The sequence below is a fragment of the Mauremys reevesii genome, linkage group 8, assembly GCF_016161935.1.
Source record: "Mauremys reevesii isolate NIE-2019 linkage group 8, ASM1616193v1, whole genome shotgun sequence".
In the NCBI taxonomy this organism is placed as follows: Eukaryota; Metazoa; Chordata; order Testudines; family Geoemydidae; genus Mauremys; species Mauremys reevesii.
Genome location: NC_052630.1, coordinates 46410638 through 46533284, shown reverse-complemented (window position 1 = coordinate 46533284; position 122647 = coordinate 46410638). Strand labels below are relative to the sequence as shown.

Here is a 122647-nt window from a genome sequence, read left to right as displayed (position 1 = left end):
TTTTAACAAAAATTATCTTAGTTGAAATATAAAATAAAATACAATATTTGTAAACATTGTTTTAAGTTTGTTATAAATATGTTGATATGTTTCATTTTTCCTTTCCTTTTTCTACTCCCCCCTCCCCCCGAGTCATTTTCCAAATTACTGGAAAAAAAGAGACGGGAAAAAAAGGAATGAAAAAAAAGAGAACATAAAAATCAATTTTTAAAAATATATTTATAAAAACATTTTAAAATACCTCCAAATTGATCCATGTAAAACCCATGAAACAGAAGCAACTTAAGTATGTTTATTCCTTTTTTTCAAATTTTGATCGCATGTCTTGTGACATCTGGTGCATTTCTTAAAGACACACCTCCAGGAATGAAGGGATCAACAGAGAATCTTGGTTTTAATGGTTTTTTTAAGTTTCTAGCTCTCATGGTCACACAGAACAGCTAGAAAAAGGGACCCCTAACTCAGAGACAAATAACTATTATTTCAGAATTGCCAATCTCAAGAGATCAAAACCCATGAATCAGACTCGCCCAAATTATTGGCCCAAAAGCCATGAAGATTTTGTTTTAAAAGGGTGAGATGGTGGTTTTAGTCTCTCTTGATTTTCGAATGCCACCTACTCACCCCTAGTGCTCCCCTGCCAGCACAACCCCCTGCCCAGCCTCACTAGCATGGCCCCGCCTCCTAACGGTTCACGTCACAAACGTCACTACAACGCCGGCCGCTGCTGTCCCTCAGCCTTAACGACAGCCGTAGCCCCGCCCCCTTCCTCAGGCAGGCTGGTAACGGTCCCTTCAGCCTGCCCACCGCTTAGTGCGCTTGGCGCATGCGCGGAGCCGTGGCAGTCCGGCCGCTCTCAGCCCCGAGGGGTGGCCATGGCCGGGCAGCTAGAGTCGGTTCCCGCGGTGGTGATCGATCCGGACGGCACGTTCAAGTACATCCTGGTGCGGGTTCAGCGCACGGGGGGAGCCGAGCACCGGGACGTCGTCAGGGGCACCGCGGCCGCCGAGTTCCACAGTGAGTCGGTGCCGCGAGCCAAGGCCGGGCGGGGGCCTGGGGGCAGAGCCCGGCTGGCACCTCTTGCGCCCCCCAGACTGATCCCCGCCCCCCCAACCGCGCTCTTGAGCGGGGAGCCGGCTGCAGCACCTCCGGGGTGGCCCGGCCCCCGCAGAGCTGCTGCTCGCGGACAGCGCTCTCCCCACTCAGTGGGGCGCTGCTCTTACCCGCACCCCGGGATTGCTCCTTGGCCTCGGCCGCACTGGGGGGCTGTGCCTGTGCAATCCCCCCGGGGGCTGCGCCAGGTGAGGAGCGACTGGCTCTGGTGTCCAGCCCTGGGACATTTCAGTCCGAAACGTGAACTTCTGAGCAGCCTCTGACTTGGTGAGACAGTGGAACCGGCAGCCGCTGTTCTTCTTCAAGTGATTGCTCCTATGCATTCCAGTTAGGTGTGCGCGCCACGCGTGCATGGCTCTTCGGAAGATTTTTACCCTAGCAACTCCGGCGGGCCGGCTGGGCGCCCCCTGGAGTGGCACCGCTATAGCGCTAGATATATACCCCAGCCGGCCTGTCCACTCCTCAGTTCCTTCTTACCTCCCGTGACGGCCATTGGAACAGTGGAGTGCTCCATTGACCTCCACAACCCTAGTGTATCTCCTTGTATAAGTGTATATAGTTAGATAAGATAGTTAAATAATTTAGTTAGTTAGTGTATTAAGGGGAATTAGGGGGGCTAGCCCCTCTTTTTCCACAACTGGTGCGGGCTCATGCCCAAGGCACCGGGCTTTAAGCCCTGTTCGGCTTGCCAGCGGCACATGCCGATTGGTGACCCTCACGACTCCTGCCTGCGCTGCCTCGGAGAGTCCCATCGATCAGATAAGGGCCCAATTTGCACGGCATTCAAGCCGAGAACTAGGAAGGAGAGAGACTCGAGATTGAAGCAGCTCCTCATGGAGTCGGCACTTAGCCCTGCAGGGCCGACCCAAGCGGCTCCGAAGTCCTCCTCGGCACGCAGCGCACCAGTGGTCCCGAGCCGGTCCGGCACCGAGACTGTTAAAACTCTACAGCCAGCACCGGCGTCCCGGCACCGTTCCCTCTCTCTGACAAAGAAGCGGAAGACGGCGCAGACGGCCTCCAAGCCTCCTGCACCGGGACCGCTCGCCCAGCCACCTCCGGCACCGACTGTGGGGGTGCACAGACCGGGCACGGTACCGTCGACTCCGGCGCCACAAGAGCCGTTGAGTCCAGTACCGCCCTGCTCCCCGGAGCAAACTGCGGTCGAGCTGCCTCTCCCGTCAACGCCCGAGACTTTCTCGACGGCGAGAGAGCTCATAGAGCTCACAGAGGCACCGAGCCTCCGGCCCCCGGCACCGCCGGTGCGGGCTGTACAGTCAGTGGGCAAGCCGGCTATGATGAGGCCACCTTCCCCTGACAGACGGGATAGAAGGCGTTCCAGGTCCCGGTCCCGATCCCGATCCCGGAGACAGTCGCCTTCGTGCCGATCCAGATCCCGGCACCGATCACCATCCCGGTACCGCTCCCCGTCTCGGCGCTGGTCGCAGTCCCGGTACCGCTCCGCATCGCGGTACCAGTCGCACTCCCGGAGACGATCCCGGTCCTGGTCACCCGACCGTCGGTACCGAAGGAGGTCCGGATCCCGGTACCATTCCCGGTACCGCGACTCGCGAAGCCACTCCCACCAACATCGGTCGAGATCGCAGTCGACCTCCCGGCACCGGCATGGTCGATGGTCCCGCTCTCGCTCCTGGCACCGTGATGACCGGCACTGATCCCCGGCACTGTCCAGGGACAGACCGGCAGCATTGACGGCGCAGTCCCTGAGCGCCTCTGCCCCCCCCATGGCCTTCTCGCCAACCCTCGGTCGCCTCCCGGGCGGACAGTGGTGGAGATCTCCGGGCTGACCCCCAAGGGCAAGACCACGGACCGCAGCAGTGGGGCTTTTGGGCCCCCTGGGCCTAGCACAAGGCTCAAGGACTCCCCTTCCCTCAGCGACCCAGGGGCTCCGAATGCAGGGTGCCGGAAGCCTCGGTCAGTAGGCCTCCTCCATCACCACCGGTTGAGGCTCCACCGCCACCTGTAGCGGCAGAGCATCCCGTAACCACGGCGGCTTCCCACCCCCTGGAGGAACCACCTCCAGAAGCCATGGTTCAGGGCCTGTCCTTGTCTTCGTCGCCGGATGAGGCGGTGGCGGGGGCATCTACATCGGACCCCCCACCGATTGACTTGCAGGCCCACCAGGACCTCCTTCGATGGGTGGCACAGGCTATTGACCTCCCCGTTGAAGAGGTCGCTGAGGATGACGACCCGGTGACCAGGGTGCTTGGAGCTGAGGCCCCGCTGCGGGTGGCCCTACCCTTTATTCGGACCATCCAGAAAAATGCCACTACCATCTGGCAGTTGCCGGCGTCCGTCCCTCCCACCGCTCGAGGGGTGGAACGCAAGTACTTGGTCCCTCCCAGCGGGTACGAATACCTTTATACGCACCCAACTCCGGACTCCCTTGTAGTGCAGTCCGTGAATGACCAGGAGAGACATGGGCAACCCGCTCCAGCGCCAAAATCCAAGGACGCACGGAGAATGGATCTGTTGGGCCGGAAGGTCTATTCGGCCAGTGGTCTCCAGCTCCGGATTGCAAATCAGCTGGCTCTCCTTGGTCGTTACACCTATGACACTTTGGTGTCCCTTTCCAAATTTACGGAGCTGATCCCAACAGCCTCCCGACAGGAATTCTCAGCCCTCCTTGAGGAGGGCAAGAAAGCCTCCCGGTCCTCCCTCCAGGCCGCTCTGGACTCGGCAGACTCAGGAGCCAGAACTCTGGCCTCGGGAGTGACCATGAGACGAATCGCCTGGTTGCAGTCCTCCACCTTGCCGGCGGAGGTCCAGTACACCCTGCAAGACCTCCCTTTTGACACTAAGGGTCTCTTTTCCAAGAAAACGGACTCGAGGATTCAGACCCTCAAAGATGGTAGAATCGCCATCCGCACCCTGGGTATGCACACACCGGCTACCCAGCGGAGGTCGTTCCGGCAGCAGCCGTACCGGCCATTTACTCAGGCCAGGGCACAGCCTGATAATGGGCGCAGAGGCCGCCTAAACTGCCGTAGACCATCGGGCAACCGGCGTAGGGCCTAAGCAGGCATTTTGATGGGACGCCCGAGGACGGCCCATCAGGCTATTTACCGGATCCTTCCCCGTTATTTTGCAACCGTCTTTCCCACTTCCTCCCGGCGTGGTCCCAAATAACGGACAACTGGGTACTTCGTACGGTCGAGTTTGGTTACCGCCTTCAGTTTGTTTCACCCCCTCCCTCCCACCCACCCTCCCCGTCCTTCTTCAGGGACCCTTCTCACGAGCAATTCCTCTTACAAGAGGTCGAGTCTCTGTTGAGCTTGGGTGCCATAGAGGAGGTGCCGAACGACATGCGAGGCAGGGGTTTTTATTCCCAATATTTCCTAATCCCCAAGGCGAAGGGAGGTCTCCGACCTATACTAGACCTCCGAGAGCTCAACAGATACCTGCTCAAGCTCAAGTTTCACATGGTAACCCTGGGGACCATCATTCCCTCCCTGGATCCGGGAGACTGGTTTGCCACCCTCGATATGAAGGACGCGTACTTCCATATCGCGATTTACCCTCCCCATCGACGCTACCTGCGGTTCGTAGTCAACAACGCGCACTACCAGTTTGCAGTGCTACCCTTCGGCCTTTCCACCGCGCCGAGGGTCTTCAAGTGCATGGCAGTGGTTGCCGCAGCCCTCCGCCGTCGTCGCATGCACGTGTACCCGTACCTCGATGACTAGCTGGTTCGCGGGCCATCCCGACAGCTAGTAGCAAGTCAAATAACCAAGATCCTAGCCCTGTTTCAGTGCCTGGGCCTTCTGATAAACGCCGAGAAGTCCACTTTAGCTCCATCACAAAGGGTGGAGTTCATCGGAGCGGTCCTGGACTCCAGTTTGGCCAGGGTCTGCCTCCCTCGACCCCGGCACCAGACGATGGTCTCCATCATCCAGGACCTACAATCCTTTCCCACAACAACGGTTCGGTCCTGCCTACGCCTCTTGGGCCACATGGCGTCCTGCACGTTCGTGACCACGTACGCGAGGCTGCGCCTTCGCCCGTTTCAAACTTGGCTTGCGGCGGTGTACCGTCCGCACCGCGACCCCCTGGACATGGTGGTCACGGTCACGAAACCAATCCTCGCTTCGCTCAGCTGGTGGCTGGACCCAGAGGTCGTGTGTGCAGGAATCCCGTTCCGCCCTCCTCGCCCATCCGTCACCCTGACCACGGATGCCTCGGCGTTGGGATGGGGGGCACACCTTGGCAACCTACACACCCAGGGTCTCTGGTCGCCCCGAGAGCTCTCCCTACACATCAACGTCAGGGAGCTGCGAGCGATCCGCTTGGCGTGTCAGACCTTCCACGCCCATATTCAAGGGTGCTGTGTGGCGGTGTTCACGGACAACACGACGGCGATGTTTTATGTCAACAAGCAGGGCGGGGCTCGCTCCTCCCTGCTTTGCACGGAAGCGATGCTCCTGTGGGACTTCTGCGTAACCCACTCGATTCACCTGGCAGCGTCCTTTCTTCCAGGAGTGCAAAACACGCTGGCCGACCATCTCAGCAGGTCATTCCTCTCCCACGAGTGGTCCCTTCGTCCAGATGTGGTGCACACAATTTTCCGAAGGTGGGGTTGGTTATGATATTGCTGTCTGTCTGTGTGTGTGTCATTTTTTTTTTAAGTAATAAGTATGGCTCTATACTGTCTCTATTTTTGTATTATGCTCTGCCTCTGGGAAGTGTCCCAGACAAAGCGACCCATGAGAAGAAGGCAGACACCCTTGTGACTCAGCAAAGTATGCAGGACTGGCCCATGTGACTCAGACTCCATATTATTTTTTCTAAAAAAGTATATATAAGGCAGATCTCATCTCCATCTCTTGTCTTCAATCCTGCTCTCTGGAGGGAGGACTTTTTGGCTGAAGCTCTACAACTCTACACAGGGGGAGGAGGACCCTGAGATGGGGTCATCCAGAGAACTTAATCTGAACCTGCCTTTTACTTCACTGCCTGCTGCCTGCTGCAAGAGAACTTTGCCATACTTGCATGTATGTATTCCATTTATCCAACCAATCTCTCTCTCTCTCCTTTTTTCCTTTTTAAAAAAACCTTTTTTAGATTTTAGATTAAAAAGGATTGGCAACAGCGTGTGATGGGTGTAAGAGATCTGTGTATATTGACCTGGGTCTGGGGCTTGGTCCTGGGGGATTGAAGAACCTTTTTCTTTTATTGGGGTGTTGGTTTTTTCCCCAGATAGACCTGTTTGCCTCCAAGGAGAACAGGAAGTGCCACCAGTTTTGTTCTTACCAGGGTCGCTCCCGAGGCTCCCTGTTGGACGCAATTCCTCTGCTTCTGGACGGATCACCTCCTCTATGCCTTCCCTCTGTTCCCACTCATACACCGGGTGCTACTCAAGCTTCGGAGGGACAGGGCCCGCCTCATACTCGTCGCTCCAGCTTGGCCACGGCAGCACTGGTACACCCTGCTGCTCGAGCTCTCAGTTTGGGATCCCATTCCCCTTCCCTTATGGCCGGACCTCATAACGCAGGACTTCGGCAGGCTCCGCCACCCAGACCTACAGTCCCTCCATCTTACAGCTTGGTACCTGCGTGGTTGACCCACGCGGAGCGTGACTGTTCGGCGGCGGTGCAGCAAGTCCTGATGGAAAGCAGAAAGCCTTCCACTCGCTCAACCTACCTCGCGAAATGGAAGCGTTTCGCGCTCTGGTGCGATCAGAGAGACCTTAATCCTTTCCTGGTCCCTATTCCTACGATCCTGGAATACCTCTGGTCCCTTAAGGAACAAGGACTCGCGGTCTCCTCCTTGAAGGTACACCTAGCAGCTGTGTCCGCCTTTCGTCCATCCATAGGAGGACGGTCCATTTTTTCCAACCAGATGGTTTCCCGCTTCCTTAAGGGCCTAGACCGCTTGTACCCGCCGGTACGGCGTCCTGCGTCGTCCTGGGATTTGAACCTAGTTCTGGCCAAGCTGATGGGAGCCCCCTTCGAGCCCTTGGCCACGTGTTCCCTGCTCTATCTCTCATGGAAAACGGCCTTTCTCGTCGTTATAACTTCAGCGAGACGAGTTTCCGAGCTCCGTGCCTTAACGGTTGGTCCACCGTATACCGTCTTCCACGGCGACAAGGTGCAGCTACGACCACACCCGGCCTTCCTCCCTAAGGTGGTGTCGGCCTTCCACCTAAACCAGGACATTTTCCTTCCGGTCTTTTTCCCGAAGCTGCACGCCTCAAGTCGTGAGCAACAGCTTCACACCCTGGACGTCCGCAGAGCCCTCGCTTTTTATAGAGAGCGGACGAAGCCCTTCCGGCGTTCGCCCCAGCTGTTCATAGCGGTTGCTGATCGCATGAAAGGCGAGCCGGTCTCCTCTCAGAGGATTTCCTCCTGGGTAACATCTTGTATCCGGACATGTTACGAGCTTGCTTGTGTGCCAGCTAGCCGCCTCACCGCTCACTCTACAAGAGCGCAAGCCTCGTCTGCCACCTTTCTGGCCCATGTACCCATCCAGGATATCTGTAGAGCGGCCACCTGGTCTTCTGTCCACACCTTCGCTACCCACTATGCGTTGGTGCAGCAATCCAGAGACGATGCAGCCTTCGGCTCAGCAGTCTTACACTCTGCCACGTCTCACTCCGATCCCACCGCCTAGGTAAGGCTTGGGAATCACCTAACTGGAATGCATAGGAGCAATCACTCGAAGAAGAAAAGACGGTTACTCACCGTTGTAACTGTTGTTCTTCGAGATCTGTTGCTCCTATCCATTCCAGACCCGCCCTCCTTCCCCACTGTCGGAGTAGCCGGCAAGAAGGAACTGAGGAGCTGACAGGCCGGCTGGGGTATATATCTAGCGCTATAGCGGCGCCAGCCGGCCCGCCGGAGTTGCTAGGGTAAAAATCTTCCGAAGAGCCGTGCACGCACGGCGCGCACACCTAACTGGAATGGATAGGAGCAACACATCTCGAAGAACAACAGTTACAACGGTGAGTAACCGTCTTTTCTGGGATTTGCTAGGGCCCAGCTGCGTAAGTAACAACGAGTCTTTTCCTTCACTTACCAGCTTCCCCAAGGAAACAGGAAAAAAATACTAGGTAGCTGAAAAGAGAGGACTGGACGTAATCACCAAGTGAAACCTGAGTTCTGGTTAATGGATTGAACTGGCTTACTTTTTCAAATATATGATCTGCAAAATTAAACCCTGAAATGGAAAAGTTGGGCTTTGAATGCAAGTGCCTTGGAGGAGGAAAAATTGACCATAATAGCAAAGACAAGAAAATGAGGGTATTTGGTCTCTCCACAGTAAGTGCCGTGTATTAGTTTCCTTGAAAATCCAACATTTTAGGGCCCTAACCCTAACCATTAATTAGTTAGTCCACACAGCTCACCTGTGAGGTAGGTAAAGATGGCTTATTTTAGATGGGGAAACTGCAGCAGAGAGGTTAGATTGACTTACTCACCCTCACACAGTAATTGGTGTCAGGGCTGTAACTGGAACTCAGCAGCTCCTGACTCACAATCCTGTACTGTAGCTATAGCATGCCTCTGTCTATGCATCTCTTACTTACATGGTTCAGTATGTAAATATATTCTGTTTATAAAATAACCAATAGAAGCAATGAATTATCCATATATGTGGAACACACTGCAGTCTCCATCCCACCTCACCACTGCAGAGAGTAGATAAGAGACAAGGATTTCTTGAGCTATTGATGTGGACAAGAGCAGACTAGTTCCATGTGATGTAAAGACATGTTATTTGAATCCTGTATAAAAAGCAGCAGTTCTTCAAGGTCACTTTTCCTCCAGGTCAGTTATAGCCCCAAACCAGATTAAATTTTTTTTTTAATTAGGGCTTTTTCTCAGATATCATATTGTGGGGGCAAAGCTCTATGGGGAAGGGAGATGGCCTGCAACATTAGGGGTCTTCTAGAGCCTGCTCAATAACTGTGGCAGAATCAAACAATTAATTACCAAACTCCTGGATTAATGGTGGTAGTGTGCAGCACAGGCAGCAGCATCTCTCTCTCCTGCCACCAAGTTAGTGGGAGAAGGGGTAGTCAGCTATACCCCACACCTTGTTTGCCAACTATTGTCAAGTGCCCTGAACTTTACAGAAGCATGCTGTGTAACTGCAAAGTTTCACTTTGTCAGACAGAAAAATGGAGATACAGAAAAGCTGAATGGCACTCTGGAATAGCGGGTTACATCTTGACTTCTAAATCAAAGCAACTTGGCTCTTGTCCTGGTTTTTTGTTGTGTGACTTTAAAAATAGGGAAGTAGTTGTGTTAAATGGGGCTATTGATACTTAGCTCTTGGGTAAACTATGAGAATTAGAGAAATGCTTGAGGAGTTCTTTGAAGTGAACTCTGTGGCTGGGATTAATAGATTGAGCTCCTTGAGGCTATCACTATAAGGCAATGATAGTACCTTTCCCCAGTCCCCTGTAAAGGAATGTCTGAGCCAGCACTGGAGCTCAGCTACTAGCTTCCTACATTATTGGGTGTGGTAGGTCGGCTTAGACAATAATTTAATAGCAGTACATGTTGAGATGCAAAAAGTTCAAGCTTTCTAACCATTAAAACACAAATTGTCAACATCACATGTCAAAATATAAAAAGTAAATATCCTTAAATCAAACTAAGTTCTCTTTGCCTAGCTGTACATTTTGATTATTACCAATGAAAATATTTTTGTGTGTATGGTGAAATCGATATTTACCAATTAAAAAGCTAATTCTTCCAAGGCTACATATGTCTGATATAGCCATGCTTGTTTATGTGTGCAAACCTTGTGTGTAGAAAACTACTTTTTGTATTAGTTGTGTAACATGCAGTTTAGATGTCAGTTTACTTGTGTGATCCTCTTGGAGCAGAGTTAAGGCTCTTGTGGTCACCTAAGTGAGAATCAATGCCTTGTTAAGTGCAACCTTAATTCTGATTTTCCTGAGTGGTTGCCATGTTAGTCTGTATCAGTAAAAAGAACAAGGAGTACTTGTGGCACCTTAGAGCCTAACACATTTATTTGAGCATAAGCTTTTGTGGGCTAAAACCCACTTCATCAGATGCATGCTGATGCATACTTTGTTAGTCTGTAAGGTGCCACAAATACCTTGTTCTTTCTTCTGATTTTCCTGGCTTCTAACTCTGAAACATTTTAATTCAGATATTCCTCAAAGATAATAAACAGAACTTGGTTCACCTCAGTGGGACTTCTGTGCACGGGGAAGCATAAGGCCATAAATCTGGATATTTAAAATGTTAACTGGAACTTGATAGTCTTGTAGCCTTATATTTTGCATCCCGTTAAAATCTTTTATCATCTTTTTTGCAGGGATATGGTAAAGCAGATCATGCAGTGACCGTAGAAATACTGAAAAAAGTATACCAAGACTATGAAATCACTTGGTCAGATGACAAGAAATGAAAAACTACTCTAGAATCTGAAATACAAAGCAGTTTGCACTGTAGCTGTTGATATAGTATTGAAGTCTACATTGTGTTCAAATAAATCACTGTTAGCTTTATCTGAATAAAAAGATTTGTGTTCTTCATCCTTTAGAAATTGGAATTAAATCTTACTGAAGAAAACAGAAAGCAGCATAAATGCTGACAAGGATAAAAGTATAATACGAAAGAATTTGAAGATCAACTAGCTCAAGACATAAACAATCAGCAAAATAATTTAAATACATCTGAGGTAGGCAGTCTGTCAGTCAGTAGGGCTACTGGACAACCCAGTGCTAAAGGAGTACTCAAACAGGACAAGGCTGTTGCAGAGAAGCTAAATGCATTCTTTGCATCTGTCTTTATTGCTAGAGCAATGTTTCTCAAACAGGGGTCCCTGAGAGTACACCAGGGGGTCCATAGGCCAAGCTGAGAAACTCCTCCCCCTCGCTCTCAGCATGCTGAGGAACAGGCTTCCTACCTGCCCTGGCTCCACTCTACTCCCAGAAGCAGCCAGCATGTCCGTAGGAGGGAGAGAGGAGCAGGGGGTCTCAGTGTGCTGCCTCCGCCCTGAGCACTGACTCTGCAGCGCCTATTGGCCAGGAACTGCAGCAAATGAGCGCTGCAGGGGCGGTGCCTGCAGGCAGGGGCAGCATGCTGAGATCCCCTGGCTTCCACGCCCAGAAGCCACTGTCAGATGGGCCGGTCACTTTTCGAAGCTGCCCCAGGTAAGCGCCCCTCCCGCACCCGAACTCCACCCCTGGAGCCTGCATCCCATCCTGCACCCAAACTCTCCCCCAGAGCTCACACCCTAACCTCCTTCCCCAGCCTAGTGAAAGTTAGTGAGGGTGGGGAAGAGTGAGCAGAGGGCAGGGCCTCGGAAAATGGGTGGAGCAGTGGTGTGGCCTCAGGGAAGGGGGGCAGGGCAAGGCTGAGCAGGGGGATTGGGGGTCCCTGAAAAATTTTAAATCAAAAGGGGGGGTCCTTGGGTTGCTAAAGTTTGAGAACTGCTGCTCTAGAGTATTTGGGGCTCATTGTCACTCATGAGCCTTCTTTTTAGGTAACAAATCTCTACTGTCACTTCAATCTGAGGCAGTTCCTCAGAAGATTTTGGAACAAATTGATAAACAGTAATAAGTTAGCAGGCCTAGATGGTATTTACTTAAGTTCTCTGTAAGCTGCATGGCCATGCAGCAGCCTTTTCAGTGCTGCGCAGGTGCTCAGGGAACCCGCCCAGGGACCTGCCGCTCCAGGAGGAGGAGCGCCCCTCCCCCAGGCCCCAACCTACCACGGCTGGGGTGGCCCTCATCCCAAGACCAAACTATGCCGCAGCCTGGACTTGCCATGGCTGAGGTGCCCCTACCCTGGCCAGGGTGGCATGTCATGGTCTGGCCCCAGCTGTGGCCGGGGCAGCTCAGCGCGAACCCAGGTGGTCTGGCTCCAGCTGCCACTAGGATGGGCCTGGCCCAGACCGGACCTGTCGTAGGGCACCCCTTCCTGAACCCAGTTGTAGGCAGACCTGCAGGGGCCAGCAGAGGGGTGCCTATCCTGCAGCCCCATCCTGGAGCTGCCACAGCAGAGAGGTGCCTCTCCCCTGCCAGTCCAGGTGCTACTATGGGGAGAGAGGGCTGGGGGGAGTCCTCTTTCCCTGCCATAGCCCAGGAGCACCCTCCTGCACCCCAAACCCCTCATCCCCAGAGCCCACACCTCCAGACACAGCCCTCACTCCCTGCACCCCAACCCTCTACCCCAGCCCTGAGACCCCTCCCACACTTTGAACCCCTCAGTCCCACCCCCACCATATGAATTTTGTTAGGTGTCACATATCCCCTCCATATTTGTACACACAATAAAATTCATTCCACACATGGGTAGGAAAAATTAGAGGGAACACTAGTATTCACCCAGGAGTTCTGAAGGAACACAACTATGAAATTGCAGAACTATTAACTGTGGTCTGTAACCTGTTGCTTAAATCAGCCTCTGTACCACATGATTGAGAGTAGCTAATATAATGCTGGTTTTTTAAAAAGGTTCTAGAGGTGAGTGATTCTGGTAATTACAGGTCTGTAAGCCTAATTTCAGTATCAGGTAAACTAGTTGAAACAAGAAAAGAACAGCATTATTAGACACAAAGATGAATATGATATGTTGGGATAGAGTCAACACAGTAAAAAGCAACAAAGAGTCCTGTGGCACCTAATAGACTAACAGAAGTATTGGAGCATAAGCTTTCGTGGGTGAATACCCACTTCGTCAGATGCATGTAATGGAAATTTCCAGAGGCAGGTATAAATATGCAGGCCAGAATCAATCTGGAGATAACGAGGTTAGATCAATCAGGGAGGATGATGCCTTCTTCCAGCAGTTGAGGTGTGAACTCCTCAAGGGCCTCATCCACCCTTACAACTCTCCATTCCATACAGACTATGGCCCATAACATTCTCTTTCTACCATTAAGCTCACTATGTTTCCTTCCTCTTCAAATTTCTATACTTACTTCCCCTCCTCCATGGCATTAAGTTTACATTTTTTGTCCTAGCCTTCAAGGGCTTACATATCTCTACACTGGATTTCATCTGAAGTCTTCTCTTATTGCATCTTTCCCCATCCCTTCCTATGGTAGTGATGTTATCCTGAATTCCCTGTTAACTAACATATCCCATAATCTTCTCAGTATTTTTCTTCCACGCTGTTCCTCTCCACAGAATGCCCTACTATTACCCACACAATTTAAGGCTCTCCTCTGCTACCCGTCCTCGTGGATACTCAGGGACAAGGGACTCAACTTATCCCTCTGTAGGCTCAGGGCTTTATGGGTCTGCAGAGCTTTTTCCCAGTGAAAGAACATTCACAACAAACAACACATCAATGGCATACACATGCCAAGCATCTAATGCTCACCACTCCCAACAACAACAGACAGACATCTCTTGATGGCCAGTCAGGATCCGCTCTCATCCAGGGCTCTGGGTTCTGCACAATATGGTCATGCAGGGGTTAAAAGTCCTGGCAATTTTGGTCTTGGATTGCATCCCGGAATTGAGTTCCAACAAGCTTATTTTCTGACCCTCATTATAGTTAAAATGAGAGTTCTTCTTATCAATACTGTAATCAATTATTTTACTCAAAGCATGACTATACACTAAATCTAACCAATCATAACCCCTAATGGACTAAAACAATTTCTCTAGCAAAACAAAACCTGATAATTTCTACTTATCAGCAAAAGCAAGTTCTAACAAGAAACCCTGACAGGCACCCAGTAAGAAATTTGCAGAAACTCAAGGATATTTTGTCCATACTCCCTTCTATTCCCATGAATCTGTGATTTTAATTTAACTATCCCTGTTAGCAATGCAGCTGATATTTTTCTGTCTACACCAAAGCCGAATACTCCTGATTTTATAGTTATATTTCCAATTTATGGTGGCTGAGCATACAAGATGGTTGCAAGTTATGCTAAGTCCATATGCTGTGAGTCATGTCAAGTCCAGGCCGCTTGTTACACTATCTGTCAACAGCCTCTACTTGTGGTATCCAAGAGATAAGTTTTCTGCTACAAGATCCATTTTCTATCTATCTGTTTGGCAGCCTATTGTCCACACAAAAAAAAAAAAGCTACCATGGCTGCCAGTGTTAGTGGAGACAGAACACATCCCCATGTGTGTGTCTAATAAAAAAGGAATGGAAAAGAAAACCAGAACTTTCTAAAAGACATTTTTTTTCCAGCATTTCCCTTATGCATCTTCCCTTTGTTTTTGTCCTAAACTTTTCAAAAGAAAAAGATAACTATAAGTGCTGCTGTTGTACTGCCTCACTGATTCCTGTGCATAAAGTTGGACTGATTGATGGTCTCAGTTCCTGTAATCAGCAAATACTCTCTTCAAAGAAAGACCATCAGATAAGGCAAACTCTTTCACAGAAACAAAGTCTTTAAAACTCACTTTCCTGAGAGAATTGGAGAGGATTGTTATAAGTCTTCCTGCAGTACTGATTTACTGGAAAGACAAAGCCAGACCGGATTTCTGATCATACAAGTCACACTTCCAAAACATGAGGGTGGAGTTGGGATGAGTTCTGGGAATGGGGAGACGAGACAGAGATGTTGGGCTGCAATCTAGTTTGCACACACAGGAAATTGTAGATGGCTCAGTGGTGCATTGTGCTTCTACAAAGGGGACTTGAGGGGATAGAATCCAGAGGTTTCTTCCCACCCATCTAGTAGCGAAGAGGTTATGGGAGTGGGGGGAGGTGGGGGTTGTGATGTGGTGTATAGGGAACACTGATTACTTGCATTCCTCACTTAGCCAAAAGAAGGGGGTAGGGTAGAGGCTATTAATTCCAGATTTTTAAAAGATGATTTAGAACTAGTCTATAGGGTTGTAATGATTTGACAGTTGGGGGAAGCAGTAGTTCCCCCAACTTCTCATCTAAGGGTGTGCACGCGTTAGCTTGAATCCAGCTAGCCTAGGTAGCAATAGCACTGAAGACAGTCCATAGCGGGCTAGTGAGCCAAGTACATACGCAGGGTTCGTGCCAGGCTTGTACTTCCCGTCTTCAGCATGGGTAGTACAAGCCTGACATTGACCCTGGGTATTTACTTGGCTTGCTAGCCTGCTCTGCACTGTTTTCACTGCTATTGTTATCTATGTCAGGTGGATTCAAGCTAGTTCATGTAGGCCAGCCCGTGCAAGGCTTTTGCTATGTAGACTTACCCAGAAGGGGAAGAATGATACTTGTGATAAATGAAGAGTGGGGTAGCTCCATTTTATGGACACCCAGCCAGCCAGTTAGCTATAAAATCCCTGTTAGTGGCTGTTCTCTACTGGCTTTACCTGTAAAGGGTTAAAAAGTCCATAGGTAAAAGGAAGGGAGTGTGCACCTGACCAAACGAGCCAATGGGAAGGCTAGAAATTTTTTAAAAATTCCCCTTTGTCTATCTCTCTGTTGTTCTCCTGAGAGGAGAGATAGGGCTGGAACTATGCTGTACGAGCTGGCGCCAGGTATGAAAAACCATCAAATCATACCTAGAAACTACTCATTTGAAACCCCTGATATGTAAGTAGATCAGGAAATGTCTAGGAAGACGTGATTAAATTTATCTCTTTTACTTCTTTATGGCTTGTGGATTCCTCTGTGCTAACCCGAAGTGCTTTTGTTTTGCTTGTAACCTTTAAGCTAGACCTCAAGAAAACCATTCTTGATGCTTAATTATTGTATTTGCTCTTTTTAGATCTAGAAATAGCCTAAGTTCTAGATGTATTTTCTTTCTGTTTGTTTTTAATAAAATTTACCTTTTTAAAAGAACAGGATTGGGTTTTTGTGCCCTAAGAGGTTTGTGCACAGGTTGTTTAATTAGCTGGTGGCAACAGCTGATTTCCTTTGTTTTCTTTCTCAGCTTGGGGGCGGGGGTGTGTGTAAAGGGGCTTGAGGGTACCCCACAGGAAGGAATTCCCAAGTGCACCATCCTGGGTTTCCAAAGGGGTTTTTTGCACTTGGTGGTGGCATTTATCCATCCAAGGACAGAGGAAAAACTCCCAAGGTTACAGCTTAATACAACCCTGGAATGGCCAGTATTAATTTTTAGAATCCTTGGGAGCCCCTACCTTCTGCACTCAAAGTGTCAGAGTGGGGAATCAGCCTTGACATGGTGTTAAAGGTGGGATCATCTTGAACCAGAAGCACAGACCTCAGGATTTTAAAAGGACACATTTTTCCTTTTGGCAGCCTGCAAAGTCAGGGAGGTTTGTTTTCTTTCTTTCTTCCTTTCCTTTCCTGCCTGAGGGGGAACAGGCACAAAAATGGTTCAGTCTGCAAAGACAGGGTGTCCAACAAGCAATTTTTTTTTCTAGCTTTGTGGCAACTAAATAGCTAGGCTACACTAGGGCAGCCCTGTGCATGAGGTTGCAGTCGGGCATTCAAACCTTAGAGCAACCAGTCTTCCCAAAGCAGCACTCCACGGTGAAGACAGACCCAGATCAAGCCCAGACATCCTGCTCCATAACAGAAATGCAGAAAGGGGATGGGGGACTGGAGACTTCCCAGAAGGGAATGGTCAGCCCTCCTGGTGCCAGAACGGAGGGATGTCTTTAGCCCAGGCCGAGTTCTAACTGCGGAAGAAAGGAATTTCTTCTTGAAATCGGAGGAGACACGCTTGAAGGCGGTAGCAGAGGAGAGGAGGGAGGACGAAGGGCTTGGAGATGGAAATGAAGCTGAAGCACTTGGAGCTGGAAAATACTAAGCTGGATCAATCAGGTAGCCCTAACAATCCTTCTCTACTGCTCCCCATTCCAAGAAAATCCCCTCCAGACCAGTATATGGTGGAGCTGAGGCCACCAGTCGGTGGACTCTTAGCAAAGGTGGCAGCTGAAATGCCTAAAGAACACATGAACGAGTACGAAGTTTTTAAAACAAAAGACCAGAATTAGGATGGGGCTAACTCCTGAGCATGCCCTTCGGTGGTTCAGAGCCCAAAGGTGGAAACCAGACGTGGCATTTTCCCAACATGCCTACCACATTGTAAAAAATTGGGATGCCTGAGTATGAGGAGCAAATGTTAAATCTTTGGAAGATCTGTCTGTCCTAATACAAATGGAGCAGTTCTTAGAGGGTGTTCCTGAGGAAATAGACAGGTACTTCCTAGATTGGAAGCCCAAAACTGTAATTGAGGTGAGGAAGATCAGAGCCAAATGGGTGGAGGTGGCAGAGAAGAAGAAATCTAGTAGCAGTTGCTGCGGATACCAGACAGGGCAACCCAAGACAACACCCCAGCATCGGAGTAAGCCCAAGGGCCCACCTCATAAGGAGAAGCCCTCCACACAGCCAGGGAAACCTCAGATGCCCTCTCGTCCTACCACCCTACTCTCCAACCACCCACCTCGCCCCAGCCCACAGTCAGTTGGGCGATGCTTTAAATGTAACGAGCTGGGACATGTGAAGGCCAACTGCCCCAAGAGCACCAGACTGCAACTCATCACCCCTGGGATCCCACCGAGAGCCTTCAGGCCCCATCTCACAAATACCCCCAGAGCAAAGGGAAACTGTGTCAGCGGGAAGAAGATTACTGCGTGGAGAGACACTGGAGCACAGCACAGGTGTCAGCTATCCACCAATCCCTGGTGAACCCCAAATCCATCAACCCAGAGACCCGAGTGACGGTGCAACCCTTTAAGGCCAACTTTTTAAACTTGCCTACCGCCAAGATGCCTGTCCAGTACAAGGACTGGTCAGGAATATGGACTTTTGCAGTCTATGATGATTATCCCATTTCCATGCTACTGGGAGAAGACTTAGACAACCATGTGAGACTAACAAATACGGTGGGAATGGTCACCCGCAGCCAGGCTAAACAGGCCTCCACACCTAACTCCATTCCTGAGCCTCCTAGAAGAACCCAATCTGTGTCCCCTGATACCACAGGCCCGGGGACCCAACCAGAGGTGGTGGAACCAGACCCCAGACCAAAGTCTATGGCTGCAGTTGTAAAACCAGTTCCTGGAACCCAGCCAGAACCAGTCCAAGGATCGGAACTGGCGGAGCAGTCAGCACCAGAGCCTCTGCTTGCAACCCCACCAGATTCAGGGGAGCCAGCACCAAAGGGCGCCACAGAGCCTGCACCTGCAGCAGCAGCTAAACTGGCGCAAAAAACTCAACCGGAGCATGAAATATGACCAAGTGCACCAGCGAAGAGCAGTTTACAATAGATGGAGACACCCCCATCACCTGCATTGCTTCCATTGGGATCGAGCCCAAGTCCCAACCTAGCAAGAAGCTAATGTCTCCAGCATCAAGGGAGCAGTTCCAGGCATAGCAGGAAGCGGATAAACGCTTCAAGGGAGCTTGGACGGTGGCATGGAATGACCCATCCAAGGACAGAGAAAAGCTGTAACCTTGGGAGTTTAATACAAGCCTGGAGTAGCCAGTATTAATTTTTAGAATCCTTGTGGGCCCCCACTGTTATATCCTTGGGGGCAGCCGGTTTAGGAAGAAATCACTTGAGGCCAGACAGCAGACAGCTAACAAAACTACCATTTATTTACAGACACAGAGCTCACCTAACCAACCAAAGCTGGCTGGGCTATCCCCTAATAATCTAACTCAGTTGCCATAGGAACAAAAACCATGACAACCAAATACACAACACCCACCTTCTGCACTCCAAGTGCCAGAATGGGGAATCAGCCTTGACAATACCCATCTTCAAACCTCAGACTTACCAACCTTCAAAACCAATGGCCAAATCCATCACCCTTCAAGTATGTGACTGTTGCTGCTGACTTTAGCAGGAGTAGGATCATGGACAATAAAACATAAGGAAAGTGAATGGGGAATTTAGAAGCTCCAGAGTTGTTTTTGCTGGTTTCATCTCAAACAAATGACCTAAATGGATTATTTTCTTTATCTACCTTTGGGCCATGATATGGAAAGGGGAAATTAATTATACTATGTCAATTCTCCTGTTTTGTAGTTGCCTCTAGTGCCTGTGGTACAGCGCTAATAAAACCTCGAAGTATAAAGCCTTAAAAGGTCTGATATATAAAAACCTCAAGGATGTTTCAAGAAGCTGTAGCTAAGAAGAAAGTGAGGAAATTAAGCAAAGGAAAATTCATGCTGAATATCAGGAAAAAACAACAGTGGGTTCTGATAGTGAAGTATATTTTGAAAAGGATGTGGGGAAAGCTACATTGCATGACTAGTGACATTTAAAATGTGGGAGAATGTAGGAACGTTACACTTCTTAAGCGCTAAGGGGGTAGGAATGCCGCCCCCGGATTTAGAGCGGCTGAAGTGGTTCCCACACCCCCACACTTCCGATCAGGAGACACACAGATAAAGCGCCGACCAGGTGCATACCACTGGAGTACACAGTGCATAAGGCACCAATCAGGGGAGGGGGCGAAGTAGTTGGATTATGTTAGCACATGCGCATAACAGAATGATTTATGTAACCATTATAATAAAAGACGTGGAAAACCCCCGCTTGGGGCACTCCACCGGAACAGACTGACTGACTTGGCTTCATTCATTGCTACATCTGGTGACCCCGACATGATTCCCCCTGCTCACCGGCTGGATTAGCCTTCGATGCATCGACCCTCGCTAAATAGCCCCGTTTCGTGAGTATGGGGGGGAAATTGTCAGCTCAGCAGACGGTTCATGCGAAAGAGCTGCAGGCTATCATACGACAGACTGGCAGGCCAGTTTCCCTGGGTCAGTTAGAAAAGCTATTACTTGAAATCAATCGCCAATGTCCTTGGTACCCGGATCACGGGTCACTGTCAGTAGATGATTGGATAAAGATAGGGGCGACACTGCACGCGGAGCCTAGAGCCGCGGTGCAGTGGCTCCTGCTTTGGCAGTGATGTACAGAGGCTCTGGATTCAATCAGGGTTGGAGCGTTATCCAGGGCTATCCTTCTCACCCCCATGCCTTCGCCCCCCCCTCCTTACCCTCTGATCTTGCCCCCTCTGCCGCCTGAGGCGGTACCCGACTGCCATGAAGCATGTCCGGGTATGGATGGCTCTTCACAGCTGAATTATCAGCTGTCCCCTTTTCAGGCAATGTTACAGAGGGAGAAGGAGGAGGGAGGACAGAGCTCCGAAGAGATAAGGGAGTTATTGGCTGCGTTCCCAGTGACACATCGCCCTGGCAACGCAGAGGGGGAGGCTGAAGTAAAGATCACAGCCCTCCCCTATTCTGTTCTCCGAGAGGCGAGACGAGCAGTTACTGAGTCTGGATTGGAATCCACCTTTACCCGAGGCATGTTAGAAGGGATTGCAAATGGGTATAGCATGCTCCCCCAAGATTGGAAGGATCCTTGTAGGATGCTTTTAAGCCCCGCGCAGTATGTTATTTGGGATAGTGAATTTCAACAGGAAGCATTACAACAGAGGCAGGCATTGGGGGGGGCCTATACTCCCGAGCAATTGTATGGAGCAGGACAGTTCGCCGCTATACGAGAGCAGGCAGATAATCCTGATGCCCAGTGGGAATTATTGAGGAAGCTCGCTTATCGGTATCCCCCTTGAGGGACTGGTAGATACTGGAGCTGACGTTACAGTCATCTCCGCTTGGTAGTGGCCGTCCACCTGGGACAAGTTTGAAGTGCCAGCCATTTGGGGAGTGGGCGGATTGCAGGCTGCTCAACAAAGCACCCGATGGATTGCTATAACTCCGAGAGAAGGGGGAAAGGAGATTTTCCTTAAGCCCTATATTATGGATATTGCTGTATCCCTATGGGGAAGAGACATGTTAAGCAAATTTGGATTGCATTTTACTGTTTATGACTGAGGCCAGTGCTGTTAGTGCCTGGCCAAGTTTTGCCGCTTTTGCTTGGGTGTAGTTAGGCCCCCCTTTTTCTTGGCTATTCGCCAAGTTTTAGTAGCTAGTGGTGTTTTGATTGAGGCCAGTGTTTTATTTTCAGCCTGTGATGGAGCGATTCTGGCGGGACCCAACTGAGAGTGCCAAATCAGGACCAATTGCTCAAACAGGGCAGTTACAGCGCTAGGCTGAGGTTTTTCCACCTCTAAGGCAAACCAAACCAGCCAGACAAAAGGACTTTGGTCTCACCCCACTGGCTAACCACAAGTCACACAAGCAATTTCGTTAGACACTCCAGCCTCCCAGTATCACCACCAGTGCACTCGTCCTGGGGATAAATGGTTATGAAAACCAACACCCCATTAAAAGAAAAAGGTTCTCTCAATCCCAAAGGACCAAGCCCCAGACCCAGGTCAATATACACATCAGATCTTACCCACAAATCACGCTGTTGCCAATCCTTTAGAATCTAAAATCTAAAGGTTTATTTACAAAGGGAAAAAGGTAGAGATGAGAGGTAGAATTGGTTAAATGGAATCAATTACATACAGTAATGGCAAAGTTCTTAGTTCAGGCTTGCAGCAGTGCTGGAGTAAACTGCAGGTTCAGATTAAGTCTCTGGAACATCCCCCGCTGGGATGGGTCAACAGTCCTTCGTGCAGAGCTTCAGTTTGTAGCAAAGTCCTTCCAGAGGTCAGAAGCAGGATTGAAGACAAGATGGAGATGATGCATCAGCCTTATATAGACTTTTCCAGGTGTAAGAATCTCTTTGTCTTCACTGTGGAAAATTACAGCAAAATGGAGCCTGGAGTCACATGGGCCAGTCCCTGCATACTTTGCTGAGTCACAAGGCGTGTCTGCCTTCTCTCCATGGGTCAATTGTGTAGCTGATGGTCTTCAATGGGTCATCAAGCCAGCTATGCAGGGCTAGCATCAGCTTGTCTGGGACACTTCCCAGAGGCAGAGCATAATACAAAATACAGACAGTACAGAGCGAATACTTATAACTTCAACTACAAAATGATACACAGACATACAGACAGCATAATCATAACCAGCAACCCAGAACCTGGTCTTAGACACCTTATATGACCCCCTTTACTTAGGATTTGGTGCCACTACAGGACCTTGGTTGCAACCCATGTTCTATATGGTCCCCATTTATATCAATAACGTCACACCCCCAACGCAAAATTGATGCAGGCAGGGATGACAAAACATCGCTGACTGCATCCCAAGAGCCCCCTTTCCTTGGGTCTGTCTTACTACAGCTAGTGTTGGGCTAGAGGCCGTACCAGTGTATAACCGAAATGGTTTATCAAAGTCATGTTCAATAACATGAATGAATCTCTTTACAAACTTAAGGTATAACTTGGTTAGCTTTTGCAGCATGGTTCCTGTATGTTTCATGTGATCTTGCCAAGAGCTAAAGAAAACAGCTACTTCATCCATACCAGCTTTGGCCAATGTTTTGAACCCAATTAACATTAAACCAATGTAGATATTGATGTTGTTCATAGTATAGGACTCTTGGCATTTAGCCATGAAAGCAATATGGTAGTGTGCCTCAGTTTCCCCTTTCATACAGCCCATCAGGTCTGGAATGTATTTTCCCCTGTGAAAAGTTCCAACACTGTTTACAGGCATTAACTGTGAAACATCAGTATAGCAAGGCCCTTTAACATGAAGTGTGTTTTCATGTATTCCTTTCAACATGTTCCAGGGATTTTCCAAAAGATTGGGCCCATTGTACATTGTTACAGTTCTTGGCAATAGCAACACATTAGTTACAAAAATTAGCATTAGCAATAACAACAAATTCATTGCAAGTGTCCATTTGCAATTATGTTTGTCATGCCCGACCCTTGGCTCAATACCATTGGAGTTTGGGCATTTTAGGGTTAACCTGTGGCTTCCTTTTGCAAAAATCAGTTCTCTCTTTCCTCCTTGTCCTGCAGGATGAGACCCTGATTTCTCTTGCTTACCAGAATTCACTGGCTGATGGGGTGGGACCTCTGTGCTAACAGCTATTAGCAATTCTTTCTTCTCCCTGCCAGCCAAGTAATTCGCATCAACACAGACACTAGCTTTTAACTTCTTAGCTGCTATGGATTCCAAGGCTGGACTTTGTCTTACAGAGATACCACACAAATCCAAAGAGTCTGAGGGTGAGAGCTGGCTTGCTCTCCCCGCCTCCTCAAGCATTCAGCCATAAAACTGTTCTGCTTTGAAACACCAGTAACTGAATCTGTCCTCAGATCCTGAAGCACAGACTGCTCACTTACCGATTCAGCATGGAGACATTCCTGTCCCAACACCATTGTCTCCCCAACAAGCTGGCCACACACAGCCTCGTGGTTATAGGGCTGCTCAACTTCCTTAACAGCTTCTACTCCACCTGAGACCTTTTCAAAGCTGCCCACACTGGATCTCTCAAAAGGAAAGTCAGTGGATCCATTCACAACAGAAAATTTCTGGCTGTTAGGAACTGAAACTTTCTTGATTAAATCACTTTTACACCCTTCAGTTGCAGTAAACTGCTTGCACAGGCTACCATGAGGATTCCTTTCCCTAGGAGCTTCTCTAAGCAGCAATTCACCCCTCTCAGAAATTCTGCCCTTCCCCTCTCCACCTAGGGCTTGCTCTAAAGGAACACTTCCCTGAGCAACCACAGATGCTTTCTGGGTCTCACTTACATTTAGAATCACTTCAGGCCCAACAGGCGGATTTCTACACAATCCCCTTTTAGGCACACCTACAGACTTTCTAGATAACAGGTCAAAAGCAGTCTCCTTCCCTTGGCCATGAACAAGTTTAGGAATCTTTTCCTTCTTGCTACAAGTTGTCAAACCGTCAGTAGGTAACACCATTAAATCACCTTCATGCTCTCCTTGTGCCCTGGCTAGGGTATCACCCTGATCAGACAGAGTTGCTACACCCTTTTCCAACCACACATTAGCAACTGGCAAACTACAAGCACCAGAATTGTCTGTTCTCTGGGATTTTGCTAAGACACTAACTGGATGCAACCTAGTCACAGTGCCATTCTCCCCAGCAGACACAAACTCAGGACCATTCCCTTCCTGGGCTTTAGCTGTATTTACAACCGACTCCGAGACAACTGAATCACCCTCAACCATCACAGGCTGGAAGGCCCCTTCTGTCTGCTCCACAGACACAGAAGAGCCGGAGACACATTCTCCTTCACCAGACACACAGCTTGGGATTTCACTTCCCTTGTCCCAGCACACAGGGCTGTTCACAGACAACTGCTTGGAGACCGAGGTAGCTCCCTTCATAGGCAAGTCAATACTCCTGACAGAGACAGGCACATTCCCTTCACTGTCACATTTCTCCACACAGGAAACAGGTAAGGGATATGGACACTCATCTTCCACTATCCCTCCCTTCCCAAACTGCTGATTAGACAAAGCCATCAGCTCACAAGGCTTCCTAGGCTCCTCCAAACTTTCCCTACCAGGCACATTGCCTCTCCCCACAGATAAGCTGCTGCTCTTTTCACTACACTGAGCTACTTTTAGCAAATCACAGTTACCCATTTCAGGTTTACTTCTACAAGCTGCACTAGCCACCAATCCATTACCCATTACAAATTTACCCTCTCCTTCCTCAGTTAGGGATTTAACCTGAGAAACATTTTCCTCCCCAATGAGATTTTTCTGCTCTTGATCTAATTTCAGATTTCCTTCTGAGACATCAGACGGACATTCAGAAACTTCATTCCCAGACACACTGCTTTTTTGCATAGACAAACCTTTGGAGCAACCCTCCTCAGGCAAATCATTGCTCACAATAGACACAGGTTTAAGATTATTCCTCTCCTGTGACTGGCTACCTGGACTGAACAAAGCTTTAACATTTTCCCCAATTAAAAGATCTTTAGGCAATAACTTCCTGACACCAGCTATCACTTCACGCTGAGCCCCATTCCACTCAAGGTGGATTCTGGCTAAAGGCACATGGACAGTAAACTCACAGAGGATCACAACATTCACACTCTGATTTGGTAAATAATCTTCCTCTTTGACCAGATCTGCTTTAACAAGAGTGATGTTAGAAGCCATAATTTGCCCTAAACAGCTTTTACCATTGACTTTTACACACTCTATGAATTTTCCATTACCATTCCCATCCATCGCACTGGCACAATTTATGGGGCCACCCCTTACTGAACACACAGTAACAGCATTGACATAAAAGGTGGCATTGTTGGGGTACATTTGGTTACCCCCAGACAACTGTTCAGAGTTATACAACATACCAACATTGTTACAAACTGAACTTTCAAGAGGATACAGTCTCTGCTGTTCTTCCATTGCTTTTTTGACTTGGAGTTGGAGTCTAGCTGTCTCCTGTTGCATCTGTCGAGTTTTCTCCTCAGCAGCCGGCAGCTCCAGACGCCTCTTACAAGCTTTTTCTTCTCTCTTAGCAACTTCCTTCTTTCTCTCATCAGCCTCTTTCTCCATTCGAATTTCTGCCAGTTCTTGCTCATAATCAAACTGCAGGCTGTCTCTCAAGGCTTGCAGTTTCCTTGCTTTTCCTGATGCTTTCTGTCTCATGGTCACTGATCTTTAACCAACCAAACTCTCAATCCCAAAGTTAAAATTTGGATAGCGTGGGGTTCTGACCCAAAGCTTAATTGACCTGGTTCTGTGGATCCAAGCACGACTACGCCACTGTGACGGAGCGATTCTGGCGGGACCCAACTGAGAGTGCCAAATCAGGACCAATTGCTCAAACAGGGCAGTTACAGCCCTAGGCTGGGGTTTTTCCACCTCTAAGGCAAACCAAACCAGCCAGACAAAAGGACTTTGGTCTCACCCCACTGGCTAACCACAAGTCACACAAGCAATTTCGTTAGACACTCCAGCCTCCCAGTATCACCACCAGTGCACTCGTCCTGGGGATAAATGGTTATGAAAACCAACACCCCATTAAAAGAAAAAGGTTCTCTCAATCCCAAAGGACCAAGCCCCAGACCCAGGTCAATATACACATCAGATCTTACCCACAAATCACGCTGTTGCCAATCCTTTAGAATCTAAAATCTAAAGGTTTATTTACAAAGGGAAAAAGGTAGAGATGAGAGGTAGAATTGGTTAAATGGAATCAATTACATACAGTAATGGCAAAGTTCTTAGTTCAGGCTTGCAGCAGTGCTGGAGTAAACTGCAGGTTCAGATTAAGTCTCTGGAACATCCCCCGCTGGGATGGGTCAACAGTCCTTCGTGCAGAGCTTCAGTTTGTAGCAAAGTCCTTCCAGAGGTCAGAAGCAGGATTGAAGACAAGATGGAGATGATGCATCAGCCTTATATAGACTTTTCCAGGTGTAAGAATCTCTTTGTCTTCACTGTGGAAAATTACAGCAAAATGGAGCCTGGAGTCACATGGGCCAGTCCCTGCATACTTTGCTGAGTCACAAGGCGTGTCTGCCTTCTCTCCATGGGTCAATTGTGTAGCTGATGGTCTTCAATGGGTCATCAAGCCAGCTATGCAGGGCTAGCATCAGCTTGTCTGGGACACTTCCCAGAGGCAGAGCATAATACAAAATACAGACAGTACAGAGCGAATACTTATAACTTCAACTACAAAATGATACACAGACATACAGACAGCATAATCATAACCAGCAACCCAGAACCTGGTCTTAGACACCTTATATGACCCCCTTTACTTAGGATTTGGTGCCACTACAGGACCTTGGTTGCAACCCATGTTCTATATGGTTCCCATTTATATCAATAACGTCACACAGCCTTTTTCAGTTAATTTATTTTGTTCACATTTTACCATTCATGATTGAGTTTACTGCCCTTTCCCTTGTATGGCTAACCAGTACCCCTGTGTGGGTGGAATAGTGGCCACTGCCCCAGGAGAAGCTTTTAGCATTGTATTACTTAAGTGAGGAATAATACCAGGCGGGCCATGTGGAAGAATCCACTAGCCCCTGGAATTCGCCGGTTTTTGTTATCAAGTAAAAATTTGGTAAATGGCGAATGCTCCATGATTTTAGAGCGATTAACGCCTGCATTTAATCCATGGGACCCCTGCAGTGTGGAACCCCAAATTCCAGTTTTATCCTATATGATTATTAGCTTATGATAATAGGTTTTAAAGATTTTTTTTAATGATTTTTCCTTGTTTTAAAGATAGGGAGCTTATTTTCCCTGTGGAGGTGGTGGTGGTTTTTATTTAATTTTTTGGACCTCTGCCCCCGGGCACGATGGGGCTAATCCTCCCTCGTTCCCATGCCGGAAAATATGGCGTTTAGATAGTCCCCAGGGTAATAGATAGTGATTATGTGGGAAGAATTTATGTTCAGATTTGGGCTCATATGCCAAAACAGCAGCACCAAGGGGACTCATGGGCCCAGATGGTGATCCTTCCCTTCCCTTTTTGGCTAATATATTTTGCTATTGCCTGGCCGAGTCCTGCCGTTTTCATTGCAGCTTTTCTTGGCTGTTCGCCAAGTTCCCCTTCTTCTTGGCTGTTTGCCAAGCCCTCCCTTTCTCTTGGCTGTCCGCCAAGTTTCAGTTGCACGGTGTCCTTGACTGGCCAGCGTTTTTTTTTCCTTTAACTTTTTCAGTTAACTCATTCTGTTCTTTTCGGATCCCATTGATAGTTGTGCATTTTTTTATTAAAACGCTAAATTTTTAGTGAAGCATTTTAAGATCCCCCTAATTTAGGCCCAATGTATTGTTCAAACCTGTAATTATTGTGCAAGTTTTTTTCATTATCCCGAACTGGGTGTTAACCCCCGCGGCCTTTTATTCAATCAAATTTGGCAAATGGATGTCAGGCTTTATCCCCCTTTTTTTTTTCCTGGAAATATTTACATGTTACCATTGATACCTATTTTCATTACATTTGGGCCACCCCCCAGCGGGGCGAATAGGCCAAACACGTGATTAATCATGTTCTTGCTGCGGTGGCCGTTATGGGCCGCCCCCGACAGATAAACACCGATAATGGCCCCGCCTACATTTTTCACAGATTTGCGGATTTTTGCACGCAGTGGCAAATTAACCATGTTTTTGGCATTCCGTACAATTCCACTGGTCAAGCCATTGTGGAACGGACCAATCGTGCACCTAAAGACTACCTGAAAAAGCAAAACAAAACAGTGGGGGATGATGGGCCAACCATGGGAGCCAAGCAAAATTAATTAGCGATAGTTTTGTTTACCCTAAATATTTTAAATGTCTTTCAGAATTTTACAGCCACTGAATGACATTTAAGATGGAAACCCCGCTCCCATGCCCATCTGTCAAATATAGGCAGAGCCCAGACCCTAATTGGTATGGCCCCGTTCCACTGAGAACCTGGGGACGGGGGCATGCCGCTGTGCTTACTCCCACAGATCCGTTGTGGGTCCCTGCCAAAAATGTGCGACCGTGGCACGATGACGTGGCATCAAGGCCTCAAGAATCCGATACCCAACTTCAATCTGAACCTAACCGAGACCTTTCAAGCGTGCCAAGCCACAAAGACGGCACCAAAGGTTACCTGGGGGCAGGTGAAACGACTGGCGCAACAGGCTCAGCAAACGCTGGAGAATAACAAGGCCAAGCCTACCCCCGAGAAATTTACTGCTGTTATCTTTGCTTCATTCATTCATTCATGCCCGTCACCCCAACCGGGGTATGGGCCGCCAACAACAGATCTCCATAGTCTTCTATCCTGGGCCATTCGCTCTAGCTGGTTCCAGGTATAGCCCATTTTTTTGCTATCAACCTGAAGGTCGCGTCGCCAGGTATTTCTTGGGCGGCCTCTTTTCCGCTTGCCTTGGGGGTTCCACTGCAGTGCCTGTCTGGTGATGTTGGTTGGCTGCTTGCGTAGTGTATGTCCTATCCAGCCCCACCTTCTCCTTCTAATTTCTTCCTCTGCTGGGAGTTGATGGGTCCTCTCCAAGAGGTGGATGTTACTGATGGTGTCTGGCCAGCGGATCTGGAGAATCCTTCTGAGGCAGCTATTAATGAAGGTCTGGATCTTCCTGGTGATTGTTTTGGTTGTCCTCCAGGTTTCAGCTCCATACAGTAAGACTGATTTCACGTTGGAGTTGAACAGTCGAATCTTTATTGCCAAAGACAGCTCTCTGGAGCTCCAGATGTTCTTGAGCTGTAAGAAGGCTGCTCTTGCCTTACCAATCCTTACTTTGATGTCTGCGTCTGTGCCACCCTGCTGGTCGATGATGCTACCTAGGTAGGTGAAGGACTGCACTTCTTCCAGGGGGCTTCCATTCAGTGTGACTGGGTCGTTGCTGATGGAATTGATCCTAAGGATCTTGGTCTTGTCCTTGTGGATGTTGAGGCCAACCTGTGATGATGTGGCTGCCACTACGTTGACAACATGAAGCCTACTCCCTGTGTGTGGTGTGCGTCGCTCTCTTCATGTCCTGAATACAGCAACAGCTCTCCTGTCAACAGTCGTCTCTGTCCAGCTTGCGTCCATCTTGTCTCGCTAATGCCTAGTAGGGTCAGGTTGTTGCTCCTCATCTCTGCTGCAACCTGCGCCGTCTTTCCTGACTCGTACATGGTCCTCACGTTCCATGTGCCGATGGTAATCCTCCTGGCTGCAAGAAGGGTGATCGGCTTAGTGGCTTCCTCGCGGCTTTCACCACCCAGCGTCATGCATCTTCGAGTTGAAGACCCTTCTTTTTCCAGGCTAAAAGTCTCTGTTAACTCTATTGTTGGCGTTTCTGTAGCAAGCTGATTTTTACAGGGTGGAGTTGCTAGCCCCACGCCCAACCCTCCTCCTTTACCCTGACTTGGGACAGGCAGATGGCCCCAAAGGACCTCTCTGGTGGAGTTTTATCTTTGCTTGTTGATTACTAATTCTTTTATCATATTGTTATGTTGTTTTTGTGTGTTACCGGTTAGGGCCGAACCCAAATTGCATAACCGTATGCGTTATAATATATGGGCTCGACTTGTGATTCTTGCCTATTAATCCTCCTTTTGTTTACAGCAGGCCCCTGAGATGCATGGCTTGTTAGACACCTGCCTGGTCCCAGTATGTAAGGCGCCGGGCAGTGCTGCACATGCAACGGGGATGTTTAATTTTATAAATGTCATATTAGATAATAGAGCGGTAATTGATTACCTGCTATTGCTTAGCCATGTGGGTTGTGAAGAGGTAAATGACATGTGTTGTTTTAATCTGACAGACAATTCTAAACGGATTCAAGCACACATAGATAACCTCCAAGAATTGGCACAACACATTCAGCAGGACAGGAACCCATCATGGTGGGATGACCTTTGGGCGTGGCTGCCATCCATGGGATGGGTCCGAACTGTTTTGCAATATGCTTTGATTGTTATTGCCTGCTTGATTGGTTTTTGTTGCTTTGCTCAGTGTATTCCTAATAATATTAGGATGTGCTTTACACCCTGTCGGCGCAAACCCCTGCCTACATTCCAAGCCGTCATGTATGCCCATAGAATCATGAAACATGCGGATCAGGCACGGGTCGACAAAACAGAAAAGGAGGGGATGTAGGAACGTTACACTTCTTAAGCGCTAAGGGGGTAGGAATGCCGCCCCCGGATTTAGAGCGGATGAAGTGGTTCCCACACCCCCACACTTCCGATCAGGAGACACACAGATAAAGCGCCGACCAGGTGCATACCACTGGAGTACACAGTGCATAAGGCACCAATCAGGGGAGGGGGCGAAGTAGTTGGATTATGTTAGCACATGCGCATAACAGAATGATTTATGTAACCATTATAATAAAAGACGTGGAAAATCCCCGCTTGGGGCACTCTACCGGAACAGACTGACTGACTTGGCTTCATTCATTGCTACAGGAGAATACAGCAGTAAGGCAGCTCAAGGTCTGCAGTAATTGGCTATTAGTAAATACCTTGTGTGTATTGCAAGGCACAAGTTCAAAAGCTGAATACGTTCGACTATCTGAGCATTGCACTAGAAACCTAAGAACTAGGCTGCCATGGCTTATTGTCGCCGGAGGGTGGCTTTCTTTTATATATATTAATTTTTTTCTAAAAGAAGTCTTCTGGGGACATGAGTGGGAAGAATTAGGCAACTCTTCCATTATGGAAAAAAGTTCCTTGCAGAAGGATACAATAAAGTAGTAGATGGTTATAAGCACCTTTTCATCAACAGAACACATCTAGGATTCTCCTTCTTGTGTATCCTTCTCCCAGTGCAAATGGATTGCACTCCCTTAGCTCTTAGACTTTTGACTCCCTGAGGCAATAGTAAAGTGAGAGACACACACTGGTCATTATTGCACACAACCAGTTGTGACTCCGATTGGAAAACGGTAGCTATGCTCTGCCAACCTTTGTCCACAGCCTCCCTCCCTTTATACCCAAACAAGTTGCCATTAAAAGTAGATTGAGCAGATTTTATAAGGTAATCACCCTTCTGTGCTTTGGCAGTAGTGTAAATATCAACATTATACATAGGGCTCTTCGTTTTCAGCTTTTTGTTTTAATTTGCCAGGAATTTATCAGTGTTTATTCAAAATTTAAAAAACAGTGAAAAATGGGTAAAAGCTGAAAATGAGGGGCAGCAGGTGGTGGGAGAGGGGTGCTCAGTACTCACAGTCTGCAGGGAGCAGGTGGTCTCAGCAGCGCGGGCCTGGACCCCTGCCTGTCTTCCTCCCTTACTGTGAAGAGGAAGATGGTGCCAGGATGAAGGGCCATGGAATGTGAAAGCTCCACTCCATGAGTACTGGACCCTTTGCCAGACAGAGCCCCCTCCCAATCCTAAGCCTTCAACATGGCCCCAGGGCACAGAGCCCTACTTGCTTCACTTGCCAGACAGAGTCCCCTCCTGACTCCACCAGTAATCAGAAAATGCAGCCTTCCACTCTCCTCCTGACCCCTGCCTGTCAGCCAGGGGAAGCAGATAGGGCCCTGCTGAAGAGCCAGGGTCAGGAGGGGCTTTGTCCAGAAGGGGCCAGTACTCAGTGCAGTCTTCTGGTCCCCTCCGAACACCAGCCTTTCAGACCCTGTCCGCTTCTTCGGTGCAATGGGGGAGCGAGATGGGTAGGGAGCTCAGATAGCCCAACCATTGCGCTTAGGACAGAATCTGAAGACCACATTAGAGACTTTTAGGTAGATAGGATGTAAGTTTGTCATTTGAGAAGGATATTTACAAGTTTTAAATCAAGCCCAGGTGAGGGTTGATTGCTAGCAATTACCATATGATGACCCTTCAGTGGCCTACATTAAATGAATTGGTTTCAGTCCAGTTCTTAGTGGACCAGTGTTACTACCACAATCAGAATATTAACCACCACCCTTGGTGGGCAGCCTCAGCAGACAGGCCAAGAACTGAATTAGAATGGAAGCCAAGTTCCCTTACCTGTAGAGGTGGGTCCCTGTAGAGCAGAGAGGAGGTAGATGGACGAAGCAAGTTTCACTGCTGCTTTCTGTGTTATACCTGTTTTATGAGAGAATTTAAGAGTGCCTCGCCTTGTCAATTTGGCACCTTCTGACAACACTTATAAAAACTCTTATGAAAAAAGCAAATATATACAATTATATAGTGAAAATGAATTCTTCACCTTTTTCTCCCACTCACACAAAGGAGGAAAAGGCAACCTGACCTATAAGACATTTCAGAACAACTCAACAGATAAAAAGGCAGAGGGACATGTGGCTATAAATCACATCTTTATTAAGATATTTAACAGGCACAATGGGGAATGAATGGATTAACTGGAAATCTTAAAGGTCATTTCAATAATGTACCGCATCAGTCCTTCATCGATAACTTTGACAGTTCTAGTCCTGAACACATTCCTCTCTTCAATGAATTTTTCAAAGATATGCACACCACCTCCCACCCCAAAATAATGTGCTTTGCTAGCCAAATACACGCGGCCATTTTTATCCAACAGTTTAGAAATTGTATCATGCAAAGCACTGTAGTAGTCAGGATTGTAGATGGTCTCTGATGTGAGAATAAGGTCATACTTTGAAAAGGGTTTGTTGCCACTTAACAGGAGTTGGCTAAACTCAGCCCATTCTCCAGAAAAAAATCTGCACTTAGACATTAGAGCTGGTATGAAGTCTGCTTTCTTGTGCTTCTTTGAAGGAGGTTCACTAATTCCACCATCACCACCACCATCAGTCCAGTTAGCCACTACATTAGGCAAGGTTATTTCATCAATCACAGTGCGGTTATAGTCCTGAAAGTGGACTTTTTCAGCTTTTCTCTTTAATGCAAGTATTCCCAGCAGCCCAGCCCCACAACCAAGATCCAAGACTGTCTTGTTGATAAACTGCATTTCAGCCTCTGACAAATAATCCATGAGATCAAAAGTGCATTCCCATATTTTCAGCCCTCCTTCATAGATGCCTGTGATAAGATCAGAGTGAGAAGAAATACTTTTAGACACTATGTCTTCTTCATGGGAGTCATTTGAAAGGGTCATTTCCACCACAGAAATATTTACATAGTATAGGCCCTGTACAGTGTCCATAACTTTATTTTCTAACACTTTGCTGAAATCTTCAGGAATATTATGCTCTTTGGCAACTTTAAAGCCGGCTCGTTCCTTTGGCAGCACCTGCACCTGGCTTTTATCAGGGCTACAGTTTGCTACTGGATCTGTAGTTTTGGGTGTTGCCTCATGTGCACACAGAGACTCCTTGTGCACAACATTTTCTTCTGATGAAATTTCTTTGCTCTTTTCTGTAGATCCGCCTGGATTCAAAGAAGCCTGTGCAGATTCCAGCTGCAAGGCTGTATTACCAAGAGTCTCAAGTTCATTTTCTGCTTTCTCTTCAATAGAGAAGTTAAACTGAAAAGCCATTTTCCTATGAAGTATGAAAAAAGTAAATCACAGCTTATATCCAAAGTTACAACCGGGCAGACACTCATCCAATAATATTGTTAATATAAATGTGATTTTTCTTCTATGGCTTGTGCAGATAAGAACTTGTTCCCTGGCTGTAAGACTGCTCTGCCATAGTTAAAAGCTGTCTGCAAAGATCTTTACATTAGTCATCACTATGAAAGCCTCTACTTTGCAGGTATAATGTCCACTTTCTCTGCAAATTCATCTGTTGAATTCTACAAAAAGAGAATATATGTCAAATATCACATTTCATTAAATTGAAAGATAAATACTTTGCACTTGTATCTATCCAAAGGACAACATAAGTTACAAATATTATCTAATGCCACCTTGTAACATCTCTTTGAGGTAAGCAATTTTTACTATTCCCATTTCACAGAGGAGAAAACAAAAGACAATTAAGGGATTTGTGAAAGGTAATTCAGGAAGTGAATGGCAGAGTTGAGTAACGTCTGGTCTCCTGAATAATTTAATCTTGTGTTTTAGTCACAGCCTTCCTCCCTGCAAAGCACACCGACAAGTTCAAGAAGATATAAATTGCTTGCCTACAGGAAACTAAAATTTAAAATTTGATTGTCCGACAAGAAAATGTGATTGTTCCAAATTTCAGACTGTGGGCTCATTCTCGTCTGTAAATTAAAAGATTGTTGCTCGGCATTCTACTTGCTCTATTTTGAACTACTATGCCAGGGTTTCTCCTGTTCTTTTTCAGGGCATCTGATTCTCACTTAGTATGTTTGGTTTTGTCCTCACTTTACAATAAAAGTGACACCATCAGTCAGAAACGGTGCCAGAAATGAGACAATTTCTAATCTGAATAAGAATTCTAATATCTAAATAATATTACGGCTCATATGCATACCCATCTAGAAAACTAGATCCAGCCACACAGACTAGCACTACTCTAGTTCTCCACTAGCACCGCCTGCAGATGTCCCAATTTTTTAGGGACAGTCACTATTTTGGGGTCTTTTTCTCATATAAGCTCCTATTACCCCTCAGCCCCATCCCAATTTTTCACACTTACTGTCTGGTTGCCTTAGCCTGCAGCTGCACTAATTCTGCACACATTTCACCCCATGCTTAATCTTACTCCTGTGAGCAATCCCACTGCTTTGAGGGGTTCTTGTCTTTAATGGAGGCCAACAATCTTGTGAGCAGAGTTTAGTAAGTGCATAAATGTTTGCAGAATTGGGGCCTAGGGCTCTGTTCTTCTCACATTACTATCTGTGCTACAGTAGCCTCTAGAGTCTAAGATCGTGGCCCCATTGTGCTGGGCACTGTACATGTAGAGCAAGAGACCGTTTGTCCTGAAGAATTTGCAATCTCTAAAGAGACCAGACACAAGATGAGAGGGGGAAAAGAGGCAGAGAGAGCAGGGGTGTGACTTGCCCAGACGCTCAACAGACCAATGCCACAGCTGGGAACAGATGCCATGTCTCCCGGTGCCCACTCCCCTGCTCCATCTGCTGCTTCCCCAGAACAAATCTGTCCCTGTCCCACTCCCTTGTCCCTGGCTGGCTGGGGGGAGGGGGTCACTCACCCTGCCCTGGCCCTGGCTGGCTGGGGGGAGGGGGTCACTCACCCTGACCCGGGCCCTGGCTGGCTGGGGGGAGGGGGTCACTCACCCTGACCCGGGCCCTGGCTGGCTGGGGGAGGGGGTCACTCACCCTGCCCGGGCCCTGGCTGGCTGGGGGGAGGGGGTCACTCACCCTGACCCGGGCCCTGGCTGGCTGGGGGGAGGGGGTCACTCACCCTGACCCGGGCCCTGGCTGGCTGGGGGAGGGAGGGGGTCACTCACGCTGCCCCGGGGTCCCCGCGGCCCTAGCGCGCACGGCTACATACAGCCCCTACCGGCCCTTCCCGCCCTGTGCCGGCCCGGCCGCCTCACTGCGCCGCGCGCTTGGCCCGGCCCTCCCACACGGCGCGGCACCTGCCGCGGGGCTGCTGGGAGAGCGCGAGCCGCGCGGGGGCTGCCGCTGGCGGGACGGAGCCGGGCCGGGCCAGGTCCCCGGCGGACCCCGAGCTGCTGCTGCGGGAGCTGGGCGGCTGGGACGGGGCGCTCTGCCGCCGGGAGCTGCCCTGCGTCCTGCCCCGCCTGCTCATATCCTTCCGCGGGGCCCCGGCGTGTCAGTGGGGCGCGGCTGGGCGATGCAGGGTGTCAGGGGGGCAGGAATGGGGCTGTGAGTGCTGTGGGGTGTCAGTGGAGCAGCTGGCAGCGGTGGGGCACTGGGGGGTGGGGCTGAGGTGCTGCAGGGTGTCACTGGGGCTGAGGCTCTGTGGGGTGCCCCTAGGATGGGGCTCTGTAGGGTGTCACTGGGGTGCTGCAGGGTGTCACTGCAGTGAGGGTGGGATGCAGGGCTAGAGCCAGAGCACTGGGGGTTGTCGCTGGGGCCAGGGTGCTGTGGGGTGTTGCTGGGAAAGGAATGGAACTGGTGTCAGGTGCTGATGGGGTGGCACAGGGGCAGAGTTGTGGGTGTTGGGGGTAGGGATAGGGTGGGTGTCTGCACTGATGTAGCTGTTGGGTGGCATTGGGGCAGTCATAAGGTTGATGGGTTAATGCAGGGTCTCCATTGCCCAGCACTGTTGGTTTCCGACTGCCAGGCACCCATCACTGTGTGCAGCCCATAGCCTTTTTTACCCTGTTCTCCAACCTTAGCTACCAGTTGTCGCTCGGTTTCTCTGACTTCCTCCCTACTCCCATTGCTGTGTATTGTGTTTAGTTTTTGTACACTTATCCCACTGACCCCTCAAACTGTTAAGCCCTTTCAGGGCTCTGGATGAGTGCGGGACTCCCCCTCGCAGAGCGGTTTTTGGGGCCATGGCTTTTCAGTTTAACTTTTCTAAAGATGAGGTTACCAAAATAAAAATAACAGAGTATCCCAGAGTTCTGAAAATAAAGAACATGTGGGCCTGGCTAGCAAATGTAACAGCAGTGCAGTAAAGTGAAAATTCAATTTTAAAAGAATTCAATATTCCAAAGGGGTAAATTTGAAATGTAGCAACCCTGAATTCTAATAATCCTCTTAAAATAACACACTTTACAAGAATAAACATGTAAAAGGAAAACTGCAGTGAAAAGAAGATTCTGATCCTGACACTGAATTATAAAAGATGAGTAAAAGAAGTTATGAGCACCAACTTTTAGTTATTTAAAATTATTGAATGTTAATTTTCTATGTAGAGAGACAAGGTGGGTGAGGTAATATCTTTTGTTGGACCAACTTCTGTTGATGACAGAGACAAGTCTTTGAGTGCCACAGAGCTGTTCTTCAGGTCTGGGAAAGGAACTGCCAGCCTAAACAGCAAAATGCAAGGTGGAACAGATTGTTCAGCATAAGTAGTTAGCACATATTGTAAGGGACCATTCAAGGTAGAGTGGCTTGTTTACTCTTCTGCAGTCATAGGACAAAGGAGGGGGTTTATAGGTTACAGATTGTTGTAATAAATTGTAAATCCACAGTCTCTCTCTTGGGTCCCTGATTTTTTGAAAGCATTGTGCAGGTTTCTTTTGAGAATGAGGACATAAGTCAGCAGACAGAGTGAACGCTTTTTGAAAAGTGTTCACCCACAGGGGCTATAGGGTGTTTTTGCTGCTGGGAGTTCCTTTACCAGACCTGAAGAACCTGTGACTCAAAAGCTTGTCTCCAACAGGAGTTGGTCCAATAAAAATATTACCTCACCTGCCTTGTCTCTCTAATATCCTGGAAACATTACATGAGTACAACTACACTGCATGCTATCTTTTATGTAGACAATCTGATTAACAGTAGGATAGAGAGTGCTGTTACTGGAATACATTGGAAAGTAGGAATAATTCAAAATTATAAACAACATTCTATTCATTTTTGTGTTTGATTAAAGTAGTTAAGTAACTTTTTTTTTTGCACTAATTCACTTTGAATAAGATATCTGTGTGTATATAGTTACATTTATATTGGTCCTAATCCTGCAAGCATTTAAACACATGGTGGATGCTACTATGGAAATAGTGCCATTGATTTACCACATCCTTTTAAGTGTTTGCAGAACTGGAGTCGTAGCAACTTCCATAGTAGGATTAGTCTGTACATATTTGGGTTTCTTTTCTTTAACATTTTTACTCGGTGTATCAAAATTCTGACGACTGGACCGAGCGTATTCGTAAGTTATAACTTTATTTGGTGTTACAGTGCCTCTTCCCTATAAGTCGTTTTGTATTACAATTATTGTACTGTAGTCCCTGTGTTAATTACAAATACTTTTACAAAACCAAGGAAGATAATGTTATAAGACAGTCTTCAATAATCACAGACATTCTGAACAACTTAAAAACAAAAAGAGAAATAGATTCATATGTGTGTATGAAGATCTTGTTTTTCCTTTTGGGCCATTGATAATTGCTAGGGTATTTATTAAAAATAGAATCTCTTTTCACTTTCTGTCTCATTTGTACACTGGTATCACAATTTGTCATCAGCATGGAAGTGGTTCTAAGCCAGGCATGGGCAAACTTTTTGGCCTGAGGACCGCATCAGGTTTCAGAAATTGTATGGAGGGCCAGTTAGGGGAGGGAGTTGTGGTCCGGCTCCGACCTCCTATCTGCCCCTCCCCCCCAGGACTCCTGCCCCATCCGCCCCGGCCCCCTGCCCCTGACTGCCCCCGCCGGCCCTTCCAATCCCCCCTCTCATTCCTGACAGCCCCCCAGGGACCCCTACCCCATCCAACCATCCCTTCTCCCTGTCCCTTGACTGCCTCTGGAACCCCTGCCCCTGACTGTCCCCCGCCGCCCCATCCAACTCTCATTCCTGACTGCCCCCCGCCCGGGACCCCTACCCCCATTCAATCCCCTGTTCCCTGCCCTCTGACCGCCCTGACCCCTGCCCTCCCAAACTCCTTGGCCCTCTATCCAACCCCCTTGCTCCCTGCCCCGTTACCGCTTCCTGGAGCACTGGTGGCTGGCGGCGCTACAGCTGCGCTGCCTGGCTGGAGCCAGCCACGCCGTCAGCACCGCACAGTGTAAAGCACTGGGTCAGGCCGGGCTCTGCATCTGCGCTGCTCCAGAAGCTCGCAGCCCCCCGTGCCCAGAGCATTGTGCCCGCGGTGGAGCGAGCTGAGACTGCGGGGGAGGGAACATCAGGGGAGGGGCTAGCCTCCCGGGGCAGGAGCTCAGGGGCCGGGCAGGAAGGTCCTGTGGGCCTGATGTGGCCGGCGGGCCGTAGTTTGCCCACCTCTGTTCTAGTCAATGTGGCCTGGTATCCTAGCTATATTATATAGTGCTGTATATCAGACTGTTGCTTCCTGGGAAGGTAAAGATCCCTACATTCATGCACCTCTCCAAATGGGCATTGTTATGGGGGTGGGATTCCTTCCTTCCTTCCTTCCTAGCCTCTCAGACATCAATTTTATTTGTTAGGGTCGCTATCCCTTTTACAATCAGAAAGAATACTTGTGCAGTTGCAAGTATTTTTATTATAGCGGTAGTGGTATGTTTTTGATCATTTTATGGTGTTCTCCTTTACTGCAAATATTTTGCTTCACAGGTGTGCTGAGGATTCTGACTGAAATGTTTCTGCCTCATATCAACCTTTCAGAATTAGAGCAAACCTTTTTCTCAAAAGTGTTACCCAAGGTATGATGTCTTCCGTAATGTGAAGAATCAAACATCAGTACTAAAAACCTGGTTACTACAAGGTCTGTAGTAGTTTGTATGATAGAATTCTTGTTTTGAAATCAAGCTAATGTTTGAAATACGTTCCCTTTCACTCTAAAATGATCTCATGATTTTATATCCCGAGTCCTGCTCCTGTGATTTTTATTGTTGGTTTCAATGGCTGGAAGAGTGGGCCAATGATGTTATGTATGATGGAGTCAATAATAAAGTGAATTTTAAAAGCCTGTTTTGAGAAAAATTGACCTATTAAAACAGACGATAAGCAACTGCAGAATTACATTATTATGATTATTATTATAATTTGAGGGTGCTTCTTTGGCTAAATAAATTGCAAGGCCCAAGACCAAAGTATTTGTAGCAAATAATCTATAAGGCCAAATTAACCTAGGATATGGTCAGTCCTGACAACATGAAATACTCCCTTTTTATTATAGCTATACTGAAATTCTTAAATTAAATATTCACATTTTAAATGGAATAGAAGAGACTACAATAGGGGTTGCCTAGCTCCCATTGTCTGTAGGGGTTTAATTCCCTAGAATCCCTGCTTGTAGACAACAGGAAGTCTGTACGGGCGCCTGGTCAGTTCCTACTCCAATATTAATCATCCTCAACAGATTTTCAGAGCATAGAAAGAAACTGGTTCATAATGTGCATATCCTAAACCTTTGTAATTTCACCACATCAGCGATGCAAAGTTCTATATCTGCTTGGAAAGAACTGCTTATATCTTTCTAATTCCATGACTAACAACGCTAAGGCATCAAGACCAATCAAAAGAAAAACAAATCTTCAAAATGGCATGACCTCAAAACCTTTTCAGAATAATAAACTGCCTTTAAAACAAAACAAAACTCTCTATCACCAAAATGATTGATTTGAACCAAACTTAAGAAAAGTCTGTGCTAGGGTATGATGTATTATATAAAATTTGTAGTAATGTGAATATTGGTTAAAGTTGGGGTTGACGGTTACATGGGAAGCTCCATTAAACTAACTATAGAGAGACTCATTTCTGTGTAATTACAGAATGCATGATATCTGCCCTCCTCTTAAATAGAAGTGTGACCTGTGGAAACTGCAGGTTCTGACATGCAATACTTCTTGCTCCAAACAGCTAGGCTATGAAGCATAAGTGTCTGCATTCCACACCTCCATACCAAAGATAAAAGTGGATGTATGATGGGTGCCCTGGTTTTACACTGGGTATATGTTGGAGTCTAATAATATCAGTTTTATTTTAATTTGCTTTATTCTGACAGGCAATACAATTATTTGATGATTTGTTGTATGAATTATCTAGTCAAGCCAAAGGACTAACCAGCCAGAACACAGAATTATGCAAAGCGGTGAGGAATGTTTTACAGGTAAGTCTATTTAAATGACTGTAAGAGCAGTGGTTAGGTGATTATATGTTTTTTACCAAAACCGTGGAGAGATTTGTGAAGTGTTTGTGCCAGTAACAGCTGAATGTAAAATTCCATTCTGGATTTGTCATAGTGCAACTAGTTTGAATATGTCAGGCAGTGTCCATATATTTCTGTTGATAAAGGGTAGTTCAGCATGTGTATAAATACTTTCAGGATTGGGGCTTTAGATTGTTAGTCTTGATTTTCATCATGTTGCATTGTGAGGTTTCATGTTTATCTGTCATTGACTCTATATGATATTCCATCATCAGTCATAAAGATTCTGCTGGCCAGATTCTGCCCTTCATGACACACATGCAGTTCCATTGTATTAATTATTGTTATAAAAGTGTAACTGAGGCTAAAATTTAGCCTGCAGTTGGATTTGAGTTAAAAATTTGATAGATCATGTGTAAGCCAAAATAGAATCAATTTTTTTCTCCAAGATCTGGATTGGGTCAGCAGTGCTAACAGGAATAATTAGTAGTAAAAAAAAAAAAAAAGAAAGCAGATGTTGTTCTAAATGCTCTCAAGGAGCAGAGCCAGTATTTAGGAAGATGCCTTTTTTTTCATAATCACTTTTTAGGGTATAACTGTGCTTTGAAAGCTCTGTTAGTTGATACTGTCAATCTTGAAATAATAAAAAACTGATAAGCAGCAGACAATACAAACATGATTCTCATGTAAAGAGAATATGACATCACAGAAAAGCTGTGGTCTGAAACTGCTGCTGTCTTTTTTACAGAGCTTCATTCATTTTTCTGGCTTCCTAATACTTTTCTGTTTGCTAATGTCCTAAAAGACAGAGAACAGTTTAGCCAAATGCACAAGGGAAGAGCTGCTTTACAATTTTTGCTTTTGAATTAACTGCTGCAGTGTATTGTTATAGATTGTGCCTTCAGTGATGATGATCTCACTTGCAGACTATGGTGCAGCTGCTGGAAACTCTGACGGGTTGTGTGCGACATATCTGTACCCTGCAGGAGCCTGTGCCTCTAGAGAGTATCCGTAGCCTTCCCTCTTCCATTCTGTATGTAATCAAAAACACATTTATGCACTGCAAGGTAGGTCTCTGGATTAATAGGAAAAAAAACTATTCTAGATCTAGTTATAGAGCATTTTAAAAAATCCTTTGAGATGTGATTTTGCTTTGAAAAGTTACTTTTGTGCCTTTCCGTACTTGTTGTCTCAATATTGGATCAAATGTGCTCAGTTTACAAGTATGACAATGGCTTTTCCAACTGCCAGCTCTGCAAACTCAGCGTGGCCTCTGAAAGCCAAGCTCAGTTATTTCCATCTTGTGCATTATTACCAGTAATAAAGGTGGTTCTGATGAAATTCATACCGTTTAAGATGAGAAGGGATCATTAGATTATCTAGTCTGATCTGTATACCACAGGCCATTACACTTCGCCTGGTTACTCCTGTATTGTGCCCAATAAATTGTTTAACTAATTAGGCCCTCATTGACACCCGTGCAAGCCCATTGTCTTCAGTGGGTTTGCAGAGGTGTAAGTGATTATGGATGTGTTAATATTAACCCTATGATTCAGTGCAAATTTCAAGGCAGATTTGTGATTGGGATTAAATACTTTGCGTTATGTATAAAAACATGTTGGTGTCACATTTTACAGCACCTGCAGATGGAGGAAAACTGATTGTTGTGCTTGAAACTTTTCCTGCTGTAAGCAGTGCTAGTATCAGAAGACGTAATAATTTGTCATCCATCCTACTGGCATCAATTTCCCTTTTGAGCTTGTCTTCCTTGCTTATTAGAACCTTTCAATACTTATGGAGCCAGATTACACAGTGAGACCTCGCTAAGGACTTCTCCTCCAGTAGGCAATCTGTTATTAAGAAACACTTTAAAGTACTGGGAAACTTTTGGAATACAACTATGTTTATCATGAAATATGGTCCTAGATTTTGGTAGAAATCTGATTTTATAGTCATGCATCAAGGGTCTGATTCAAAGTTCAGTTAAATCAGTAGAAAGACTCTTGCTGATTGACTGGTCTTTGGATCAGGCCCTAAGTGAGTAGGATTTTGTAGTTCATGCATAGTAACCACAGATGGTTATTTAAAGTCTACAGCTCTTGCTGGTTGTGTGAGTTGAAGTAGATGTTTGTATTCCTTGATTCTGCGCCCATTGACATTTGTAAGAAAAATCTCATTGATTTCAGCAGGAGCAACATCAAATCTTGATTCTCAGACATTTTCTAACTCTCCCTAATCCCACATTTCCTACAGGACAGCGAGTCACTGTACAGTGGGTGCCTGCACTTGATTTCTGACCTCCTCCAATCTCTGTTTAAAGAGACCTATTCTCTTCAAAAGCAGCTTATGGAGCTGCTTGATATGATCTCTATGGAATCCGCTTCTGTTGAGGACAGTATTGTAGATATGGTGTCAGGTGTGTATATGAAAGATGTTTCTTTATCCTGCCCAGCCCCCTGTTTTCTACAGACGGTGGGCCTGATCCCCCAAAATGCAGAGCACTTCCTGCTAGACGTTGAGCACCCTCAATTCCTGTTGCCTTCAGTGGGAGTTAAGGGCGTTCAGCACCTGATAATTGGTCAGTTTTCCAGAACTGGAAGGGGTTTTGCAAATGCAGTGATGTGACAGCTGTGTTTGGTTTTTTTTCAGGCATTGCATATACAGGTCCATTTAAATTCAGTGTTTGTTTGCTCTTACTGTTCTCTCTGCAGTGATCCACACTGTGCTGGAGATCTGCTCTGTCATTTCCAACATGGACCATGCCCTTCATGCCAACACATGGAAGTTCATAATCAAGTATGTTTTAATACTTTGAAGGTTGCTGTTGTGTATCCCAAGTGTATTTCAGAGCCACTGTTTTATAACTTGTTTAAAGCTAGGCTTTTCAAAAGTGCCTATGGGAGGTGGGGTCCTGATTCCCACTAAAGTTCAACTAGTAATGCATTCTCAGTGGAAAAAGTTATAAGCCTTGTCTTAGAAAGTCAAACACTCTTAAATCTTTTTTATAATGTGTTAAGGAAATAAATTCTAAATACAATATTATGATTTAAATGTTCCCCAAGGGTCTGAATTGAAATTCCACTGATATTGTTGGATTAGATTCTGTCACCTTGTTGACACATCCTGTATCCCTTCTGTGCTTCGATAAATAGTCACAATAGGATTAGAGTGGTTCTGTCTCTGAGTTCCTTGGCATTTGTCAGAACACTGCTGCATTAGTGCACTCAGAAACCATGGTGATGGGTGCAGTGTAGGAGCCTAGACAGAGTAGAGTAGGGTCTGTGGAATAGTGCTCATTAAGACCTGTTGTCTCTTGATTTGTTTCTGACAATTAAGCATCTGATCCTGTTCCTCTCTGGCTTTGTTAGGCAAAGCCTCAAGCACCATTCCCTGCTACAGAGCCATTTGAAACACATGGACATCCTCAGTGGCCTGTGCAAGGACACCCTCTTCTCATTCCATTCCTGTTTGCAGCTGGCTGAGCAGATGAAGCTGTCTGGGACGCAGGTGAATGAACACTCCCCCAAAACTACTTTTGGGCTTGAGAAAGAGTCGGGTTAGGAAGCACTGCAAAGATAGATATGTTTGCTAAGCAGTGTTACTGGTGAAAAATAGTCTCATTTTACACACTAGGTACTTCACATTGCTTACAAGGTTCTCTAGAAAACCACATTGAAAGGGAGACTAATAGCACTGGTTAGTGTCCAGGATACTTTGGGTAGATACAAAGAGTATTCTCCCTCCCACCCCACCTCCAGTACTCTTTTCAGGAATCTCATTCATTTCATATACTGCTGCTTTCACTAGGTCAATTAAAAGACAACAGTTACGTTTTGAAGATTCCTGTGAAAAATTGTTTTGAGATTCCGGGGACATCATCCATTCTTATAGGTTCTCCCCAATTTCTGCTGTGTTTGTGTGGAATCCAAGCTTCCTTTAACAAACAAAATAAAGTTTCTAGCCCTGTTAATAATGTATCTTGCAATGTTGCTTTCTTTGATATCTTCTTAGTCTGTCCATGGTGTTTTCATTGCTGCTTTCCTTTTGATAGGAGAACACTGACTACAAGTTGTTCCAGAGGACAGTCAAACTGTGTAGATTCTTTGCTAATTCTCTTGTTCACTACATCAAGGTAAGATTTATTATATGGGTCCTACATGAGTATAAAACTAACTCTGTACTGTGCAAATAGACACACTGATCAGGTATTTTGTGTTGCTACCCCATACTTATGACTGTGGTATCTGGATGACATAATTAACACCCATACTTACCTGTTTGTGATTTATTATCTCACATATAATACAATTTGGATACCTAATACTGTTCACTACTTCTGCCTATCGTTTGCAAAATAGCTGCCTTGCTGTATTCTTCCAGCTGAACACCATGCTCTCTGACTCCATCAGATTTCACACGCTAAGCAGGGTCAGTACTGTACCTGGATGGGAGCAGCGAGATGCAGCAGGCATTGGCTTCATTTGAACTAGTTCCGTTGCTGAGAAACCAATATGACCATTTGCCACTAGAGGATGAATTTGATAGCATGAGAGGCAGTATGGTCTGGTGCAGTGGTTTTCAACCTGTTGCCCGCAGACCCATGGGGGTCCACAGACTAAGGGCTTGGCTACACTTACAAATTTGCAGCGCTGCAGCAGGGTGTGAAAACATACCCTCTCCAGCGCTGCAAATTGCGGCGCTGCAAAGCGCCAGTGTGGTCAAAGCCCCAGCGCTGGGAGCGCGGCTCCCAGCGCTGTACGTTATTCCCCACAGGGAGGTGGAGTACGGAGCAGCGCTTTGAAGTGCTAAGTGTAGCCACAGCCTATGTCTAAGATTTCAAAAGTGGGTCCATGTCTCCATTCAAAAATGTTTAGGGGTCTGCAAATGAAAAAAGGTTGAAAACCACTGTTCTAGTGGATTAAGTACAGGACTGAGAATAAAGGATTCCTTCATTCAAGCCCTGTCTCTGAGTCTTTGGCTTTGGTCAAGCCATTTAACTGTTGTGCCATAATTTCCGTGACGGTGTGAGAGAGAAACAGGTTCACCAGTGGCTTTGGGGCCTAGTGATCTCGACCCTCAACTTACTTGAACAACGGCCCATTGCAACATTTGTCTAGATGTTGGCAACTGTCCATATCACCAGCACAAATAGTTGGATTCCATTTCTGCAGCAGGAGGCTGGAGGTGGGGTGATACCTGAAGATCTCAATCACTGTCCAACATCTTTTTATAAAATAGGTTAGTTAAGTTTGGGATGTAGCCAAGAGAATCCCCTTCCTAACCCTCCCCACAAATCCTCTGGCTAGTCTTGTGCAGCAGTGTAATAGTGGTGAACAGGAATCAGTTACGTATGGAGATGGGTGGAGAAAAATTGTTACACAGAAAAAGGTGTAAGGCTGTCTCTGAATGTGTGAGTTCTGGTGTTCCATTGCTCTTAAAAAAGACCTTAAACTCCCTCTTAAAGCAAATGTGAGCAGGAGATTTAAAAATAAATAATCTGGCTGGACTCTTTTTCTCCTGGGATTTTCTGCAAGCTCCTATCACTTACCTAGGGATAACTACAGAAAACCACTTTCCTCTTTCCTACTCTTTCTCTCTGTCCTTTCCTTCTCCCTCCACCTCTTTCTTCTGATAATTCTTATTTTAACCTCTTGGTACCCATTTAAGTAACACACCAAATAGCAATAACAAATGCAGAGTAGATAATGAGGTATATAATCAGCTTGTCTGTTGTGTTAATGTCAGTTATCTTTTTGTTTATGCATGGGATAGAATCAATAGTCTTTAAAATATGTGAAGAGTGCATTTTTGTTTGTTTGTGATTGACTGTGGTTATTGCTCCTGTAAAAGAAGATTAAGAAAACCCTTAGCTTATTAATTTAGCTTCCTAAAGAGGAGAAACACATGGTAATTTTACTTGATAATTTGTCATGTGTTGTGCATTTTGCATTTCTTTTGCACTATGCATCAGAGCAGGCTACAACTTTTAAAAATTAGACTTCATAATAAAGCATTTCACAAATAAATTCAAGTAAGCAGAAGAAAAATATATTTAATCGTTATTTCATTTTGAAAATACCATTCAAAATTGTTGGCTTTTGCAGGAATTTATTCCTTTCCTCTCTGATTCCTGCTGTCAATTACACCAGCTGTATCTTCAGATATATAGGTAAGTGAACCACAAAGAATAGCTCTTTGATTCCACTGCAGGGCCATCTCTGTATCAGCTCTGAAAGTGTCTGTTGTAGTTACAGCAGTTCCAAATGTTACAAGACTTGCAAAAATAAGAGATCGCAGCAGTGACTCTCTGATTTGTTATATGTAGAATAGCTTTGGTGTATGGCGGTCAGAGAAATTTGTACTTCTTCATGGGAAACTTACTTTGGGTGCTTTAGTGTGATCTGTTTGTCTATGTAGCTACTAGGGGAGGGATAGCTCAGTGGTTTGAGTATTGGCCTGCTAAACCCACGGTTATGAGTTCAATCCTTAAGGGGGCAATTTAGGGAACTGGGGTAAAAATCTGTCTGGGGACTGGTCCTGCTTTGAGCAGGGGGTTGGAATAGATGATCTCCTGAGGTCCCTTCCAACCCTGATATTCTGTGATTTTAACCTGTCCTCCAAATGCCACCAGATAGGAATCAATGCCATTGTTACCAAACTCCTCATTCCGTTGCATTTTCTTCTACTAAATCTTATCAGTGGATCTACCTGGGTAGACCTTACTGTGCAGATGGAGCCCTTAACAACTGATTTTCTTGTGGTTACTCACTCCACAGGGCCTCTGCAATGAAATAACGAGGCAACATTTTATTTTTAAAAAAGTGCAAAAGAAATTTAATGCACTATTAAGGTTACATTAAACTCCACAAAGGCTAGGAAATAATTATTATCCCACAATAACCATAGTTCTGTTCTACTTGGTGTTGCACTGTGACAGAGTTTGTTATTACATAATCACTTAACAATGGAACCTGCTCTTTCTCCTTTTAATTGAAAGTATGTGTGTGGTGGGACAGTTAGTTTATTTTAGTTGCATTTGGGTGAAAACATAAACCACTTTTTATTCACCTCAGCAACAGTTATTTTGTAAAATAGTTCTTTCACTATGATCGAACATGGAAATATTCAGCCTGAGCAGATTTTTTAAATTTTTTAACAACTTTAATGAGGGATTGAAAATAGAATTTCACTAAAGAACGTTCAGGCCTTAGTATTATACTGTAATCTTGTAAAAAGGGAAGATGCCAGGCTGACTAATCCTTGCTGAAACACTCTTTGCTGCGGCTTTGCAGACAATACATAGTATCATGGACTTTAAATTGCTTGTCACTTTTCTCTGAGATAGGATACTTATTCAGTTTGCCCCAGCAATGAGGAAAATAGCATCATGTAGGTGTAATTGAGGGCACATTTTGATGTTGGACTTGGAATTTAAGCCCAGATCCTTCAGTGAGTTGGGTGCAGATGGACACTTGTGCACATTTCATTGCAAGATCATGTTCTTTGTTAATCATTGTTGTTGATGATGCGTTCTCTCTTCTGCATGGGCTGATTTGGCAGGGCTTACAGGAGTGAAAGTGTTAAAAACTGAGCAAATTTATTGAGTAAGAAGGTGCCATTTTTACATAGTCTCTTCGTAATCTGTTTCTATAATGCTCATCTGTATAGTATCTAAGGGCTTGTCTGCCTGGGGAAATTTACTGGTACAATTATACCGCTATAGTTATTAACCATGTTTAGTATGGTAGTGCCTAAGGGCCAGCCAAGAATTGGTCCCAATCGTGCTACACACTGTACAAACACCGAGTAGCAGACATTTCCCACCCAGAAGAGTTTACAAACTAATCCGAGCAGACAGACATGGGGTGGGGGAGTAAGAGTGTCCACGTGGGGAATTATACTGGTATAATTATGCTGGTAGATGGCCCTGTGTCGAATAGCCCTAAAGTCCTTCCTATACTTCCTACACCTTTATGCCATTCTAGTTTTGAAAAACATGTCTTTGCAACTCTTTCTTTGTATACATAAAAGTTTTAACCGAAACACAGAAAACTGCCACACCCACGCCAATTTCAGTGTGGAAATAAAATTTAACATCTACCATTATTAAAAAAAAATCACTCAGGGAGATGCCATTTAAACCTGTTCTTTCTGGAAGATGCAGAAATTCAAAACTTAAAAAAAACAAAATAAAACGCCACCCCAAAACACTTTAGGCCTACCTCTTAGGCAGGCCTACACTTAAAACGCTGCATTGGTGCAGCTGCAGCGCTTAAGTGAAGATGCTCTTACACTGACAGGACAGCTTCTCCCGTTGGTTCAGTTAATCCGCCTCCCCGAGAGGCAGTAGCTATGTTGATGGGAGAAGTTCTCCTGTCAACATAGTGCTGTCTGCATGGGGGGTTAGATCGGTATAACTGTTGCTCAGGGTGTAGATTTTTCGCACCCCTGAGAGACGTAGTTATCCCGATACAGGTCTGTAGCGTAGACCTGTTCTTAGACTAGTAGAGTGACCGAATGCACCTCTGCATTCACGCCCTACACGCTACTGTAATAATCTTTGTGCAAAAGATCATGGTGAAATGTGTGTAGCAACATAATATGTAAAGTAGTGAACATAAGCTGAAATTATGACTGAAATGTTTTTACCAGACAAATCTGGGAAGGAGGTAGCTTGTCCATTGTCTCTAAGGAACAGGTTAACACCTCTAGCCTGGTGTCATCAAAGTTGATTGGCAAATCACCCATCAAGTGGCCATTTGGCAGTGAATGGGAGGCAGGAACAGACTGATCTGTGGCCAGGTCTGCACTATGAATTTACATTGGTATAACTACATCACTCAGAGGTGTGAAAAATCCACACCCGGGAGCGATGCAGTTAGTTATACACCAGTGTAGACAGAGCCATGTCGATGGGAGAGTTTGTCCTGTCGACATAGATACCGCCTTTTGTGGAGGTGGATTAACTGTGCCGCCGGGAGAAGCTCTCCCGTTGGCGTAGTAGCGTCATCACCAAAGCGCTATAGTGGCTCAGCTGCACTGGTGCAGTGCTTTAAGTGTAGACCTGTTCCGCGTTTTAGCAAGCAACGACATGGAACCTTTTCACCACGAGATGCCATTTCTCTGTCCTCACAGTGGGAAGGAACTTTATCTAGGGGTAGCCCTCCGGAAAATGCATCTCAAAGGGTGACTGGACTATAAAGATGAGGGGCAAAAACACCCCAGGGATATCTTTCTTTCTCTCCCTGTCTCTCTCTTGCTCTCTCTTTCACCTAAGAAGACAAAGGAACCAGCCCTTTGACTTGGTGAGGGCATCGTGACCTGAGAATTTGGTCAGCCCTGATGCTGGGAACTTGGGATAAGGATTTTACCTTGAACCAAGACTAGTTTAGTTTTAGCTACTAGAAAGCATTTTATCTGTATTTCTCTTGTAACCATTTCTGACTTTAATACTTATACTTGTACTCACTTAAAATCTCTCTCTCTGTAGATAGATAAACTTTTTATTTTTTAACCAAACGTAATCCAGTGTTGTCTGTAAACTGAACTGTTTGGGTAACTCCAGTTAAAGTAGCAAACTGTTGGATAATATCTGAACTGCCCAGGAGAGGCTGGACAGTGCAGAACACACATTTTGGGGACAGTCCAGGACTGCGAGTGTGTTGGGGTCACTGCAAGTAGTAACCAGGTACTGCTGGAAGCCAGTATGTGGCTGGTGTTTGCTGACAAGCTGCTGGTGTCAGAGTTGCTGGACCAGGACTGCAGCTACACGCAGATACTCAGGAGGTGACCTGCCTGCTGTTTGTGAGTGGCCCAGGTTGGGAGCTACAGCAGCAAAGCATTGTGAGGCACCCACATTTGCAGGGCAGGTGGTGACAGAACTCCCCACTGGTCTGGACTGCACCCCAGAATGTGACAAGTAGGTTTTCATTTGATGCCGTCTCCCTCTCTGCTGCTTAATCTCATTCTGTTTTCTTTTTTTCTTTTTGTCTCAATCTCTTTTTAATATTTTGTTTTTCACTTTTTCCCCCTAAGTTTTCATTTCCTGCAAAGCAAAATGTTATTAACCTGTTATCACTAACCTGCAGGCCAGTATGTTGGTACTCTCATCATCTGGAACAAATTGAACCTACAAATGTTTCCCTTTGAAGTTTTCCGCTTGTGCACCTATTGAGTAAATTCCTCTTTGTGTGCACTTTTACCACTTTTCAGCAGAAGCAGATTGGAGAGTTTTTCTTACTGTGGTTAAATAAATATAGGCCTTCAGTAGTTGGTTTAAAGGCAGAATATAGACACATGCTCACCATTTTAAAAATATTGTTAGATATGAAAATTATGCTTCCCTTTGCTCGTATCGATAGATCTGTTACTCCACAATAATAGTAACTCACATTTTTGTTTCTTCATTCTTCTTTGAAATGCAGTGCTAATGAGTAGCTCTGTATTTTTTTCCCCCAAGCAAATTTCCTCCTAGTCTGTATGCTCCGGTGATTTCAGAGGCCCATCGAGATGAAATAGCCAGGGTTTTTCTGGTGGCACTGGACCCTCTCATTCAGCAGCTTCTTCCCTTCAGGCCTTTTGTGGAGCAGGTATTAAGTGAAAAATTAGGTAGGTTTAAAATATTACTGCCTTTGTTTAATAGTACAGTTGTGCCATCTCTCAGGAATAGAACAAGATGTCTTGACTTTTTGTGCTTCACTCGCTATACAACACTTCTGCATATGTCATAATGTTAGTATCTTATTTCTGTGGAGTAGTCTTAATAATGGATCCTAAGTAATACTTTGAGGTACTAAAGGATCTTCAGCCAATTACAGCATTAGGTGGGGTGAACAATGCACAGCTCATAAAACAACATAAAAGGTTCTTTAACTCTATGACTGTTATTCTGCCTGCACTGGGAAAATTGCATTAAAACACTGATTTATTATATTGAACAAATCCTATTTTTAGTTAAGATGCCCTTCTGACACAAAACTCGATGCAAATGTGGGCTGGCTGGAAATTTTCTGCCAAAACTGTTTTTTGATGGAAAAATTGGGTTTTTGACCCCTCTCCAAAAATGTCTTTTCTATGGAAATTTTTTTAATCAAAAAATTGCATGTTTTCAGGCAAACCCAAACTATTTCAACCAGAAAATAAAATATCTCTGAAATGCTGGCAGAGTGCATCCTGGGAGTTGTAGTTCAGGTTTCTCAAGCTCCTGTCCTACTCTGTGTGCTATACTGGGCTACCCCAGCTAGCCTTCATCTTCCCTGATGCACACTGAAGCTCTCATCAAGAGGGGAGAGTATGGTGCATCATGGGAAATGTAGTCTGACCACAGAGCCATAAAGGAGAATGGGAGCGTGAGGCACTACAGTAACATTTCTGAATCAAAATTCTTTGTTTTTTGGATAAAATGTTATGATTAGTTATTTTTTGCTGAAAACATGAAATTTTCTCTAGGACTCCACCTCCCCTCCATTTTCCAACCAGCTCCATCTCTGAGTGACTTTTGAGCTTCATTAGCAGCATCAATGTACTTTTCACTCAGTCTTCTATTGTTAATCACTCGCCCTAGCTTAGTTTTGGTTCCATCAAAAATGTGCCCTACAAATGCAAATGTACTTCACATTTAAAAAAAAATAAAAACATTCCCTGCAGATCTTTCTCCTGAGTTACATCTGCCGCAGTGTCATCTTCTGGTTGCCGTAATGGATAAGCTTCCCTCTCAGCCTGAGGATGTGCAGGCTCTCTGGACCACAGGAAGCCAGTTCTCAGAAGAGGTTCCCAGGTAATTTTTGCCTAGAGCAGTCAAGCTGCACAGGCAGACATGGGGGTTCAGCTGCAAGAGGGCCTTCAAGCTAGCAAATTAGTAGCATTAGCAGGCTCTGAGGGCGCACTGTCTGATCCGTGGGCAGATGTGCTGGTGGATGTGATGTAATTCCTCCAGGGTAGACAGTACAAAGCAGAGATGCACTGGTCAGTTGAGGGAAGGGATGGCCTTTGGGCTCATGCAAGGATAGAGGGTCCTCGGGTTGAATTTGTTTTTATCTCCAAAATTGGTCACCTTTCCCTCAAGTCAGCATGTTTGTTTATTTCCCTGTAGCAGGCATGCCATTTACCGAGCGCCCCCTTATGGCCAGAGGTACCTCAGCAGTGCCCTGACTCTGTGCTCCCCCTGGGTCCCTTTAGGAACTCCCCACAGTCTTTCTCAGGATGCCTCCACCCACCCACCAACTGGGGTTGTGTGAGTAGATGAAAGCAGTTCACAGTAATTCTCAGTGTCCCCAGAATAAAGTTAACTACAGCAACACAAAAGTTCATGCTCACTTCCTGCTCTTTTGCTTTATGCAGAGCTCTTATTCTACCCCAGACTGTTGTTCATGGAGTTGCCAATCCTGTCCTTCTGAGCAGGAGCTCAGTCTCCTGGCTCTGGCTTCCTTCTCCCTGTCAGCTCACTCTCTGTTCTGAGAGAGTGAAAGTCATATATATACTGTGCTCCTTTGGAGATCTTCCCCCGATCAGTTACGGGAGAGGGGAGAATGCCCAATCATATACTACAGGGCTTCTCATCCTGGCCCTTAAAGGGACAGTGACTGGATTTTTCCTAACCAACTACTAATTCCCCAGGATCGCTTCCTCTCTTCTTGCTACAAGGCCATTTCCAGGGCCTCTGTTTATTTCAATGTCCCTGGAACAGGATCTCCTGGCCCCCTCTAATTGTAAAGGACCAGTGTACCCTGTTACAGCCCCAAAAGCCTCTGCTAATCACCTGAGTTTATAAACAGAAAGTTAATCAGAGTTGTAAATCTGTTACTGTAAAAATATTGGTGTTATTGCCACAGCTGCCAACAGGAGACAAGAAGGAGTTCCCCTAGCTCAGATGTTTGTTCTTGGGGTGTGAGGTGTGGACAGCAGTAACCTCACTCTTTCATTGTTCTGCAGGCTCTCTTTGTTCTCAGCCCTTTTTCTCGGTTTCCAGCAGTGCTCTGGTGAGCTCTCTCTTCCTGTTTGTTTGCCGGGAGTGATGGATGATGGACAAGCTGAGGTTCCTGTCACCCTGTATCACCACCTCTGTGTCCACTTGTGTGCCTTCATTGCATCCACACCCCCATCACACTTTCCTCAGCTGGTAGGTTGGTTTTTGGTTTAGCCATGATCACCTTTTCAGCTGTTTCCTTCTGGTGGATTTTAACCTTTTCAAAAAGTGTCCCTTTCCTCACAAACCGAGCTCCAAAGGTGATGTGTCCAGGCATGAATTGGTTTCGCTTTACTTCAGAAGGCACGTACAAGGCAGGTAAGACTGCAGATGTTTTTGGTAAATGACATTTGCTGCACAACTGTATAAACATGGTTGGAGACCTCCGATGTATTAGGAACACGTTTGTAAAGCCACAGGAGCGCAAAAATCCAGCTTCTTTAAAAAAGCTGTTTAGTATTTTCTTTTAATACAAGTTCTGAAGATGGCCACCTCCCTGAGACTGAGAAATTCCAGCTGCAGATTTTATCTCCTAGAGGACAGGACATCACAACTACTGTAACATAGGCTGAAAGTCTCTCGGTTCTCCACCTCCAGTTTGGGGCCATTTACAATCCCATGAGCCAAGGGTATTAAGTTTGTCAGTGTTTTACTCATTCACAGTGCACGTAAATGAGGAAGTGTTATCTAGTGATCAGAGCAGTGGCCTGCTAGTCTACCACTGTATTTTAGTGATCCAGTTCAATCCTGTGCCATAAAAGGGAAATAAGTAGTTATCTACCTTTGCAGGCGGGTTCTGAGGCTTAAGTCATTAATGTTTTTATAGTGCTTTGAGATCTTATCAAATTCCCCTATGTTTGGGACAGTATATACAGGTAGACAGAATAAAGGACACTATATAAATGCAAAGTATGAATAAGTCCAGGAAGGCATAGCCTTGTGTGTGTATGTTTCTATAATACAAAAAAAATCTTTTCAGACAAAAAATTAGGACTGACGCCTGAATTCCTCAGAGTAAACTCCTGCTGAGGCAATCAGATGTTTTGCCTCCCTAAGTACTGAATAAGGATAGCATTTGGTCTTAAGTTAAGTTTAGATCTGCCCCCAAAAAAGGATAACATTTTCATGAAAAATTTGTCCCCCTTTTTGATCCAAAATTCTAGCAAAAAAATTAACCCTATTTTTTCATTAAACATTTTTGAAATTTGAAATTTTTCAACCAGCTGTAGTAAATTCTCACACATGGTCAATGTTAAAAATAAACCTAGTGTTGCTTGCTTGCCTTTATAACTGAACATGCAATATTAAAGCCAGTTTGCTCCTAGGCATTTTAACTGCACAAACTGACAAGACTAATTCTATATGCAGTGTGGTTGTAGCCATGTCAGTCCCAGGATATTAGAGAGACGAGGTGGGTGAGGTAATATCTTGTATTGGATCAACTTCTGTTGGTGAGAGAGACAAGCTTGACCTGAAGAAGAGCTCTGCATGGCTTGTCTCTCCCACCAACAGAAGTCAGTCCAATATAAGATATTACCTCATCCACCTTCTTAGTCTAATTATGTGTCACACTAGTAAGTGGATTAAAAGTAGAGAGTAGAACTGCAATCTGTTCATAAGTGCCTTCTCTATTCTTTCCTCAGGAGCATGCTCTGCTGGATGCAGTCATTGGTTCTAGTATGATCACCTCTCTACTGGCTATGGATTCATGGTGCTTCCTGGCCCGGTAAGATACCCAATTATTGTAGGGTGAGGAGCAATGCGCTGTATTGTTCAGGCTGCATAAACATTGGCTTCCTAACTGCATGGTTAGAATTGCTCATAATTCTCAGAAAGTTTAACTTGTAGAGCAGCCATGTTCCAGGGTTGGTCTCTGCTCAAAAATGTAGCTTATTTTGGAAAACAGGAGCAGAAATGGTTCAGCTGTTTTTCCAGCATGAGGGGAAAACATACTTTTATAAAAGATTTCTTGCCATTTTTTTTTCTAGCAGCTCTACAGTGGAGGACTGTGGGTAGCAAGTTTAAATGTGGCATGGAAATGGCCATCTCGAAGGAGAGAGAACCTTTAATGCTCCAGGAGGCTTTATTTTGACTTGGGCTGAAGGAAAGGGATGAGAAAGGCTTGAGGGAGGGCTCTTGCAATGCACCTCCTCAGCTGTGCAGCTGCTAAGTCTCTCAGGAGAAGGGCTTTCTGTTACAGTCCTTGTAAAGTGTGTGCTACAGGACATTCTGGTGGGATCTGGCCAAACTATTGAATTTCCATGTTGGACTAGCAAATTTTGGCAAGTCAACAGAGCTTTGAAATCCTATAACGTGCAGGTGTTCCTGTTTTTAGGGGTATTTTTTCTTTGAAAAACAACCCAGCCTTAGGAAATTCCATACCAAAAAATCTCTAGCTACAGGACGTTAATGTTGTGCAGCTGAGCACCCAAGTCACAATATGCCACTACTAAGGATGCACTTGCCACTTAAAACTTTGCCCCCTGGTGCACAGGTATTGTGCATTAGTGTTTAAAGACAAGATCACAGACCGTTTCTCAAATAATATATTAACATAACATTTTTCACCAACCTTAGATATATTTCACTAGTATCATGTAACTTTCATTCCCATATATTTACACTATAATAGTCCAGTGTATCTGTATCAACTTACAAATTTTATACAAGTTCTCTTCACTCTACAACACTTACTTTAATTTATTATTTATTTGATTAACATCAACAGTGTGCATTTATCATCCAGGTACTATGCACTTGTGTATACATGTCTTTTTTTTCTCTTCTTCTTGCATTGCAATCATGGTTAATGCTAAACTGGTGTATAGTGGTCCTATGTTTTGATCCGCAAAAGGTGGGTCATATTTCCTCCTTCCTCCTGCTAATGCACGTCCTCAATATTCCTTGATTCTCTGGCCACAGAATGGCTTTGGAATTTTCTCCTGGCAAATGAAATATACAGAGGCCCTTAGGAAGAACTATTTCTCTGGTTTGTGTGGCAGAGTGTGAACTACTCTCTCCAACCCAGCAGAACAGGGCAGCTGTGCTAATTGGTTTACTGACCTCTCTTTGTTGCATCCCAGGTATGGAACGGCTGAATTGTGTGCTCATCACGTCTTTGTGATAGCCCATTTGGTGAGTAGCGTGGCAGAGTCTGGTGTATGCATGTACATGTGTGTGTTTGGGCAGACAGGTTTTCTGCTTTTTTTGAACAGATCATGCAGGAGAGAGAGAGTAAGGAGACCTGAGTTCTAACTCCAGCTCTCCTGCAAACTTCATAAGTGACCTTGGACAATTTTCTCATCCTCTCTATGCTCCATCTTTGCTATCAGCAAAATGGGGAAAATCCCACCCTCCCGAGGGTTAATAATTAGCACTTGTAACACTATAAGTATATTTAGTGGTGGTGTAGGTAAACAATCTGAAGGAAGGGGTGAAAAATATACAGACACTGCAAAACTGATGCAAGAGCTGCTAATTTAGGAGTTGTTATAGTGATCCTATATGATAAATTAGAGGAATGGAGAGAGAAGAATTCAGTGAGATGCCCCAAGGATAAATAAGAGCAAAGTAGCATACATATGGAATAAAAATAGCACCGTGAAGTAGAAAACAGGAAACCAATAGATGGCCTGTAATGCAGGGAAAGACCTGACTGTAACGGTGATGAACTACTAGTGATCACTCATTGAGATGTTTTGGTTAAAAAGGGAAATGTAATCATCTTTGGTGTAAGAGGAGAATTTGTTGCTGCCTAAACAGAGGCCCAATATTAATTTATTAGGTCATTTTCCTGAGTCACAAAAGTCTTTTGAGTCTTTGAAAATGCCAACCTGTAGGATTCATGTGCTGGGAGCAGTGTATTTTTCTTAATTTGATTAGATCAATTCCCTGTTATCGTAATTCAGATAAAGACTTGCCCTGGAGAGTGTTACCAGCTCTCTGTCTTGGGGATCCTGCTGAGGCGTATGCTGTTCTTGATGGCTCCAGACCACCAGGCAAGTATAGCACCAATTTCTCCAGTCTTCTGCTAAGCCAGATAGAAATCCAATTGGCCTCCATTAAAACACAAGCCATCCATTTTCAGCTCACTAGAAACAGGAGAGTGGAGCAAACAGTGGTTTCTTGTCATCCTGATGTTGTGAGATGATAAAGCAGAGCAAAAGATAACATACCAATACAGAAAGGACACAGGAGGTTACCTTAATAATTATCTCGGCCCCTGTGCTGTCCCAGAAGTGCCTTCTCTTACCACTTTAGTTCTTCCTTATTATCGATCCAGCTTTGCTTTGCTAGGATCATCCGAGGAATGGAAAACGTGTCATACGAAAGGAGACTCAAAGAGTTTGGCTTGTTTAGCCCGAACCAAAAGAAGGCTGAGGGGAGATATGATTGCTCTTTATAAATATATCAGAAGGATAAATATCAGGGAGGGAGAGGAATTATTTAAGCTTAGTACCAATGTGGACACAAGACCAAATGGATATATACTGGACATTAGGAAGTTTAGACTTGAAATGAGACTGGGGTAGGCAACCTATGGCACGTGCGCAGAAGGCGGCACGCGAGCTGATTTTCAGTGGCACTCACACTGCCCGGGTCCTGGCCACTGGTCCGGGGGACTCTGCATTTTAATTTAGTTTTAAATGAAGCTTCTTAAACATTTTAAAAACTTTATTTACTTTACATACAACAATAGTTTAGTTATATATTATAGGCTTATAGAAAGAGACCTTCTAAAAATCTTTAAATGTATTACTGGCACACAAAACCTTAAATTAGAGTGATTAAATGAAGACTCAGCACACCACTTCCAAAAGGTTGCCAACCCCTGAATTAGACGAAGGTTTCTAACCATTAGAGGAGTGAAGTTCTGGAACAGCCTTCCAAGGGGAGTAGTGGGGTCAAAAGGCATATCTGGCTTCAAGACTAAGCTTGATAAGTTTATGGAGGGGATGGTATGATGGGATAGCCTAATTTTGGCAATTAATTGATCTTTATTAGCAGGTAAATATGCCCAATTGTCTGTGATGTGATGTTAGATGGGGTGGGATCTGAGTTACTACAGAGAATTCTTTCCTGGGTGCTGGCTGGTGAGTCTTGCCCACATGCTCAGCGTTTAACTGATCGCCATATTTGGGGTCGGGAAGGAATTTTTCTCCAAGGCAGATTGGCAGAGGCCCTGGAGGTTTTTCGCCTTCCTCTGCAGCGTGGGGCACGGGTCACTTGCTGGAGGATTCTCTGCACCTTGAGGTCTTTAAACCATGATTTGAGGACTTCAGTAACTCAGACACAGGTTAGGGGTTTGTTACAGGAGTGGGTGGGTGAGATTCTGTGGCCTGCATTGTGCAGGAGGTCAGACTAGATGATCATAATGGTACCTTCTGACCTTAAAGTCTGTGAGTTTGTTGTGCTATTTTCCCTGTGTTTTAGGCTGTTTCCCAGTTGAGAGATGGTGAGAGTTAACTCTGCTTATTCTAATAATGACTAGATCACTTTTGAGTCACAGTATAAAGGGAGACCATAGCTGTACGTATGTTTAAAGGCACAATAGGCATGTTGGTTGCAAATAAATGACAGTTAAATAGTAATAACAAAAAACAACAATGCTGAGGTAAATTAATAAATGGTACACAGGAAATCACTAGGGTAAAAAGGATACTCAGCTAAGTGGTTTAGTTGCTTGGGAATCGGCCTCTACATGCTTCATAAGAAAAGGCTGAATAGCAAAACATTTATGATTTTGTCAGTGTTTCATATTAGTATGCGCCTCTATGGTATGTCTGCACCAAGCTTTACAAAAGCAAGTGTCCAGTGTGGGAATTGTGGCATTTCCCTGCTGAGCTGCAAAAAACTAAAAAAGCAAAAGGGGATCAACCTTGGTTGCTGCAAACTTTTGGACTAGGAGTTGACCCTACGAACCCTGAGGCACTTTTAGAACTCTCGGTGAAGTCCATTGGTCTGCTCACATGGATAAAGTTACTCAGTGAGTAAATGTAAGCAGGAGTGGGCTCTTCAGTAGTAGGGAGATTGATTAGAGACAGGGAGCCCAAGATCAGGCTGCTTTCCATGGGGAATTGTTCCCCAAACTTCTGTGGCCAGATCTTCAGTTGTCATTACTCCAGTAACTTCAGTGGAGCAAAGCAGACTTATGCTTGCTGAGGATCTGGCCCCTGTTCCCTTTTGCTATCCCTGCATATGGTTGAGAGTACCATTTGCTGAATCACACTGCCTCCGTAGATCATGCTCACGCACCTCATGTGGGGCTCCTTTTCAACTGTCAAGAGTAGCACAAATCAAGGTACAGGTTGTTGGTTTTGCAACTCATCACTTCCAGGTTCTGTCCTGATCTCTTTAATTAACATTTACTTTGACTTGCAGGTGGAGTTTACCCAAAAGTTTCCTCCCAAAGAAGCAGAGAACCTGCCGCTGTGGCAGCATATTTCTCTCAAGGCCCTAACTCCTGATCTTAGGAAACAAGTGGCGCACCAGCTCTGTGCGGTGGGGCTCACACAATGCAGGCAGTGGCTGAGTGGCAGGTGCACTCTGGGAGAACTCCCACCTGTGGTAAGGGAAGGTGTGATTCTGTTCATTAAACCTAGAGCTCCTGAGTGATAAGGAGCCTATTGTTACTCTGGCCCTGCTTGTTTATCTTCCCCTATTGTGCAGCCTTACACTATGTTTAGATTGCAAGCTCTCTGGACTAGAGAGTATCATTTTATTATGGGCAGGTCTACACTACAAACTTGCATGGCACAGCTGCACCGATTCAGCTGCGCTGCTGTAACGCTTCTGGTGAAGACACTCTAACGCCGATGGGAGAGAGCTCTCCGGTTGGCTTACTAACTCCACCTCCCCAAGAGGCAGTAGCTATGTCGGTAGGAGGGGGCGAAGATTGGTGTAACTACGTCGCTCAAGGGTGTGGATTTTTCATACCCCTGAGTGACATAGTTATCGCGGAGTAAGTGTTAGTGTAGATCTGGCCTATGTATGTGTACAGGGTGTAGCACAGTGGGGCCCTGATCTAGGCCTCTAGGAGTCACTGCAGTACAATATTATGATGAGAGCTATCTTCTCCCCTCTCCTCCAGTAAGTGCATGCTAATAATTCTTAGTAGCAAAAATGTCAGATAACTCCTGTGTCCAAGGGAGAGCTAAGTTTCAACTTTTGACCAACTTTCCAGAGGGCTGATTACTGAACAGCTCTGGCAGCCACAATGGGAGCTACTGGCTATTTGCCATTTTTTGAAAGGCAGGTTGCTCATTTAGGTGACCAAATATGGAATTAGGAACCTAACTTTAGACTCCTATTTTTGAAAATCTTGTGGATCAGAAAGAGCCCATCTTTGGGCATATAGTGCCTCCCTTGCAACGTTGTGTTCACGTCTCGTGTGTCCACTAACGATAATTAGCAAAAGCTCCGCGGATCAATAATTATTTTAATTACTTTTTGATCTCTTGCCAAGCATACATACAGTGTTCTCGCTTAGACTTCTGGTGTGGTTTCGGCTAGAAGATTTCTTTTAAATGATAAGGTCTCTGCTGTTCTCGGAGGCTGGCATACCTGAAAGACAAGCACTGGTTTTCCTTGACAACCTAAGGAGAGTTGAGTGTGACTGGAGACCTCCACCTAAAAGGCCAGCAGTTCAGGGTTCTGCTTCCTATGTTTCTGTGGTGATTAATAAGTCCGCTAAACCCTCCCCTCCTTATTTGTGCAGAACTCCTACTGAAGGCAGTGGGAGTTTGCTCTGTGAAGGGTGGCATGAGTTGGCTTATAGCCTGGTGGACTAGCAGAACAACATTACTGACACATTGGGCCTCTTGTGAGGCTTTAGCAGCTGAATCCAGTAGGCCAGGTGTTTACCTTGCTCCTGACCCCTCTCTCCATCTTTGCTAGAACGTTGCTCTCTCTGTCTTGCTGACGGTGTGCAATTCTGCTGGCGACACTCTGGAGGCAGGACTACAGGCAGCAGTGTTGGGAGCTGCTAGTCAGCTGTGGGTACTCCTCAAGGGCAAGCAGGTGAGGGAACTCACTGTTCCAACAATGTAACACGTCGCTATCCTGAAGGGCTCATGATGTTCCACCATTTGCGTGTTACCAAGACATTTAACTGGAGTTGGAGCAGCTCCCTAAGGTGCAGTGCAGCTGAGTCCCTGAGCTTCAGACATCATGGTGTCTGAGCCATTGCCAGTGCTTTGGGGATTGAATTCTTTCCACAAGTACGTTTGCCCCCAGTGATATGTAGCTGGAACTGTACATGTAGTGATGAGTCATATATTACCCCACATCAGTTTTAGATGGACTGTTGTCTAAAATGAGTCTGGAAAGGGGATTGAGCCCCAGAAATGGGGAAAAAACAAATTCATAGAACCAGATGAACCAGCCAGTGGGGATAACTTCATGACCTTATTTTACTAAGAACAAACAAAGGTAATATAGGATTTCCTTCTGATGAGAATTGGATTAATTCTGGCTCTGTTTGGCACTGAACTGCCTGCAAAAGCACTATTCTGAGCTCAGGCGAGGGATGTGGTTGTGCAGAAAAGAATATAACCATCTTCTGTAGAAACAACATGTTTAACTCCTTGCACTGGTGATAAAAGAACATAGAGACGTTTGATAAAGTCAGAATTTCCTCTACAGTGTTTAAATCTAGTGATTACTGTTCTTTCTTCCAAGATCTAAATGTATAAGGCCAGATCCACAGCTGTTGTAAATCAGTGCAACTCCATTGACTTTATTTGAACTGTGGGAGGACTATGACTTCAGTGGAGTTATTCCAGTTGATACCAGCTGAGGGTCTGGCCCATGTTTTTTTAACCCATTACTAATGTGAATCATAGATCATAGAATATCTGACTTCCAATTTGTTGGAAGGGACCTGAGGAGGTCATCTAGTCCAACCCCCTGCTCAAAGCAGGACCAATTCCCAACTAAATCATTCCAACCAGGGCTTTGTCAAGCCTGACCTTAAAAACCTCTAAGGAAGGAGATCCCACCACCTCCCTAGGTAACCCATTCCAGTGCTTCACCACCCTCGTAGTGAAAAAGTTTTTCCTAATATCCAACCTAAACCTCCCCCACTGCAACTTGAGACCATTACTCTTTGTTCTGTCATCTGCTACCACTGAGAACAGTCTAGGTCCATCCTCTTTGGAACCCCCTTTCAGGACTCTGCACTTGTCCTTATTGAACCACATCAGGTTTCTTTTGGCCCAATCCTCTAATTTGTCTAGGTCCCTCTGTATCCTATCCCTACCCCCCAGCATATCTACCACTCCTCCCAGTTTGTCATCTGCAAACTTGCTGAGAGTGCAGTCCATGCCATCCTCCAGTTCATTAATGAAGATATTGAACAAAACTGGCCCCAGGACCGACTCTTGGGGCACTCCACTTGATACCGGCTGCCAACTAGACATGGAGCCATTGTTCACTACCCGTTGAGCCCAACTATCTAGCCAGCTTTCTATCCACCTTTTAGTCCATTCATCAAGCCCATACTTCTTTAACTTGCTGGCAAGAATACTGTGGGAGACCGTATCAAAAGCTTTACTAAAGTCAAGGAATAACTTGTCCACTGCTTTCCCCTCATCCACAGAGCCAGAATGAAACCCTTGCCATCTGGAGTAGCACACCAAAACCCAGGGCCTCCTATTGATCTGCAGCAGAAGGTTACCTAACCAACACTTCCCATGAACAGTGTATCTTGCTTTTGAAGGTGCAGTCAGGGGAGTCGTCATGGTTTGTGCTCAGATTTGGGGGGGGAGAATAACTATTTGCCAAATGGTTATGGAGAAAATAGGTTGAGACACATCTTACCTGTTTGGTTTCTGCCATAGATTTTTAATGAAAATATCACTAGTAGAGTATCCTGTAATATGCAACCATCCTAAACAATTCTTTTTTCCTTTTCTTTGATTATCATGAGCATAAGAGCTGCCATACTGGATCAGACCAATGATCCATCTCACCCAGTATCAGTCTTCTGACGGTGGTCAGTGCCAGATGTTTCAGAGGGAACGAACAGAACAGGGCAATTATCGAGTGATCCATCCTGTCATCCAGTTGTAGCTTCTGGCAGTTGGAGGTTTAGGGACACCTAGCACATTGGGTCCATCGATGGACCTATCCTGCAGGAACTTAGCTAATTCTTTTTTTAACCCAGTTATACTTTTACACTGGACTTGCCAGAGTTTATGCGTCTTTCTATTTTCCTCAGTAGGATTTGACTTCCAATTTTTAAAGAATGTTTTTTTGTCTCTAACTGCCTCTTTTACTCTGCTGTTTAGCAATGCTGGCATTTTTTTTTTTGGTTCTGTCTACTGTTTTTTAATATGGGGTATACATTTAGTTTGACCCTCTATTACGATGTTTTTAAATAGTCTCTATACAGTTTGCAGCCATTTCACCCTTGTGACTCTTCCTTTTAATTTTAATTTAACTAGCTTTGTCATTTTTGTATCGCTCTCCATTTTGAAGTTAAATGCTACTGAGGCGAGTTTCATTGGTATCTTCCATCTTACAAAGATGATAAATTTAATTACATTACGGTCACTATTACTGAGCGGTTCAGCTATATTCACCTCTTGGACCAGATCCTGTGCTCCACTTAGGACTAAATCAAGAATTGTCTCTCTTCTTGCGGGTTCCAGGACTAGCTGCTCCATGAAGCAGTCATTGTTGGTGTCTAGAAATTTGATCTCTGCATCTTGTCCTGAGGTGACATGCACCCAGTCAGCATGAGCATAGTTAAAATCCTCCATTATTATTACATTTTCTGCCTTTGAGCCTAATTGTCCTGAACATTTCACAGTCACTATCACCGTCCTGGTCAGGTGGTTGATAGTACTTTCCTACTGCTAGACTCTTCTTGTTCAAGCATGGAATTTCTATCCATAGAGATTGTATGGTACAATTTGAGTAATTTAAGACTTTTACTTCATTTGACTCTGTGCTTTTTTTCAATATAATGTCACTCCCCCACCAGCACGACCTACTCTGTCATTCCTATGTATTTTGTACCCTGGTATTACCAAGTCCCATTGATGTTCCTCATTCCACTGAGGTTCTACAAAATCTAATGTATCAATATCCTCACTTAACACCAGGCACTCTAGTTCGCCCCCCTTAGTATTTAGACTTCTAGGCTTCCTCACTGCATCTCTTGGGAATTGTATCTGTGATTGTACTGTATTTGTCTGAAGTTAAATGCTTTGGGCACAATATTTGCAATCTCATGCGTTTTATAAACCAGTTAAATTGCCTTGTAAACAGAAGTGCTATGATGCTAAATAATATGCTCTTCTGATTTGGTGCAGGTCTCAAGTCAGCCATGCCTCCAGCAGACACTTTGCTTGCTCCTTCCACTGCTGGAATTTTTCATCCAAACATTAGAGCCTCAACTGATAGCTCAGGTAAAAAACATCTTTTTGGGCAATCTACGTCATGCATGCTGGATCTTTGTTATTAAATGAGATCACCTCTAATGAGTTGTTTCATGGTCTGATTTCTACCACTTAGCAAGAATGAAGAGTTCTTAATTTTATTTTGATTCCTTCCTACACTGTTTTGATGGCTTTGCTATGGTGTTTGCTACACATTGGTTCACATCAGTTTCTCCTCCCTTGGTTTTCACACCTCAACTGCTAGAACAGGGCCTCATCCTCCCTGATTGAACTAACCTCAATATCTCTAGCTTGCTTCTTGCTTGCATATATATACCTGCCCTTGGAAATTTCCACTACTTGCATCCGACGAAGTGGGTATTCACCCACGAAAGCTCATGCTGCAAAACGTCTGTTAGTCTATAAGGTGCCACAGGATTCTTTGCTGCTATCGCTTTTGGGACTCTGTCATTTTTTTCGCTGGGTTTAGGGCAGTGATGGCGTATGATGTATGTTTCTCTTTCAAATGCATTTTGGGTTTTTATGTAAGGATTCCATTTTTTGGCGGGGGGGGGCTAACATTTTGAAAAGCTCTGGGATACTTGCTTTTGTTCCATTGATGCATCTATTGTCCTGATCTTACTCTCTCTAGATTTGAGTGAACTCAGACTTGATGGTCATTGCAATCGCCAGTTGAACAGAGTTTTTTGTCTTATTTGTTTCTTATTTGATGGGGCTTCATCCAGATCTATTTTCCTGCAGGTGTTTGCAATGCAGGCTTCCCTCCTTGAGTTGGATCCCCCAGATCATGTTCGCTTGGCAGCACTGGATCTGCTCTCTTCTATGGGGAAACTGTTTATGCCACAAGAAATCCAGGTAAATGCACTGGAGGCAACATTTTGTCCTGAGCCATTTGTATATATTAATGGGTTGTGTTCATGGAATATGTAGTACAGTGCCACTGGACAGTGGTTCTTGGAGACATTTATTTTCAAACCAGGCCATAATACTTCTATGGCAGTTTCATATTCCAGTGAGACTGTTTCTGTTACTCCCGTTGCCTGTAGGATGCTGGGTGCATTCATTTGTATATTGTTTTCCAGGAACTGGATAGAAGGGCTGATGTCTGAGCTCCAGATAGGAAGGAATGGGTTTTGTGTACATGTTCTCTCTTTTTTGCCAGCCAAGGCTGTTGCAGACTTTCTCGACCTGTAGACTCTAGGCTTCTGACTGGAATATTTCTTTAATGATGAATCAGGGGGGCAGGATATGCCCATTAGCTCACCACAAAAATCTGACTAGTGTGCGCTCCCCTTTCAGGGGCAAGTTATACCCAAGCTGTCATATCTCTTTGCCTCTCTTTTGGCTGACAAGACTTGGCTGATTTACCAACATGCACTGGAGGCATTCACTCAGTTTGCAGAGGTAAGACCGACACCACATATTAGCTCTGTTAATATTTCCTTGTATATTAGTTCCTCTAGCAGCTTAATTTTTGTTGCTCTTCTCTGAACTCCCTCCACTTTGTCAGTATCTATCCTGGAGCAAAGTGCTTGAAACTGACCTCACTAGTCCATATGCTATTGCACAAAAATAAAAGAATTGGCAAAAGGCAAGAGAAATACAGTGGCCCTAGGAAGCAGAAATGAAGGAAGAACAGATTTCCAGTATTGTTTTAAATACCCCCCCCCCATCCTCTTAATACAGAATATTTTCCAGATTGTTTTGTAGATGCTTAACGGTTCATCTTTATTATGGCTGCATTGAATGTTAATCCACTAACCAACTTTTTCTTGCTCAAAACCTTTGACAGGCAACAAGGCATGAAGATCTAGTTCCTCAGTGCCTTAATTCTGAAGAAATTAAAAACAAAGTTGTTTGCTTTCTGGCCAAGGTATCTTACTGAATTATTTTACTGTTGTCTTGCTTGATAGAAGAGGGGCTCTTGCCCACAGTAAACTGACACACAACTGCTCTGTAACTGGAATCTCATTGTTTTATTGAGCCTTTTCATGCCTGCTAAAGTTGGCTAGAATGAGGAACAGCGATGGCAAATGCTGTGCAAGTTTCCACCACAGACTTTCCCAGTGCGCCTCAACTCTGATTTGTTAACATCCCCTACTATTCCCTTCCTGAGTACAAGGCGACTCAATTGGCTGGTGCTTCGGGTAGGTGAAGAGGCATCCATTAGTGAGATGACAGATTGCAGCTCACTTGTGTTCAAAGCAGCTTTAGCTCCCATGTGTCATTGTTTTGTGTGTACCAATTAAAATGGGCACCTCAATGAAAATAAGTGATTACCAGAGTGCATCGATTTTCTTCACGCAGAAGCCTCCACAGAGAGTATTGAGAAAAAACTAATGGAAGAGTATTTTGTACTTCCTAGAAGAGGACTAGTAAATGCACTGAACTCATGACTATTAAAGGTGAAGAGTTGTCTCTGCTGTTAACAACCCGTGCCAGCTTTCCACTGGCCAGCAGCACTTCAGAGGGGACAGCACAGGAGTTTTTGCCCATTGTACCGCATAGGGGAGAGGCAGCAAAGCAACTGCTACCTGCAAATGTCAGACATGAAATGATGCTCCAGCAGAGCTGCTGTAGCCCACATCAGACTGAGCTGTTCTCCCAGCCTAGCACCACACGTTTGCTGGTTGCAGCCTTGCTGAAGAACTGCAGTTTAAAAAATAAAAAAACAGATTACGTTAGAGTATTTCCATTGCTGGTGTGTAGTATTCAAGGGGTGGAGTCATGGAGGCTGGAAATGCTGCTGTGTTTGGGTTTGCTTAGTTACCTCTCTTGTGGCTTTTCCCTCAGGCAAGGCAGGGAGAGGAGACAGCAGAAGCAAGGGCAGAACGAATGAAACAGGAAAAGGCCGTCTGCAGTGCGCACTTGCTTAAAATGAAAGTGGATGGAGAATGGGGCTCAGCATTGGAGGTAGGTGTCTCTTTGAAAGCAGCTGGATTAGGTTTGTATTAGTCCTTAGCTGTGCCCTCATCCATAGGGAATGGCGCTATCCTCCTCCCGGCACTTGCAGTGAAGAGGGCACACCCTCCTGAGCTGACAGGGAGTCTTGCTCTCACCCCCCTGCTGCACTTCAGTGCTGGGCTCTGTACTGCCCTTGCAACTGCCACAAACTCTTCTCTTTCTGGGCTGCCTCTGGTAGTCCTGTCCAACCCCTGGAATTGCTGCTAGCCCTCAGGTTCCAGGCATCAGACCAGTTTTGGAAAGGTTAAGGGGGCATTAATGTGATTTTTCAATTTCTTGACAATACAAGGCTGTCAGTGGCAGGGATGAGAAACAAACCCATCTTAAGCTGGGAAGAGCACTCCCTAATGCCGAATACAGCGAGGCTCCCCCTAACTGGCTGAGCTCAGTGCAGCACATTCCATCCTGTAACAGTTGTAGTAAGGGGTTAGCAGCTCTCCTGTAATCAAAGCAGCCAGTACAATACTTCAGGCACATTCAAGACTAGTTCTTTTGTTCCTAGCTGATTAACACCTGTTAGACTGGCATAAGCCAGGGCTATGTGATTTCATTTCTCTCCCTTCTCCCCAGTTGTTACGCGGGGGGAGGGTTCAGAAGTGCCCTATTGCCTTGTACTCACTCAGGGAGGAGCATTTAAAACGGGAACCTGTTGGCCCTCAGCCTTATGACACTGAAAGTAACTCTGTCCAAAACTCAGAAGCCCCCATGCCTGTGTTAATTGGGATACTACACTTTATATTGAACCAGTAAGTGAGACATAAAACTTGGTTAGGAGAAATTCTCACAGCTTTAAGCACTGGCTTTAAACAGAGAGGTAGGAACCTCAGAGATGAAACATCCCAGCTGAAGGGGTTTGTGTGTGTGACTACATGGCCTGGTTATTTTTCATCTAAGAGGTTGAGGATGTGGCCTGTATCAGTGGGATTGTAAGTAAATAGTAGAGGTTTAACAGCTCACATTTTAATCTGCAGCCCTTAGCAAAGAGAGCGTGTCACTCACCCTGTGAGGACCAGTACAAGTCTGCTATAGAGGCTGCAGAGCGTGCGCTGGAAGCTGTGAAACTGCTGCTGCAGAAAGGCCCATCTCCTGCTTGGCTTGCAGTGAAATTAGAGGCTCTACAGACAGCCGTAGCCATCTTAAGAAACACTGTACGGTAAGGTGTTAGGCACTGGCTTAACACTAGGGGAGATCACAGCTGGAAAATGAACAAACTGAAAATAAGGGGAGTTACCAGTGATACCCTTCTACAAAACACCCTGATTTTGATTCAGCCACTGTAAATACGGTTTTGTTTAATGTACCTGAATGTGTTTATTTTGGAAGACAGGCCTTCTGCCTTAAAAGTTAAATTAACCTTTCCAAGTGATTCCATGCTGTGTAACGGAGCTGATTTCATGTGCGGCTCTAACTTGGACCAGGGAAAGCTTAACAAAATTGTGTAGTAAGGTATTTGAATCTTTTGTAAGAGAAAATGGACCATAATTGTTCCTGTTACAGCTACAGAGACGGACACTTTTGTATTAAATTGATAACAATGAATGTGTGAATCATTTGAGTCTTTTAAAAAGCAAGGCTCCATTCTCTCATGGAGAAGACAGGCACCTGAGCTGCCCTGTTCCACTCAGACACTGTACTGATCTTTTGAAAATAATCTTTATTGGTCAGGTTAAAGAGCACAGTGAATTTAGAGCTATGATACACTTTGTGTTACCTTGTAATGGTCTCCTAGCACACTGCACCCACCCAGCCATTCATTCTGGTAGACCACCAATAAATAGGTCATCTAAGTAAACTGTACAGTCTAAAAATCATTGCAGTTTGCATCTAAAAAGTTAAGGAGCCCCTCCACTGTGGCTTATTTTTCTAATAAAAAGAAATGGCACAAACATTAATAAAATTTATCTGAACTAATGCAATTTTCATTTATTTTCAAGAGTTTTCCAGAGCAGTGATGATTCCTGAAACAAAAGTATAAATCACGCTTTCAGCTCCAACACACAAACCATTCAAGCTGTTCCAATTTCCCCTAGCCAGGGCTATGCACCTCACTTGTACATATGGCTTCAGCACAGGCTGGAAAAGGAGCATCCTGGTACAGGAAGATAGGCTGCATTGGGCTCTCGCCGACTGCAGGGGTGAGCGCCTGCCTTCCTGGTAAAATAGTGTTGGTGAGGTAATAATCTACCACATCCTGGAAGCAATAGGCCATAGACTGCTCTTGTTTTTTCCCCCATCCATCACCAGTTAGTATCATCTTCCCAGTTCACCTCTTCCTCTTCACCCCAGCCTGCAGTTTCAGCCTAGAATAATTACATAAACTGTGTCAGTAAGAACACACCAGATGACCATCATGCAGAGCTACACCCATCCATGTAAAATAGATACATTAACCCAACCCCTGAGAACTACGCCAGACATCAATGGGGCCCCCTGCTTCTGGGGGATTCCTGTTTGGTTCACAGCTGGCTGAGCCTTGTTGGAGTTCTACCTCCCTGACCCAGGTTTTTGGTAATCCTTTGGCCTTTGAGTAAACCGCACAGCTGTCAGTTACTGGCTGGACCAGCAGCAAAATGAATGTGCTGTAATGCCATGCACCCCTTCTGTGAGGGCCTGGTAAGGGAGAGAGAGAGTCCTTGCCCCACGGCCACTAGTACTAGAAACCACCTCAGCAGACTCAACAAGAGCGTCAGGTTTGCTGGACTATCACCAGCTCTCACCCTAAACCCCAGGCAGTTCCAAATCCAGCATCCCCCCATTAAATCTTTATATACACATGGTATTCCATTCGAGAAGAGCCCACAGAAATAGTAGATGAAGCAGTAAGTAGCCTAAATAAAATATTACTGGGGCTGAAAATAAAAAGGGGTGACCAGACCTGTCTATACTTTGCCTATGCTGAGCACCCACAGGTACTTGTAGTGACAATTTCTTCTGAGCAGAGCTCAGCTGTCCCACTTCGAATAATTTACTCCCTGTGGTACCAGAAAATAAGCAAATGTGTGCTATTTTTAGAAACAAGCCATCTCTTCCTCCCAGAACAGTTCAAACAAAGCACTTAAAACATTGCATTAAGGAGGAGCTGTTGGTAGGCAGTTAAAAATCAGCTGCTTTAAAATATCACTTTGGGTGAGGTTTCAATCCCCCCTGGAAAGCTCTGGTAAAACAGCTTTGCAGAGAGGTTCTGTGCATCATTTCTAAGAACCTGAACTCTCCCACCCCAGAGGTAGGAACTTACATGCTACAGCCAAGCACTAGAGTTAGCACAGTGAGGCCTGGCTCATAAATACATCCCTTCCTGCAGTTTTGTGAGGAGCCACCATGGAGCTCTGCACTAAGATTAAAATAGCCCTCCCCATGAAGCCTGTTCTCCCTGTCCTAGTTAGGTCAGCTTTTACACTGTTTTCCCCACCCCCCCAGACTAAAATAAAATCCTTGTGCTGCAATCATTTGGGACTTACAGCGGTCCAGCCACTAACTGGCCTGAGACACAGGAGACCCAGCATCGACTCCCTGCGTGGGACCGGGCAAGTCACTAACCTCTATCTGATAACACTTCCCTACCTCCCCGGGGTGTTGTGCAGATAAATGCATTAGGTGCTTAGATATTATGGTCAGGGGGCCATATCAGTACATTAGATAGCAGTGGTTTCCAAAGGTGGTGTGCGTTAAGCTAGCACTGACCAATTATTTAACGCAGCTAGGAGAGTCAGGTGTTTTACAGTCAAACAATGGTTTAAAACCAATCTCTGTCCCTGCTGTGACTTGCAAATGGGAGTAAAGTAGGATGGCAGCAAGGTGGGGTAAGAGCAGCAGTCCCCCTGTTCTTAGCCATATCACACAGCAGAGGAACACATGCTATTAACACAGGAACTGTTATCTCTAAGGGAGGTGAGGGCCCCTCCCTTCCAAAGGGCTGAGGAGGAAGGTGTCTCTATACACCTCCCTCTCTCCATACCCTGCATGCTCTGGTGGCAAATAGGGGATGTTCCCTTTCCTGCTAGCACTGGCACTGGTTGTGCTTTGTCCTGCAAGGCAGCCTCTCAGTCCCCCTCAGCTCCGACAGCACCACCACTGGCTGTGACAGGTCACCCTGTTCCATTTCAGAGATGGGCTGTTTGGGGAGGGAGAACAGCCTTTCCTGCTTCTCCCCTTCTTAGGAGCACCCCAAGCCCAGGACTCAGTCAGATAAGCAGATTGTTCCACGTGCAGAGCCATAACCCTGTCCCTCACTGCTGCAGAACATAGCAGCAGTCCTTGGACCCTGTGACAATCCAGCAGAACTTCCAAGTCATGTGCCCAGTTCAATAAGCAGCCTAGGACTGTTTTGATCTGTCTGGTACATTCTACAGGCACGTGATGACAGAAAGCAGGATTACACACCACTCTACAACTCCCTACAGAGAATACGCAGGTTTCTAGCACCACTGGCTATTGTGAACAAACTCTTTCTTTCCTCTTTTCAGATCATACAAACCATTTAAAAGGAGTTCGTTTGCAAGCTGCATAGACCCCCTGCCCCTCCTATTTTATAGTAGGTTTATCTTTTAAAAGGGATTACAGAACTAATGAAAGAGTCCCAGAACCAAAACATCCCATTTAATGCCATGCAGTTCATGCTGCACCGCACAATGTGCCTCAGCTGTTGTAGCAGGACTGATATAGCTGAGAGTGGAATTTAGACTCCCAACTTCTTCAAATCTTTGGTCACTCCACTGAATCTACAAGGTCACACTTGTGTTGAAGGTACTTGTCTAGTAGAAGCTGGGCTAGGACAATCATATTTCACACAGGCCACTAAACAGCCCCTATCTGGATCTGAACTCAAGAACTAGAAGGAAAAGTTTATATCCCCTTCCTAGTCCTCAAGCCACTGTGCCTATTTGTTTTAAAGGCCACAGGTTTACCCAAACTGTACTAATCAGTTTCACATGCCTCTTATCACATCTGCAGCTACAAGAGCTGATCAAACTGACATAGTGCCTGATAAGATGCATCATTCAGCACCTCTACAGCAGTCAACTGATGTCCACCTGTTTCCCCACCTGCAAAGACTCCTTCCCCTCCCCCATGTTATCCACTGTCTAGATGAAGCTGCTGAGGCAGCATGTGCTGTGCCAGCACAGCAAAGATGACACCCAGCTGCTAAGGACTGAGGCATAGTGGCTGGTTTGTTCAGTACCTGCTTGCATTTTGCATCCCTTGAAATGCATTTTTCCTTCTACAATTTGCCACATCACTCAATATAATTCCCCCAAACCCCCCGTATTCTCACCTCAGTGACTTCAGCTGCCGCAAATTTGGATGAAAACTGCACTATCTGGGAGGTATCCTCTCCACTGGAAACTGCACTTAAGTGACTAAGAACAACTGAGTCTGTCCTCACTTCAGGTAAAATCAGGAAAGATGCAGATGGTTTAATATCTGGGGTCATGTCAGCAAACCAGTCCAACTCAGGATCTCGCACTGGTTTCCTCTTCACTTGGATCGTGAACTCTTCTCCTAAGCCAGACTCCCATGGAGACTTGGGAGACCTTTCCAGGAATGCTGTTTCTCTCTGCTGGTCTGGGTGGTCCCAGCTGTCATTGCTCCAGCAATTCGCAGGGCTGGACATTGTGGGAGGACTGGGTTTGAAGCTTTTGGATTCTTTGCTCAGCTGAAGGGCACCAGGGAGTGGCCTCTGCACTTGGACTCCATCAGCTCTCATAACATTGAGGCTGTTTCCTGAGAACAGTTCAGGAGCAGGGCTGCTGGGCTCAAAGTTGTCCGAGGGTTCCTTGTCCACATTATGATCAACAACATAGGGCTCAGTGCTGCCTTGTGGCTCCATAGGCCGGAGCTGTATGTTCACAATTTTCTGAGTCTCAGGCTCTTCGGACTCGCTCCAATCTGGCCATTCCTCTGCTGGCTTTTCAGAAGTATTCAAAGGGCTCCTGCTGCTTCCCACAGTATTCATCGCAGCAGGATCTCCATTCAAGGATAGCTGAGGGTCTTGTTCAACTGTGGAAGACACAGGAATTACACACCTGTTTTGGATGGTGCTAAATTGTGCATTTCCCATAAAACTGGGAATGTAAGTTATACCTAGAACTCCCACAATGCCTAACTCTGTCACTAAGGAAACACCACACCAGCCTGCTGGCCTGAAAATAGCCTGCTCAGGAACAGCCACACTAGATCAGAACAATGCTCCACATAGCCCAATGCCTTTTCTCCACCAGTGATCTATACTGATGCTTCGAAGTGCTGCTAAAGGAGAAGGGAAGGCAGGGCAGAAATGCCTCTGCCTCAGAAGCAGTGACCAGCTTCCTGCCTATAGTGGGAGGGTTACTAAGCTTGGAACATCTAACCAGCAAGTGCCCAGGGCCTGCTGAGTTGCTACTGGACAAAGGCAAAGGAGAACTGAAACACAGATGGACATGTTGGATCAGCTTGCTGAAGACAGGGGAGCAGCAAGTGCATGAATAGTGCCAAGTGCAACTAGCTAGTGAGTCATGACAGCCTTCAGCTCATTGCTGGAGCTGCTCACCTACCTAGCTATGGGGGGGAGAGGGGAGAAGGTCAGGGCACATAGGAAATCTCTGTGGTAAAAGGGCCAGGGCGCAAAGGCAAACAAACACGCCATTATGGGTACATATCTATGTTGCTCAGTTTGCCAGCAGTGTCATTGTTTACTTCAGTCTTCTCAATTATCTTCCATCCATCCCCATGCAAATCAAGCACTGAGAGCCCCCCTCCAGTACTTAGCTTTCCAAAGGTTAAACATACAAACTGTGTTATGTTCTCCCTCTGTACTCTCCACTCCCCACATTTCCTAGCCCCTTTACCTGTCAGGTACATATGGCAGTGAGTCACTCAACTGAAAATGGCACCTCTGTAGCCATTTCAAATCAGCAGGAGGCAGCACTGTTGTGCTACCACCAAAAAGGATATTCTTCATTAGTGTTTAGTAGAAAGGACTGCTCCAGTAAGAAAGCTCTGGAGGTTTACCTGTCTTTAAGGCCACCTGAGAGTCTTTTCTTGGCACATGTTTCTCGCTGCTGAGGGACATGTTTCCAGTGATGGGGCACTTGGGGAACACACTGGAAGAGTTGTTCTGCAGGGGCTGGGAGAGCTGACTTCTCTGGTTGCTAACGTGAGTTGGGGAGTCTGCAGGGATACAAAGCAAAAACACAAAGGACACTCACTCAATAGCTGCTGCTCTGCTCAGAACAAAGGCACAACTGAGATCTTCATTACATTCAATTGCTACGATGAAACCCAAGATGGCCCACAGCATTGTAAACACACAAGGCACCTTCATCTGCAGCGCAGAGATCTGACTCATGGAGACCACTGGCCCAGCATGAAGTGATCCAAAGGGATTCAAACCACATTGGATCAAGATGGAGACTTGCAAGCACATGCTTGTAGTAGTCGTGGCCTGCACCTCTAATTCACCCACAATCTACTCCATTTTCTGCAATTTGCTGGGTCTGCAGATTCCTGGCAACTTGCTAAGGCAGCCCTTGAATTGGCAAAATGTACTTGTGCTCTACATTTGAGGTCTGGGTGCTTTGCAGACCCCTGGGTGAACGCAGCAGCCATCACTGCACTTTAATTAAGTGAAATTAATATGAGCCCCATTCACTCACATCCTATTACCATGCATCTAAGATGATGAACAGTGTTTGTTCAACCATCTGTCTCCCCAATACAAGTTTCTGCTCTGCAGGTCACAGACAGTCACAACGTTCCACAGGGATTCTCGTGTTATCTCCTCCCTTGGCTCCTCTTTCCCTGCCATACACATGCAAAACAAACTCTCAGCTGCCTCTCATAGGCTGTGATGTAAACCAGTCTGCTGTTCAGTACAGGAACCAGCTGATTGAGGTGTTTCAGCACACAGCAACAGGCAGCCGGCACTGGTGCGAATGAAGCCAGTCACTACGGCATTGCCTGTGTAACACTAAACCCCAACTGGATCAGCAGCAGCAGGGACTGGACCTTGGACCTCTAGATCTTAAAAGCTGGAGTCTCTTCTGCCTGAGGTAGAAGAGCCAGGTCTATTTGCCAAGGCTGTAGCAGGCTCAAACAACTTCTGTTTGAGGTCCAGGCACCACTCAAGGTGGACAGAGCACCATACTGTGATTTCTGTCACCTTGTGTATCTGCACAAATGCAGTCCCCTAATGTAATACAAATCACCCTATACTGGTGTAAAGTGTATCAGCGTGGCTTGTGATTGGTTCCTTCCGGGGTGCCACTTGGAACTGGGGTACCACTGAGCCCGCCTGACTCACCAGCCTGGGCTCCCTTTCAAACTGCGGTGCTGTGATAAGTTGCCAAGCTCTCCAACCTTGCTCTTTCGTCAGCATACAGATAGGGACACACCCAGCTGCAGCGTCAGATCAGCCTTGCATGGGAAGGCTCAGGTAAGGCACCTCCCAGTTGCAAAGGCACGCACCCCCCTCTGGAGTACAAACCCAAAATTATACTGTCTTACGCTGCACAGGCAACTGTACAGCGCAAGCTCATAAAATTCACGCCCCCTCCCTCAATGTGGAGAGACATATGCAACAGCTTTCTGCCCCAAGTTACAATTTCCACACACACTGGTTTTAGACAAAACGAAACAAGTTTATTAACTACAAAAGATAGATTTTAAGTGATTGCAAACAGATCAAAGCAGATTACCTTAGTAAATAAACAAAACTGCAAACTGAGCTTAACACACTAAATAGGTAGGATGTGAATTAGCAGATTCTCACCCTGAGTGATAAACAGGTTGGCAGATTCTTAAGGCACAAGCATCTTTGGTTTTCCCAGGTTTTCATACACAGGCTAAAAATCCCTGTAGCCTGGGACCATCATTTCCCCCAGTTCAGTTCTTGCCCCTTTGGTGTTTCCAGATGTGGTGTTGTAGGGGGAGTAAGGTACCATCATGATATAATTGTCCCCCTTTTATATCTTCTTCCCACTTGCTGGAAAGCTCCTTTGCTGTGACCTGGGTCAAGCAGTTCCCATTGTGTAGTGCTATCTCTGAGAGGTTTCTATTGTACGCAGTTCCTGGGGTAATCCTTGTGCTTGTGTGCATTTCCTCAATGAGCCATTAACATTGTTTGGCCTTTTTACTGTTGTACCTGAAAGGCTGCTTGTTGGTGTTTTCAACCTCACAACATGTTTCACCACCACCTACATAGCCAAACTTCATAACCTGACATAGGACGATAGCACATACAATCCAACAAGATATTGCTGTCTAGCAGTTCAAGACTTTTAGAATGATACCTCACAAGACGCACTTTGTACAAAACATACCCTAATTACATGACATTGGTGAATATTGGGGTGCCAGGGTGTCACATGACTTACCCGTTTCCAAGCCAGGTAAGCTGCACCAGTGTAAACTGCCTACACTGCCTACTGCCGGAGGGGTTGTGTTAATGTAACTATGCAAGGCTGCAATACAGGTATAGACAAGGCCTACAGTTAACATCAAGACAAAACCAATTAGCTTCTGCTTTTTCTTCCCCCCCATCAAGGGGGAAACAGATCAGTCACAAACAGTTAAAATGTCACAAGATGCCAGACACAAGGTCCACTGCTCCATTCAATACCATGTTGTACTAAAAGTCATAGAACTGGTTGAAATTTTAACTATTTAGGAGGGATTGGTTACAATACTAATACTCCTTGCTGTGTCCCTTTAACAAAATGGAAAGTTGTGGTTTTGTTTATATATGGCTGTTCCCAGTGTGGTCTTTCAACAGTGCCTTTGTCCCTGGTGGTTTATTCCTCTACATCTCACTGGAGCAGCTTGTGGCAGGAACAATCTGTTGCTAAATATGTTACCCCAGTTCTGTCTTTGCAGATCATTTTTTCACTATTGAGGACAAGAGGCCTTCACTTAACAGCTTAGCCACATGAGGGACTCTCCCTAGAGTCCCTGTCCAAACAGCAAAGGCAAGATTGGACAGCACAAACCAATCTCACTGTGCTGCAATCCCAAACTTTTTTTGCATTTACATACCTGCTGGCGAAAGGTCCGTAGTTTTAGTGAAACTCGGTGCGGAGCGTTTGAAAATTTTAGTTCTTCCACCCCCCACAACCACTTCAGGTCCAAGCAGAGAGACCAGAACCGCTAAGCCGTGCAGCGTTATTGCAACAATAGAGTCACTGGAATCTCGAAGGCCCAGTAGCACCTAGGGCAAGACCAGAAAGCTATCAGAAACAGCAAAGAATCTGAGCAGCTCTTTCTTTAGCTCTTCCATTAAAGATGTTTACAGCATGTTTCTGCTGTTCTTTCATCTAGACAATCATGTGGATAACCACTTATGAAACTCACTATTAGTGTCATCTTCTCTCTGACAATCAAAATTCAATATGTATATCACTTCCCTGGGTAGGAAAGTAGCCTTACTCCTCATTAGGGTTCAAAGCCTGATTCATGTAACCAGTTAAAAAGGGTCACCCATACTAGCTCCTTGTGAACACTGGACCACTTTGCAAATAATTTGGCACAATTCAGAATGATCAGTCATCTCTGCTCAAAAGACCCCCACAACTGAGATATTGGAATGGCATAGGATGGAGAGGCAGTGTATTGTCATTAAGCGAGAGGTCATAAGTCAAGCTTGATGTGTATGAGTTGTGGGAGGGGAGGAAGGAGGGGTATCCTAGCACTGGAATATCTATATATTTCAGGAACACTGGCATAGCTAGGGTTAGGGGGCAGGACTGGAATATTAAGGGGAGCTCCAAATCAGGACTGAGGTACCCTGGCGCAGATAGGGTGAGGGGGCAGGACTGGGTTAGCAAGGAAGGCTCTAGCTCAGGATGGAGGTGAACTGACTGAGCTGTGAGGAGGTGCATGGGTGCCAGGCCTGGAATAAGCAAAGGGAGCTGCATGTCAGGGCTGAGATGCATTTGGCAGAGTTGGGTGTTTGGGGAAAGCTTACACAATTTGCCTGCACTGTGCTTCACTGTTGCCAGGACTAGGAGATCTTTATGTGTAATAAGCAACAGAGGCCATCCCAGCAGCAGAATCCCCACACTCTTGATACGCCATGTCCAGTCCCGTTGTCTGCCTCATCATTAACCTGTGGCAATATGATGTTTTTCAACTCTTCCTGCGTGAACAGTTCCGCGTAGGCGTCAATGTGAGACAGCAGCACCACTCGCACGTGCTCTTCGTGGACTTCAAACAGCTTCAGCAACACAGGAGTGACGTGCGTCTGGAAGAGGGCTGGTGACAGCAGGCAGGTGGTCTCACTTTCACCAATTTTATCTAGGGAAGAGTTGGAACACGGGACAGGCTACCTCCCAGACCAGAGACAACTTGCTGCAACTTAACGCTACTCTCAGCCGCCACAGCCAGCGGCCTATGGGCTTAGGTCTGTCACTGAGGAGCCCGGTTTGAATTGTAGTCCTAATGCCACTCTCTCTTGGTCAGCAGGAGCCAGGAGTGCTGCAGAGCTAGCAAGTTCAGGACATCAGAAGGGTGGGGCAGGAATGATTTGCATTGCTTGACAGTGGCCCCTCTGAGCAGCTAAGGGCACACAAGTCCCTGTGGCTGCTTAGGCAAAATTGTGAAGGAGGGTGAGCAAAGGGCGGGCACAGGAACTACTGAGGGAGAGAGACAGAGCACTCCAGCAGGGGAAAGGAGGGACAGTGAATGCCTCCTGGGGAGAAAGAAGTTGCCCCATGCCAGCGAGGTGGCAGAGTAACCTGCTGCCTTCCCACACCTCAAGCTAGGGGGCAGCCTTGTTATCTGCAAGAATGCTAGGGCAGGGGAGGGGAGGAAGAGGTATACACAGCTGCTGCTCTAAGAAATACCCCTTGCCCTACAGTCCTGGGGAGGGCCATTTATAGCAGCATGGAAGAAGGCCAGACAATTGCTAATCCCCTTTTCAGCAACCAAGGGAGGCATGTGACAAAGGAACAATGGAAAGTTTGGTGGACGGGGGTACTCCCATTATTCTGTATCTGGAATGACAGAATCATTGGTACTTTACCTTACAGTACTTGCTTGGCTTAAGCCAACACCACTATTAAAACCTCTGTTCAAATTAACTAACCCTTCTGATTTCACTCCAAATGAGGAAGTGTTTGCTCTGAAGAGAGAATATTCAAGTCACCTTTCTTTGGACCTAGCAGATGTGGAAGGAAACTCTTGACAGCTACTGGCTCAGCAAACACAAGCTGATTAAGTAAGAGAGGCACCAGCCGTGAAGCTATCAGCTTCTCTGACAAACAGGCCACTTTATCCATCAGGAATCTGTTTTGAGAGAGAGGAGTTAGTATGAGGGTAACTTTTTATTTTCTTAAAATTTTATTATGGACTTGGTTTCAGAATGAGTTTCCATTAAATAGCCCTTTCCCCTCCCTCTCTATTTAGACTGTGGGCTCTTCGGGACAGGGGTTATCTCATGGTGTCTGTACAGTGTCTACAACAATGGAGCCCTGATACTGATTGGGGAATATAGGCCCTACCTCAAAACAAATAATAAGGAAATGGATACACATCCTGTGAAACCTCACAGCCAAGCTACTGGCTGGCAAGGATTACACCAGCCAGCCAGCCAAGGAAGCCCTAATCAAATTCTGTAGCCAGACTATGAATATTTCTGTCTTTTATAAAACTGTCCATCACCACAGTTTGTGTCTGTGTTTCAGAGCAAGGAGCTCACATGAACTATCACAGTGTTAAAGCCCTAGAGTTAAAATGCACTTACATCCCAACCTCCGTACACATTACAAGGGTCGCCCTTCTGCCACTCGGTAACAGACAAGCATGTTTATTCAACAGGACATTGCTTCCCGTGCAAGGAAGGACATTAACTCAGGAAGACCTTCCCTTAATCTAAGGCAAAAAGTATTTCAGAAGTGATCTGTACAGGATTATTTTTAAATGGTTCTTTACCATGTCTAAAGTAGGCCTGAAAGCTGCTGGATTTTGGAAAATTCCAGCCAAAAGAGTTCAGCTGTTTCCAAGAGTGACGCCAGGGAAAAATACATTTTACCATAATAAAAAAATTCTGACAGCCTTATCTTTGAGAAGCTCTAGTGGTGCCAAAAGTCTTAGTTATGGGAGGAAGGTCTTGGATTCAATTCATCAAATGAGCAGCATTACAATGAACATAAGCTCATACCACACCCCTTCTTCCTTCACCACCACACATGATGGCACCACGATACTACAGCATAGTAATATCCTGAAAGTGACACCATGGCTGATGCAGCAGTACGGGGAAATGGGTAGTTCTGCCATGTAGACCAAGTGGGATCTAAATAAAAAACCTTCTGCTAAGTTAGTCATACTTCTCCTTGTCTGTACTGAACAAACTAAACTAAATTTCCCATTGTGGCTAGTGGACAATATACAACCTGGTTTCTCTTCACAGCCTACTACCCAAGGGAAAGCTTCTGTCCTTGGTTTTGCCTAAGTTTCCATAGAGAATCCAATCAGACCTCTAAAATACACCTGAGATTTCAGACAACCATGTCCACCACAGTCCAAATTTTCTAGCTCATTTCCAGGGAACAACGGGACCAATTATCTCTGCAATGAAAGTACTTGCTACTCACCTAGTTTACACATAGTTTTTACTTTTCTTGGAGTGATAACCATAGTGATCAGCTGCACATAGAAAATTCCCATTTTGAACATGACAAAGTCATCCCCCCCTCCCACCACAAAGGTTAAAGCTCTTAAAACTTTTCACTTACTTGAAAAATTCAGTTTTCTCCTCCTCAGTCTTTAATGTTAAACTTTTCAGAAAGCTCACAACTTCCAGAAAATCATTCCTGGCCATAAAAAGAAAGGCGGCTAAGAATCAGGAACTTGAGATTAAAGAAAGCCACATCCTGCATTAATCAGGCACATGGAGGAGGAAAGGGGAGTAACAAGTCACATGACATTGGACTGGGAACATCAGAATGACAATTTGGGCCTCTTGCATTCCTCACTGCAGCTGTGTGCTTCAGCCCCCATTGCAACCATTTCTAGCAGGGGGATTCAGTCTCCATGGTCCATTCCATTCTTAGCCTCTCTTGAGGCTATCGAGGCCGTTGAAAGCAATTATGTGATTTGGACATCTGTCCATTAGAAGCTAGACGGAAACCAAGAGTAATTTCCTCAATCTCCTGGCCTACAACTGGAATTGAATGATGCAGCTATATACAGTATGAACTGAACAATAGTACATTTGCAATCTCTTGAGCATGCTACCCAAATTATGGTGAGAAAAGGAAATTCCCACAACAGGCCAACAACACTACCCCAAGGCAGCAACATATTTAGGTGATGGCAACTGTAGGTCTGTAGAGACTGGAAGTCAAGATGGATCTAAGATAGAGGTACCTCTAACAACCTTGTCTTCTATGCCCTCCATCAGCACCTAGCATGAAGTAGGGGAGAGAACATTTGTGATGCACGGGAGTGTCACTCTTTCAACCATCCTGCTGATAATTCAGCAGCCCGCTATGAGGGTTATGAGGACTTCTGAATTTAAGGAGTCTCCTTGTCAAAGATCCCACATGACAACATACCAGTGAGCTTGGTAATTTTGTTTGCACTTCATGCATCAAACAAGAACCAACAACCTTTCAGAATGAAATGAGTGATGTCAACAACACAGAAGTGAGGAACAGGGAGCTATATCCAAACAAACAAAGCATTCGTTCCCTCACCTGAAGAACTCATGAGACAGTAAGCTGGACAGTGGTGGACGACATTTCGGATCTGGATTCAGCAGCGTACAGTGCAAGGTCTGTTGAAAACTGGAGAGAATATCCGCTGAAACTGAAGCCAGAGCGAGCATTAGATTTCATTCCCAGCACTGGGTCCAGACCACACTCAGAGACTGCCCCTCCCTCTGCTGCAACCTTACTATGAAGTGCTGATGGGTAGCAAAATAGTCCAGAGCCGCTGCTATTGCTTAGTAGCTGTCATAAGCCTCTACCTTTTTTAGAAAGGCCATTTTCCATCAACCTCCACCCAACCTGAGCCATCTAGCCACTGAGTGCTGATGAGTTTAGGGAGTAAGCATGGACAATACAATATATAAAAAGCCAGTTCTAAAGGGAACACTTTCTCCTAAGCTTGGTGAAGAGGACAAGAGAAGGTTCTTTTGAGCAGCTTCCTTTTGCCTCACCCATCACATTCCCACTGCAGCAACTACAAACATCCTATTAGAGAAGACAGGCAGGACCTCAACTAAGAGCTCTATTTGGTGTCATTATAATTAAAGTCAGCTGGACAATTATAGGCATGGGCAGACTTCCATGTGAAGAGATAACAAAAATGGATTATTCAGGAATTGGATGAAAAAATGAAAGATATAGAGGTATATAAAATTATAAGCAGAAGAAGTGAAGTCAGTCATGATGTTGAGTTGAGGATAAATAAATATAATAGGCACAATGGTCCAGTGGATTGAGCATTGTCCAGAGAGCCAGAACACTTGGGTCTGTCACTGACTCCTCCCTGGGAAACCAGGTCAAGTCACTGCAGTTTTGTCTGCCTTGGTTTCTCCATCCATATAATGGGAATAACGATATTCACCCCCTTTCTAAAGGGCTTTGAGAGCTACAGACAAGCATTACATAAGAGTTTATTGTTAAGAACAAGGGCGCTCACAATGACAAAAGGCAGCAGATTTAACACTAAAGACAATGTTTTCCTCACACACCTACTGTGCCTAAATAATTACTTTTGAGGCAAAGCGTTTAATACGATTCAGGATTATTTGACATCCATGGCTACAGTAGCTAGGATAAAAATGAAGGGATATCAAACTTCATTCTTCAAGCTAGGTAAGTGGTGGAGGGTTTTGGTTTTGTGGAACATTGGTCCACCTTCTGTGGAAAGAAGGGGCTATATAGCTCAGATGGCCTCCTCCTCAGTAGAAGGGGGACCAATCTCCTTGGAGACAGGCTGGCTGGAGTACTCAGGAAGCATTAAGCTAATAGCAAAAGGGGAGGGGAAAAAAGACGATACAGGCACATAGCACAAAATCAAGATGCTGAAAACAAAATTAATCAAGAAACCAAAGGACATGAAAAGAAGAAATTACTGAATTGCCTATACCCATGCTCCTAGCATTGGTGTAACAAACAAGATGAATTGGAATTGCTCATTTATGAGCATAAATTCAATCTAATTGGTATTACTAACACTGGGTGGGATGAGTCACATGATTGGAATGTTAAAACCAAAGGTTATAACACATTTAGGAAGGACTGAGTGGGCAAAAGGGAAAGGGGCATGGCACTTTATGTCAAAAATGGCATTACCTGTTTCCAAGTCATTGATAACTCAGAAGAAAATGATATTGAATGCTTATGGATCAATGTCCTAACAGATAAAGCACAAGATAGGATTATTAGTTGATGTCTGCTACAGACCATCTGTCATAGGTTTATTCCCCACTTTGAACTTTAGCGTTCACAAGATGGGGACCTGCATGGACTCCTCTAAACTAAAATCCTAGTTTAGATCTGGTTCTCGCTGCCACCAGTCAAGTTTTAAGTGTCTGACACACTCCCTGTTCCCCCAAAACTTTCCCTGGGGAACACAGATTCAAACTTGAATCTTAACACAAAGGGAAACAAACCATTTCCCTCCTCCCCTCTCCTAGTGCTTAGGAGAGATACCTTGATTCAAACTCCTTGAATCAAACAAAGAGGGATTCCCTATCCCCCCCTCCCTTTCCCCTGAAAATCCAAACAAGGGAAGAAATCAATCAAGTTCTAAAAAAGAAAAGATTTTATTAAAGAAAGAAAAAAAAAGTACACTCTCTCTGTATTACCAGGATGCAAAAATACAGGGTCTAACTTATAAAAACTGGAGAGACTTCCCCTCCCTCCTCCTCAGCATAGTCAAAGTAACAGCAAACAGAAATAAAGAATTCCTTCAGCAAACACACAATTGCAAATATAGAAAGCAACTCAAAAGACTAATCCACCTTTTTAACTAATACTCACTATACTGGATAGTAGGAAATACTCCAAGAGAACTTGGAGACATGTCTGGCCTCTCTTAGATCCAAAGAGAGCACACAGAGCAAACAAGGAACACAGACAAAGCCTTCCCTCCACAGAGATTTGAAATTATCCTGTCCCTTGATTGGTCCTCTGGTCAGGTGTTCCTCAGGTTACTGAGCTTGTTAACCCTTTACAGGTAAAAGAGATTTTAACCCTTAACTATCTGTTTATGACACCATCAAATCACACTAGGGAACTGGATGACCACCTCCATACACACCTGTTTATAATTCGTAGGAAAGAAACCTGGGTGATTGGAGAGAGGAGATGGGATAGGATGTCAATCTGAGTGACATCTGCTGGAGGTTTCATGCTGCCAGGACTAAAACATCCTTGGGATTTCTAAACAGTGTCATCTATAATTTCCTAACTCAAAAAGTGTTGCTGCCAACATGGGGGAATTCTATATTGGACTTAGTCCTAACTATAAAGAGGAACTGATCACAGAACTAAAAGTTAATGGTAGGTACAAGTGATCATGACTTGCTCAGATTTATAATATGCAAGAAGAAAAATATTCAGACCAGTAATACTTGGTGCTTTAAAATGACCAACTGCAAAAAGCTGAAAACAATTATGAGCCAAATCAGCTGGGAGGAATTTACCAGAAAATTGTGAATGATAATTGGAAATCATTTAAGGACACCTTACTAAGTGCCCAAAAAGCCAAAATGCCACAGTTGAGGAAGAAGTCCCATACTAGTTAAAAATCCAACTTGGTTTAGAGTGGAAGTGAAGGCAAATGTAAAAAATAAAAATAAAAAAATTGATATACAACAAATGGAAGAAAGGGGAAGTTGATAGTAATGAATATAAATCAGAAGTTAGGAATTGAAGAAAACTGATACGAGAAGCCAAGGGACACAAAGAGAAATCCATGCCCAGTACAGTTAAGGACAATAAGACAGTTATTTAAATCATAGAATATCAGGGTTGGAAGGGACCTCAGGAGATCATCTAATCCAACCCCCTGCTCAAAGCCGGACAAATCCCCTGACAGTTTTTTTTTTTTCCTTCCCACACCCCAGTTCCCTAAATGGCCCCCTCAAGGATTGAACTCACAACCCTGGGTTTAGTAGGCCAATGCTCAAATCACTGAGCTATCTCCCTACCCTTTATATTGGGAATAGGTCTGTCAAGTGAATAAAAAAAATAATCGCAATTAATCACTGTTAAACAATAGAATACCATTTATTTAAATATTTTAGATGTTTTCTACATTTTCAAACATATTGATTTCAATTAACACAATACAAAGTGTACAGTGCTCACTTTATATTTTTTATTACAAATATTTGTACTGTAAAAACAAAAGAAATAGTATTTTTCAATTCACCTAATACAAGCACTGTAGTGTAATTTCTTTATCATGAAAGTTGAACTTACAAATGTAGAATTATGTACAAAAAATAACCGCATTCAAAAATAAAACAATGTAAAACTTTAGAGCCTACAAGTCCACTCAGTCCTATTTCTTGTTCAGCCAATTACTTAGACAAACAAGTTTGTTTACATTTGCAGGAGATAATGCTGCCCACTTCTTGTTCACAATGTCAACTGAAAGCGAGAACAGGTGTTTTCATGGCACTGTTGCAGCTGGTGTTGCAAGATATTTACATGTCAGATGTGCTAAATCATATGTCCCTTCAGGCTTCAACCACCATTTCAGAGAACATGTCCATGCCGATGACACGTTCTTCTTGATAACAATCGAAAACAGTGTGGACCAACGCATGTTCATTTTCATCATCTGAGTCAGATGCCACCATCAAAAGGCTGATTATCTTTTTTTGATGGTTCGGGTTCTGTAGTTTCCACATTGGAGTGTTGCTCTTCTAAGACTTCTGAAACCATGCTCCACATTCCTCTTAGATTTTGGAAGGCACTTCAGATTCTTAAACCTTGGGTCAAGTGTTGTAGCTATCTTTAGAAATCTCACATTGGTACTGTCTTTGTGTTTGTCAAATCTGCAGCAAAAGTGGTCTTAAAATGAACATGTACTGAGTCATCATCTGAGACTATTATAACATGAAATATATGGCAGAATGCGGGTAAAATAGAGCTGGAGACATACAATTCTCCCCCAAGGAGTTCAGTCACAAATTTAATTAACTTTTTTTTTTTTTAAATGAGCATCATCAGCATGGAAGCATATCTTCTGGAATGGTGGCCAAAGCATGAAGGGGCATCCAAATGTCTAGCATATCTGGCACGTAAATCTCTTGCAGTGCCGGCTATGAAAGTTCCATGCAGACGCCTGTTCTTATTTACAATATCACCAGAAAGTGAGAAGTGGGCAGCATCATCTCCCATAAATGTAAACAAACTTGTTTGTCTAAGCGATTGGCTGAGTAAGAAGTAGGACTGAGTGGACTTATAGGCTCTAAACCTTTGCTTTGTTTTGGTTTTGAGTGCAGTTATGTAACAAAAAAAATTTACATTTGTAAGTTATACTTTCAGGATAAAGATATTGCACTACAGTACTTGTATGAGGTGAATTGACAAATACTGTTTCTTTTGTTTATCATTTTTACAGTGCAAATATTTGTAATAAAAATATTAATATAAAGTGAGCACTGTATACTTTGTATAGTAACTGAAATCAATATATTTGAAAATGTAGAAAAACATCCAAAATATTTAATAAATCTCAATTGGTATTCTGTTTAACAATGCGATTAAAACTGCAATTAATCGCAATTAATTTTTTTTTAGTTAATTGCGTTTGTTAACTACAATTAATCGACAGCCCTAATTAGGAACAAAAAATCCTTGACCATGGTATGGGTTCATTACTAGATGGAAATGGTAGAATTATCAGTAATAAAGTAGAAAAGGCAGAGGTGTTCAGTAAGTATTTCTGTTCTATATTTGAGGAAAAACAGATGACAATCTCATCATACGGTGATAACACTTTCTATTCCACTGGTATTTCTGGAGGATGCTGAACAGAAACTACTAAAAAGTTAGACATTTTTAAATCAGCAGGTCCAGATTACTTGCTCCCAAGAGTTTTAAGAAGAGCTGACTGAGCAGCTTGCTGGACCATTAACATTGCTTTTCAGTAAGTCTTGGAGCACCGGGGACGTTATAGCACACTGGAAGAAAGCTAAGGTTGTGCCAATTTTTAAGAAGGATAAAAGGGATGACCCAGGTAACTATAGGCCTGTCAGCCTGATGCCAATCCAGGGCAAGATAATGGAGCAGCTGATACAGGACTTGATTAACAAAGATCTAAGGAAAGGTAATGTAATCAATGCAAATCAGTATGTGTTTATGGAAAATAAATTCTATCAATCTTTTTTTGACAAAATTACAAGCCCGGTTGGTAAAGGTAATAGAGTTAACATAATCTACTTAGACTTCTGTAAGGGGTTTGACTTGGTAATGCATGACATTTTGATTAAGAAACTAAAATGATATAAAATGAACATGGCACACATTACATGGATTAAAAACTGGCTAACTGATAGGTTGCAAAATGTAACTGTAAACGGGGTCGATGAGTGGCAAAGAGAGCAATTGCCCAGGGGCGTGGGCAATTTCAAAGGGCCCAAGGGCCCCCGGCCACTGCAGCAGCCGGGCAGGCATGTGGAATTGCCTGGGCAGGTTGCAGGGCAGGGCTCCTAGGCATGCATGGGGTGGTACCGGCGGCGGCGAAGGCAGCTGGCGGCAGCTCGCTGGGCACCAGCCTTCGCAGCCAGCAGCACCACTCAAATGTCAGGTGGACCGTGTCTGCGCAGGCTGGAGCCCATTGACAATTCTGCCCTGGGGCCTGGAATTGCTGTTGGCGGACCTGCTTCTAGTGATAAACTAAATAGATTGAGCTCTTTGAGTCTAACAAAAAGAAATTTAACAGGTGACCTGATCACAGTCTATAAAGTACCCCCATGGGGAATAAATATATAATGATGGGCTCTTCAGTCTAGCAGAGAAAGATATAACATGATCCAGTTACCAGACATTGAAGCTAGACAAATTCAGACTGGAAATTAGGTGTACATTTTTAACTGTGAAAATAATTAGCAACTGGAACAATTCATAAGGGTTCTGGTGGATTCTCCATCACTGATCATTTTAAAATCAAAATGGGATGTTTTTCTAAAAAAAATATGCTCTCTGAATTATTTTGGGGGAAGTTTTATGCCCTGCATTATACAGGAGGTCAGACTAGATGATCAACATGGTCCCTTCTAGCCTTAGAATCTATGAATCTGTGTCTCATTTCTACCTTCTGATTGCAGGGAAGGATCAATCTTAACAGTAATTTGCATTGACATAGTTCCTTTGACTGAGCATTGCAAACTGGTTTACAAAAGATAAATCCATTATCTAAATTTTGTAGATAGGGAAAGCCGACAGAGATTATACAATTTACCAAAGTCATGCACAGGGGAAGTGAGATTTTGGAATCAGACATAGCATCCCAACAGCCAAACCAGGATGCCAGCTGCTGGACGATCCTCCCTAACACCACTGTACCCTAGTTTCCATTACAAAAAAATTTCCACCCCAGTCACTGACGCCTGGATTGGATTCCCAGTCACTATGCAAGCTATACAGAAAAAGCAATCACCAAGAAGTCTCCTGTCCTGTCAAGGACAGCATGGAACAGGAAGAGCTCTTATGGAAAGTTTCTCATTTCTGAAATACGTGGAGAGTGAAATGGACAATCACTTCTCTACAATAAAAGTTTTGTCATGCTGCTTCTGACACACTCTTTCCTATTGGAAAATGAATACGTTGGGTCATTCATGCAAGGAACAAGCTACATGGGAAAATGTGGTGTGGGAAGTAGCAAAATAAAGTAATTTTATTCCTTGTCTTTGAGGACTCTCACCCTGATCATTTAAGAATGTCAGCAGATTTTCAACCATTGTTCCAAATGAATAGGCATCCCGGGCATGTCCGTGGCTGTCAGGAAGAATTTTGAAGTCTGCAGACTGAAAAAATAAATCATAAAGCAGGAGCCTGCTACACAATTTCCATGAGTCCCTACTCTCTCCTTACACCCTCTGATTCTTTGTATAGTACCATTACTCCACAAGTGGAATATTATGCAAAACTCGAAAGCCTCTAGAGCCTTAAAGAACTTACAGCCTAGAAATATAAACAAGAACATCACAGTTAAACAGTGCCCCATGAGTTCATCCAGCAACTGAAAGCCAGAAGCTTTCTGCATTTCTATGGAAACCAATGTTAACCAGGGAGAGAACTCACTCTCTTCTAGTCTGTAAGCAGTCTGCATTACACTATAGACATGACAGTTGGTTAATAAAGGGAAACACGTGAACATTAAATGCAACAGCACCACAAAACCATGTAGCTTTAAAAGGATCAACAACTTCTCACAGCAAATGTTAGCGGAATGAGGCTTTAGGTTCTTTATAGTTTAAAGATGAGCATATTGTTTGCACCAAGTTTTACAAAATGAAATTGGTGAGTTTTAAAATACAAAGGTTCAAGATGATGATGACTTTCTTTTCTGAGTGCAGCTTACCAGCTTCTTAAATTTTGACTTTCTGCATAGCACAAAAATCGGCTTCAGTTTCAGAACTGTCACTTTCTAAATTCTTAGAATACATGTGACTGGACTGCTCTTGGGAGTATAACATTTACATAAACAACCACAACCTTCAAATGGCCACGAGTGGTGTTCGATAATCAGTCTCTATACATGCCCAGCAACCTTTTAAATACTTGAACTGGCCTGTTCTTCTGGCCAATTTTATCTTATAAAACTCGGTGCACAAAAATTTGCTCAGCTTTAGAATACTTAAAAATACCAAAGTCTTGTTTGGCTGATGTTTGTTCTGGAAGATTATTGGTCAGTCTTTTTATGGCTATTTAGCTGTGTGGTCCTCTGGCAATTTAACAGAAATAGTAAATAATATAGCAGGCTATTTACTTTAAGACTTCCTAAGAGAAACAGAACCAGTACCTAGCAAGAGTATAGAATGTTTTTTTGAAAAAGGAAAATTATGCCTAACTTGGGATCTTCCTTGGAGTTATGAACTAGTTCTGGAGCTATAAAATAAAGACATGTTCTATCACATTCCATGTAGCTCCATCCCGATGATAAAGAAGAGTTTAAAAAAAAGGAGCATCAAAACAAAAGAATCTCTGGCTGATCTCTGAGCATTTGTTCATCCTACAACCGCCCTCCTCTGTAACTGCAAAGCTCATCAACTGTGGATATTTATTGTTGGGAAAAGTGTTTTGTATTTATTTATCAAGTGACAGACAGAAGCAAATATTGTCATTTCACTATTTTAAAAATTAATTATGTAAGCGTATAGTGTTCGGGTGGAAAAATTTTGGGCACGATTGTTGTAAATATTAAGGCTGGGACACAAATGTGAAAAAATATTCGCTATTATTATTATAATATTCGCTGTTAGGGCTGTTGCTCTGTCATTAACTTATTCCATTGAGTCATCTCCCCCTTTCACAATATACAAGTTATGGACAGTACAACACAATTCTGAAGTTATCTAGATGGACATATCTGCGCTTTTTTGCTTCAATATCAAAAAACCACAAAATCCTGCAGCAAAAACAGATTAACTTCTGATCAACCCCGAGTACAGCAATGCTACTCACCCTCTCTTCAGGAGGGATGGCTGCTTGGTTTCGCACTGACTTGATACCACACAGGAACTTGAAAGAGGAAAGGAAAACTTCATGTTAAATGTTTTGAGCTAATCATTTATCGCTTGGTGAGTTGGCACCAAGCAGCAATGGATGAAACCCTGCTTTTCTTGCCTTTTTTTTCCCCCTTCTCTCTCCATTCCTCCCTCCCTCCCTCTCTCTCTCCATGGCCAGTCAAGACTGGCTGAATGTACAAGAGTGGGTTCCCCCCTTCCACATTCAGTATAGGATATGCCTCACTACCTTACCAACCTGGAGGGATAGCTCTGGACTCTAGGCATCAACGGTAAAACACCAAGATTCCCTGCAGTTGCTGAATTTTACTAGAGTCAATTCTGCCTTCAGTCTTAAAACCACATCCCTACATGCTGTACCTGGGCCTCTGGATCTTTAGTAATGGTGGGATTTTACTCCAATGCTCTTGGTCAAAATTTCACCTCTTGTAATGTTGTGCATCACGCAAGGTACCAATTGCCTGGCCAGCTGTCCCTCTCCAGGAGGTGGTAAAACTGTTAGTGATGCTATGTGGGTACAGTTTATGAAGAATTTGGGGTTCCTTTGGAATGAAAGCCAGAATGTATTTGAGTAGTGTCTCACTGCAGCACTGACTCTGCACAGGATGCAGCTGAGTTCAAGACAGACATTTTCCTTCCAACATCAATAATGTCCAACGGAGATGCCAGCAGGGAGAACCAAAGTGCTCTTTAAATGAGTGAGGATGTTAACCTGTTTTAATTTGGATTCAGCTTTTCTGCTTCAGGGAAAGAAAGCAAACTCTTTTACTAACCAGTAGCAGCGGCTGTAAAGAGGACAGACTTCAAGCTTGTTCCCACCCTCCCTCTCCCCAACCCTAACACCTCCTTGCAGCCACTTCTAGTCCGCTTGAATGACTAGTTGACTTTACCCACACATGGTCATTTATGGTAACTGTGTCCTTAGAGCAAGCATGCAGGCCACGGATCTGGGAAGCAGGCTGATACACTTTTAATATTAATTCTCAATTTAGGCAATTGGATACATTTTAAATTTAAGCAAAGCTTACTAATGATGGAGCCCCAACAAGCCAGAAACCCTTGTTCCAAGCATTGTGAGTGGGTTGTTTGGCTCTTACCTCTGAAGTGGCTTCATTAAGGTTGCAGACCGTTTCCATTCCTCCTAGTTTCCAGTGCCCATCCTCACTTACAAATACAGATGATAAACAGACGTTGTTATGCGTTAGGTTTCCCTAAAATATAAAATAAACAATAGACCTGGGGATCAATGAAGGTATTAAATCCGTGTTAGGACTAATTAGGTGCCCTGATGATCTGAGAAAAAGCTGCTGAAAAGTACACAGATCAGCATTTAGACTGCAGGTTCCTTAATGGTTTTTGTAGGCCAAACAGCACCTTTCACAAGGACTGAGGCTTTAAAGGAGGCCAAGTTTAACGATCACAGTCCTTTTACTCTAATTGCAAGTTACAAGAGGCCCTCCATATCTGAGCACTAAGACTTAAAGTTACACTGGCTTCAGATCTGGGATTTGCTAATTCAATCCTGAACACATGCCTAAAAAGCACTCCTAGACCCAGGGACAAAGTCTGATACCACCAGGATGATAAACAAATATGTTATGCTGAGAATCCGTTTTCCAGCAGCATTTGTTCATAGCTCTGACAAGTCGTGTGATCTCAGGCCATAAAGTCATGACATTCTCATAATTATCTTCCCTGTTCTGGCTTTTCAGATACATTTTATCATTCATTGCCTCAAAAACAGCAAGTGAGAATTCTTTGTACCATCTAAAAGCAGTCTGGAACACCAGCTGCCAGATTATTCTCTATCAGTCTGAGATAGCTGCTAATGCCATGTCACAAGTGAAGTGAAATAAAAAGCAGGCAGGGAACAAGAAACGTGAGATTTTAAGGTCCAATACCTCACAATCATCCATGTAAGACCACTGATAAAGCGTTCCCTCTCCTCACATAATCCTGTTCCTGCTGGGAGCCCAAACCTTACACATTCACACCTGTTTCTGTTGGGAACTTACCCTGTCATGAAGGAAGATGAGAGCTAGCAATAAGTCATAGATCCCTGCACAGATCTCATCAGAGGACAGCATCTCCAGCACCATCTCCAAAGGCTTTACACGCTCTGTAACCAGGTGAATCCCATCTGTTTCCACAGTACAAGAGAGGAAGCGCAAAAGGCAAGGGTGGCGCAAGGTTTTCAGGTGCTTCAAAAATGACAAGGAGGAAACAAGTCAGTATATATCCCACATCCTTTATAGGCAGGGAGTTTAGTCGGGATTCATCACTTTGGCATCTCCTCACATGCAAGTGCTTAACCACACAACCTTAATGTCCTTTTAAGTGAGTTTTCTGGAGGGAATTATAAATTCCAATCCCACTCTCTACCAGAATACCCACCACCACACACTGCTCTTATTTTGATCACACTGTACAATGTTTCTTGTCATATCAAAATCTTATTTAAAAAATAAAACTTCTATTTGGGAGCTGAGTGTGTCCCTGTAATTAAGGAGATCTGCTAGAAGCAGGGATCATTACCCTTCAAATGTATTATAAATTAACCTGTTTCTTCCTCCTCCCTCCCAAGGGGCTTTGAGGACATTCATGTACAGGAACTGATAGCTTCACTTTGGTACTAGAAAAGGCAGAGAGAATTAGAAAGAAGCCTGTTATTCAGCAAGGCCACGTTCTCTACCTTGGCAGCTTTATTAACTGTGTCTTCATTCTCTGTTTTATACACAAAGACCGAGGCAAGCTTGCCATCTTGCAGTGCAGCTGGGTAAATTGTGAGTCCAGTCGGTAAGGTATACGGCGGCTCTTCCAGTGTGCAGCTCTTTAAAGCACTGTTCTCCGAGCCCATCACTTGCAGAACTAGGCCGTTATGGAAGGTCTCTCGGTGTCAAATAGGCCTTAGGGCGAACAGAGGTTTTTCAGACAATTTAATTCCAACAGGCACCATCCAATTTATTCTTCAGAACATTTTCTGAAAAGTGTGAAACAAAACATCAAAAAAAGCTCATCTTGTTGATGTACTTGAGTCAACAGTTCTCTCCCTGGAGTTTCAGTAGATAAAAATCTAAAACTCAGTCATTTATGTTGTAAAGGTAATTAAGGGCTTGGACAGCTCTAGAGATAGAGACTTTAGCTGTGGAACAGGTAAAGCACAAACAACTCCGTGCAAGCTATACCATAAGATACTGCTAATATGGCCACGTCTACACTTACCAAGAACTGATGCTGCTGTGATCGATGCAGTGGGGATCAATTTAGCAGTCTAGCAAAGACCTGCTAAATCAATTGCAGAGCACTCTCTGATCAACTCCAGTATTCCACCGGAATGAGAAGATTAAGGTAAATTGATGGGAGAGTGTCTCCCATTGACGCAGTGCGGTGTAGACACCGCAGTAAGATGACCTAAGCTATGTTGACTCCAGCTATGTTATTCACATAGCTGGAGTAGCGTAACTTAGGTCAATTTACCCCAGTAGTGTAGACAAGGCCTATGTCTCAATCTCACCCTACAGGATAATTCAGTTTCCATTCAATCTTTGGAGTCTCTGCCAAAACTCTCCCTGGTGATGGTGATCTGTCATGTGAATAACTGCCTATTGGATCTTCACCAAAGGCAACAACTGATATAGCTTTAAGCCATCTGACAGTCATGACTTTTGGTCCCCACCGATCTAAACCTGATGTAAAAAACAAAACAAAAAAAACCCCAAAACAAATCAGGAACCTCGAGGTGAGGGGCTCCTCTTTCCATCACCAAATCCCCCGAGCCAACTATCTCCCTAGATCTAAATATTTCATTAGGTAAAGCTACAATGAAAATTAAATGGAATTAGAAAGGTCTGCCACACCATCCCGCTGGTGCAGTACTGACAAATGAAGGAGTTCCTTAATCTCTTTGGTGTTGCCTTATATACTTGGTATATCAAGCAAAATTCACCTCCACTGCTGCTCAGCTGTAGCAGGTGCATCATCACTGAAGTGTTGACAGAACGGCGGTCGCAGGAGACACCAGCACTGAAGGATTGATTGGACACAACTTTTAGTTTCTACCACCACCACCCCAATTCGCCTCTTTTTGTTTTTGTAGCTTGCCTTAGAACTGAATGTATTTTCCTCCTGACTGCCTTCTTTCCAGCTGGCTAATGTTGGCAGGCAGGCAAACAAACCTAACCCCCTTTCCCTTCCCCCACCACTATATTTATAGTGGAGATGAAGTTAACCTGAATTTTTGTTTTACTTCCTTGCTTGTGAACCAGCTCCAGAAGAGAACAGTGGAACACACGCAATGTTCTTTGGGGGCAGAAGCCCTTTTAAAAGCATTGGTAGGATAGGCCTGTGCTCTATAATCAGTGTCGTGCTGGCAGGCTACCTCAGGCAATGAGCAAACCTTTCTCCATGATATACCCAAAACTTTGGCCTCTCTTAAATTATCAAAAACTAAAACATGTAGAAATGCAGGCTAAGGGAAGGGAAATCATGTCTTATCTTTGAGGGCATCTGCTCAGCACTGTGGGGATCAGAAAGGAATTCTTGCCCGACCCCATGTATATTATTTTGCACAGCTGGATGATTGCATTATGGTAGTTTTCGCCTTCCTCTGAAGCATGAGGCACAGACTACTGCTGAAAGCAATAACACACACTTCTTGACCTCTTGGTCTGATTTTTATAAGGCAAAGCTTCCATTCTGGCTTATCTCTAGTTTTTTCTCCCTTCCCAGGGTTCATCAGTGTAGGATATGTGTTGGTAGATTTTTCTGTTATACGTTCTTGGTTTTCTTCTCACTTACTGCTTCAATTAAAAATTGAAAAATATGGTGCATTACAGTCTAAATGTTTCATATGAAATGGATAAATTCTTATTAATTATTTAATAAACCGGTTGTGCAATCCATATAGTCAGTGTGAACTTTGGGAATGAACTTTTTTTTTTTTTTTTGGAACAGATGTAGCTAGGTAAGAAACTACTCTTGCATCCGACGAGGTGGGCATTCACCCACGAAAGCTCATGCTGCAAAACGTCTGTTAGTCTATGGTGCCACAGCATTCTTTGCTGCTTTTAGGTAAGAAACTGTGTCATCTGAAGCTAGAAGCCCAGCAGGAGGCGCCCACAATAGTGGGGTACTGATTTTATACAAATCTTACATAAACACTATCTCATCTTTTTATGCTTGGACAGCAATGGAGAGATGGGTTGTTCTATAATTAACAGATAGTTAGAATCCTGCATATGCTTCCCAGTAGGACGTATCTATTTTAATAAAGGTCAGATGAACTGTTTGTCTCTCTTTGAAAACTGGAATGTAGTACAGCTTCTTATCTGCCTTCTCTGACACACAGCCCACCAGCTTGTAGCAACTAAATGGATGCAGGATGGCATGAAGGAGATGGACTAAAAGGCCACTTTATATGCAAAAAGGGGCCAAATTTCAGACCAAGCTTATATCTGACATTAAAGAGAGTGAAACTCTTTCTAAAGAAACAGAAAAATTCACTTTCAAACAGGAAAATACTTCTTTTAATGGGAGACTCAAGTCATTTAGGACACTTGTTTGTTACCTTCAGCAGATGGTTGGTAGTGTGTACGTGCGCATGGAGAGCGTGGGGACTGAGTCCATAGAATTCAAAAATGGTGCCTATAGAATAGCTCCTCAAATACCTAAACAGTCCTCAGTTAAACAACCTCACTGTCTAAAAGATCTCTTGCACACATTTCATGGGTCCAGACTTGTAGGTTTAATCCTGAGAAATTATGTTTTTACCTAAATTTGACATTTGAACATTAACATGTAACAAGCTGTAGTCATCTTGAATTGTGTTGGAATGTTTTATGTAACTAACCCTATTGGGGGCTGGGGAATGGACAGATTTCTATTACCTAACCACAAATAATTTGAGCACACTGTCTTAATTGTCATCAGAGCTGCCAGTCTCAACATCAGCTTCAACTTGGGAGTGATATGTCCCTCCCTGGATCACCTGAAACAAATATATCACTTGACATCCAGATTGACAATAGCCCTATTACTTTGGGATCTGATAGCTAAACAAGACTGCTACCATGTCAAATCATTACAGAGAGCTTATCAAAAATTATTGATTTATTTAAAACAGTTTATTTAATCTGATAATGACTTGATTTTATTACCCTGATTTTATATTAACTCAATTAGAACAAAATGGATTTGCTTACATCTACTTTATTTTATGTTTTTGCTTAACAAGTTTGGCCTAGATTTTAAAGATACTTAGTCATTGCTCCATTCAGCATTTCAACACCTAACTGACCTAGGAGCCTAAGTCTCATTTTCAAAAGTAACTTTTAGGATACAAAGAGATTTAGTGCCCAAGTGCTTAGGTCACTTTTGAAAGTGAGACTTAGGCTCCTAAATCAGTTAGGCATTAACATGTTAATGGGGCAAAAATATCTAGGCCTTAGTTAATAAAATAGATACAATTGGAAATCTGTGTGGTTTGGATTTTTTTATCCTCAGAGAAATCAAGATTCTAGACCTGAGGGATAAATACAAGAGGCATCTCTGTGGCCCAGCTAGTGGCGGTCCACACAACTGCTCTACAGTCCTCTCATAACTGGTGCCTGAACAAAAACACTGTTACCTTTTGAAGGACAGTTGATTACATATTATTTCTTTCAGTAAGCAATGTTGTTTCCAAAACCACCTTGGAGATCCTGGGGTGGTGGATACCAGCTGATCATCCTAACGGCTGACCAATTCTCTGCAAAAAGTCTATGCTCCCCACATGGCACAGATTTAGGATAAAGTGTAATTCATGTGCGGCTTTGCCATTTAAGACTAATGCAGACATTTCAAATTCATGCTGATAATACCCCACACTTCAATACAAAAGAGGCAGATAGTCCTAGAGAAAGAAATGTGTTTGTCAAGGAGCATATTTTACAAGCACTAAAGAAATTTCTTTTTGTTTGAGTCCTTCATAACTAAAAACCTGCAGCTAGCAAGCTGCGTGTTCATCCTTTAGCTGCAAAGCAGGAACCACTTTGAGTACCCTTAACTTTCTACCTTTGTGTTAGAAGGGGATTGCCAAGTGAATCCAGCTTCTTGAAATTCTTGCTTTTGGACAGATCTCATTTTCTGACATGTCCCTCCAGCCAATTGTCTCCTGGCAGCTGACACAATAGGCTGCATGTACTTCATGTCACTGCCACCAGAGTCAGGAGAGCTCTTCTCTCACCTTACTAAACACCAAGCTCACTTCATGGACTCAGACAAATGCTTGGCATGGAGTTTTAGGAAAAAAGTCATATGTGTAAACATCACCTCCCTTCATCCAAGCAAAAAGCACTTTTGAGACTCTAAGCATAGTAGGGGGTGAATGAGTGGGAAAAAAACAAGATATTTCATATCTTGGTTTGACCGATCAGTTTACCATTGAAAGAGACAACCATCTTCAACAAATCCATTCAAATAAGACATAGTGACAAAGAACATAATCACCTTTCATGCTAGGAACTCCAGACATATAATTGCCCCATGGAACATTCTCTTGCACCCCAAGATAAAGATACTGAAACAGTAGCTACCCAACCTTTTTCTGGTGAAGGTCCCCATCCCCCTTTGATGGATTGGGTGCCTGTTCACACTGTGTTACCCATATCATATCCTGGCACAACTACAACCTCTCCATTTTCCTCTGCCCATTCACTCATTCGGGCTCTTTTCCATCTTTTTTCCTCCTCGCCTTGTTTCCCCTTTTTTCTTTCTTCCATTTTCTTGCCCCCTATTCCCTGCTTGCTTCCCACCTTTCCCTTTTCACCAGAAGGCTGTATAATCCTTGGGATTGAGGGCTGATTTGTAGATCCATGGAGGTGGGCATCATTCCCTCTTGTGGTGGAACCAAGTAAAGAGTAGGCTGCTGCCTGAGTCTGTAGTCCTCTACATATGAACTACCACCACAATAAAGATGCATTCAGTGCTGCCCTGGGAGCAGATGAGTAAGGCATCATGCAACTTTATCTCCACTCATCCAACATTATGCAGCTTTCCATTCATCCCATCCTCCACCCTGCAACCTCTTAAACTAGTCTGATGCCCTGCCCAGGCTAGTGCAGTGTTTCCCAACAGCAATCATCCCAGTGCCTCTTTTGGGTGTAGTGAACAGAGTGAATTTCTAAACTTATCACTCACTGCATGGGTCAAACTGCCAAACTGCAGTTTGCACAGACAGCTCATGGACAACCCTACAACCAAATATAGTATGTGAACAATGGAAAATGGCATCTTTTGGCAAGAAAGCAAATTTCCATTTCAGCCTTCCTTGAGGACAGCTGAAACTTTGGAGGTTGGGGATTGGAAAGGATATGTTTTAAACTTATGGAAGGTACTTTGAAAGCATCCGGTCTGCCCATTACCTAGTTTCAAACTACAAATTATTTATTGACAAGTCACCCATAACAATCCCAGGGTATTGAGTGAATGTATACGGGGGAAGTATTGTTCCCCAGACTAGATTTTTGGTATTAGGGGATCAAATGTCTGTGCTGCTGAGTTATAAATAACTTTATTCATCCAGGGGCCTGGTGAAGTCAAGGGGAGTTGTATCACAGCCCAAGCATATTTGTCCCCACAAAGCACAAAACTCCCACAGGGTGGCTGAACTGCAATGTCATATTTGCACTAGAAATAAACACCCATTGAAACCCCCTGACAAGAAAAACATCCATTGAGACCTCCTGACAAAGCTGCTCAGACCCAGCAGGTGCCCTTGGGAAGGAGGACAGTGCACCTGGCTCCTATGATCTTGCCTCAGTGCCATCACAGGGACATGGGACGATATCCCACCCTGTGCCCCAAAGTCACCTCTGATAGATTTGTTGGCCCTGGCAGGCTGCCACTGGGATAGACCAGGGAGAGATTAGTGACCTCTGGGGGCAGTCAGCCAGCGAGCTGCCAGGCAGAACCCTAGTCCTGAGCGAGGAAAGGATTCACTTCCTATCACACACCCGATACCTCTCCCTCCGATAACCCTGCCTCTCCCCAACATCACCCCTCGATAACCCTGCCCCCATTGTCCCCATCTGCCCCACCGATAACCCTTGCCTCTCCCCAACGTCCCCATCTGCCCCACTGATAACCCCTGCCTCTCCCCAACATCACTCCCCCTTAACCCTGCCCCATTACCCCCACCTGCCCCACCGATAACCCCTGCCTCTCCCCAACATCACCCCTTAACCCTGCCCCATTGTCCCCATCTGCCCCATCGATAACCCCTGCCTCTCCCCAACATCACCTCCTTGATAACCCTGCCCCATTGTCCCCATCTGCCCCACCGAGAACCCCTGCCTCTCCCCAACATCACCCCCCTTACCCCTGCCCCATTACCCCCACCTGCCCCACCGATAACCCCTGCCTCTCCCCAACATCACCCCTTGATAACCCTGCCCCCATTGTCCCCATCTGCCCCATCGATAACCCCTGCCTCTCCCCAACATCACTCCTCCTTAACCCTGCCCCCATTACCCCCACCTGCCCCACCGATAACCCCTGCCTCTCCCCAACATCACCCCCTACCCTGCCCACCCCTGCCTCTCCCCAACATCACCCCTTGATAACCCTGCCCCCATTGTCCCCATCTGCCCCATCGATAACCCCTGCCTCTCCCCAACATCACTCCTCCTTAACCCTGCCCCCATTGCCCCCACCTGCCCCACCGATAACCCCTGCCTCTCCCCATCACCCCTCCTTAAACCTGCCCCATTACCCCCACCTGCCACACTGATAACCCCTGCCTCTGCCCCACATCACCCCCTTAACCCTGCCCCATTAACCCCTGCCCGCCCCTCCCCCCCACATTACCACTCCCCATTACCCTCTGCCTGCCTCATCAATAACGCCCCCATTCACCCACTCCCTAATCCTGCCCCCATCACCACCTGCCCGCCCCATTGATAACCCACCTCCCTCCCCCAAATTACCCCTCCCCCCCGCCACCTCCCACCAATGACCCCCCCCTCGGCCCCATTGGCCCCGTGGCGGGAGGGGACAGGGAGCCCCCCTCACCTGCCTTGCCCGGTCCGCTGGGGGAGGGGTCGGGGCCCGAGTTTCCACGCCGGCCTCAGCCCCGCCGACAGCCGCCGCCTCTCCCCACAGAGCCGCCGCCGCCGCCCGCCCGCCGCTCCGGCTTCCGGCCCCGCGCCACACCATAGAGTCGCTCCGCCAGCGACAAGAACGCCTCCCGGACAGGCAGCGCGGCAGCGGCCATCTTGGGCCGGGGTGGGGCGGCGGAGGCACAGGGTGAGGTTGAGGCTGCGGGCGGAAGGGCGGAGCCCAGCCAGCGCCTGAGGCTGGAGGCGGCCATTTTGGGTAGGGGCAGGGAGGCAGGCTGGGGCGGGGAGTGTATGGCCGGCTCCCGGGCTGCACCCAGCTGTGGGTCGAAGGCTGCCGCCCTGAGTCACTTGGCAGCTCCGCTCCCCCGACCTCAGCATCCCCCCAGGGGTCGCTATGGTCACCTGCTGGCCATGAGCTGGAGGGGCAGCAACGCCCTGCACCTCCCTCGGGGTCACGTCACCCCCCCCTCACTGCAGTGTGGCTTCAAAGGCGACACCCCCTCCCGCAGCCCCTGCCCAGGGTCCTGGGCCACACCTGAGCCCCCCAGCACCAGCCACTCACAGCAGAGCTGAACCAGCACCATCGCTTTAGTGCCCAGTGGCCCCAGGGTGGGGATGGGCCCCACGCTCTGCAGGGGTAGGCAGGCCTGGTGAGAGAAATTAGTACATCATGTTAACTGGGCCCCACCACCTCCCGTTTCACCCCATTTACACAGACATAAGTGGGGGAACTGACCTCAGGGCCCCAGGACGAGGGGCCCCTCTCGTCAGCCTTGAGTGCAGGACAGCAGTTTGGTGGTCCAACAACAGCTGTCATGGCAACACATTTGTTTGACATCATGATCAGGATGCAAATTTTGCATCCATTGTTCCACCTCTGGGGCAGCCTCTGTCATGGAGTTCCCAGGCGATGCTCTGGAACTGCTCCCCACAAAGCCAGTCAGGACTTTGGGGAGTCTCCACTCCCTTGAAGCAAACTGTTTTTAGGGCAAGAAGATCACACGGCTTCATCTTCCTGGATCTGACCTTGGAGCATTCAGCATATGCCCCTCCATGCGCTTCCCACAGCGAATCCGCCCAGGTCCTGGGGAAGCCAGAGGGTCCTGCACCCCCACTTCACAGTCAGATGTGATTCTTAGCCAGCCAGTAAAACAGAGGTTTATTAGATGATAGGAACACGGTCTAAAACAGAGCTTGTAGGTACAGAGAACAGGACCCCTTAGCCGGGTCCATTCTGGGGCCCAGCGAGCCAGACAACCCTGTCTGCCCTCACTTCCCGTCCCCAGCCAGCTCCCAACTGAAAAACCCCTTCCAGCCCCTCCTTTCTGGCCTTTGTCTTTTTTTCCTGGCCAAGAGATCACCTGATCTCTTTATTCACCTTTAGCTATTCCCTTGCGCGGGGAAGGGCCCCGGCCATTTGTTGCCAGGATACAGAGTGTCAGCCATTTATGCACACTGGAGACTTAAGAAATGCATAGGGGACACTGAGGCACCCACACAGTATTCAGAGGAAACATTAAGAACAATCCGACTTCGTCACAGCCTCACATGAGCAAATGGTGTCACCTGAATCCTCACTGAAGAGGAGAGTAGCTGTGCTGTTTTGAGTCAGGTTTTGTAGAAGCCCACCTAAAATCTGTCTGGGCCTAGGCTTTCACATGCCCTGTGAGATTTAACGTTGTTGTCTAACGTCTTCATTTCCAGAGGTTTTATAAGGGACATTCCATAGTGTCCAGCATATCTGGCTTCTATCAGGAAGCTTTGAACTGTAGTGACAAGGTCAGGGGGTTCCCTTTGGTTAACTGTAAAGTTTTATATTGTAAATCTGGTGTTTTATGAATTTACAAGTCCTCCATTACTATAGTATCTGAACATCTCTCTACCTTTAATGTTTATAATATTCACAACCTGCCTGTGAGGCAGGGCAGTTCTATTATCTCTGTTTTGCAGACAGGAAACTGTGGTACAGAGTGAATAGGTGACTTGCCCAAGGTTACACATTAAGTCTGTGGTAGAGCAGGGAATTAAACCCAAGTCTCTCAAGTCTGAGGCTTATGTTCCAGCCACTGTCCTTCATTCTTCTGGAAGGCTGAGATATGACTCCCTAGGAATTCTGATTATCGGTTGTGGACCAACTCCCTTACCTAGACATCTGAAAGGGTGTTAGCAGTGAGCACCATTCTACCTGCAAATGCAGAAAACAAACACCTACTAGAGGGGAATTGCCAAGGGAGGAAGGGGGCTGATCTGGCTTCAGTACAGTTGGTTGGAGGTGAAGGGAATGAGGATAGAAGAGGGCTGACATGGGTTCCTGAAGCAAACTCAGAAGAAGGAGGAGCCTTGAAAATGCAGGATACACAGATCCAGCATAGAGCTAGCAATAATGCAGATATCCACTTCCTTGCTATTACACTCAAATGCAGAATCTGAACTCTCTCTGATCTTGTGACATATTATAGAATGCACCTCCACAGCTAATAAATAGACAACTAAATATATACTAGGGCTGTTGATTAATCGTGATTAAAAAAAGTTAATCGTGATTAACCACAGTTTTAATTGCACTGTTAATAGGATATCAACTGAAATTTATTAAATCTTTTTGGCTGTTTCTATGTTTTCAAATATATTGATTTCAATTACAACACAGAATACAAAGTGTACAGTGTTCACTTTATATATTTACCCTTCTGCCCATCAGAGTTAGCAGCAACAAGAGTCAGGTTCAGTATCTGAGGCAGGGGTCAGCAACCTTTCAGAAGTGGTGTGCCGAGTCTTCATTTATTCACTCTAATTTAAGATTTCGCGTGCCGGTAATACATTTTAACATTTTTAGAAGGTCTCTTTCTATAAGTCTATAATATATAACTAAACTATTGTTGTATGTAAAGTAAATAAGGTTTTTAAAATGTTTAAGAAGCTTCATTTAAAATTAAATTAAAATGCAGAGACTGGTGGCCAGGACCCAGGCAGTGTGAGTGCCACTGAAAATCAGCTTGCGTGCATGGGCGTCAACTTATATGGGCTCATGGAGCTAAAGCCCCAGGAATATTCACAATCAGGGGCTCTGCTCCACCAATATTTGGAGCTAGGTTTCGCCCCTTTAAATCCCAGCCGCCGCCGGGAGTCAGAGGGCTCTGGGCTGCCCGCTGCTGCGGGGAGCCCAGAGCCTTTTAAATCCCAGCCGCGGCCGGGAATCAGAGGGCTCTGGGCTGCCCACTGCGGCAGGGAGCCCAGAGCCCTTTAAATCCCAGCCGCGGCCGGGAATCAGAGGGCTCTGGGCTGCCGGCAGCAGCGGGGAGCCCAGAGCCTTTTAAATCCCAGCCGCGGCCGGGAATCAGAGGGCTCTGGGCTGCCTGCAACCGCGGGGAGCCCAGAGCCCTTTAAATCCCAGCCGCGGCCGGGAATCAGAGGGCTCTGGGCTGCCTGCAACCGCGGGGAGCCCAGAGCCCTTTAAATCTCAGCCGCGGCTGGGAATCAAAGGGCTCTGGGCTGCCGGCAGCAGTGGGGAGCCCAGAGCCTTTTAAATCCCAGCCGCGGCCAGGAATCAGAGGGCTCTGGGCTGCCTGCAACCGCGGGGAGCCCAGAGCCCTTTAAATCCCAGCCGCGGCCGGGAATCAGAGGGCTCCGGGCTGCCCGCAGGGGCAGGGAGCCCAGAGCCCTTTAAATCTCAGCCGAGGCGGCTGGGATTTAAAGGGCTCAGGGCTCCCCGCGGCTGCCAGCAGCTCAGAGCCCTTTGAATCCCAGCCCCTGGCCGCTGATTGCCCCCTCCCCAGACCCCTGCCCCAACTGCCTCCCAGGACCCCCACCCCCTATCTAAGCACCACTGGTCCTTGTCCCCCGATTACCCACTCCCGAGACAACTGCCCCTAACTGCCCCTTGGGACCCCAGCCCCTATCTAAGCCTCCCTTCTCCTTGTCCCCAACTGCCCCGCTCCAGAGACCCCACCCCACTTCCCCCCCGGGCCCCACCCCCTACCTGTCCCCTGATAAACCCCCTGGACTCCCATGCCTATCCAATTGCTGCGTGTCCCCTGACTGTCCCTCCGAACCTCTGCCCCATCCAACCCCCCCTGCTCCTTGTCCCTTGACTGGCCCCTGGAACCCCCTACCCCTTCTCCAACCTTGTAATCTTGTGGCACTGATGCGTTGTAGCGTCATTTTATATCGGCTTACAGGGCGGGAGCAGGGGGGCACCACCATTTTGGGCCCCACCAAAAATTATACAAACCTGCCGCCTATGCTTGCGTGCCGCCTTCGGCACACGTGCCACAGGTTGCCTACCCCTGATCTAAGGGTTCCTTTACAATAACACAAGCCAAAACCAGCTCAAGCCCCCACCCAGTGACCTGGGACAATTACATACCACCCCCTGGGGTGCCTCTAAGAGGCAATATTTCCCCCTCTTGCAAGCACAGAGTCTGAGTGTAGCAAAAGCCTTTTAATAGAGGAGGGAAACAATGTGCATTATGTGGGGAAACCCCACAAACAGGATGCATAACATAAACCAAGAGCAAAAGACCTACCTCCAAGTAAGTTTGGCAGTGTCCATTTCCCCTCAGGGTCATAAGTCCAGCAACCCAACAGTCACCCCACCCATGATTTCTGTCCTTGGTCAGTGCAGCCCCAGAGTTCAGAAGTTCATCTGCAGAGTTTACCTTCCAGCTTGAGTGGAAAGGCGGGGGAGGTATAGCGGCACCTTACATGCTCCACTGCTTGAGTCGACAGCTGATTGCCATGCCTCTCAGTGGGGTGCTGCTGCAGTCTTCGCCACCAGCTGCACCTCTCCGCCAGCCATCCTGCTGTCCGCACCTCTCCACCAGCCATCCTACTAGCCACTCACCTACTAGCCACTCACTACTCGTCTTCAGGCCCATCCCCACTTAACACAGCTCTCAGTAACTTCAGCTCTTTAGTGATGTCAGCTGTTAGTAGGGGAGCCTCAGTGCAGGCACACTCAGAACCCTAACCCAAATTACATCTAATACTTAGACCTAGGAATCTGTGATTTCAGCTCTACAGTACATAACAGGACTCCTAATAGAGCCTCAATTAGCCCTGTTATTACACCATAGAGAGAGGTGGTATTTGGTGCCCAAGTTGCCACACATGCCAGTACCCCCAACCTCTCTCAATTCACTGAGCTTTGGAATCCATGCCCCTTGCCTAACGAGTGCTACCTAGTTGAGAGCAAGTTCCTCCATCATAAAATGCCAAGTACAGTTCTACTGTCCTTGATTCACACAACCATGATAATACCACTTTATTACTCTTGCCCCAATAACAAAGAGACTGGGGATCCAACACCAGCCACAAGTGAACCTTTGGGCAAGCAGTCCCATCATGCCAGGCAGGGTGGGTGTGCCCATCAAACAAGATCAGCCCCTGAAGGCCTTTTCCACAGCTCACCACCAGAGCTCATTTTGACTCTGCTTACATTACAAATATTTGCATTGTAAAAATAATAAACAAAAGAAATAGTATTTTTTAGTTCACTTCATACACATACTTTAGTACAATCTATTTATCGTGAAAGTGCAAATTACAAATGCAGATTTTTTTGTTACATAACTACACTCAAAAACAAAATAATGTAAAACTTTAGAGCCTGCAAGTCCACTCAGTCCTATTTCTGGTCAGCCAATTGCTAAGACAAACAAGTTTGTTTACATTTGCGGGAGATAATGCTGCCCACTTCTTATATACAACGTCACCTGAAAGTGAGAACAGGCATTCACATGGCACTTTTGTAGCCAGCATTGCAATGTATTTATGCACCAGATATGCTAAAACATTGTATGACCCTTCATGCTTCGGCCACCATTCCAGAGGACATGCTTCCATGCTGATGACGCTTGTTAAAAAAATAATGCATTAATTAAATTTGCGACTGAACTCCTTGGGGGAGAATTGTATGCCTCCTGCTCAGTTTTACCCACATTCTGCCATATATTTCATGTTATAGCAGTCTCAGATGATGATCCTGAACATGTTGTTCATTTTAAGAACACTTTCACTGCAGATTTGATAAAATGCAAAGAAGGTACCAATGTGAAGTTTCTAAAAATAGATAAAAGCAGCAAAGAGTTCTGTGGCACCTTATAGACTAACAGAAGTTTTGGAGCATGAGCTTTCGTGGGTGAATACCCACTTCGTTGGATGCATGACATGCATCCGACGAAGTGGGTATTCATCCACGAAAGCTCATGCTCCAAAACTTCTGTTAGTCTACAAGGTGCCACAGGACTCTTTGCTGCTTTTACAGATCCAGATTAACACGGCTACCCCTCTGATACTTAAAAATAGATAGAGCACTCAAACCAAGGTTTAAGAATCTGAAGTGCCTTCCAAAATCTGAGAAGGACAAGGTGTGGAGCACGTTTTCAGAAATCTTAAAAGAGCAACACTATAGAACCTGAACCACCAAAACAGAAAAGCAACCTTCTGCTGGTGGCATCTGACTCAGATGATGAAAATTAACATGCATCAGTCCGCACTACTTTGGATCATTATTGGGCAGAAGCTGTCATCAGCAGGGGCGCATGTCCTATGGAATGGTGGTCGAAGCACGAAGGGACATATGAATCTTTAACACATCTGGCTCATAAATATCTTGAAACACCAGCTACAACAGTGCCATGCAAACGCTTGTTCTCATTTTCAGGTGACGTAAATAAAAAGCAGGCAGCATTATCTCCAGCAAATATAAAAAACTTGTTTGTCTGAGTGATTGGCTGAACAAGAAGTAGGACTGAGTGGACTTGTAGGCTCTCAAGTGTTACATTGTTTTATTTTTGAATGCAGGTTTTTTTGTACATAATTCTAGATTTGTAAGTTTGACTTTCATGGTAAAGCGTTTGCACTACAGTACTTGTAATGGAGGAATTGAAAAATATTTCATTTTTTACAGTGCAAATATTTGTAATTAAAAATAAATATAAATCAGTGTTTGAAAATGTAGAAAATATCCAAAAATATTTAAATAAATGGTATTCTATTATTAACAGCATGATTAATCACACGATTAATTGCAATTTTTAAAATCACGTAATTAATCACAATTTTTTAAAATTGCTTGATAGCCCTAACATATACACAAATTTATATATAGGTAATTTAACTCCACCTGAGTTTGGAATTTAGGCTGTGCATATGAATGGTTGTGAGGAACTGGATGTGTGCATTGTGGCTGGTTAAATAAATATTTCTATTATAGGAGTATGCACAGACCACAGACAATATCAGAGCCCCATTTTTCTGAGCACTGTGCAAACATAGAAAAGATACAATCAGAAATCTATATTGTGATCAAACCAGAAGGGAGTGGGTGGTGGAACTGAGGAGTCTGTGAGCATGTTTGGGTATTTACAGTATTTGGCTGATCTGGAACATGAACGTAGATGTGAAATGTAGCATAATTGGCGCCTTCCTGGATTTGTAGCGTTAGTATTGGTAAGGAGTGCAGTTGAGCAACTCTGAGGCCAGGTCTACACTACACACCTAAATCGGTATAGCTCAGAGATGTGAAAAATCCATATCCGAGTGACGTATACTGACCTAACCCCTCTTGTAGACAGTGCTATGTCGACAGGAGAGCTTCTGCCATCAACATAGCTACTGTGTTGGCATAGGAGCATCTTCACCGAAGTGCTACAGTTGCACTGCTGTAGTGCTGTACATGAAGACAAGCTCTAAGTTAAAATTTTAGGGAGCAGATGAGGCCACTAAGGTTCATTATAGAAGAATATTGTCTCAAGGTAGAGTTTTGTTTAGCCAGTATAGCTAAACTAGCAAACCTTTCTAGTGTAGTCTCAGCTTATACCAGCGAAAGAGTGCTTTTACAATAAAACTTATACCAGTTCCCCAAACAAAAAAGCTGTACCAGCAAAAATTTGTTTGTTTGTTTTTTTGCCAGTATAACTGCATCTATGCTAGGCTTTTTGCCAGCATAGAAATGGTGTGAAAATATCAGACCCTTAAGCCACTTGGCAAAAGTTGCAAGTGTAGACCAGGCATAAAAACCCTCTGTTGCTACAGAAGTGGCCAGATAAAACTCAAGCATTTATTTTAGAAGGAAGAGACATCAATCATGCAATGAGAATGTTCTTGAGCCACAACTTTACCTTTACTGGAGGGATACTGGTACAGGAAAACAACAGTGGCCCCTAGTCTCAGGGTTGATCTGATTGGCATTTAGAGAATAGTCCTATGTGCTATAATCTATAAAAGCAGAGCTGTTAGAAAGCATAGATCTCTATGAACCAGATAGGTTCTAGGTTCATTTATTTATTTACCTGTTATCAGTGAATAATAATGAGGCCTCCTATAGTCTGACTGCTTGCTAAGATTCTGTTCACTATAATCTAAACTTTATTGCTAAATGTAACACTTACTCATACAGTAATACCATGGTGTTTGAGCAGTTCAATTCAGTGAGACTTTATTGGCATGACAAGGTATGCAAGTGTTGCCAAAGTGTAAAAAAGAGGCAGAGCCCTCATTTCTTTGTTAGAAGTAGTAGAGAGCCATCCAGGATATGGCTCCATATTCTGTTTGAGGCTTGATCCTCTGTGTTCATTTCTGATCTGCTGGCAGGTTGCTGCATAGTGCGATGTCATCTCTTTCTTTTCTCCCAGCGTCAGGAGTGGTTTTTCATCATTACTTTTCAATGGGACACTTTTTGACTCCCGATTACTTGAGGAAGTCTCTTTTCAGTCATATTTCAGGCACTGGTGCAGAAAGTGCCTCCTGTCTCAATTTCTTCTGTTTCTCATTGGTTGTATAGTCTCATTGGTTGTGGGTATGGATAGCAAGATAGTTGAGGACACCAGATGGTGAGCTTTTTCAGAGGTTATGTTAACAAGAACAATTTCTCCCATAGGCCAGAATAGACCATTATAACCATCTAGTCTGACCTGTATAACACAGGCCATAGAATCTCACCAGTAATTTCAGCATCATGCCCGTAACTTCTAGTCGGGCTAGAACATCTCTTTAAGAAAGGCCAACAACCTTGATTTAAAGACTTCAAGTGATAAGAATCTACCACATCCCTAGGTAAGTTCTTCCAGTGCTTAATTACCCTTATTGTTCAAATTTGCACCTTATTTCCAGTTTGAATTTGTCTAGCTTCAGTTTCCAGCCATGGGATCTCATTACACCTTTGTCATCTAGATTAAAGAGCCCTCTGCTATCAGAAATCTCTTCCCCACATAGGTGCTTGTAGACCATGATCAAGCTTTTGTGATTTTTGTTTTGTTCAGTCCAATGCAATTCAGAGGAACAAGAATTCATGGTTGTGGTTTGAGTTGTACCCAGAAGACAACAGAACTTGCATGGGCCTTTAACAGGAATGGCTTACCTGCTTGCACACAATGTACATGCTGCATTCAGCCTCTTCCCAGGTTTTCTAATCAAACTTTAGCTTGGACCATACCCTGTAGATCACTAGACTGGAGTACAAAGTTTGCACTGATAATTCATATCCTCTGTTTACTCTTCCGTTGCTCTCTGAATTACAATGTCATGGGCAAAAGAGGTTCCCTGCAGGGGCTGCTCTACCTATAGGCAAAGCAGGCAGCTGGCTGGGGCAGCTGGTGCAAAGCTGAGTGATGCTGCAAGCCAGGTCACAACGCCACTCACTCAAATTTGAGTGAACGGCACTGAAACCCTGGTGCTTCCCCCCCACCTCACTTCTACGAACCATGAGAAGGCTCATCATGCACCCCAAGAAAGTCCAAGACCACAGTCACAGTTGACCTCTATTCTAGAAGGTTGAAAATGGCGCATTGAAGTTTTGCCTTGGCGGCAAATTGTTGAGTGGCCTCTACTCCCTAGTCTAAATTCCCCTCCACCCTATGTGAAAACTCGTTTTGCCCGTGTCATTTAGGGGCTTGAGGAATAGGTGTCTCCCCTCCTAACTATATATACAAGCTTCCTCTGACTGCCTTTAGTGAGCCAATTTCCTTCCCCAGCTTGCTTGTTAGGGCTGTGTGTATTCAGTCTCCCACATAGGCACTGCAGAGTGGCAGGGAGTCTAGCAATAGCTGCTAGACTAAACAGCGTGGGTGACTAGGTGAAAACTACATGCACAAGGCAGGTGGTCTGTGTGAAAGTTTCCCCCCATAAATACTATGCATTTTCTTTAGTGACATAACGTGTGTATCATAGGAGATATTTTCAATTCCATTAAAACTAATTGCTCTGTGTTTCATAGTAAAATGACTCAGGGGAGAGATTTCATTAGAGTATTTTGGACAGAAGAATGAATATTAAAAGGAATTACTATAGTACAGTGGGAGGTCTGGGCTTCTCACACCTCAAATGTTATCCCTGTTCCATATAGCATGGGGGCTTTAGGATCTGGTTTGCTCAGTCATTATGAACTTAAAATATAGTATAAATCAAGGTACACACCAACGCACCCATCCCCCTGGCCTCGTCTAGATTAGGATTTAAAGGATGTTAGCACATGTAACTAAGATGTTCCAAACTGTGCTAACACCTGGACTCCCCTCTAGGCATTTAACGCGACCAGTTTAACATGTATACACTGCCTTGTCTGCACTAGCCTTTTAGAATGTGTGTGTTGGCAACATGCCTTGTATCTTATTCTAGACAGCTCTCAGTCTGTGCCCAGAACTTAGATGCCGCCACTGCTGGGAAGCAGACCAAGGGCTGAGATCCAAGAAGGTATTTATGTGCCTAACTCCCATTGTATTGGCCGGTAAATGAGCACAGCAAGCATCACACTTTGCTGCATTATCTGCAGCAAATCCATAGTCAATAGAAATGGTCAGAGCCATTTGGACAAAATAAAGAGTCAGCTTGAACCTTTACACAAAACTCAGACTGCTTCCTGAAGAAAGGACTTCTTCCCCTGCACCACCCTCTTCTCTCAGATTGGCAGATTCAGATGGCAATGAGCTGGATCATCAGTGCTACTACCTGAGCTAGGCACTGCAGGGGCTGACATGTTGGCAACAAGATGATTGTGACCATTTAGATCAAGCAGGGTAATGGGAAGGGAAAGAGCGAATTACAGCAGGTGTTCACACCCCTCATATGTCTCGTGTATTGGCTACACAACAAAGTGGGACATCAAATAAGGTCCACAAGTGTGGACTCCCTCTGATGAAGAATGCAGAGGTGGGCAGCTCAGAAGCCTTAAACCAAGATTGGATAAACAGTAGTGTCTAAAAGTTAAGCACAAAAACTAAAATCCAGAGGAGTTGTGGTAGCTCAGCACCTAAGAAAATCAGGACATTTATTCAGGTGCCTAAATATGGATTTAAGTGCCTAACTTTCAGCATTCATTCACATTTGAAAATTTTGGCCTCGGTGCATATTTTTGCAGAGTAATGATGGAAACACCTTTCAGCAACAGGCATGGGCTGATTTCCAGTTGCACTATGTACTACGGTGACAGAGTTTGAGGCGTTGTATAACCATGTGGCTATTATGGGGAACTGAGTTTCTTTCTTGATTGCTGGCTGCTCTGTGGTGTTTTGGACATATTGATTTCGATTGCTGGCTCTTATTGCTTGCCTGCACTACTCTGAGGCTGAGGTACAGGTGTTTGCATCACCTTTTGCCCTTATTTATCAAGTTTATTACTGTAATATCCAGGGGGCAACCATTAAGAGGACCCCATTGTGCTAGGAACTGCACACACACAGTCCCTGCCCCAAAGAGCTTACAATTTAAATAGACAAGACAAAGGGTGGAGAAAAAGGTAAGTACATTGAGTGAACAATGAGATGGCAGCAAACATCATGTCAGTTTTGTAATTGGTGGGTGTTTATTATTTAAATCCTTTCCCTGCGGTTATATTGTGAGGGGATTAGCTAGCTGGGAAGATAGGAAAACACAGGGCTGGAGATTGTGAGGGAGGGATTGAAGCAAAAGCCCGTTGGCAGAGGGCGAGAACTTTCATTGTGAAAATGGCAGAAAGCAGTCTGGTAACGGCACTGTCCATTGGTCTCTGCTTGAACCATGGTCCCTTTGTGCAGCTGCTGTGCCAGCTTCAGGCTCTGGCTGGCTCCTCCCTGCCATTTCTTTCCCAATCCCATATGGCTGAGGGGAGGGAGATAATGAGTAGTGCCCCCCCCCAGGTCCAGAGATGATGGGGAGGGGTTACCATGGCAGGGCCTCATTTTACCCTCTCCCTCGGTGTAGCAGTGCCTGCTTGAAGTGCAGTTGATATCCCTCTTGATTACATTTCTTCTTCTCCATCCCTGCTGGGTGCTTGATTTTTCTCATTTATTGTTACATTTTGGTAAATTTCTGCTGCCATGGTCATTTGTGTAGTTCTCAAATCATTTCTGTTTCTTACATAAATCCCTTATTTCACCCTAAAGAATGTTCTTGTTATGATTACACCCCTTAATATATTAACAGACAGGATTTGAAAAGCCTTGTCAGCATTTACCTGCCAACAATTTCAACAGAATCTTTGTGTTCATCTGAAATAGTTTCTAACTTGAATACTTGCAAAGGTAGCCTTCCAAATGTGCTCTGAGTGCAAGACAATGTAATGTAGTCTTCCACAGTCACTGCCAGCCACTCCAGTGTCTCTTCTGCGGTTCAGAGCTTTCCCAAAGTGATCCAGTGAAAATCTTGGATCAGGGTCCTGTCAGCTTTTGCTGCTGCTTCTGGAAGGCCTGTGGGGAGCAGTCATGCAGACTCAGGCTTTAAGGCAAGTTTTACTACACTGATTCTTGGAAAATTTCATGGGCAGGAATGGAGCTACTCACCCAGGACTAGGACCCAAAAACAGATGCTGGTAAAGTATCAGATATCTCATCCCCTTCTACAACAGTCAAGAGGATTTGGGTAGAAAGTTAGAGAAAATGCTCTTCCCTTTCTAGCAGCCAGAGGTGTTTGGGAGTTTCAAAACTGATCACATTATTTATATTGTGATAGTGTTTGTAAGTCTCTAATCAGAAACCATAAAACATAGACCCATTAAGAAAGGTTGAGCAGCAACAACTTAATAATAATCTGATTTATCACCCAGGCATTTTCCTTTGATAATTTCAGTTTAATTCTCTGGCTATGTCATAAACATTTCTTGAAGTCCCACATATGAGAGGATGGTGGATGACACTATAAGTAGAAGAGAACGAGTGTTGTCTATAACACCCACAAGTAACCTAGGCAGTTCCAAGGATATTAATAAAGGTAAGTCCCTGCACAGAGGGGTTTAGAACCAAGTGCTTTTCTACACTCGAGTTGTTCCTGATTAATTCCATCTGTAGACACTCTTACTCCAGAATAAGAGTGCGTTGTTCTTGTTTAGATTAACTCACTTTGGAATAAGTGTCCACACATGGAGTTAATCAGGAACAACTGAATGTGTAGACAAAACCTAGGGCATGGCTACAATTGCAGATGTAGAGCGCTGTGAGTTAAACCTACCTTCGGAGAGCGCAGTAGGGAAAGTGCTGCAGTCTGTCCACACTGACAGCTGCTTGTGCACTGGCGTGGCCACATTTGCGGCACTTGCAGCGGCATTGGGAGCATTATGGGCAGCTATCCCACAGAGCGCCTCTTCCCATTCTGGCGCTGTGGCTTGTGCAGGGGGGGAGGGTGCGGGGCATTCTGGGTCCTGTCCCAATGCCCCGTGATGCATCGATTCACATCCCAGCATTCTCTGTGCTTCCATCCACATTTGGCACCATCTTTCAACGTTTTTTGTACTGCGCACTCTGTTTTCCCTTTTGGTCTGCGGGAATGGAGCCTGAACTGCTGACGAGTCTCACCAGCACGTCATGTTTGGCAATCAAGTTATTCCTTAGGATCCAAAGGGACAATGAGGGCTCCGACAATATTGACTCGAGTAATGCATGACACGAGTTTGCTTGTGGCATTCACGGACATGCCCACCACCGTGGAACGCCGCTTTTGGGCTCAGGAAACAAGCACTGAGTGGTGGGATCACATCGTCATGCAAGTCTGGGATGACGAGCAGTGGCTGCAGAACTTTAGGATGAGAAAAGCCACTTTCATGGGACTGTGTGAGGAGCTGGCCCCCACCCTGCAGCTCAAGGACATGAGATTGAGAGCTGCCCTGATGGTGGAGAAGCTGGTGGCTATTGCAATCTGGAAGCTGGCAACTCCAGACAGCTACCGATCGGTCGCTAACCAGTTTGGAGTGGGAAAGTCGACCGTTGGAATCGTGTTGATGCAAGTTTGCAGGGCCATTAATCACATCCTGCTCAGAAGAACCGTGACTCTGGGTAACGCGCAGGGTTACCAGGGGTTCTTTTAACCCAAAGCTCTTGATAACTTTTACTCTGTGCGAGGAGGTGTCAGGAAATAAATCAGGTGAGACACGGCCGTCCGACCGATAGATGGCTGGCACAAACAGGACAACACAAGAGTGCTTTCACTTAAAGCTAAACTTTACTGCGTCTCAAGCACTTACACACGTCTGCAACAGATTAGTAAAACACCCCCAACCCTTGATAATTACCAAAGCTGAGTGTGGCTCTCGAGTGACACAGCAGCAGGCTTCCGGTGGCCAAATCTTCCGTCTGCTGGTGGGGACCGCAAGATGTATCCAGAAAGAGAGTCCCAAAAGACTCCCAAATGAGTCCAACTACCTCAAACTTTTCCCCCTTATTTATATATTAGTAATAGAATGACATGTCCCTTAAAGAAAACTTAAGTAAGCAGTTTCAATGGTCAAGCAAGAGGTTCCTTCTGATTATTGATTAACCAGGTGTGGGTTTTTCCAGAGTTTGCAGCCTTGAGATCCCAATAGACATTCCTGGGGCACATCCTGCTCTTTAAAAATGCATGTATAAGCAACTTCAACACAATTCTTATCAGGAAGGATGTGGGGTCAAGCTGCCCTTTCTGTGGCACCTCAACCCCCGCTCCCCTCCTGCCTTGGTCAAGCTGAGACTGCTGAATAGGCTGCTTTTAACAATAAGCCACAGTGGTTTCAGGCACTTTACTGGTTTGCCAAAACCTCCCCGTATAGCAGGACGTTGTGGATGGCTTTGCACAAATGGGTTTCCCTAACTGTGAAGGGGCAATAGATGGCACGCATATTCCAATTCTGGCACCAGCCCACCTAGCCTCCCAGTACGTTAATCAGAAGGGGTATTTCTCTACAGTTCTCCAAGCGCTTGTGGATCACTGTGGGCGTTTCATTGACATGACATGACATGCCATGCCCGGAAAGGTGCATGACACACGCATCTTTCGGAACACTGGCCTGTTGAGGAAGCTGCAAGCTTTTTTTTCAGACCAGAAGATCACCGTAGGGGAAGTCAAAATGCCCATTGTGATCCTTGGAGACCCCGCTTACTCTTTAATGCCGTGGCTCATGAAACCTACACATGGAACCTTGACAGCAGCAAGGAGCAGTTCAACAACAGGCTGAGCCAGTGCAGAATGACTGTGGACAGGGCCGGCTTTAGGCACCGTGGGGCCCGATTCGAAGGAGCTGCTGCCGAAGTCCTGCCCCTGTCTTCGGCGGCAGCTCAATCGCTGCCACGGAGAAAGGTCCCTCCGCCAAAATGCTGCCGAAGACAGCGGCAATGATTGAACTGCCGCCGCTGACAGTGCCGGGACTTCGGCGGCAGCTCAACTGGCTGCCGGTGCCTTCGGCGGCATTTCAGCAGAGGGACCCTCCTCCGCGGCAGCGATTGAACTGGCACCGAAGACTGTGGTGGGACTTCAGCGGCAGCTTCTTCGGGATGTTGCAGGGCCCTATTCTGGGGAATCGGCTGAATTGCCCTAAAGCCGGCCCTGACTGTGGAATGTGCTTTTGGCCATTTAAAGGGCTGCTGGCGCTCTCTGTATGGGAAGCTGGACCTGGTCGATAACAGCATCCCCATGTGCTGTACCCTCCATAACATTTGTGAAGGGAAGGGGAAAGAATTTGAACAGCCAGAGAGCAGGGGCTATTAGAGGGGCCCAGCATGGGGCTGCAAGGGTTAGGGATGCCTTGAGGGAGCAATTTGAGGCTGAAAGATACCAGTAATGTCTGGTGCCCTGCACGGGAGTGAAGTGCAGTGGTTCCAATGTTAGTAGGAATCTGTGTTTGCTGTGCTGACTTGCAGTGCCTCTTTCTTTCCTGGGCTAAGGTCTTTTTTACTTTATGCAATAATAATAAAAATGTTTTCAAAGCCAAAAAATCCATTTATTGAAAAGAAAATTCATGTATTGAAAAGAAACACTACTGCTTGGGAAACAGAAAGGGCAAGGGTGGGGTGAAGAACAGTACAATCACAGATTTGTGTATGTTCTGTCCGGAGTGCTGTGCAATGAGTGCTGCACTTCAGGATGACTATACTGCATAGTGATGGGGCTTGAGTGCAGTGGGTAAGGGTATTAGTTTTCAGGGCTGAGTGTGAAGCTACAGGTGTTGGAGGCAGCTGGTGGTGGTAAGAACCCAGATGTTGGGGAAAGTGGGTTGGAGGTGACATGGGGGCACAAGGGAAAGAGTTTTGGGACAAGGGCTGCGGAAAGAAGACGCGGTGGTGCTCCGCCTGCATGGCTAAGAGTGCCTGGATAGAGTCTGCTTGGCGCTCCATTATGTTTATCAGCCGATCTGTGCTTTTCTGCTGGAGCACTGCACTTTTGTGCCAGCGCTCCTCGTGCTGCTGACAGATCCTCCTTTCACTCTCCCACCACTCCTGCACTTTCTGATTTTCATTACTTGAATGCTGCATTACTTCATGCAACATGTCTTCCTTGCTTCTACGTGGCCTCTTTCTGATTCTTTGGAGTCTTTTGGCCAGTCATAACACGGACGGGTGAGATCTCAAGGTTGCATCTGTAAAGGCAAAATGCAACACTTAACAGAGGCAGCATTGTTCACACCAGATAAAGCAATGATTCCCTTGTACTTAAGGGCAAGCACAGTCTACACAATAGCATAATTTGCCCGTCCCAAAGCGAGCACACATAAACCCATAGGAGCCCTAAAATGGTGAGTAAGCACAGGGTCAAGCGTGACTGATTGTTTCATGGTCATACTGTCCTCTGGGTTTCTGTGCCTTGGGGAGAGCCAACAGCAGCAGGGGGGGCCTATACTGAACACTGTCCCCACATTTTCCACAGGAGTTCGTCCTGGAAGATCTCACTGCTGAGGGTGACCTGGGAAGCAAGGGAGGGTCTTCTACTGCAATGCAGTTTCCGCCCTGACCCATATGCAGCTTGCCTGTGTGCAGCAATGGTCCCCCTGCCCCTCAGTTAGCCTGACTGGGACAAGGACCACAGTGGCTCTCCCAACAAGCCTGCACAAGGGTCTGGATGAGACCTTTGAAGAGATCACTGAGGCTGATTACCGCATTGTGAGAGAGCACATCAACGCCCTATTCTGCACCTAGGCATGCACGCAGCCCTAACCCTCCTCGCCCCAAGAACCCGCACCAAATAACTTCCTTCCCAAAATAAAAGCCGCTTACCGGGAACCTCCTCTGGTGTTTGTCTTTCCCCAACCACTGGCTGCCGTGACTGGCTACCTCCCTCCTGGTTTGAGAACAGCTCCTGGCTGCATGCATCTAGGGATTCCGGGGTGTCTTCCTCCTCCTCAGCACCCTCGCTGCTGCTTTGCTCCTCCTCCTCCTCCTGCCTTGTTGAACTGGACTCTGAAGTGTCCATGGTGGTGCTCGGAGTGGAGGTGGGGTCACCCCCAAGTATCGCGTCCAGCTCTTTGTAGAAATGGCAGGATGCAGGGGCAGCACCAGAGCGGTTGTTTGCCTCATGGGCTTTGCGGTAGGCATTCCGCAGCTCCTTCACTTTAATCCTGCACTGCAGTGCGTCCTGGTCATGGCCCCTTTCCATCATGTCCCTTGATATCTGCCCGAAGGTATCGTAATTCCTATGGCTGGAGCGCAGCTGGGACTGGACAGCTTCCCCCCCACAAACACCGATGAGGTCCAGCACCTCGTCGTTGCTCCATACTGGGGATTGCCTGGCGCATGGAGGCATGGGCACCTGGAAAGATTTGCTGAGATCATTCCACACCTGGTTGAGCAAACAGGAAGGGGATTTTCAAAATTCCCAGAGAATTTAAAGGGCGGGTCTGACAGTTGGTCACCTGAGGGCAGGGCAGTAGAGTTCAAAGTGATGACCAGAGTGGCTAGCACAGGCATTGTGGGACACTTCTGGAGGCCGATCAGAGCGCATTAACAGGATAGGTCATCCACACTGGCGCTGCGGCGCTTCAGCGGGCGTGCAGCAAACGTTATTTCACTTGCCAAAGTGAATTACCAGGAGCGCTGTAGTCATGGAGTCAGAGCGCTCTACGTGCCTTGCCAGTGTGGACAGGTAGTGAGCTAGTGCACCCTGGGCTCCTTTATTGCACACTAACTCGCAAGTGTAGCCAAGCTTTTAGAGTCTTTGGACCAGGCTTTCAACATGGAGCTTTAAGTAGGGAGAGGTGTGTGAGAGAAAACAAGGCAGACAGGGGAAAAGACCTTGCAGAATAAGAAGAAAGAAAAGAGAAGACCCTGAAAATCAAACGTACGAAGAGATACACAATGAACAAGAAGTAGGGCAGAGCCAAGCAGAGCAAGAAAGTAGATTGTAAGCTCTTTGGGGCAGAGTCAGTCTTTTTTTTCTGTGTTTATCAAGCACTTATTATTTTGAGGGCCATGACTGGGTCTTCCAGGTACTAGCATAATACAAATAAACCAAACGCAAGGGAGATGGAAGAAGTGTTAAATAGGAAGCTGATTGATAACACACTGCAATTAAATACACTACATCATGATAAGCACACAACTGGTTTATTTCTTTACACGGCTGGGGTTGTGGCTTTAGTGCAGAGGTATCAGACATACAAACCACAGGATGCACAGACTGTTTGTAGCCCACATGGCATATTCAGGATCAGCAGAATCTCAGCTTTCATTATTAAAAATAAAGTTTCTTGCTTTCAGGGTTCTGAAGAAAATCTTCCAACTGCAAACCCAATGTTACTTGTACAGTATTGTCTGTGTCTGCAGAGAGCTTGAAACACTGGCTCAGAGATGTGATCTTCTCTGCCTTCTATTAATCTCACTGTAGTGTTAACTCTGCACTAATGAGACGTTAGACACTTCATCTTTGTTTAATTTAGCAGTGGAATGGGGTAGGAATTGACCGCAAACTGGAAGATATTACAGGGAAAGAAACACTGGGAAGGAAGGAGGAGCAACCTAAAGCCAGGGAAGAGGGAGAGAAAGAGAAAGGAGGATGAGAAAACAAGAACAACAAAGGGCAGAAATAGCAAGGCTCCTAATGGGGAGCAGAATTTTCCTCCAGTTGATGCAGAATATGCCTCGAAGGAACTGAACACAGTAAATAATGAGAATAACTAAAAGGTTAGTTTATAGGCCAGACTCCCAAATCTCCCACTGACCTCCATGGTTGATCTGCTGTGGGTTGAGAACATATGCACTCATGCATTTTTACATGGCCCAGAGACCATAATTAAAGAGATTTTGTCTCTCTCCCCAGAATGATTTTGACATCCCTGCCTTGGTGAACATAGCAGCATAGCTGTTTTTCATCCTGGCTAGCAAGCTCAGTCCTCAGGCGAGTTTTTACCAAGCCCTGCTTGTGGATAATGATTCCCTTCCCTTAGTTGCTCTTAGCCAAGCTGTGAACATTTAGTTTCATTCTTTTCTCATAAAATTTCCAATATTTGATATTAAAATGCAGCCAGAGATTTTCCATTCCTATTTATTTCGGGACTGATCAGACGTAGTACAATTACAGGCACACAACATACGCCAGGCCTAGCTATAGTCCTTGTTAACCTGAAACTCCCAATTAAATGCAGTTTTAGTTTCCCTAGTACTGTGCGGAGCCTTTAAGAACCCACTATTAACTGCTTTCAAAGCAAATTCAAAAAGGAGGACCACGGCTTTGAAAAATTTAATGCTAGTTCTCTGAAGATCTTTTAAAATAACAGATGTGAATGCAGAGTTCTCCAAATGAAAAGCTCGGGTGTATGCAGTTCCAGGAGTTTCCCTCGCAGCTGTAACTATGTCTACATCTGAGATATGGCAGGCAGATGTGGCATGGCCTCCATGCACACAAACATAGGCCCAGATCAGTAGGAGAGATCTAGAATGGGGCAGTATTGGGAACAAAAAGGCATCACGAGTTTAATAGATTTGTTAAAGGTTGCTTTAGAAACGTACAACAGATTTGGAGGATTAAAAAGGGGTTTTAGTTGTAGCAGCAGCAATGCTAGTAACTGTCCCATCTCCAAGAATAGCGTTTGAGGCAGCATCTGGGAGGAAGTCTGGTTTGGTATTGTGGCTGTTTTTAAAGTCCCTACCATTCTCTCTCACCCACGCATGCACAGAATGCTATGTGTAGCTTGACTAACTGGAACTGACCACATGAAGTTTTGAAAGATCACACAGGGTTTTTCAGGCAATGTCATATTTTAGGAGAGATTTTCAGAGGTACACATGGCAGTTAGATGCCCAACTCCCTAACTTTCCTTTGCGCCTTTGAAATCTTTCCCTTGGCATATACATTGGTCTTAGGTGAGTGAGTTTAATAATACAGGCCTTGGATCCCAGTAAATCAAAAGGGATGAGATTGAAAAAAAATTCTGTAAATCAAACAGCCACTTTTAAAAAAAGGATTTTGAAGTATATCTTGTTTTGGAAAATGAGCTCTTTGGGCCCTTTCTTCACTGTCAGTCTGACGTAGATTTCATAGAATAGCAGGGGTGGAAGGGACCTCAGAAGGTCATCTAGTCCAACCCTCTGCTCAGAGGAGGACCAATCCC

General features: G+C 45.4%; 3 protein-coding genes and 1 long non-coding RNA gene across 19 annotated transcripts; 1 reads left to right on the top strand and 3 right to left on the bottom strand.

The window, feature by feature from the left end:
* Positions 1 to 32508: 32508 nt before the first annotated feature.
* LOC120369721 (histidine protein methyltransferase 1 homolog) lies at positions 32509 to 35631 on the bottom strand. 6 transcript variants are annotated; one of them, XM_039483325.1, is made up of 2 exons: positions 35572 to 35631; positions 32509 to 33932 (listed from the first exon to the last, which is right to left on the bottom strand). In XM_039483325.1, exon 2 carries the CDS (start codon positions 33670 to 33672, stop codon positions 32569 to 32571), a length of 1104 nt encoding a protein of 367 aa, XP_039339259.1. In that variant the 5' UTR covers positions 33673 to 33932; positions 35572 to 35631; the 3' UTR covers positions 32509 to 32568. The 6 variants fall into 6 exon arrangements, with proteins under 6 accessions (XP_039339259.1, XP_039339260.1, XP_039339256.1 ...); XM_039483326.1 differs by having other exon boundaries at positions 35563 to 35630; XM_039483322.1 differs by having other exon boundaries at positions 35519 to 35620.
* A 65-nt stretch (positions 35632 to 35696) lies between these two features.
* Positions 35697 to 70020, top strand: C8H1orf112 (chromosome 8 C1orf112 homolog). Of its 7 annotated transcripts, none has more exons than XM_039486446.1 (24): positions 35697 to 35821; positions 37821 to 37860; positions 39240 to 39328; positions 40633 to 40737; positions 41703 to 41843; positions 43030 to 43192; positions 43488 to 43572; positions 44145 to 44283; positions 44828 to 44908; positions 46881 to 46945; positions 51236 to 51384; positions 52423 to 52552; positions 53707 to 53893; positions 55384 to 55466; positions 56824 to 56875; positions 57649 to 57738; positions 60122 to 60307; positions 61637 to 61759; positions 65059 to 65154; positions 65887 to 66000; positions 66445 to 66549; positions 66938 to 67018; positions 67939 to 68058; positions 69081 to 70020. In XM_039486446.1, the coding sequence occupies exons 3-24, from the start codon at positions 39263 to 39265 to the stop codon at positions 69264 to 69266; spliced, it is 2547 nt and encodes an 848-aa protein (XP_039342380.1). In that variant the 5' UTR covers positions 35697 to 35821; positions 37821 to 37860; positions 39240 to 39262; the 3' UTR covers positions 69267 to 70020. The 7 variants fall into 7 exon arrangements, with proteins under 7 accessions (XP_039342380.1, XP_039342375.1, XP_039342376.1 ...); XM_039486442.1 differs by having other exon boundaries at positions 35726 to 35821; positions 66499 to 66549; XM_039486441.1 differs by lacking the exon at positions 37821 to 37860 and having other exon boundaries at positions 35713 to 35821; positions 39238 to 39328.
* LOC120371007 lies at positions 47464 to 51277 on the bottom strand. Its single transcript, XR_005584102.1, has 2 exons — positions 50859 to 51277; positions 47464 to 48338 (listed from the first exon to the last, which is right to left on the bottom strand). It is a non-coding gene; the product is annotated as an uncharacterized LOC120371007 (long non-coding RNA).
* SCYL3 (SCY1 like pseudokinase 3) lies at positions 69749 to 102027 on the bottom strand. Of its 5 annotated transcripts, none has more exons than XM_039486450.1 (15): positions 101846 to 102027; positions 95745 to 95821; positions 94491 to 94704; positions 93814 to 93999; positions 92896 to 93009; positions 91737 to 91793; positions 89974 to 90076; positions 82779 to 82890; positions 81816 to 81893; positions 80225 to 80364; positions 79187 to 79374; positions 78118 to 78289; positions 75097 to 75255; positions 73382 to 74106; positions 69749 to 70409 (listed from the first exon to the last, which is right to left on the bottom strand). In XM_039486450.1, the coding sequence occupies exons 3-15, from the start codon at positions 94653 to 94655 to the stop codon at positions 70347 to 70349; spliced, it is 2262 nt and encodes a 753-aa protein (XP_039342384.1). In that variant the 5' UTR covers positions 94656 to 94704; positions 95745 to 95821; positions 101846 to 102027; the 3' UTR covers positions 69749 to 70346. The 5 variants fall into 5 exon arrangements, with proteins under 5 accessions (XP_039342384.1, XP_039342382.1, XP_039342386.1 ...); XM_039486448.1 differs by having other exon boundaries at positions 94491 to 94778; positions 101846 to 102026; XM_039486452.1 differs by lacking the exon at positions 95745 to 95821.
* Between the last annotated feature and the right edge of the window lie 20620 nt (positions 102028 to 122647).

Coding starts and splice junctions, on each gene's coding strand:
- LOC120369721 (XM_039483325.1), bottom strand. CDS start 33,672: ATGGCTTTTCAGTTTAACTTCTCTATTGAAGAGAAAGCAGAAAATGAA.
- C8H1orf112 (XM_039486446.1), top strand. CDS start 39,263: ATGTTTCTGCCTCATATCAACCTTTCAGAATTAGAGCAAACCTTTTTC. Junction 46,946..51,235: donor CTGTATCTTCAGATATATAG/GTAAGTGAACCA, acceptor TTTTCCCCCAAG/CAAATTTCCTCCTAGTCTGT. Junction 66,001..66,444: donor TTATGCCACAAGAAATCCAG/GTAAATGCACTG, acceptor CTCCCCTTTCAG/GGGCAAGTTATACCCAAGCT.
- SCYL3 (XM_039486450.1), bottom strand. CDS start 94,655: ATGGGCTCGGAGAACAGTGCTTTAAAGAGCTGCACACTGGAAGAGCCG. Junction 94,000..94,490: donor CAGTTAATAAAGCTGCCAAG/GTAGAGAACGTG, acceptor TCATTTTTGAAG/CACCTGAAAACCTTGCGCCA. Junction 82,891..89,973: donor GACATTCTTAAATGATCAGG/GTGAGAGTCCTC, acceptor CTCTGGCTTCAG/TTTCAGCGGATATTCTCTCC.